This window comes from Lynx rufus, unplaced genomic scaffold, assembly GCF_022079265.1.
Source record: "Lynx rufus isolate CCGP_SWC_20201006 ecotype Redwood Valley unplaced genomic scaffold, mLynRuf1.p SCAF_43, whole genome shotgun sequence".
NCBI classification, from domain to species: domain Eukaryota; kingdom Metazoa; phylum Chordata; class Mammalia; order Carnivora; family Felidae; genus Lynx; species Lynx rufus.
In genome coordinates this window covers 1178-136972 of record NW_025814860.1, presented here as the reverse complement: position 1 = coordinate 136972, position 135795 = coordinate 1178, and the positions used below count along the sequence as shown (strand labels likewise).

Below are 135795 nucleotides of genomic sequence, written 5' to 3'. Positions count from 1 at the left end.
TGAGGTTCATTTTCTTTTTTCAGTTCATTTATTTATTTGGGGGAGGGGGCGAGGGGCAGAGAGAGAAGGAGAGATAGAATCCCAAGCAGGCTGCATGCTGTCAGCACAGAGCCCGACTCGGGGCTCGAACTCAGGAACTGTGAGATCATGACCCGAGCTGAAGTTTGACGCTTAACCAACTGAGCCACCCAGGCGCCCCAAGGTTTATTTTCTTGCACGTGGGTACCCAGTCGTGACGGAACCACTTGGCGAAGAGACTTCCTTCCAGGCTGAATTGTTTGGATGCCTTCACCAAAAATCAATTGACTGCATATGTCCATTTCTATGCCCCCCTCTTCTGCCCCACGCCAGACCCACGCGGTCGAGATTACCGCACCTTTACAAAGGACATCTTGAAGTCAGGTAGTAGATAGTTTCTCCGGTTCTGTTTTTTGAAGATGGTTTTGGCCATTATAGGTCGTTTGGGCTAACATGTAAATTTAAAACTAAACTTGTCAGTTTCTATTAAAAAAAAAAAAAAGAACTTGTTGGAAAGCTGGCTCATCGGTTACAGCAGAAACACCACGCTAATGCAAGGTGTGAACAGTACGGAAAAGTCGGCAGCAGGGGAGAGAAGAAGTATATGGGAACTCTGTGCTTTCTGCTCAGTTTTTCTGCAAACCTAAAACCATCTAAAATATAGAGTCTTTTTTTTTTAAACTGCTGGGAATATGACCGGTACTAGGTTGAATGTATATATCAATTTGGGGACAATGGACATCTGAAACATGCACCGTGCCAATCCACAGGTACTCTACACAGCCTCCTTTATCTGGGAGGTCGTCTATAATTTTTATCAGCCATCTCTTGCATTTTCCAGAAGCTCTGCCTAACTTTTATTAAACTTATTCCTAAGTATTTCAATTTTTTTCAAAGGGATGGATATGGATCTCTCAATTTCATTTCCAATCACTTGCTGCAGATCTAGAAATCATTTTTTAAGTTATTGATATCTAGAAATATTGCTTAACTCAGTAGTTCAAACAATTTTGGGTTGACTTCCTTAGTATTTTGGATATAACCACCATGTCATTTAAAGACAGTTTTACTTCATATTTTCCAGGCTTCATGCCTTTTGCTTGCTTATCTCACTGCGAGGGGCCTCAGCATAACACCGAGTCCAAGCAGAGAGGGGGGACGTCCTCAGCTGGTTAGGCAGAAGCGCTTCCTTGTAAGATAGTTTTTATATAGTTTATTTTCAGCCATACATATATTCAACTAGGGATCTGAGATATAAATTTCCCTTTGAGCTTCACGTGCCTGCGTCGCACAGTTGTTTGATATGTAATCTTTTCTTCCCCATCCAGTTAGAAATATGTTTAATTTTCTATTGTGGTTTCCACTCTGACCTGTGGTTTATTTAGAACTGTGTTTCTTAATTTCCAAACTCATGGAGAGTTTTGTTTTTTTTACTGTTCCTATTCAGGGGCACCCGGGGGCTAAGTCGGTTAAGCATCTGACTCTTGATTTCAACTCAGGTCATGATCTCACAGTTCATGGGTTCGAGCCCCGCATCAGGCCCTGTGCTGACAGCTCAGAGCGTGGAGCCTGCTTGGGATTCTCTCCCCCCACCCGCAGCTCTCTGTCCTCCATTCCGCTCATGCGTGTGCGCTCTCTCCCTCTCTCAAAAATAAATAAACTTAGAAAATGTTTTCTTGCTTTATTTTGCCTTGTCTTGTTAACATATGTGATTTCTAACCCAATTTCACTGTGGCCCGAGTACATACTCTGTACAGCCTCCTTCTTTCAAAATGCTTGAGTCTGTGGCTCACCTTACCTTCCATTTTTGTAAAATTTCCTATGTTCTTGAAAGAACGCGCATTCGGCAGTGGCTGGGTGCAGTCTTTTGTGTATGGCGACTAGGTCTGACTGTTAATCGTGGTGTACAAATCTCCTGTGTCTTTTTAAAAAAATGATTATCTGCCTGTTCTCTGGGTTCCTAGAGGTAACACGCTGATTTTAACTTTGTCCAGTTTTGCTTTGTTTTTAAGCGACTGCATCAGGTGCCTACGCATTTAGAATTGTTAACATATTTTGCTGGTAAGCCCAACAACTGAACATCCATCTAGTTGTATATACTAGCTTTGTTTTGGTTCAAAGTCGTGAGTAGGTTCTCATCCACCCATTTGCATTCGGTCTTCCCGTGGCCGTATTTTAAGTGCACTTCTTGTCAACAGCGAATCACTGAAATTTCAGAAAATAACTCCTTCATCCATCTTTCTCTTTTAACTGGAACCTCGGGGCCTTGACAACTGATGAAAATCCCAGTTCACTGGGTTGCAAATCTGCCATATTACTTGCTGTTTTCTGTTTGCCTACCAGGTCCACATTCACTTTCTATTTCCTTTCCAACTTTGGGGTGCACTTAATATTTTTTAAATGTTTATTTTATTTTGAGAGAGACAGAGCAGCATGCATGTGAGCAGGTCAGGGGCAGAGAGAGGGTGAGACACGGGGCTGGATCCCACGAACCGTGAGATCATGACCCTAACCGAAATCAAGTCAAGACGCGTAACTGAGTGAGCCAAGCAGGAGCCCCTAATCCATATATATATATATATATATATATATATATATATATATCTTTTAGTTTGTATTTTCTCCTCCATTAATTTCAAATTTGTAAATTATGTTCTCCTTCTCTTAGTGGTTATCCTAAGATTACCACATACACTCATAACCTATTACAGTTTACCATAAACGCGTAGGCTCAGCGCATTCCAGACAACATAGGCCCACTGCTCCTTCAACTACCCCGACTCTACCTCCAGAGTTATGTACCATTTGGTTTGTGTATTTCAATCCTGTACATATTTTAAAACCCATCATATGTCATGATGTTTTGGGCCATCGGTATTCACTTGAATTTACCATATATTTACCCTCTGTGTCACTCTCTATTCCTTCATTCACCTTTAAGCTCCCACCTAGGATGGTCTCTCTGCCTGAACAATACCTTCTCCCTCCAGTGGCGGTTTTCTGGTGACAAAAATCTCAGGGTTGTTGCTTGCTCAAAAATAGACAGGTGGCCTGCATTTTTGAAGAGCATTTGACCCATAGATAGAATTTTAGGTTGGCAGGGCTCTTTCCAACGCTTCTACGATCCAATGTCTTCCTTTTCAACAGATTTCAACAGATTCAACAGATACGATTTACAGACTGTCACGTTACTCAATGATTCATATAGTAAATTCGATGACTTCCAATAAATTTACATAAGTGTGACCATATCGCTCCATAAAGATCTTTTGTGTTCCCTTGCAAACATGCCCGTTCCCATTTCTAGCCCACGGCCACTGCCTATGTGTCCCATTCCATTGTCTTCTGACTTCCATTATGTCTATTGAGATGTCAGCTGCCAGTATTATTGTTATTCTTTGAGCACAATCTGTCCTTTACCCCTGGCTGCTTAAAAAGAAATTTTTAAATGTTTATTTTTGAGAGAGAGAGAGAGACAGACAGAGACAGAGCATGAGCAGGGGAGGGGCAGAGAGAGGGAGACACAGAATCCAAAGCAGGCTCCAGGCTCTGAGCTGTTAGCACAGAGTCCAAAGTGGGGCTCGAACCCATGAACTGTGAGATCATGACCTGAGCTGAAGTCAGAAGCTCAACCGACTGAGCCACCCAGGCGCCCTGATGATTTTATTTAAAAAACTTTTTTTTAAATGTTTATTCATTTTTGAGAGACAGAGAGAGACAGAGCATGAGCGGGGGAGTAGCAGAGAGACAGGGAGACACAGAATCCGAAGCAGGCTCCAGGCTCTGAGCTGTCAGCACGGAGCCTGACGCAGGGCTCGAACTCACAGACCACGAGATCATGACCTGAGCCGAAGCTGGACGCTTCACTGACTGAACCACCCAGGCGCCCTACTCCTGGCTGCTTTTAGTAGTGATTTTTGTCTTAGGTTTCCAGCATTTTTACAATGACGTGGCTTTACGTGTCTGTCCTTGTGCTCGCCGGCTTAGGATCTTTACCACTTTTTACCCTGGGGTCTGCTGGTATTGCCAGTTTTGGAAAATTCTCCACCAACATCTCTCCAACACGTTCCTTCTCATCTACCCTCTCGTTCCTCTCCTCCTGGGACTACTAATTACACATGATTTTTACCTCTCCCCTGTCTCACGTCTGTTATACCCCCCACTGTTGGGGGCCTGTGTTTATTTATTATCTATTGCTAAATAACAAATTTCCCTAAAGTGTAGCAGCCTTGAAATAGCCAACATTCATTACCTTACGGTTTTCTGTGGTTCAGGAGTCCAGGAGCAGGTGGACAGTCAGTTCTGGCTCAGGGCCTGTTGGGTGGGAGTCGAGCTGTGAGCCAGGCCCGTGGTCTCTGGAGGCTGAGCAGGTGGAGAGTCCACTTCCAAGATCACTGCTAGGGTTGTTGGCCAGCCTCGGTTCCCCAGCATCTATCGGTCTCAGTGTGTCACCGTGTGGACCTCTTCCCGAGTTGCCGAGTGACCTCGTGATATGGCAACCGGATTCCCCCATGGTGAGTGATCAGAGAAAGAGAAAGGGAAGCCGTGACCAGGAAGGAAGACTTAATCCCCTCCTGCCCTGGTCTTGGAAGTGATGTTTTATCACACTGCTGTACTCCACTCGTTGGAAGTGAGTCTCTAGGTCCAGCTCACAATGAAGGGGAGGGGATTAGCACAGGCAACAAAAGCAAAATTAAACAAGTGGGACTACATCAAACTAAAAAGTTTCTACACAGTGTACACACACACACACACACACACACACACACACACACACACACACGAGAATATTATTCACCCATTAAGAAAAAGGAAAATCCTGCCATCTGAAGCAACATAAATGGGCCTTGAGGGCATTATGCACAGTGAAATAAGCCAGACAGAGAAAGACAAATCCTGCATGATCTCACTCATGTGTGGAATCCTGAAAGAAACCAAACTCACAGAGACAGAAGAGATCCGTGGTGGCTGGGGCAGCGGGTGGGGGTGGGTGAGGGAACTGGGCAAGGGGAGGCAAAGGCACAAACTTCCAGTTACAAGAGAAGTAAGGAGAGTATGGTGACTGTGGTTAACAACACTGTATTTATTGTATATCCGACAGTTAGCAAGAGAGTAGATCTTAAAAGTTCTCACCACAAGCAAAAATACCCTAAGTCTATAAGGTGGACGCTAACTGAGCTTAATTGTGTGACGGTTTCACGTATATACATATATCGGGCCATTACGTTGTGCACCTTAAACTTAAACAAGGTTAAATGTCAATTATATTTCAATAAAACCGGGAGGAGACTGAGGGAGGTCATGACAGAGCATGAGCATTTGGGGTTTGGAGGGCCAGTCAGAGGCCGCCCAGCACAGTGCGGAAGCTCTCGGACCAGCTCTTAGTCTGTACTTAATCTGTTTGGAGACACCGTGGTGTGGTGGCCGCCAACGTCCCACTGTAGAAAACTCCCCTCCCTTCCTTCCTGGAATTCAGTCTCAATAAATGACAGTCTTATTTCTTAAACATCCCCTCCAGCAAAAAATCCGACCAGCAGAAACTGAATGAGGAAAAATTCAGAATACAACCTTGACACAACGTTTCACGGGGCCAAAGAAAATATCATGGCAAAGTGCTGTGTGGCTCCTGTCTTTCCCCACACACCTTCCTCGGGTACCAGCTGAAGCCCTGAAGAGAGGCCACGCAAATCCTGATAATGCTCACTAACATCCCCCAATCTGTAGGAAAGCTAACGAAAGGACAAGTAGAAAGCCTAGAAAAGTCCAGGAGAAATGGTCTGGTTGAGAGCAGAGGCGGGGTCTTGGCACAGGCGGGGCCTGCCAGGCTAGCCATCTCTGTAAATAGGGCTGACCCATAAAGGCAGCAAGGTTTTGCGGAACTGACGAGTGAGTAATGAGGCTAGCTCACGAGAGACACTGTACCTCTATCTCTCCGTCTTGGACCGCTCAGGCTGGGAGAAGCCAGCCACCGTCTTGGGAGGACACTCACACGGCCTCAGGGAGAAGTCCACGTGGCCCGGAACCGAGGCTTTTGCCAACAGCCAACAAGGAATCAAGGCCCCTGCCAGAGGTGTGCTGGAGCTGGCTCAGCTCAGCTCAGCTCACGAGAGCCGAATATTAAATTATCAAGAATTTTGTGAACCAGCTAAACACGGCTCTTATTAAAAATTCAATTGCATAAGCTGGTAAATAAATCACAATAAAAAACTGTAGTACAATTTTGATATCAATTCCAAAGTGTGGGGCAGGGTTTAACATTTATTTATTTTTGAGACAGAGAGAGAGAGAACGAGCAAGGGAGGGGCAGAGAGAAAGAGAGAGAGAGAGAGAAGGAGACACAGAATCTGAAGCAGGCTCCAGGCTCTGAGCTGTCGCTATAGAGCCCGATGCGGGGCTCGAACCCACAACGCGGAGATCATGACCTGAGCTGAAGTCGGAAACTTAACCGACTGAGCCCCCCAGGCACCCCAGTTTTGTTTTATTTTTTTGCACACCACCAAGCAGTTAACTTCACCCTGACGCTCTCTCTCTGGAGAACAGCATCAGAACCCACAGCTTAAGGGCTCAGTCCTGCGAGAACGTCCCCACTCCCTGACTCTAGACCCCAGGCACAACTTCATGTGGTCACCTGTGCTTCTGACCCACCGGCCATAAACTGGACGTTCCCACAACCGCTTCTTCAATTGACTCACTAGAATGGCTCACAGAGCTCACAAAAACACCGACATCCACCAGTTCATTATACAGAACATGATACAGGAGCCAGATGAACACACACACAGGGCAACGGTGCGGAGCGTCCGTGCTCTCTGACGGCACTGCTCTCCCGGCACCTCCCGGGACACCAACCCGGAAGCGTTTTGGGGTCTCTGCCCATTTGGGTTTTTGTGGAGGCTTCATTACACAGGTATAACTGATTGATTAAATCATTGGCCGCTGGCACTTGAACTCAATTTCCAGCCCCTGTCCCTTCCCAGGAGGCTGGGAGGGGGGCCTGAAAGTTCCAACCCTCGAATCCCATGGATGGTTCTCTCGGCAACCAGTCCCCATCCTCAGGTCCTTTCCAAAGTCACCTCGGTCACACAACACAACACAACTCAACACGCCTTACCTGAGGTCACCACTTAGGAACGTATAAATGTTTTGGGAGCTCGGTGCTAGGAACAGAAGACTGAACATAAATTTCCTGTTATAAGATTATAAAACTACAAGTTATAAATCAAAACACTGTAAATGGCAAAACACAAGACGTCACGGTTTGGCTACATTGTACTATTCTCAGTGCTCTTAAGGTTTTTTACGTCTACTTAAATCCGCATGATGGACGTGCTGTGTCGATAATTTGAAATCAACCATCATGCGTGAACTTACGTCATGGAACCGGGTAAACAGGAAACACTAGGGTTTAATTTAACATTTTGTTGATTGTCTAGATTAAGAAAGGGGTGGCGAAAATGTTAATAATGCAAACTAAGTTGAAAAGTGTCTCCTATCCCGAGCCATGTCATTAAGAACACAAAAACTTAGGGAAATATTCTTCCAGCATTAGAACAGTAGTATTCAAGTCAGCAACAGTGTGGCTTGCCTGGGGGATGCACGAATGAAGTTCTGACACACACCACTGCTATTCACTTTTATCCTCATCATTAATGCGAATTAAAACCAACATTCTTGCCAGAACTCCACTGGTAGAGGGGCACCTGGGTGGCTCAGTCGGTTAGGTGACTGACTTTGGCTCAGGTCATGATCTCACAGTTTGTGAGTTCAAGCCCCGCGTCGGAGCCTGGAGCCCTTCGGATTCTGTGTCTCCCTCTCTCTCTCTGCCCCTCCTCTGCTCATGCTCTGTGTCTCTCTGTCTCTCAAGAATAAACGTTAAAAAAAAAAAAATAAAAAAAAACAACTCCACTGGGAGAGCCAGCTGTTAAGCCAGCCACGTGAGGGCACCGTCTTGGGAGTGGGGCCTCCCGCCCCAGTCCAGCCTTCAGACCACTGCAGCCCAGGCCCAGAGCTCGACTACAGCCTCCTGAGAGCCCCGGAGACAGCACCACCCTGCCGAGCCACTTCCGAACGCCTGGCCCACAGAACTGTGTGACACAGCAAACGTTTACGGTTGTTTTAAGCTGCTAAGTTTGGGGAGAATCTGGGCCACACCGCCATTTACAGAACTCTATTGCAGGGAAAATGAGCTACAATTTACTGCACTGTTTCGTTGTGACGCACTCCCAGGAGTAGAATAACCGACCTGAAGATTATGAGTAAAAATATATTTCTCGGCTTCCGAACGGTTTGCTGCCCGCAAGGAATACCTCTTTTGGCCTAGGGCGGGGTTCGGCAAACTTCTTCCTGAAAATCCAGAGTACATGTTTTAGGCTACTGTGGGTTTAGTGGCATAATCAAGGATATTATGTAAGTAATTAGATAACCATCTAGCATGTAACCATTTAAAAACGTAAAATCCTTTCTGAGCTCAGAGCCAAACAAAAATAAGACCTCAGGCTACAGTGCTACGTGTCATACTGGGGTTTATGAGTCTTGCTCATAAAGTAGATATTAAGGGACATTTCATTTTTGTTTTAATTTGCATATGGCATCTTTATAGGAAAATAATGAAATCTATTCATGCTAACGTTGCCTCAGTTCTTTGGAAAAGCCATTGGTCAGTTAATTCAATATTTACTCGGGACATATTTAAGAACTTTCTGTGGGCTCCTGGGGGGCTCAGTTGGTTAAGCACCCGACTACGGCTCTGGTCATGATCTCACCGTTCGTGAGTTCAAGCCCCACGTTGGGTTCTGGGCTGACAGCTCAGAGCCTGGAGCCTGCTTCAGATTCTATGTCTCCCTCTCTCTCTCTGCCCCTCCCCGGCTTGCACTCTGTCTCTCTGTCTCTCTCTCTCTCTCAAAAATAAATAAATGTTTTTTAAAAATTAAAAAAAAAGAACTTTCTAGTCAAAATATGCTTGCTAGCAGTATATCATCTGGGTGCAGCTCCTTTTTCCTCAATATTCTTTAATTAATTAATTAAGTAATTAATTTTTTAGAGAGTGAGTGCGCACTAGCAGGGGAGGGACAGAGGAAGGAGGGAGGAAGGGGGGGAGAGAGAGAGAGAGAGAGAGAGAGAGAGAGAGAGAGAGAATCCCAAGCAGGCTACACACCGTCAGCTCAGAGCCTCGATGCGGGGGCTCGAACCCACGAAACTGCGAAATCATGACCTGAGCCAAAATGAAGAGTAAGACGTTCAACCAACTGAGCCACCCAGGTGCCCCAAGAGAAAGAGTATCTCAAGCAGGCCCCACACACGCTCAGCATGGAGCCTGATGCAGGGCTCGATCCCACAACCCTGGGATCATGAGCTGAGCTGAAATCAAGAGCTGGAGGCTCAAGCAATTGAGCACCCAGGCGCCCCTGCCCTCGTTATTCTTGTCCTAACTTCTTTCTTTTCTTTCAAATTTTACATGACGTTGTCTCTTTAAATCCAAACAAAATGAAGCGAGATGTGATTTTGCAAATTTGCGTTTCTGTTTCCGTTTGGCTTAGGGTGAACAAGCTGACAGATTCCAGCACAGAAATCCAAACCCTCAAGATTCCCTCCATTCAGTCTCACCACCTGATCGGCGGGGTTCCTGTCAACAGAATCAAACGTATTCACTCAAGGATCTTCTCCATACCGTCCGGCCTGCCAATCCATCACAACACTGGGGTGAGCAAATATCTCACATGCATGCCAGGGGGCAGATTTGGGGTTAACTCTTAGAATCATCCTGTTCTTTGGTCAAGAAGTCCAGGTCACCCACCCTTTGCCAGGGGCTTGAGGAGAAATGTGTAGATCTTAGGCACGAAAGAGGCCCGGCCAGGTTCCCGCAAGGCCATGCTCTCAGCTCTAGTTCAGAGACAATGCACTATTGTTTCCTGGCCACGATTAACTCAGTGGTAGAAAGTACCAGAAAAGGACACAGTAAAAGGTCTTGGCCCTTCCTCTTACCAAAAAGAAGAAAGAATAAAAGCACTGAATCTACCAGCCAAAAAAAGCATATTTAATCTTCCCGTTTTCACATTTCACTGTGAAACAGATCACATATCACACCTGGAGTTTAAGACATATCTATTTTAGTGTTTTATTTTATTATTTTTGAGGGAGGGAGAGGTGGAGGGAAGGGCAGAGGCGGGGTGTGAGGGCAGAGGATCCGAAGCAGGCTCTGTGCTGAGATCAGAGAGCCCGACACGGGGCTCAAACTCACCAACTATGAGATCATGACCTGAGCTAAAGTCAGATACTTAACCAACCGAGTCACCCAGGCGCCCCACGATTTTTTTAAAACATCCTTATGAAGTATATGGATAACCTGTAATGTTCTTTTGTTATCGAAAAAAAAAAGGATATTGATACGCACCTTACAAAATGGTCTCGATTTCGCCACCTACAAGGTATGACTGTAAAATAGTGAGACTGGTTTTCATGGGTTAGGGAAGAGATTGACTGCACTGTTCCATAATCTTGAATCATGTATAAAAGGGGCCTCTGAGTTGGAAAGGGTCTCAGGGCCATGTAGGCCAGCCGCCTGTCCTGTCCAGGAGGCTCCTCTCCAGCCCCCAGCAAGAGGTTAATCTGGGCTCCACTGGGCCAAGCTTTGCTTCTGGAAACCTCCCAGGAGGTAATTCTCAGGGCATAACCTCGAACAAGTTGAGAGTAGCATCTTTTGACGAATGCTTTGGGTGAACGTGGCCTTTGTGTCCAAGGCAGGAGATTTCAGAGATGCTTGGTAGAGTCTCAAGGATTTGTCGGTATTTGGGGCCAGAAACTTAAGAATGCCTGACTGAAACCTGACCACCAAGCCTCTCCCCACAAAGGCTCTGGGTGGATGAGTCACGTACAACGAACACCGGCCCTGAGGCTCGAGGGCCCCGTCTGCCCCAGCTCCCGCAGCACCAGCGAGAAGCCGAGCGGGAGCTCATGGCGCTGACCTCCGGGGCCTCCCACCCCAGGCCCAACTTTATGTCTTCGACCTCAGTGCACATGACCGCACCCTTTACACTGACTGCCCGTGCCACAAGGGCCACGCTGTGCACGGGTCCTGCATATTTACCTGCGGGATATGTTACTAAAAGTGGAATTTCTAGCCTAAAGACTACATGCATATTAGATTGTATTCATCCAGGTCATCTGTTTTCTACAAAAGTTGTGCCAAATGAAGACCTCAGCGCTGGCATTCCACATCCTCCCCAACTTAAAGTTTCTGATAATGTGGCGGGTTGAAAAAAAAAATTGTATCATGCTTACATCTGCTATCTGTTCAGGCTACTACTCTTCCAGAGCTTTCCAATCTGTGACTTCCTTTTCTGCCATTAAATGTGAATCAAGTGATCAGGTCAAAGCAAATTTTGAACATCATCAAAGCATTAGACCCAATACGAGACTGCGGCCGGGGGGAGGCTAGCTCCTCTGTGTGGCCGTGTTAATGGTGTGTCCCCCCCCCCTTTTTTTTTATCGCAGTTCAGCCTCATCTGCCAACAGTTCTATGCCATGCTCCTGAAAAGGGTCCTGTACTCTTGGCGCAACTGGTTGTTGATGCTCACGGTACAGGTCCTGGTGCCCCTGCTGATCACCACCTTCAGCCTCACCATCTTCAACCTGGAAACGAACACGGGCAGCGTGCCGCTGGAACTGACCCTGAGAACGTATGGCCGAACCGTCGTCCCGTTCTATATTTCTCCCAATTCCAGGCTGGGTCCTCGGCTTTCACAGTATTTTACAGACATGCTTCTGGCGGAGGAACAGATCCCTCTGGAGACCCGGAGTAAGTCTGAGGCCCAGGAGAGCAGCGCGTGCTCTGGGGGCCGTGGTAGGGGGTGCGCCCTGAAGTCAGGCGAACAGCCAGACGTCTCAGAAGATCTCTTGGCCGCCAGATGACAGGAAAGGGAGAGGGTGCCTGGAAATGCAGCCAGGCTGTGTCTTTCTGGGGATGGCGGCATGTCCAAAACGGAAACGGACAATTATCTGCTGTCTGATGTGTCCCGAGAGGGGATTTACACTTCGATGGAGGGAGTCTGGTGACAGATATAGAGATCACTGAGCAAATGTGAAAAGGGAGGACATGAACTCAGGAGGGAAGGGGGAGATCGTATGAAAAAGGAGACCTACCATAACAGAGCACTTGATTGTGCCTTGACTTAACCAACTTTCTGACGTATTCCAGGGGAGGGGAGAGGAGGGCAGCCCTTAGGGGGTGGGGTGGGGTAAGGAACAAAGTCCCCGCTTCCAGGACGGGACGTCCAGAGGTAAATGTGCTTCAGCGATCCAGAGAAACGCCAGCTGAGCGGCTGGAGAGTCTGATCGCCTCAGGCGAGTGGGCACTGGGGACAACGAAGGGCTGGCCAGGGCCCTGCTGTTTCTCATCCCGAGTCTTGCAGGATTATCTGGTTTGAAAAGTTAGATGCACGCGTTCTCTTGGAAAGAAATAAAATGTTGAGGTGTTCACATTTTTAAATGAAGAGATCAAATGCAGAACACGGTGGAGCAAAATGGCGGGATCACAGCGCCCTACGTCTCCAAGCCTCGGTTTCTTGGTGGGGAAGACGGGGAGAAGGTAAAGCTCGCCTCCTCCCTCCTGCCCAGGGGCGCACGCGGGGCCCGCGGAGTGAGCGTGCTGCCTGCGCGCGTTACTCCTGCTGCTGCTGCTGCTGTGAAGGAGGGTCCTTTTCAGCACCCACGACCCCAGAGGTCTAGGTGTGCGTATATTTCCGTGGTGCTGTGTGCCGAGAGTACCAGGAAGAACGGCGGTACCACTGGCCCATAGTGAGCCCCTTGCCCAGAGGTCCTGGAGAGGGTGACCACAGCTGCAATGTGTAGGGACCATCCCGCTGTGGGATCACGGGGACACAGGTCGACCTCGGATGGGGAGAGACAGGCTGCGGAGTAAGAGCCTGAGATGTGAGCAGGGGTGGGCCCCGCAGCAAGCAGGGCGTAAGCGGAGAACGTTCCAAACCCGGGGCGGCGGGGGGTGGGGGGAGCACCTGTCAGCACGGGGCACAGCGGGTCCTCGGGTGTGGCCAGACCTTGAAGGCGCCAGTGGAGTTTGGATGGAGACTGGGCGCTGCGGGCCAGGTGGGCCGTGAGGGTCACTTTGTGGTTCGGGGAGGGGAGGTGCAGTGCGACCACGTGTGTCCTTCCACGTAGATGGGAGCGACTGGAAGAAGCACGGGGCTTCTTGGGGCCACACCGTCCAGGCAAAGAGTCACCTGAAAAAAAACTAGACGTTTTTCCTCCCCCTGCCCCCCACGGCTTCAGTCAGTGAAAGGGACGTTTTGTGGAGGCCCGGGCGCGCGACGGAGGGGCCAGCTGCGTCCAGAGGAGCCCGCTTTCCTGGGGGTCGGGGCGGGTGGTGAGGCGCTCAGGGGGCGCGGGGCCGGGGTCCAGGGCGTGAGGCTCCGGGGCGCCCGGCTCTGTTGCAGGCTCGGTGGAGGACCTCCTCCTGGACAAGGCAGAGGAGGAGCCCGAGGGCTTTGATTTCAAATACGTCGTGGCTGCTTCCTTTGAAGACCAGGGGAACCACACGACGGTGACGGCGCTGTTCAACAACCAGGCGTACCACTCCCCTGCCGTGGCGCTGGCGCTCGTGGACAACTTCCTCTTCAAGCTGCTCTCCGGGGCCACGGCTTCCATCACGGCGTCCAACCACCCTCAACCTAAGTCGGCCCTGGAGGCCTCGGAGGACATCTTGTACAAGTGAGTGTGACCGTCCCGCCCCAGGAAAGCCTTCCCGCGCATGCCGCGTCCCCTTGGCCACCTATTCTTTCTCATCCTCTTCTCGCCGGGATTACAACCGTCACTGTGAAAGACGGCTGGTGTGAGCAGTTGTGCTCACACGGCTTCCTCTCCCCTCGTGTCCTCTCGCAGCAGCCCTAAAGGACACTACCTTGTTATCAACTTGCTTTTCGGAATAGCTTTCCTGTCCAGCTCCTTTGCCATCTTGACGGTCAAAGAGAGATCCACAAAGGCCAAGCACATCCAGTTCGTCAGTGGTGTTTATGTGGCCACCTTCTGGCTCTCCGCTCTGCTGTGGGACCTCATCACTTCCCTGGTCCCCAGTCTGCTGCTGCTGGTGAGGGCCGCGTGGTTCAGGGACCCTCCCCCGCACGTCCCGGCGGGAGCGGGGGCAGGGGGCTTGCCTTCGGGACCCTGCAAAGAAGTGTAGTCTGGCAGCCCACCCAGGGTGTGACTCATCATTCACTCTCGATAAAAGGTCCCAGCAGAGGGGCCTCCTCTAGGGTCTCCAATCTGCCGCATCCCCATAACTGTTGCCACGAGCTCCTAAGAGGTCGTGCGTCAGGGACGTGTGTTCACAGCCCAGAAACAGTTCACCAGGCACTGACAGGTGCAACCGGTGGATCGTGACTGCACTGTGCAGCTTGCGATCCCCTGGCACTCTGGGTGGGGTGGGTCACGTCCCCCTTTAATTGGCCTGTGCTTCATAACTGTCACGGAGCCCCTGACCTCGTGGTGCCGACTTCCAGGGGCAGGGCCAGTGTCTGCACTGTCTGATGAGTAAATACAGGGAGCACCTGAGCAGTACTGCTAACATCTTACATTTTGGTTTTTTTCTTTTTCTTTATTTTTTAAATTTACATCCAAGTTACTTAGCATATAGTGCAACAATGATTTCACGAGTAGATTCCTTAGTGCCCCTTCCCCATTTAGCCCATCCCCCCCCACACCCCCTCCAGCAACCCTCCGTTTGTTCTCCATATTTATGAGTCTCTTCTGTTTTGTCCCCCTCCCTGTTTTTATATTCTTTTTGTTTCCCTTCCCCTATGTTCATCTGTTTTGTCTCTTAAAGTCCTCATATGAGTGAAGTCCTATGATATTTGTCTTTCTCTGTCTAATTTCGCTTAGCGTAATACCCTCCAGTTCCATCCACGTAGTTGCAAATGGCAAGATTTCATTCTTTTTGATTGCCGAGTAATACTCCATTGTATGTATACACCACATCTTCTTTATCCATTCATCCATCGATGGACATTTGGGCTCTTTCCATACTTCGGCTATTGTCGATAGTGCTATCAACATTGGGGTGCACGTGTCCCTTCGAAACAGCACACCTGTATCCCTTGCATAAATACCTAGTAGTGCCATTGCTAGGTCGAAGGGTAGTTCTATTTTTAATTTTTGAGGAACCTCCAAACTGTTTTCCAGCGTGGCTGCACCAGCTTGCATTCCCTCCAACAATGCAAAAGAGATCCTCTGTCTCCGCACCCTCGCCACCATCTGTTGTCGCCTGAGTTGTTAACGTTAGCCATTCTGACAGGTGTGAGGTGGTATCTCATTGTGGTTTTGATTTGTATTTCCTTGATGATGAGTGATGTAGAACATTTTTTCATGCGCCGCTTGGCCATCTGGATGTCTTCTTTAGAAAAGTGTCTATTCATGTCTTACGCCCATTTCTTCACGGGATTATTTGTTTTTTGGGTGTTGAGTTTGATAAGGTCTCTATAGGTTTTAGACACTAACCCTTTATCTGATACGTCGTTTGCAAATATCTTTTCCCATTTTGTTGTTTGGCTTTTAGTTTTGCTGATTGTTTCCTTCCCACATCTTATTTTTTTAATATTTTATACATACACACATATATTTTTTTCTTGAAAGAAAGAGAGTGAGCAAGGGAGGGGCAGAGAGAGGGAGAGACAATCCCAAGCAGGCTCCACGCTGTCAGCACAAAGCCCGATATGGGGCTCAAACTCACAAACCGTGAGATCATGACCTAAGCCGAAATCAAGTGTCAGACCCTTAACCAACTGAGCCACCCAGGCACCCCACTAACACCTTATTTTTTAAGCGGGGATCACCGTACCCTTTCTCTAATCCTTAGAATCGAACCCTCCCCCTCTTTCCCAAGGTGGTGTTTCAGTGGCTTTCCCGAACTCTCCCCCTCTTTCCCAAGGTGGTGTTTCTGTACCACGAGGAAGAAGCCTTCACACACCAGGAAAACGTCCAGGCCATCATTCTGGTGCTAATGCTCTACAGCTGGGCGAGCATCCCCTTGGTGTATCTGAGCAGCTTCTGTTTTCGCAACGAAGGGAGTGCTTTTGTCAAGCTCCTGGTCATGCTCACCTTCCTGAGCATCGGCCCCTTCATTCTCATCTCAGTCATGGAGGACAAAGGTGAGGGCCGTTGTCCCTGCGTATCTCACAGGGTCTGCTTCCTCCTGTCACAGCCACAGAAGCTGTGTCCCCAGACGGGAGGCTGCTCTGAGCAGCTGTCTTGTGAAGAGTCCCAAACTGTGTCCCAATGTCCCCAGCACGTATCTCCGGGAGCGCAGATAAACACGGTGGCTATGTTCGTCCAGGGGGCTGTGCTCAGCAAGAGAAAGGGAGAGAAGAGCCTTGCCCACACCTGCAGCAGGGCGGACCGGTGGGTCTCGGACCCCACTGACAGGACAGATCCCCGTGACAGAGTCAGGAGAACGGCGGCCTCTGAGTCAGGCGGAGGGTGGATTGACTAAACGGAGATGGCGGGGAACCTTCTGGAAATGCTCTGCATCTTGAGTGAGGTGTTGGTTGCGTGGGCATAAGTATTTGTTGAAATTCATCAAACTGTCCACTTAGAATCATGCATTTCATCGAAACAAATTATTCCTCAGGTTTAAAAAAAAAATTTAACGTTCAGATATTTTTGAGAGGGAGAGACAGAGTGTGAGCAGGGGGAGGGGCGGAGACAGAGGGAAACACAGAATCTGAAGCAGCTCCAGGCTCCGAGCTGTCAACACAGACACGGGGCTTGAACCCATGAACCGCGAGATCATGACCTGAGCCGAAGTTGGACGCTTAACCGTCTGGCGCCCCAATTATTCCTCAGTTTTAAAACAGGTGGTAAGTAAATCAATAAGCCGAGGTTGGGAGAAGCCTGCTTGGTGAGTGTGTACCTGCACTCACAGCGCACACCTTGACGTTGACATCTTTGCGTTTGGGCTGAATCTCTACCTTGGGGTTTCTACCCCGATTCTCTGTGTCATTTACTGTGATGGCAACTACTTCCTTTAAGGTGACTTTCTGTGGCTGTGTCTGCTTAAAAATGTGTGAACAGCTCCCTCTGTCTTCATCTTAGGGGCCGCCCTGTCTCTTAGAGGACTGGCCATGCACGTATTTCCAGCTACCTAGAGCTTGTTTTACTGGTGTAACTGGCCGTGTTTTGCAGCACCCATTCTATTTGCAAACCACCTGTGGAGTTTCGGAAATTATTTTCATCCGAGATCAGAAAAGGGACAGCATTTTGACTTTATGATTGAAATAGAACAAAAGCGTGCTGCAGACAGAGGAAAGGGGTTGGCAAAGCATATCGTGAGGGAACCCTAAGCTCGGAGTTCTCCGCGGTAGTGTGCGCCTAGATTCACAGATCAGTCCGGGCAGTCACCCTGAGCAATGCTGCCCTAAGCCTCCAGAAAGGACCTAGGGATCTGTCCCTTTCTCCTCTCCTCAGCCGCGCAGCCCCACCCCAGAGAGACAAGCAGCTCTAAGTCACTGAGGGGCCCTGATGGGGACAGAGCTTTCACCGAGAGTGACCAGGACGGGGTGCAGGGATCTCTGGACATTCTCTCTGGATCCCTCGACCTTTCTGGGATCCATTTCTTCTCGGATTGCTTCCTGCCATGTCTTCTCTCCCCTCCTACACAGCAACAAGGACCGAGACCATTCTGCCGCTTCGCGGGAGGCACCCTCCAACATAAAAGTCATCGGGGAAGGAGGCTGGGACAGGACAAGAACTCCACTTCTGGTCTGGGGGAAAGAACGCCCATCCCTACCCCTGAGAAGGGACACCATTAGAGAGACCAGACCCTGGCCACCATACGCCCGCCCTGGGGGCTCCTGCTGTCACCACGGCAGTCCACACAGACAAGAGTATAAAGCTAAATCTGAGCTCCCTGTCCTGAGACTCTACTCGAATGACAGCAAAGGAAATGAAAGTGTATGAATTTGTGCTGAAGCAGCATCCAAAGGACATTTGGAGGGAAAATGGCTGAAAGGACCTAACTGAGCACCGCAGAAGCCCGGAGAAGCCTGGGAGTAAAGGTAGCGCAGAGAATGGTCTGTGGCACCTCCACGGTCCCTGCTCCCATATCCCCAGCGGGAAGCACAGGACACACAGTCACCCCGGAAGGCGGAGACCCGCGTCTTGACAAACTGAACCTGCTTGCCAAAGAGACCTACACATTCGGACTGGTCCCTGCCTGGTTGCCCAGAATGTCGCCCAGCCCCCAGGCACAAAGCTAGCAACTCGCCTCCCGGCACCTCTGGTTTCTGTGGACAGATAGGCAGAGGCCGCCGAACACTTGAGGATGGCAGCCACAGAAAAGACGGAGACCAAAAATGAAATACAGGGGCAGGGAAATGCAGGAAACAAATCAACCATTTCGGAAAAGACTGCATCTATTAAACAGCAGACTTCCAGGGCACCTGGGTGGCTCAGTGGGTTAAGCGTCTGACTCAGCTCAGGTCATGATTTTGCCGCTTGTGAATTCAAGCCCCGTGTCGGGCTCAGTGCTGACAGCTCGGAGCCTGGAGCCTGCTTCGGATCCTGTGTCTCCCTCTCTCTCTGCCCCTCCCCCACTCGCTCGTGCGCGTGGGCGCACACTCTCTCACTCTCTCTCGCTCTCTCAGAAATAATTAAACATTTTTAAAAAACCAGCAGATTTCCATGAGGAAGAAAAACTCTGAGGGCAAGAAAGAACTGATTGCCAACGTAAACATATAGCAGAAGGGTTGGAAGACGGTCTGTCGACCTCCCAGAAAGTAGAGCAAAAAGACAGGAGGAAAACCAGGAAGGTGTGAGCGAAGGCAGGTGCCGTGAGAGAGTCCAGGAGATGCCACGCTGCGAATGGAGAAGCGTTCCACAACGAGAGGGTGGGCTTAAGGAACTCACTAAAGAAATAAGCAAGAAGATTTCCCAGAGTTGGAAACAAACCAAGCTCGACTGAAGGGATCCATCAAACATCCAAAACTGAAGGAAAGAGCACCCACGCCTTAAATCCAGATGCCTCCTAGCGGACAAGTTCTAAGCTCCATTCACCGGTCTCAACCAAGCAGAAGGACAGAATCAAGGCACGTTCAGACACAGCCGGGAGAAACGTGACCCATTGCGTCTCGTTCTTGGAAAGCTAGCGGAAAGATACAGGCCAGCAAGGTGAAAGGGCAAAGCAGGACAGAAGGTACAGGACACGGAAAGGAGTGGGTCCAGCCCCAGAGTGCAGCGGAGAAGAGTCGCCTTCGGGTGGGGGGCAAGATACGGAGGATGGTTCGCGACCACGTGCTTGGGCTTTAAGCAGCTTTGGGGTAGGATCCAGAAAGAAGAAAGGGAAGTAAGCAGGAGCCATGAATATCTGCTTCTTCAGTTAGATGCATTGCTTGTGGATGTTTTCTCCGATTGTGGTTAGGGTGAGCTGGGGGGAAGGGGGTGTCCCCGCTCAGCTTCCAACCATGCCCCGCTCAGGGCCCGGAGACACCGCCAGGCTGTTGGTTCCTAGGCCGCTCGCAAACCTTGTGTGTGTAGTGGCTAAGCCTTCCCATCGACCCCACCCACGCGGGGGCTGCAAGGCCGGGGTTCAGGCAGCTATCCCCTCCCCCTCCCCCTCAGCCTCCAGGCTAGATTTCCAAATTTAAAGTTCTAAAGAGAGAAAGTTAGGAGGCCATGGTCCTCTGCGTTTCCCTCCCAGTCACTCTGCCACCTTCCTAGCTGTCCTGCCAGGTTACCATCTCAGGTGCAGCTCAAGCCTGGTCACTGGAGCCATAACCCTTGGGCCTCGGGTACCCACACCTTGGCGAGCATATAAGGGTGGCCCTAAACTCTGCTTCCTGCCCCTTGTGTGGGCCGTGTCTCAGCGGCCAGCACACATTGGTTGAGACGCCTCGTATCCAAGTTCAACTCATCATGCACCCCAGTGGCCGCCCCCCACGCCCGGCAAGAATTTCACAGATCGATACCCAAAAGCGGTAAGGCTCTAAACACAAGTCCTGAGAGTATAGTTTCTTTCCTCTCGTATAATTGGCTCAGCCTCTCCCCAGGCCATCTGCAAGTCACGTGTCCCTGGGCTCCCCCGAATTCCCCGTGGGTCTGGAGCCACAAAGTGTGACATGAGAGCCCCAACCCCCGCCCCTCGGTTCCTCCTTTCTGTCGGTGACACTGTGCTGGGGCTGCACGTTGCGGGGCGAGGTGGGGCGGGGACTGGGGGGATGGTGGCGGGACTCAGCGGCGTGCGTGAACTATCAACACGGTCCAGTACCGGACCATGCCTCGTGCATGCACCACACATCCGTCCTCTTGTAATAAGCTTAGGTGTAGAATGTTGCTTTTACAGAACACGTTTGTTTATTTGTTGTAAATAAACATTTAACATTTTTTAAATGTAGCTCAATTTCTTTACAACCTCGTTCGGTATTCTGTTTTTTTAACGTAACACAAATCTAGAAATCGGTTTCTCTTAACCTCTAAGGGGCCCCAGTTTCTGCATATTTACTTCACAACCAGCCAATTGGCTCACCTTGCCTTCATTTCTTTGGTTGATTCTTGTGGCCTTTCCAGGCACGTGGTGACGTACAGCATCGCAAATGATGGTTTTGTCTCCACAAACTATACAGGCGGGTCCCGAGTCTCGTTATCCGTTGGTACCATGACGTTCAGACAACCTCACAGCGGGCCCACCAGACCCTCGGTCAGGCCCCAGCTCCCCTGTAAACCGTGTCTCCCTCCGGCCTCTAAACTCACCCCTTCCGCAGATGCGTTTCACGAGGCAGCTGAGCTCTTGCTGGGTTTCCCAAAAATCACACCAAGCATTTTGGCACACGTCTGCAGGAACAGATGGAGTGGGGGTGAAACGCAGGCTCAAGCAGCATTGCAGAAGACAACTGTTCACGGCGTGGGGGCTGAGTGACCGCAGAGGGGGAACCAGGTCTCTGGTCTGGGGCCGGGCGTGACAGTGCGGTGAGAGATAACAGATACAGATACAGACAACAGATACAGACATCAGATCCTTGGCGTAGATAGACAGGCAGCTAGCCCGGAGAGACGTGTGCTAGGGGACATGCCCTCTTCCTTGCTGCGAGGAGAGTTACTATTTTCTGTCACCCTCACAGACCAAGGCCGCACCAGGGTCTCGGAGTCCTTGGATCATGCCTTCCTAATGCTCCCTGGCCACTGCCTGGGAATGGCTCTCTTCAACTTATACTACAACTACGGACTCCAGAAGTTATGCAAAACCAGGAACCTGAGCCAGTCTGAGTGTAATAAATTTTGTGAGTATCGCAAATGGAGATCCGCTCTCCTACAGGATACAAGTCAGCGGGTCTGGGCATATTCACGAGGCTGTACGAGGAACACCACGATCCCAGTTCGAGAACATTTCCATCTCACCAAAAAGAAACACCCTCCATTCACACTCCTTCCCCATTCCCTTCTCCCCATAGCCCCTGGCAGCCACAGAATCTACTTTCTGTCTCTGTGGATCTGCCTCTTGTGGACATCTCATATAAATGGAATCACACAGTACATGGTCCTTTATGCGTGCCTCCTTCCACTCGGAGTAATGTTTGCAAGGTTCACGTCCGTTGTAGCAGGTATTAGTACTTTGTTCCCTTTTTGCGGCTGAATACTATTCCATTGTGTGAAGGGACCACAATTTGTTCGTGTATTCATCCGGTGATGGACACGTGGGCTGTTTCCACTTTTTGGCAGTTATGAATAGTGCTGCCGCGAACATCCACGTTCCAGCTTTTGCGTGGACGTGTTTTCAGTTCCCTGGAGTCCATACCTACGAGCGAATATGTGGCTTAGCTCTTTGAGGAGCCACCAAACTGCTTTCCGTGGTGGCTGTGCCCATTTTACATTTTTGCCAGCGATATAAGACGGGTCCGATTTGTCCACATGCTCTCCAACACCTTGCAAAATTATCTATTTTTTTCAATTGTGGCAAAATGTATATAAAGTTCACCATTTTGTCCGTTTGTGAGCATAAGTTCAGCGGCATGAAGCACAGTCACACTGTTGTGCAGCAATTGCTACCGTCCGTCTCCAGAACTTTTTTTTTAAGTTTCATTTATTTATTTTGAGAAAGAGAGAGAGAGAGAGAGAGAGTCCCAAGCAGACCCTGCACTGTCACTGCAGAGCCCAACACGGGGCTCGAACTCACAAACGAAGAGATCATGAACTGAGCTGAAATCCAGAGTCGGACGCTCAGCCCGCTGAGCCGCCCAGGCTCCCCTGTCTCTTTTTTCACCCTGCACAACCGAAACTCTGTCCCCATGAAACTCTGATGCCCCCTCCTGCGGCCACCATTTCACTTTCTAACTCTGTGAATTCAACTACCCTAGGTACCTCCTATGAAACGGCTTAATTTCTTACTTCCTTTCATGTGTATTCTAGAGCTATCTTCTTTGTGGTCACCACCCACCCTTCGGTTCTGACGTTGCATTTTGAGTTTGCGCGAGCTTAACTTCCATAACACAAAAACTGCTCCTATACCACCCGTACCCACTCCCTTTCAGTGACTGTGTGTTGTGTATCCAGAATCATGGAGTGGTCATTGTTTTTATGCAGTTTCTTCGGTGGTGTAGAAAACCACAAGCGGAGTTACAAAGCCGACTTGCAATAATGCTGGTTCTTATCACTGTCCCTGTGTTTACCATCGCCAGACATCTTTATTATTTTGATCTCTGCATCCTGATACGGCCGATGTCCATTACGCATTATTAAATGAAACTAGTGAGTTGGAGAAAATAATGCACGGCATCACTCCATTTATATTGTAAAAGATCGTATCTCGAAAGGGTAGAAAGATTAAACAAAACTATCACAACAGTTTGGGTGAGTGGAGAAGTAACTTTATTCTCTCCCTCGTCCGTGTTCCTTTTCCCCAGGGTGTATTTACAGCATAATTTTAAAATACACATATTTAGGGGCTCCTGGGTGGCTCAGTCGGTTAAGTGTCCGACTTCGGCTCAGGTCATGATCTCACAGTCCATAAGTTCGAGCCCCACATAGGGCTCTGTGCTGACAACTCAGAGCCTGGAGCCCGCTTTGGATTCTGTGTCTCCCTCTCTCTGACCCTCCCCCGTTCATGCTGTCTCTCTGTCTCAAGAATAAACATTAAAAAAAATTTTTTTAATAAAATACACATATTTAAAAGAAAAATCTTAAAGCAGATCAGATTAAAAAGAGGGGAATAGAGGGGGCACCTGGGTGGCTCAGTTGGTTAACCATCACACTTCAGCTCAGGTCATGATCTTGTGGTTCGTGAGTTCGAGCCCCATGTCGGGTTCTGTGCTGACAGCTCAGAGCCTGGAGCCTGCTTCGGGTTCTGTGTCTCCCTCTCTCTCTGCCCCTCTCCTGCTCACGATCTGTCTCTCTCTCTCTCAAAAATAAATAAACATTTAAAAAATTAAAAAGAAAATATTTTCTAAGAATTAAAAAAAAAAAGAGGGGAATAGAGGCTCTCAAATGTTTTTACGTGACTGGTTGTTTGAAGCTGTAGGGGACTGAAGACAGATCAAAGAACCAAACGCATAAATATCTTGCATTTCAAACAGCTGTCACGTGGACAGGGCGAGGTCCTTGATTTTACTGCATTATTTGCACAGATGATGGGTTGTCCCAAGAAAAGCAAAGTGTAGTTCATGTTTACCATCTGCCGGGATGTGGTGACAGCACTGGTGACGCACATGTGGCATTCCAATGGTACTTGCTCTGGTAGAAATTTGCCCACTCTAGGTAGAAGGTGAGGAAGAGCCGGGAAACCACCCAAAGTTTGGTAACACCTGCTTTTTCCCCGTTAGTAGAGGGATACACGGTCCAGGAGAGCGTCTACGCCTGGGAGTCCCTCGGGATGGGGAAGTACTTGGCAGCCCTTGCCATCTTGGGGTCTGTGTACCTCATCCTGCTTTTCCTCATTGAAACCAATGTCTTGCGGGAATTGAAAGCCAGGTTTTCTGACCTCAACGGGAAGCAAGAATCGGTAAGTGGGTCAGAGAGTGACTCTCGAAGCACGGGTGAACGGGCTGGCTCACGGCCTCCTGTTTGTGGTCGGGAGTGGCCTTGACTCTCAGCATCTGAGGGAGTCTGGAGACCGTAATCCACCCCCAGGGCAGAGGGGGTGACAGCCAGTGCCGGGGACCCCCGTGGCTCTGGAGGGACAGGGAAGGGGGAGGGATGGCTTGGCTCCTGTGACGCTGGTCAGCCGAGCAGAAGCAAAACCAGTCCCCTTTCCGGAACGCCTCTTCCCCACGTTCCTCCAGGATCCTGATAGGAGAAAGGTCTGTTCTGTCAGCTCTTGGTCTGAGAATCTTCCAGAGGCAAAAGTCCCACAAGGACTTTAGAAACTCTAGAAAATGGACTTGTGCCTTCACATCCCCAGGCTTCAAGTCTTTGAATTTTTCCCAAAAGGAAAAGCCACGTGGAATTTCCACATCCACCATACCCTGGCCACACGGCTGTGAGCTTGGTCCGGAATACCCACATTGGCCCCGGGGGAAGGGGCGGTGGGGTGTGCGTGAGGCCTCCACCTCCCGCCCTCGCAAAAGCGCTCACCCTTCCCACCCTTGTCTGGGGAAAGCAGGTAATGTTGCAGAAGGTAACGTCCGTGCCCAGAGACCAAGATGTGCAAGAGGAGGCAAAAATGGTCCAGACTTCTTTGAAAAAGCTGCGTGAGGAAAACCCACTTGTTCTTAAAGACGTGTCAAAGGTAACATCAGACGTGCCCCAAAGGCAAAGAATCCCAAAGGCGAAGACCATTCTTCGGGTGGCCCTTTGATAAGGAAGCTGCTGCCTGGGCGGGGGAGGGGCCCTGTCTGCTAGCTCTAGCCGCCAAGGACTGAGACAGACTGGCAGGGGCGCGTCCTCTGTGAATGAACCGCATCCGAGTTTGTTTGCACCCAGAGTGCCCAAAGACAGGCGTTAGCACCTCAGCCCTCCGTCGCATCTTTGGGGGTCCCCTGCAGGACAGGAGGGCCTAGCGTGGGAGGGCACCGGAGCCCCAAACCCCAGGAAGCTTCAAGGTTGGACAGGACTGGCTGACCCTCTCCAGGATCTAGAAGGCAGTTTGCAGGGGAGCCCGTGTTGGGGAAGTGTCAGACAGCTCAGAGCAAACCTGGTTAGTCTGCCCCAGAGCTCCGGCCAGAATTTTACCAAGAGACCCTTCAAACATCCAGGAACTTTGTAGCTTTGTAGTCACTGGTGGCCAAAACAAACCAACAAACCAACAACACAGGCAACATCGAAGGGGTTATGCTTTAAGGACAGAAGGGAAGAGGCTTATCCTGGAGAACTAGGCTCTCCGGGTTCGCAGGGGAAAAAGGAGAGCAGACTTCCCTCACCCTGCCGGGAGGGAAGGCAAGGCCAAGCCTGGCACACACCGGCCCATGGGCCCCGAGGGCAGCCGGGACCTGCCCCAGAATGGAGGTGACAAGCACAGGGGAGGCTCCGGGCTGCTGATCCCCGGCCTCCTCACCGAGCGCCTTCTGTCTTGGGCACATCAGGTCTACGGCAGGAAGGTGCCCCTGCTAGCCGTGAACAAGGTGTCCTTCGCCGTCCAGGCAGAGGAGTGCTTTGGCCTTCTTGGTGTCAACGGAGCTGGGAAAACGTCCATCTTCAAAATGCTGACCGGGGAAGAGCCCATCACCTCTGGGGACGCCTTTATCAGGGGCCTCAGCATCAGCTCTCACCTCAGGAAGGTAGGGTGTGACCGGGACGGGGTAGCTGTGTCGGAGGAGGGGCCGCGAAAGTGCACCTGGGGGTGTGACGCAGGGGTGCACCTGGTCTCAGAAGACCCCCGTGGATCAGGTTTATACGTGCCTCCCAGCCCCACGGCCCCCCTTAGACCTCTTCTCTGAGCTCCCTATCTCTGGTGTCGACTGCTCACAGCCCTCCACATCCCTCCCAAACGGTCCCGCGTCCACCCAGCTTCCCGGCCGCTCCCCTGCACACACCGAGGCCACTCCAGACTTGCGGCCGCTCCCCTGCACGTGTGAGGCCACTCCAGACTTGCGGCCGCTCCCCTGCGCGTGTGAGGCCACTCCAGCCTCCAGGCTGGCCTTTCCTGCCTTTTGCGGGGCATCTCATAATGCGGACTGTCCCCCCTGAGAGCTGCAGCCTTCCCCTCTCCTCTGGCTCTTCCCACCATGACCCTTCTTTCCCAGACTCCTCAGGGCTGCAACACCAGCCCTCTGTATTTCTTGCTCCATACTCGCCGCCCCTGCCTGACTTGGTCGTTACCCCACCCCCACCCCCCTGTCTTCGGCCTCCCCCGTAGCCACCACAGCCCTGTGCATCAGACCTGCACACGCACGCCTCCTAGTCGGCCTTACTCAGACGTCTCCCAGTTTAAACCCAAACTTACATGATGAGCCCCTCGAACCCGATCCTCTTCTCAGAGTCCCCACCTCAACTACCAGCACCAACTCAACAATGGCCTGGACGAGCTAACAACTGTGCTGGGCCCAGGACTCTCAGTGGCCAGGAGCTCTGGTCACGAGAGTGAGTCCCCACCATGCAGGGAGCGGAGAGGGACACGGCAGTAGCTGGCGGCGGAAGGCGGAGGAAGAGACCAACCCGCGGCAGCATAGTTGAACTTGCACTCCACAGCACCAGCCACCGTGTCACTGGGAAGTTCTTCCAATCAGCTGCAGAGTCCGTGACCAAAACCGTGTTCAGAGAGAGAGCAGAAGTGCCCACACAGGCGCGTTCAAGAGCGTGTATTGCCCGGTACAGAGCCTGGCCAGACAACCACAGCCAACATAAGCCTCTCACGGCTGTGAAACATTTACTGCTATTTTATCTTTTTTTACCATTGTAAAAATTACAGGTCAGGCTTCTGGCAACAGCAAAGTACGTATCTCTGACCGCCTTCCTGGTGATAACTAGAAAAACAGGACCAAATTCTGAAAACACCTCCAGGGGGCTGAAAAGATGGCAAAGACTGAGCTAGGAGGGAAGAGGGGAGAGGCCCAGGGAGGCAACCAGGTCCGGCCCGGACGGCTGGGAGCTGAGTGCCGCTCTTGGCGCCGAAGTGACAGGCACTGAGTTCCGGGCGAGCGCATCCTTTCTTAGAGGGTGGACCCCCAAGGCTGCACCCTGCTGTAGACACGAGCTACATGTAGACAAGCTCATCCAAGGATCGCACAAAGGCCTGGCCTGGTCTCAGTCCCCGAAACGGGGCTGACGGAACCCTGAGCCGCCAGTGCTCCCAGACGCCTGTTGGAGGCAAACGTCCATCTTCTCTGGGAGGAAATGCTATCACTGTGGCTTCAAATGATTTCCACAAACAGTTATCCAAAGCATTGCTTGGTGAGCAATAAAAAATAAGCAGGTCCACGTACAAGACAAAATCCCGCCTCCGAAGGATATTACAGAGTGAAGCCTGGAGAGTCAAAGGGCAGACGCTACCCAGGAGAAGGCAAGGAACATGACACACAGTGGAGACAGCCCAAGGGACCCTCCTCCTGGGATTCACACCCTTGAGCAGCCCCTCCCATGCTGGGCCAAGGGTGGGTCTATGCAACCAGCAACACGGTGGAGAAGAGATGGGGTGTCAGCCCCAAGACTGGCTGAGAGGAGAGCCCACAGCTTCCGTCTGGAATGCGCCCCTTCCCTCACATCCCTCAGGCTGCTGGAAGCTGACTGCCACATCAAGAGGACGCTCACAGGGCCCTGTGGAGGGAACGGCCCCACGGTCCGGAGGCCTGCCCATCGCGACCAGAGGGAGCTCAGAGGCAGATCCCCCAGGCTTCAGGTGACATAGGCCCGGCAGAGAGCCTAAAGGCCGCCTCATGAGAGACCCTGCCCAGAACCACCCAGCCAAGCTGCCCCCAGATTCACGATCTGACCTGCAGAAACCACCGAATAACTAACAAACTACAGCTATGTTTTGGAGTCATGTGTTTTACAGCCATACGTAATAATCTGATACAGAGGATGCGGTGAAAAGGTTTAATGTATGTGTAACTGAAGTCTCAGATGGAAAGGACACAAATATGAGGCAAAGTGGGACTTGAAAACTTAATGTCTATAACGTTCCCAAGTTTATGAAAGACATCAAATTATAAATAAGTAAATCCCTATGAATCCTAAGCAGGAGAAATTAAAAGAAATAAATCCCTAGGAACATGATCATAAAACTACTGAACCACAAACACAGGAGGACCCACTTTGGAAGGAGCAACACTTAGGCCAGCAGATGACTTCTCAACAGAAAGGAAAGAGGCCAGGGGCGCCTGGGTGGCTCAGTCGGTTAAGCGTCCGACTTCAGCTCAGGTCATGATCTCGTGGTCCATGAGTTCGAGCCCCGCGTCGGGCTCTGGGCTGATGGCTCAGAGCCTGGAGCCTGCTTCCGATTCTGTGTCTCCCTCTCTCTCTGCCCCTTCCCCGTTCATGCTCTGTCTCTCTCTCTCTGTCTCAAAAATAAACGTTAAGGGGCGCCTGGGTGGCGCAGTCGGTTAAGCGTCCGACTTCAGCCAGGTCACGATCTCACGGTCCGTGAGTTCGAGCCCCGCGTAGGGCTCTGGGCTGATGGCTCAGAGCCTGGAGCCTGTTTCCGATTCTGTGTCTCCCTCTCTCTCTGCCCCTCCCCCGTTCATGCTCTGTCTCTCTCTGTCCCAAAAATAAATAAACGTGGAAAAAAAAAATTTAAAAAAACAAATAAATAAATAAACGTTAAAAAAAAGTTAAAAAAAAAAGAAAGGAAAGAGGCCAAAAGACGACAGAATGTCACCCTACAAATGACACAAGTGCTAACGACGAGCCCAGAATGATACATGCAGTCAAGCCATGCTGTAAAAAGAAGGTCAGAAGACGTTTCCAGATAAGCAAAAACTGACAGAACTGATCACCAGTGTATGTGCACCAAATAATGATAATAAATGAGAGCCACCTTTACCCAGAGGGAAAATCATCCCTGAAGGAAGCTCAAAGTCATGCAGAAAGGATTGAAGAGTGATTTAAAGAAAGGTGGGGGGGGGGGAACATATGAGTTTTGATTAAACAAAGCTATAACAATAGTTTCTCGTGAGGTTTAAAATACATACAAATATTAATGGGGTGCCTGGGTGGCTCGGTCGGTTAAGTGTCCGACTTCGGCTCAGGTCATGATCTCATGGTTCGTGAGTTCGAGACCCACATTGGGCTCTGTGCTGACAGTTCAGAGCCCGGAGCCTGTTTCAGATTCTGTCTCTGTCTCTGTCTCTGTCTCTGTCTCTCTCTCTCTCTCTCTGCTCCTCCCCGAGCACAAGAATGGGGGCCAGGAATAAGCCACAGAGGGGGACTGTAGGGAAATGAAAACAATAATGTGACCGACGATGAGAAGTGATGGAGAAAGAAGAACACAGAATACGAGAATACATGGAACACTCAGCCCTGAAAAAGTGGGCAGACCGACATCCAAATACATCAGTCAGTATGTTAAATACAAAGTGACTGAAGGCCCCAAGGAAAACATGATCCAGGAAGATACTCAAACGATGAAACACAAAGTCGACACACGAGCCAGAAACTCCACCCGGAGGCGTGAACCCTGGAGAAATGGAAACCTACATCCATATAAAAACCTGCATGTGGATGTTCACAGTAGCATTTTTCACAGGAGCCAAAAGGTCCATCAGTGGATCCACAGATACACAACACGTGATCCACGCGTACGATGCAACAACGTTCAGCCACGTAAAGGGATGAAATGCTGATGCGCGTGCCACAGCCTGAAAGACACGATGCTCACCGGAAGAAGCCAATTAGAAAAGGCCACATATCAGGGGCACCTGGCTGGCTCAGTCGGTGGAGCCTGTGCCTCTTAATCTCAGCGTCATGAGTTTGAGCCCCATGTTGGGTGCAGAGACTACTCAAGATAAAAAAAAATGTTAAGGGGGCACCTGGGTGACTCAGTCTGACTTCGGCTCAGATCATGATCTCACGGTTTATGAGTTTGGGCCCCACATCGGGCTCTGTGCTGACAGCTCGGAGCCTGCAGCCTGTTTCGGATTCTGTGTCTCCCTCTCTCTCTGCCCCTCCCCAACTCACGCTCTTTCTCTCAAAAATAAACATAAAAACATAGAATACATATACATATTATAAAATTAAATTAAATTAAATTAAATTAAATTAAATTAAATTAAAATACAACACAACACATCTGCCCGGAAATCGGATTCCAGTCCTCCCAGAGCCCATCTGCACATCACCTCCTGGCTGTCTACGTGACCTCACCAGTAGAAACGTGGAATTTAAATCTAGTTAAGCCTGCACCTCCGTTCCTGCGCTTCCCACCGGGAACTCCACACGGATCCCTCTCGGCAGCAAACTCCTTGCTCTTCCCCCTTTGTGAGCCTTCTGCTTGCCACCCTTGATCTGGACAAGTACTTTCAAGCATTCTTTTCATTTGCTAAAATATATTCTTGGCAGGATGTGCTGGTGTTCCAAGCGTCAGCTGTGACTCCCGAGAGTCCATCTGCATTTCTGTGAGACCTGCTCACTGCCCCAGAATTATCTGGCTCCAACGAGGGGTCGTCCTCGGTCCACAGCACCACCGAGTGCCGAGTGGGGCTCCGTGAGCACCCAGCCGACCCGTGGAGACAGCAGGTTACTGCCAAGTCAGGTGTGTAAGAAACACCACACTCCTTCCTCTTCTCTAGATCACATCACATTCTCAAGCCTTCTACCCCCAAACTCTTTCAAGAGATAGAAAACCTGTACAGACCAAAACCTGTAGAGACCTGAAACGAAGGTCAAAGATCTACCCCTTCTTGGACAGGACCAGCCACCACTGAGCAGATCATGTCCCTGTAGCAGAAGCCCTGCTGCAGAAGCTTGGGAGAGAAGCCGGGGCACTGCCCAGCTCGGGAGCTGGTAAAACCAGGCAAGGACAGTATCTAAAACAAGCCAGGGACCAGTTTCACGAAAAACATAAACACCCTAAATTACTGATGTAAATCCAGCAGGAGTTGAGAAAATAAAAATTATGATCAAGTCAGGTTTGCTCTAGAAACATGAGTAAGGCTCCAGAGCAAAAAACCCACCAACAGAAATCACTACCTTAGTAGATCAAAGCGGGGGAAAGAACCATTTATCAACAGATGCTGAAAAAGCACTTGATAGGAACCCCATCCCACACACGATCATAGACAATTTTCAGCAAACTAGAAATAGAAGAAACGGCAGGTGAAGATCACCCAATGAAGGCAACCTACCAGAAATCTTCATGTCTCATAGTGAGATGCTCGAAGCCTCTTCTGTCAAGTCCGTGTTTCCTCCCGGCACTTTGCTCCTGCCCGGTGGCGTCTGTCTTCAGGGGGAGCCCTGCCCTCGGTTGTGGGATGTCCTGGCACGTTGTCCCCTAGTTCACTCCATCCAGGCGGTTTTCAGGTCTGCACCCGGTCAGAGCTGCTCACCCCGCCCCAGACGGTGGTGTCCAGAGCAGTCTGGCATCTTTAGCGGGAAGACAGGAAGGACAGCATTGGTTGTTTTTCAAAAATGGCTCCCTACTGTCTTCGTCTTGTACTCCAGGGGAGCACCTGACCATGGGCGCAAACCAGGGTAGTTCACCCCAAGTTTATAAAGGCAGAACCTTGGAAATAACTGACATGTGCCTGACTTTTTTTTTATAAACAGCTACATAAAATCTAGAAACCTCCCCCTAATGGCTAAGTAGCAGTTAAACTGAGTTGGGGTAGGATGGCATTTCTTGACTGAGAAAGATCTTTCACGTATAATGTTGAGGAGCACGTGGGTGGCTCAGTCAGTTGAGCGTCTGACCTCAACCCATGTCATGATCTCACAGTTCGTGGGTTCAAACCCTGCGTCAGCACAGAGCCTGCTTGGATCCTCTATCACCCTCTCTCTCCCTGTCCCTCCCCTGCTTGCACTCTCTCTTGCTCTCCCTCAAAAACAAACATGAAAGAAAAAAGACATAATGTTGAGTTAGAAAAGTAACTTGCAAAATGGTAGACATGGGATGATACATTTGGCAAAAACAATACGCGATTGGTCCTCTGCGGAGAGCACACGTCTGTGAAATGTCTGGTGGTGCACACCACCCTGACCACGCCAGGTCCTGGTAGTCTTCACGTGAATATAAAGAAAACCTATTTGTAGCTTATATGTCTAATAAGGGGGAAAAATTAACCATCTTCTACTGACATGATACCTGGAAGGGCACGAGACAGGCAGGCGCTGAGCACTGAGGTTTCATGCTGGCCAGGCAGAAGGGCCCCTCGTGTGTCCCGTCCACAGACCCCGTCAGCGAGTGCTGCAGCCGGGCACAAGTCTGTCTACATGGCAAACGTGGGGATGCACGGGGCAGAGCAGGAGCCGGGGGTGGGGTGCAAGGCCAGGGCAGGCATCCGGGCCCCCCGTGCAGCGGGCGGCTTTCCTTCTGACGTGCCTCCCCCCCACCAGGTGCGGCAGTGGGTGGGCTACTGTCCCCAGTTTGACACCCTGCTCAACCACATGACGGGCTGGGAGACGCTGGTCATGTACGCCCGGATCCGGGGCATCCCCGAGCGCCACATCGGCACCTGCGTGGAACAAATTCTTGAGGAGTTACTCATGTACGCCTACACTGACAAACTGGTGAAGACCTACAGGTGAGACCTGGGGCTCCCTCGGTCCCGCCACCTCCACCGGCGAGACGTGCCCAGCTCTCCTCCGTGCAGGGCCAGGGCCATCAGCGCAGGGCAGTCCCTGCCACTGTGTGGATTTGTGGGGGGCGTAAGAATGGACCATGGCCCGGGCTGCCCTGAGGCACCGTTTCCTCTTGGCCCCCTAGCAGGTGGGTGGCTGAGCACAAGCAGATGGCACCTGCCACTTTGCAGAGGGCTTCTGATTTTTGGCAGCCTCCCGTTTCACACACGACCTTATCTTGCTGCGTCTGAGGCATCTGAACTGCGCACGTTTTGCTGAGAAGCCTCAGTCTTCCGCTGCCACCCATACTCAGCAACTCGTTTGGCTTAGCTGGCCAAGCAGGGCCACGACCCCTCCCCTCCGTCCCAGGACCCGCTGGGGTTGTGTGCAGCGCCCCCTGGCGGTTCGCGGCAGTATTCCCCCCCTCCCCGCCAGGGGCTGGGAAATCAGACTTGCCCAGGGGTCAGGTGACTGTCATCTTTGGCTCATCCCCCTCTGATGTTGATTTCAAGCAGCTTTTTGTACTTCCTTGTATTTTTGGTAGATTAAATGAGTCAACATTTGCAAAGTTTAAAACATCCCTTTGCGCACTGTAAATGCTATGTGTTCACTTAAAAAAAATTACTAAAATGGCCCTCTGCCCTTACTCCCCGAACACTGCAGAGACCCTCAAAGAAGACTCATCAAGCATGTGCTCACCATGTGTCCACGTGTCCCTGTGCCCAGGGCAATGGCTTATACACTGAATGGACAGCCAAGTCACAATGCAACCTCACGGGAAGGTGGGGGACTAGGGCACCACACTACTAACGCTCCATTAGAGGCTGGGGAGTACTTTCTGAACTGAAAGGAAAATGCACGCATGTGCGTGTGCCCGCATGCGCGCGTGTGTGTGTGTGTGTGTGTGTGTGTGTGTGCACCCACGCATGGGGAGTGTTGGGCTACCCCTGATTGATGTTTGCCTTTCACCCCAACCTTTCCCCACTTTGTCCCCAGTGGTGGCAACAAACGAAAGTTGAGCACTGGCGTCGCCCTAATTGGAGAGCCTTCAGTTGTCTTGCTGGACGAGCCATCCACTGGCATGGACCCCGTGGCCCGGCGCCTGCTCTGGGGCACAGTGGCACGAGCCCGCAAGTCTGGCAAGGCCATTGTTCTCACCACCCACAGGTAGAGCCGGGGTCTCTAGAGGTCGATGGAAGAGCTAGGACAAGAGCTGGCTGGGAGGGGCTAGGTGGACAGAAGACCTACCAGAAGCTGATTCAGAGTCGATGAGGAAAGTCCCCGGGCTTAACCATGTGGGCCACTCTCCGAACACGGGAATCGGGAACAGCTCGATCTGGCCGACAACACCGGCCCGCCCGCATGAGCTTTTGACGTGGGAGGCAGGCATCGGCGCCCCCGGCCCCGTGTCAGACCTCTGCCCCTCTCCTCAGCATGGAAGAATGTGAGGCCTTGTGCACCCGGCTGGCCATCATGGTGCAGGGCCAGTTCAAGTGCCTGGGCAGCCCACAGCACCTCAAGAGCAAGTTAGGCAGCGGCTACTCCCTGCGGGCCAAGGTCCGGAGCGAAGGGCGGCAGGAGGCCCTGGAGGAGTTCAAGGCGTTTGTGAACCTGACCTTCCCAGGTATGTCTCCGTGCCTCCTCCCTGCCGAGTCCCGGGCCCGCGACCCCCAGGAGGAGGGCCGTGATTCCAGAGTCCCGGGCAGCTCTCCCCTGGCCCCCACAGCCCGGCCCTCACGGGACACGGCGTCTCCTTCGTGCAGGCAGCGTCCTGGAGGACGAGCACCAAGGGATGGTCCATTACCACCTGCCCGGGGAGGACCTCAGCTGGGCCAAGGTGAGCACATACCTGGGCATCAGAGGGAGCAAACCTCGGACGTCACGGGCTTTCTGGGGTGACCTGTTCTCCCTCTTGCATGTAAGTTGCATTCAAAGCTGCCGCAGGTTCTCTCCGTCTCCAGGGCAACATTCACGTGGGTTTCATAGAACATAGGATGTGGGAGCTAGAAGAGACCTCAGAGATCAGCTCCTCCTGCCCCTCCCCTCACAGAGAGGGGAGCAGGGCCCGAGAGGGGATGCCACGTGCCCCGGGCCACAGCAAGCCAGAGATCCAATCAGGGCCTCTGCCTTCTGGCACTGTCCCCAGCCAGGGACCCTTCCCTGAGATCTCAGGCAGCTGGACTCCCTAGGACTCACTTCTGGGGCGGTGCTCTGGGGGTAGCTGAAAAAGCGGTGGGCCTTTTGGGGGCCTTATCCCACCCCTAGAGATACTCCCTCTTTCCACCCTCTGTTGCCTCCTCCCCTCCCTTGTGCCCATCATCCACAGCGGCCTCCCTCCTTCCCACAGGTGTTTGACATTCTGGAGCAAGCCAAGAGGAAATTCATGCTGGACGACTATTCTGTCAACCAAGTCTCCCTGGAGGATATTTTCCTGAGCTTCACCTGCCCTATGCCCCCTACCCAAGAGGGAAAGAAACCAGAGCAAGCAAAGCCAGCTCCACCCCCCTCCCAGCCTCCCTCCCAGCCTCCCTCCCCACTTCCCTCAAAACCTGTCTTGCTGTAATAAAGAGTGTGCAGCCTGCCATGGGCTGCAAGGGGTACAAAGATAGCTTGTACACCCAGTGAGCTCAGTTCGGGGCCGAGGGTTGGGGGGGGGCTCTAGATCAGATTGGGACCTCTCACCTCGGAGGCCTGGTGGACGGCCCAGGTGCATTGCCGTGGGAAAAGATCCCCTTGAGTCCCACCTGAGTGGCCCGAGGCCTCACTGAGACCTGGCTTGTGGAAGCAGCCTCAGGTGACCCCCTGCCATGTCTCCTCAAGGCTCAGTGGCCTGGGGGTGACCACAGTTGTCATGACACTGCACCTTCTGCAGGTAAGAGAAGAGAACAGGTTGAGGAGTTTGCCAACCTAACAATTTTCCTTTATTTCGATACTTGGATTTGTGCAGCTTCATCTGTACTCTGTCCCGGTCCCTACAAATATTAGGGGTAAGCCCGCATGTGATCCTGCCATCAGCCCATGAAGTGTTACTCAGATGAGTAACCTGGAACTTAGGGTCAACTTTCCAGAGTCAACATGTAGTAGGCCAAGATTCAGTTCAGGGAGAGGTTCTCAAAGGGGAGGGCTCCTAAGCAGCAGCTTCTAAATCGTTCAGAAACTTGTTAGAAATTCAGATCCTTGAGCCCCACCCCGGACCTGGCAAACCGGAAATCTCTGGGGTGAGCCCCAGCAAGCCGTGTTGTAAGCACCCTGTGTTCACAAGTGCTGATGCATCTCGCGTGTGAGAACCACAAAGCTAAGGCCTGTGTGCTCCAGGCCACTACGCCCTCAAGCCAAGAGCACGGACACATGTGGCTCCGCCCTTTGTCACCAGGACTCTGCTCTGAGACACGCCCATCTTGTAGCCTTTCTCTCTCCGGCATGGTCACACCTGTCCCTTCTGGAAAGCCCCCTCAGCTCCTCCTTTGCAAGTAGTTCCCTCCCTGCTTTCTCAGCCAGGCTGAGGGGAAAAGTGGGGAAAGTGGTGCGGTCCCCGACCACACTTGCCACACTTCCCACCTCCCATCACCACTCACCCCAAATTACAGCACCGGCACATCCCTGGCTGCCACACCCACTGATTTCTCCATCCTTTCTCCGTGTCACTGCTATGTGACGTTTCATGGTATTCCCTGTCCCCCCTGATGAAAGCCCCCCCCCCAGCTCTCCCTCCCCCACGGCCGCTGTGTTTGGTTCTCCTCTGGAGGTTCCTCTTCGTTTCTCACTGAATGGTGGGACCCCTCAGGCTCTCGGCCTACTTCACTGTGGCTCACTCCCGCCTCTGCAGCCGGCCACCCTTGAATTTTTTTTCTCGTTCACCCCCACGTCTTCAACTGCCATCTTATTCCAGCCAGGAACTTCCCTGAGCCCCTGACTTTTCCAGTGAGTTGTCTCACCCTCCCAAGTGGATGTCCAGTGGGAAATGGGCCCTTCTCATCCTCTGCAAGTGGCTCGTTGCTCTGCCGGGCCTCCAGGGCTCTTCCTGCCAAGGCGTAGAATGGGGGCGAGGGCCCACAGTTTGCTGAAAATGAAGAGAACTTTTGGGGCGCTTGGGTGGCTCAGTTGTTAAGCGGCCGGCTTCAGTTCAGGTCATGATCTTGCGGTCCGTGAGTTCGAGCCCCTCATTGGGCTCTGTGTTGACAGAGCCTGGAGCCTGTTTCCCATTCTCTGTCTCCTTCTCTCTGACCCTTCCCCATTCATGCTCTCTCTCTGTCTCAAAAAAGTAAAATAAACGTTAATAAAAAAAATTTTTTTTTTAAATGAGAGAACTTTACCTCCTGGTGAATAAAATGATAAAGACATAAAGAACAAGGAGAGGAGACAGCTGAGGGACACGGTTTGGAGCTCCCCAGGGGACTGGGCGGAGTGAGAATGGCTCATCATCCCCTCAAGGTGTCTAGGCTGGAAGGGCACACCTCTGGCCCTGGAGGGGGACCAGCAACAAAGTCACAGTGCAGGGGAACAGGACAACACAATAACAAGGCAGAAAACAGTAACCAAAGAGGTAAGGATGAGAAATCTGAAGGGGCCACCACCGACTCCTCATGCTTTTGTGCGGAACTTGGGACATTTGGGGAGCAGCGCCAAGCTTAATAGACTCTCATACCCCGTGTGACCGTCTCCTTCTCTGTCTCCTGCTGCAGACTGGCACCATGGCCCCTGTGTGTGTGTGCCCGGCTGGGTGGTTCAGGGCGGAAAGGGTCGAGGACAGAGGGGAGGTGGCGGCTGACTTGAGGAGAGCTGCTATTCCACCCAGCGCCTCTCCCCGGAGGCTTTATTTGTCGTCGGATGTGGGGGGCTCCTGCCCGGCGCCCCGAAAGAACACAACGCGCCGCAGCCAGTCAAGCCAGCGGGTGGGCGCTGCTACTTCGGAAAGGGCTCCCGGGGGGCAGTGAGGACCGGCCGGGGCCAGACAGGGACGATGTCCGGTGCGAGGGACGGGTGAGCCACGATTCGCTGGAAGAAGGGCTCGAACGCGCCAGCCGAGTCCCTGAAAGTGCTGCTTCCCGGTCGCGTCCGCGGCGGCGAGGCGCAGAGCCAGCCGTCTCCTAGCCTGACGCGCGGGAGGGCGGGCGGCGGGGAGCGCGGCCGTGGGGCGAGGCCGGAGGCGCGGCGGGTCCCCACGAGCCTTCCCTGACAGCCCACCGCGCGCCGCGGACGACGCTCGCCGGCGCCCGCGCGGCCCGAGCAGCCCGGGACCACGCTCGACGCAGCGACGCCCCCGCCCGCCAAGCGGGCGCCGCTCTCCCTTGGGACTCGCGCTCCGGCCGGGGAGGCGGGGCGGCCGCGCGGGCTCCACCAATCCACGGACGGCGTTCGAATTCGCGTCCCGGCATGGCCAATTGCGATCGCTCCAAGCGGGCGGGGGGCAGGGCAGGAGGCAGGGCCTGGCGGTCCAGCGGCGCGCGCCCCCCCCCCGCCGGCCAATGGGAGGGCCGGGCGCATTTGAAAACTCAGGCGGGCGGCGGGGCGGGTTTGCGCCTGCGCGGGGCGCGTGGGGCTGACGGCGGCCGGGGGCGCGAGCGGCGGCGGCGGCTACGGCGGCGGTGATGGGGAGCGGCGGCGGTGAGTGTGGGGCGCGGGCGGCGGGGGCGGGGGCGGGGGGCTCGGCGGGCTGACACCGAGCGGGGCGGCTCCAGCCCTTCGGCCCGGCGCGCGAGGCTTCCCGATGGCGCCCGCCCGGCGCGCGGTTTAAATGCCCGGCGCCGCCGCGGGGGCGGGTGGGCTTGGAGTGAACGCCCCGCGCGGGGCTCCGCACCTGTCGGTGGACGGTGAGCGCGGCCGCCCTTTCGCTAGCTGTTACCGTGGCCGCTAAGCGAGTCCGCGTGCGACCTAGAGTCCCGGGGTCAGGAGGGTGTGGTGGTCACATCCAGGTGCTCGGTGGGCGCCGGTCACCCCGCGGGTGCGTGGGGCCGTCGCAGCCCGTTAATTGCTGGTAGGTGACCCAGGGGCAGGGCCGGGCAGGGTAGGAAGGCCTGCGGAGGGGGTCTTGCAGGGGGGCAGCGGGTAGGAGGCCAGGTGCCTGCCGGTGAGGGACTTCTTCCGTGTAGCCCTGTGTGCAAATAGAAGCAGACGTGGGCACGGGTCCGAGCGGCTTCCCTGAGCGTGAGATGCGGGAGACCTCCTCAGCCTTGCTGCCCCTTTTCCCGCTGGCCAAGTTCCATGATTATCTGCTATTCACCATACGTGTTTATTGAATTTTGGAATGAATGGTGACGTCTGACGGAACTCAGCTACCATTATTCCCTTAATGTTGGGGAGTAGGCATGTGGCTGGTTCTTTTTGGGGGGGGGGGGGACAGTGACTGTCAGCCCGCTCCTTTCCAGCCCATCACCCGGACCATTGTGCCGTTTTTCTTCAGTCATCCACTGCAGGTGTGCCAAGTGTTTCTGTTACCCTACAAAGCGGAGAATAAGGAGGAGACCCCGAAACCTAACCATCCTGAGCCTCCCTGAAGATGTGCTCTTTCATATCCTGAAATGGCTCTCTGTGGGGGACATCCTCGCTGTCCGAGCTGTAAGTTGCAGGATGAAAATAGCGCCAGTCGCAGCTTACTGGTGTCACTAACCTGCTGGTTATGCCATCAAGGCTCCCTGTTCTTAAATGTTGGAACAAAATTTTGGCTACAAAGGAGGGCAGAGGCCACAAGGGTGATGTTGTTAACAGACGCTGTGGTCCCCACTGCAGGCAAGCAGCAAAGTGGAAACATAGCACACCAAGTTTTGGTTGTGTTTGCTGCAATGTTTATTTTAACAGTGAGATTTGTGGCAGTGAAATTCTCACCCCTCAAGAAATAAGATAGTATTAAAAAGAGCACAAATATATTCTCGAGGACAAATCTCCCGTCACGTGGAGCCCTGAAAGGGTCCCTGCGAGTTAGTTGATGGATGTTGGTGCAGCCTCATCCTGAGCAACTGAATCAAGGCCATACAGCAAATCTGTGGGAAAACTCCCAACAGGTACCTGTTTCTCGCGCTCCCAAAGCCACCTCCGTTGTGGTCGTAATATCCACGGGTGCTGAGTTTTCAATGGCAGTGGGAACTTTAATGCTTGAAATGCTCACCTGTGTTCAGAGCTCCCAGCCGGCCCGCTTCCTGCCTCTGTCCAGGGTGGTATTACGTTTTAATTTTTTTTTTTAATACCTGTTTATTCTGAAAGAGGGGAGAGAGAGTGTGTGTATGTACCTGGGGGAGGGGCAGAGAGAGAGAGGGAGAAAGAGAATCCCAAGCAGGCTCCACGCTCAGCGCAGAGCGTATGCAGGACTCAAACTCACAACCCTGGGATCACTACCTGAGCCGATAAAAAGATTTGGACACTCAGCCACTCAGGTGACTTATCGGTCTTTTCCTAGAGCCTCTGGTGACTTCTAGGCTCCGGCCATGTTCCCATGAGCCAGGCCCGAGGCAGAGGAGAGGGCAGAGAAGCACAGAGCAAATGTCCATTTCCCTTTCTCCTGTTAGCATCAGTTTCCCTGACCCTTGCAGACACCCTTACGGGGGGATCACCCCCTCTTTCTCAGTGTTTGTACTCATTCCCCCTTCTAGTCCCACTGTGTCCCCCATTACTCCTTTACAGCCACAGAGAAACTTGTTTCTTCTACTCGAAGGGGGGACCTTTACTGCCGGGGTGGGGAGGAACACCCCATCTGTCTGTGTCCTGTCCTCAAGAGCTCCAGGAGCCGGGCCTCCGGGAGGACCCCTGATCAGCCCCCCACCCCGCTCGCTCCCCCTCTTTGCAGGTGCATTCTCACCTGAAGAACCTGGTGGACAGCCACGCCAGTGTGTGGGCGTGTGCCAGCTTCCAGGAGCTGTGGCCTTCTCCAAAGAACCTGAAGCTCTTTGAAAGGTATCTTTGCACCTTGAGAACAGCTCAGTTTTCCCCTGTCTTTGGGCCGCCCTGGCATGCCAGCCTGTGTCCCAGGGCCTGACGTGGGAAGGGTTTCCTTCTTGTTGTCGCCTTCGCCAGCGCCTCACCGCCCCCCTCCCACCCAGGGAGTGACTGAGGACTGTCAGCGTCACCCACCTAGTCACGCACAGCACAGTCATTGGCCATCTGTGCCACCAGCACAGCCTGACTCATTAGTTCCTGTCGTGCTTCTGAAGGGTCTCACTTGGGCTGGGACCAGTCTGCATGACTCAGCTACAGGTCACCTGCATGTGGCAATTTCACCTAATGCTCTTTTCTTTTTTCTTCAAATCAAAACTGTGTGATTTAACTCCTACTGCATTTTGCTCCCTGGCTGATGCCATCGTCCTGCTGGAGTTGGGCCCCAGAGGGAGGGCAGAGCAGGCGTGAGCCCCTTGGCCTGTGGGCCCCGGCGTGCCAGTGACCACACCTGCCACTCAGGCGTGCCAGTGGTTCCAGTCAGGCCGCCGGAGACATAAGCCACATACTGTATGGTTCATCCATTTAAGTGTGCTACACGGTGGCTTTTCATACATTCAGAGTTGTGCAGCCGTCACCACTAACTTCAGAACATTCTCGTTACCCCCAAACAAAGTCAAAATGAATAGAGGTGGACGTTAGCGGTGACTCCGTTCTCCCTGCATTCTCCTGCCCCTGGCGACCCCTAATATGCCTTCTTGTGTATGGATTTGTCTGTTGCAGACAGTTCGCATAAGCAGAGTTGTGCAACATGTGGCCTTCTGTGGCTGACGACTTCTGCTTAGCATGTTTTTAAGGTCCATCCGTGTCACAGCCTGACGTGGATAATTGACATTCAACTGTATTACCTAAAAAGTTCTCAGTTAAAAATCAGGTGTCCTACCTTCAAGTGATGTGATGGCACATAAGCCGTAAGGAATGAAATCAGGTGACATTTTATGTTTTCAATGGTCTAGGGCTGCCGAAAAGGGAAATTTTGAAGCCGCTGTGAAGCTGGGGATAGCCTACCTCTACAACGAAGGCCGTAAGTCCTCGCGGGGCCGGGGCTGACCTTGCCCCACTTGGCATTGGTATTTCACTCATTTTTTAAGTTTATTTGTTGATTTTGAGAGAGGGAGCATGGGGGAGGAGCAGAGAGAGAGAGAATCGCAAGCTGACTCCGCACTGTCAGCACAGAGCCCGACGCGGGGCTCAAAGTCACAAACTTCGAGATCATGACCTGAACCCAAGTCAGTCACGTAGCCAGCTGAGCCACCCAGGCGCCCCAGCATGGATGTTTTAGGAGAAGCATGAGCCCTTCCCAGGGTCAGCATTCCGTCATCACTCTTGCCACGTCTGGCAGTCTGCCTCGCCGTCTCCCCTTGGGAGCTTGTGCCCAGGGGTGCCCTGCTGTGGGGCCCGCTGATCAACTTTGATTCCGTACGCTTTAATTATTTTAACAAACCTTGTTTTAACAAATGTTTTAGTCCCAGTCAGCAGAGACTCAGGATGGGGGCTACTCCAGCAAGCCAGCCTCCCCCCAGCGGCCCCCCCGCTCCGTCCCATTAACCCACTGCCCACGGGTAGATGCTGGCTCCTCTGCTCGGCCGCAGGTCCCCCGTGACACTCTGGGGCAGCAAGCAAAGCGTGCCTTACGCTACAGGGCATCAGTGACACAGTAGCCCAGGCTCCAGTGGAAGGCAGGTACAAGCAGGTCAGAGCCAGCCTGGTGCCCATCTCCTTCACCCCCATGGAGCAGGTGCTCCGTGGGAGAAAGAACCTGTGTGGCCCTCTCCTCTCCCAGTGCCTACCTCTTTGCTTAGCACACAGAACCAGCCTGCGGTCTGTCCAGTCCCCGCTCCCAAAGTGCATAAACATTTGGCGGTAGCCGCTATTTTTCTGTCTGTAAAACGTCTGGCATCTTGCTGAGAGGTAGCCCCTATTGGGCTGGTTGACGGGGTCGTGACTGATAGAGACAATGGGCAGTCCTCCTCCAGGTCCCAGAGGTGCCCCTGCCCCACCCCCCTATCCCACAGTGACTCCCAGGCCTAACTCACATACCATACACTTCCCCCATCTCAAGTCCAGTCTGGTGGGTTTTGCTGTATTTGCAGAGTTGTGCAGCCATCACCAACATCCAAATTTGGAACATTACCCCTAAAAGAAACACCATACCCTTTAGCTGAAGTCCAGGCTACTGCTCCCTGCAGGAGGGAGGGTGGGTGGGCATGTGACGCCTCTGTGGGGGCATCTTCCCAGACCTTCAGAACCCAGGCTTCCGGGAGGACCCCAGCCGGGGCAGGTGACCCACAGCGTAGAGAAGAAAAGGCGCGGGGTCCCCGTCTTGTGAGGCTCCGCTCTCCTTATGCACCAGCAGCTGGCGTGAGCTTTTATTTTATTTTTTAATGTTTATTTACTTTTGAGGGCGGGGGGGAGGGAGTGAGGGAGGGGCAGAGAGAGAGGGAGACACAGAATCTGAAGCAGGCTCCAGGCTCCGAGCTGTCAGCACAGAGCCTGATGTGGGGCTCGAACTGGGCTGAAATCAGACGCTTAACTGGCTGAGCCACCCAGGCGCCCCTGGCGTGAGCGTTTAGACTTCCAGAAAAGACCACGGAGCACGCTGTGCACCTGTGCTCCAGAGACAACCCTGGGTTAACACCTTGTCCATCTCCGCAGTTTCTGTGTCTGACGAAGCCCGTGCGGAAGTGAACGGCCTGAAGGCCTCTCGCTTCTTCAGTCTCGCCGAGCAACTGAATGCGGGCAGCACGCCCTTCATCTGGCTCTTCATCCGCCCTCCGTGGTCGGTGTCTGGAAGCTGCTGCAAGGCTGTGGTTCACGAGAGCCTCAGGGCAGAGTGCCAGCTGCAGGGAGTGAGTCCCGGCGAGGAACACGCGTGGGGCCCGCATGCCGGGCGGTCCGAGCCGCACAGGGTGAGTGGAGACGCTGGACGGTGTGAAGCCAGACGCCCCGGACAGTGGAGGTGCAGAAAATCGAGAGTGTGGGCGTGGGGGCAGGTTGCAGATGAGCCAGCGGGACGGGAAACCTCAGAGCTGGTACTCCCAGGGAGTCACGTGGGGGGTTGGGCTAGAAATACAGGACCGAGGCTCCCGGAGGCCCGGAATCAGGGAGCGGTCCCCGGTGCGGCAGGGGTCCAGGCAGGGGCCACGAGAACGCGTAGACGGGGAAGGGTGGCCAGCTGGAATTTCCTTTTCCGCTGGTGATCACGCTTCTCCCTCCTGTTGTCTCAGACTCACAGAGCATCCATACTGCACTGCCTGGGGAGAGTGCTGAGTCTCTTTGAGGTGAGTCCATTGGTCCGTCCACTTGGACCCTGTGCTGGGTGATGTGTCCCTGGCCCCAGTGAGCACACGGAGCCGTGGAGCACGGGCCCGCGCTTCCGTGCTGCTCACCCTTCTGGTGGTCGCACACAGCAAGGACCAGGAGGCGAGTGGGAAGCAGGAGAGGCTGTGCGGGGTGTGAACCCTGAGCCGGCAGCGCAGTGGAGTGGGCAGAGCACCTGAGTGCGCCGCGGGCAGCCCCTCCCGCTCTTCCCACGGGCCTCGTTGCACTTGAGGCTTTCTGTTAAAGCGGGGAGGGGCGCTGAGAGTGATCAAGGACAGGGAGGAGCCCTGAGAAAGCCCCCAGCGTCCGTATCTGGGAGGCCTGGTGTGCAGGGCTGACTGGCCGGTGGCCCAGAGCAGAGCTAGGGCTCCGGGGCCCAGCCAGATGCAAATGTCATCTGGGAGGACACAGGGCCTGGGAGGCGGAGCTCAGAAGCTCGCTCTCCTGGTCATTGTCCAAGCGCACGTCTGTAGAGAGGTCGCTCCTACTCCCATTTAGTTAACTCGCTTTATTAAGTAAGAGCCACGGAGGTGGTTCCTGAGAGGTGGCGAGTAGGGTGACTCCGCAGAAGGGGTGAGAGGAGAGTGCACCGTGCTTGGGTTTGCTCCAGGATGCAGAGCGGAAGCAGCAGGCCCGGGACCTGTTTGAAGAGTCTGCTCGCCAGGGCTGTCTGGCCAGCTCGTACCTCCTGTGGGAACGTGACAGGAGGACGGACGTGAGTGGCCCCCGGGGTAGGGAGGGTGGTGTACCGATGGTGCAGGTTCTGCCGGAACAGGGGTCCTTGGGCAACTCCCGGGGCACCAGAAGCCGCGGTCGGCAGGCCGCTCCCATAGCTGCTCCCAACGACCACGGTCACTTGGGGGACGAGGGGCTGGGAAGAACACCGAGCTGTGGACCCCTGGGGGTGTCGGGAGGAACATGTAAGAGCCCCGTGGGTTGGTTCTGAGTTCTCCAGAGACAGCTGTATAAAAACATGGTGACTTCCTCCCGTTGACAGATGTCCGATCCTGGACGATGCCTCCACAGCTTCCGGAAACTCAGGGACTACGCTGCCAAAGGCTGCTGGGAAGCACAGGTGAGGCGGGAGCCCGCCTATCTAACTTCTTCTGCCTCCTCCCGTGGGGACCGCCGGGCCGATACCACCCGGGCTCCCATTTGTAGGCAGGAAGACTGACCCAGGGCCAGCCGCAGGCCTTACGGGAGTTTAGCTCTGGGGTGTGCAGGGAGGAGAGCCTGGAAGGGTTTCCTTCATCTCTGCCCAGCACCCCGTCGCCTCCAAGCCCACTGCCCCTAAGCCGGCCGTCCGGCCTCTTCATTCTTAAGTGCGGGTGCACTCCGTCTGCTGGTAACATTCCTGTCCCTCCCCAAAGTTGTCCTGGAGGGGGTGCTGTGGCCACAGATGGGGAGTCTTCTGGGAGCAGGTGGGTGTGTGGAACGTTCTCCTGTTCTTGTCGCTTGACCTGCTCACCGAGACATCAGTGTTAGAACCAGCACGTGGGGGATTTGCAGTTGGTGTCCCCCAGATGCCCTCCTGTTGCAGCCGTAAAGAATTGTTGTTGAAGACAAATCAGAGGAAGTCCCCCTTGGCCAAGCAGGTAGAAACTCAGATTGTTGTCACCCCACCAACTGACTGGTGGAGAGCCATCTGCCCTTAAAAGGGAAGATATGATAAAGTGGTAGACGGCCCAGCCTGACGTGTGACAGAGCAGTGTAATGGCTACACCTGAGGCAGTCAGCGAATTCATAGTAAACGTGACAATGAGCCATGTGGTTTTCTTAGAAGCTCAAACTAATCAGTAAGAATAGTAGTATTCCAGTAAACGTTCAGAGGGTCTCCATACATTCCCAGAGAAGAGGAAATAGAAATAGCTGGTCAGGGGCACCTGGGGGGCTCAGTCGGTTAAGCATCTGACTTTAGCTCAGGTCATGATCTCATGGTTCGTGAATTTGAGCCCCGCATCGGGCTCTGTGCTAACGATGTGGAGGTGGAGACTGCGTGGAATCCTCTCTCTCTGTCGCTCTCAAAAAAAAAAAACAGAAAAGAAACGGTCAGAACCCAGGAGTGTTTGACCCCACATTCAAACGAGATTGTGGCTGCTCACGTTAACGAATGATAGGTGTATAGGTATCTTTTTTTCTGTACACGTTGAGTGTATAGCTGTTAACTTCTGAAAATATGCATTTTTAACGGTAGCAGTTTTTGCCGGCAGAGGTGCACTAGAACAACATTCTCTTAGCTGGTGTGAAAATCGGTGCAGCCCTTTCAGAGAATACTTGGGCGGGAGAAGCGAGAGACTTTGGCACAGCCGCCCTGTGCAGGCAGGGCAAGCACGACAATGGCTGCACAGAGATGTTCCACGAAGTAGTGAACACGCGCCAGGAAGACACTCGAAACGTGCTTCCAGGCGTTTATGTCGCAAGGAGCCGTATTATTGTTAGGTGAGCAAAGAGATAAAACGTACGTGTGCTGTGATCTGGAATGCGTGGACACAGTTACAAATGTGTAGGGACATCTGGAAGGAAAGTGTCTAGAAACGGTTGCTAGTTAGTCTCAGGGGCCTAGAGGGTGCCAGCGGGGCCTGTGCACAGCGGTGTCACCATAGCTTCACGAGAACGGAAACTGAGGCACAGAGCGTTTTTCCCCAGTGTGCCTGCGATGGCACACAGATCCAGGTTTTATTTTTTTTATTTTTTTTTTCAACGTTTATTTATTTTTGGGACAGAGAGAGACAGAGCATGAATGGGCGAGGGGCAGAGAGAGAGGGAGACACAGAATCGGAAACAGGCTCCAGGCTCCGAGCCATCAGCCCAGAGCCCGACGCGGGGCTCAAACTCACGGACCGCGAGATCGTGACCTGGCTGAAGTCGGACGCTTAACCGACTGCGCCACCCAGGCGCCCCCAGATCCAGGTTTTAAAGCCAGGTCATCTGAAGGGCACCTGGCTGGCTCAGTTGGTTAAGCATCCAACTCTTGATTTTGGCTCAGGTCACGATCTCACAGTTGATGAGATGGGGCCCTGCACTGAGCTCTGTGCTAATGGTGTGGAGCCTGCTTGGGATCCTCTCTGCCCTTCCCCTGAGTGCGCCTGCACGTGCTCGCTCGCTCTCAAAATAAACTTTAAAAAAAACACACACGAAAGCCGGATCACCTGAGCCTCCAACCAGCTTTGGCTGCTTTGCTGTGCTGACCCCGTGGTGCACATTTCGTCCCCTTTAAGACATGTTATCACGAGATACGCCATTTATTTCGAAAAGAACAGTCAAAACCTGAGGCGCGCTGTTTCCAGGGGGCTGAGGCGTCAGCACCGCTGTGCACCCACAATTCTCCCCCGGCAGGCTGAGGCTTCCTGCTCACACGCCTGTGTGTCCCACAGCTGTCGTTAGCCAAAGCCTGTGCGAACGGGGGCCAGCTCGGACTGGAGGGGAAGGTCGCCGACGGGGTCGCGCGCCGGCTGTTCCAGGCCTCCCGTGCCGTCAGCAAGCAGCAGGTCTTCTCCGTGCAGAAGGGACTCAGCGACACGATGAGGTGAGGCCCTTGAGGGAGGGCGTCTGCTTGGGGTGGGGGCAGAGTGACCGCCGGGCACCCAGATGACGGGGCCGTCGTGTGGTGTGCGTGTGTGTGTGTGTGTGTGTGTGTGTGTGTGGTTTTCTAAAGCCAGCGATGCCTTAGTTATCCGGGGCTTTGAAGAGCAAACATCCCCCATGTCCGTGCTCCAGAGTTGCTTTTTAAGCCTCAGGATGTGTGAAAGCATGTTAAGTGTCTTTCTAAAGTGAGGGGATCCATATGCCCAGTTTTGGCCGCCAAACAACCACCTCAAGTGAGGATTGGTGTGGTGCAGGAGGGTCCGTGGCTGTCAAGCGTGACTTCTCGGGCAGTGTCCAGCCCTCGCACCCTGCCTCTTCCTGCAGCCCGCTCACCCCCAAGGTTTTTCACTCAGACGCAGAATATGCTAGCAAGTAAAGTGGAAAATGCAGACCATTTTTTAAGCCCGAACAAGATTTCAAATACACTTTGGATTTATAACGATGAGGCTCTGGCTACACTCCGGCAGACGACGCCCAGCTCATAATAATTGCTCAGTGGACATTTACATTTAAACCAACCAGGCCTCAGGGCACCTGGGGGGCTCCGACTCTTGGTTTCGGCTCAGGTCGTGATCTCACAGTGAGTCGGTTTCAGGCCCACACTGGGCTCTGTGCGGTCAGTGTGGAGCCTGCTTGGGATTCTCTCCCTCCCCCACTCACGCTGGCTCTGTCGCTCTCAGAATAAACAAACTTTAAGAAAATAATTAAAATAAAAGGATCAGGCCTTGCTGGAGAGGCTTGATCTGCACACAGTGCAGGGGTGGGTCGTCCTTTGCTGCTGCATCAAATGTCATCAAGCTGTCATGCTTTTGAACCCTGTGCCAGTGCTGGTGGCAGCGCCCTCCTCGCCCAGCTGTCCTTCCTTCTGTTAGGTGTGCATGGAGAACACCGTGTGCCCCTCCCTATCGGCCCTTTCTTGGGGCTGCTGCTCTTCTGTTTTTGGCGGGGGAGGGCGCACTTTATTCCTTATGAGGACTGATATATATATATAGTTTTTAAATGAAATAGTAGTATCATTTCAGTCTTTGAGTTGAACTTTTTATTTTCCTCTGTACCGGGCAACAGCCACCTCTGTTTTTACACTGAGGAGTCATTGACGTGTCACATGGTGTTTCAAATTTAGCCATTTTTGTTTTTTTATTTGTGTTTTTAAGTTTGTTTATTTGGGGAGAGATTGCATATGTGGGCAGAGAAAGAGGGGGAGAGAGAGAGAGAGAGAGAGAGAGAATGAATATATCCCAAGCAGGCTCCGTGCCGTCAGCACAGATGCCCACACTGGTCTCCATCCCAGCGAACCGTGAGATCATGACTTGAGTTGGAATTAAGAGTCAGATGCTCAACGGACTGAGCCGCCCAGGTGCCCCAGATCTAAGCCATTTTGAAGTACACAATTTGCTCGGTTTGTTTTCGTAACTCAAATCGTTAATGTTGCTGAGTCGGGTAAGGCAGCTTCCTCTCTGTTCCCGTAGTGGCTGGTCTAAGCTCCAAACACCTGGCGCTCGAGTGGTCTTCCTCGTCCTGGAGGAAACACAGGTTCCTCTTCTTCCCCATTCTCTTCCACCACCTCGGCCCCACCCTTCCCTCCTCCCCTCTGCCTATGACAGGTGCTTCTGCCTGGCACCTGGAACATTTGCCCAGAACCCACAGCTTCATCTTCCTTTGCTCTCTCACTTCTGGTCCCTCTTTCCCCTCTGCTTAGAGACCCGTGTCTCCTCTCTTTTGTTCAGAAAGGCACTTACTCTACCGGGGTGTCCTTGCCGTGGCCCCCAGCCCTCCTGCGTGATGTCTCTGGCCCTGGGTTTAGCCCCTCGAGGAGGACCCTGCATCTGTCAGCTCCGTCAGAGTTGCTGGATCAGAGTTGCCCGAGAACCTCTGCCAGGCTCCATGCATCCTCCCCCTTTAGCTTCTTGCCAGCTCTTTCCTCGCAGCAGAGGGTCGTGAGAAATGACCCCATGGGTGAGCTGCTCCTCGGGGAGAATGTGGGTTTGCAGGAGGGCCACAGGTCTTGCTCCCTTCAAGCGACTTTTCCCCATTCCTGGGATCTTTGTCCGTCCCCACTCTACCAGGTGGACCCACCTTACCCCTGACCTGTGTCTGGGCTCATTCGGTACCTGGCAGTGGCTGTGGGAGAAGGCAGGGTACACAGATGTGTGAGCCCAGCTTCCTCCCAAGGACAAAGGTGGGAGAGCTGGGGCCTGCCCCGCACCTGAGGCTGGGACAAGTTCCTGGGTCAACGGGCAATGCTGCGGAAGACCTGCTCGCTCCCTCAGGACGGACGGGCCAGGCGAGAATGGGACGCTCACAAATGTGCGCCCGAGTTTCCAGAGCCGGTGCTCTCCCTGCAGGTACATCCTGATTGACTGGCTGGTGGAGGTGGCCACCATGAAGGACTTCACGAGCCTGTGCCTGCACCTGACTGTGGAGTGCGTGGACCGGTACCTGCGGAGGAGGCTCGTGCCTCGGTACAGGCTCCAGCTGCTGGGCATCGCCTGCATGGTCATCTGCACCCGGTACGGGGCCCCCGGGGCAGGGCCTGTGGGATGACACGCGACAGGCTGGCCTTTCAGTGTCCCACCTCATTAGATGGGGGTCTTAATTTTAGGGAGTGCCCACACAGCATAGTTCTCCCACGTGGGGATGGCAGACTTGAACTTTGGCGAGCAGGACCCCAGAACTGGGCCTCGCTCGGGCAGGTTCAGGCCGGGCCCCTCCTCCCCTGGCTCCTGAGGAGTACATGGCACCGAGGGACGGGCCCAGTGGGTTGCCCCGGGGTCCCGAGGTCAGGGAGAGACCACTTCGCGGCAGTCCAGTTCTCAAGCCTGTGTCGTCAGACACCTGCAACTGGTGGTCTCACGCCCCCAGCTGACCCCCACCACATAGACAGCGCACCTCCTTACACAGCTGCCTGCACTCCGGCGGCTCGGACTCTTCCAACGGAACCATCTTCCCTTTTACCTAAACCTGCGGCCCTTCAGCCAGTACCTGTTAGCCCGCCTTTACCTTCAGAAGCGGTGTGGACAGTGATTGCACCACACATCGTGCGTGTCCTTGTTTCCCTACACCAGACACCCCCACATGGCCTGCCGGTCCCCCTGGGCAGGGCTCTGCAGGCTGACCGTCCTGCTCTGTAGACCTTGGGGGGTGAGGCACAGGTGGCCACACGTGGCGGCGTGAACGAGACGCCAACTTCTCTTGCTTAGTGACCCAGAGACAAGGGCTCCAGGCCGATGCCGTTGGGGTAGTTTTCCCATGTCACAAGGTCACGGAGAGCCCCAGCTCCCGTCTTACTCTCTGCCATCCCCCGTGGCCCCTGAGGCCAGCGTGACCACTTGCAGCAATCTTGGTCACATGGCCGTGACGAGAGCTGGAGTTGTGGTCTGTAGACCAGCATGGCCTCGGGGCCGCCAGCAGGCAGCCACACGCCAACCTTCCCCCCGCGCCCGGCGTGCTCGGTGGACCCAGCGTCACCAGAGGTGGCTGAACAGACAGGCCCCGCCTTCTCATGTTTGAGCAGGGTAATTACATCCTAGCCATCAGTCACCAAAATCCCGGACCACCGATGGGCCAGTGGCGAGATGTTTTTTAAGAAGATCCTAGAGGAGATGCCCCACCCCTGCTCAGGGCAGCGCCTGCCTCAGCCTCTCCCTGAGTGCTCCATGTGCCCAGCCCCCATCGGCCCCGCTCCGGCCCCGTGCCTCGTGCACCTGCAGTCCCCACACCTCCCATCTCGCTCTGTCAAGCTGACGGCAAGCGGGCCGGCTGCAGGGCCCCCAGGACGGAGCGGCCACGGGCCGGGCCCTGCTCCCTTCCCGGCAGGTCACCGGACCGGCACGCTCCCTGCTCCCTGGTGCTGCTGCAGAGGAGAGAACAGGGTGGCTGGCTGACGAGGGACACCCAGGATTCCTGCGGCCAGACCCCATGCTGAGCACAGACCTTCAGACACCCCGCAGCTCCGGCTCTGCCGGCTCACCTGCCTTCTGGGTCTAAACTGTTGTTTCTGCTCCGTAGAAGCTGCTGTCATCCTCAGGTCATTAAGAGGATCAACCGGGCAGGTCGTTCGTGGGTGCCTTTCACAGAAACGCCTGCGTGCCTGGCAGCCCGGCCACTCCCACTGCCAGCCTTGGTCCCTCCTCCTCCGCAGACCCTTAGGCCAGGCCACACGACCTCTTCGGGTCCTCTCGCTCTTTGACCCCTCTGGCATTGGGGCCTCATGTGACCGTGGCCTGCAAGGATAGCAGACTCCGTGCTCAGACCCCTTCTTGACATTCTAGGTTCATCAGCAGAGAGATCCTGACAATCCGAGAGGCAGTTTGGCTCACGGACAACACCTACAAGTATGAAGACCTGGTGAGGATGATGGGAGAGATCATCTCTGCCCTGGAAGGGAGGATTCGAGTAAGTGGCCGTTTGCCGTTTCCTTTTTTAGTTTTATGTATTTATTTTCTTTTATTATTTATTTGTTTTTTAATTTACATCCAAGTTAGCATGTAGTGCAACAATAATTTCAGGAGTAGATTCCTTGATGCCCCTTCCCCATTTAGCCCGTCCCCCCCACACCCCCTCCAGTAACCCTCTGTTTGTTCTCCATATTTAAGAGTCTCTTCTCTTTTGTCCCCTCCCTGTTTTGATATTATTTTTGTTTCCTTTCCCTTAGGTTCATCTTTTTTGTCTCTTAAAGTCCTCATATGAGTGAAGTCCTATGATTTTTGTCTTTCTCTGACTAATTTCATTTAGCGTAATATTCTCCTGTTCCATCCACGTAGCTGCAAATGGCAACATTTCATTCTTTTTGATCGCCGAGTAATACTCCATTGTGTGTATATACCACATCATCTTTATCCATTCATCCATCGATGGACATTTGGGCTCTTTCCATACTTTGGCTATTGTCGATAGTGCTGCTATAAACATGGGGGGTGCTTGTGTCCCTTTGAAACAGCACACCTGTATCCCTTGGATAAATACCTAGTAGTGCAGTTGCTGGGTTGTAGGGTGGTTCTATTTTTAGTTTTTTGAGAAAGCTCCATGCTGTTTTCCAGAGTGGTTACACCAGCTTGCATTCCCACCAACAATGCAAAAGAGATTCTCTTTCTCCGCCTCCTCGCCAAACATCTGTTGTTGCTTGAGTTGTTAACGTGAGCCATTCTGACAGGTGTGAGGTGGTATCTCATTGTGGTTTTGGTTTGTTTTTCCCTGATGATAAGCGATGTTGAGCATTTTTTCATATGTCGGTTGGCCATCGGGATGTCTTCTTTGGAGAAGTGTCTGTTCATGTCCTTTGGCCATTTCTTCGCTGGATTATTTGTTTTTTGGGTGTTGAGTTTGGTAAGTTCTGTATGGGTTTTGGATATAAGCCCTTTATCTGATATGTCGTTTGCAAATACCTTCTCCCATTCTGTCGGTTGCCTTTGAGTTTTGCTGATTGTTTCCTTCGCTGTGCAGCAGCTTTTGATTTTGATGAGGTCCCAGTAGTTCATTTTTGCTTTTGTTTCCCTTGCCTCCGGAGACGTGTTGAGTAAGAAGTTACTGTAGCCAAGGTCAAAGAGGTTTTTGCCTGCTTTCTCCTCGAGTATTCTAATGGCTTTCTGTCTTACATTTAGGTCTTTCATCCATTTTGAGTTTATTTTTGTGTCTGGTGTAAAAGTGGTCCAGGTTCCTTCTTCTGCCTGTCCAGTTTTCCCAGCACCACTTGCTAAAAAGACTGTCTTCATTCCATTGGATATTCTTTCCTGCTTTGTCAAAGATGAGTCAGCCCTATGCTTTTTCCTTTTAAATCAGAGTTGAAGTCAGGGGAGGGGACAGGAGGAACCAAGGGCCCCTCCATGGCATTGAGCTTCCTGCTCTGGAAAGTCCTCCTGGATCCAGAGGGCAAGAGGCCAGGGCTAGAGCTCATCACCGCCACACCCTGGTGTCCAGTGTGAACACTGGTGGGGCCAGCCACCGTGATCACGTGCCAAAACCCCACAAGACCCCACCTCCCGGTCCCGTCCAGGTCCCCACTGTGGTTGATTACAAGGACGTCCTGCTGACGCTGGTCCCTGAGGCCCCAAGAACCCAGCATCTGTGTGGCTTCCTGTGTGAGCTGTCCCTGCTGCACACCAGCCTGGCCACCTATGCTCCGGCCTGTCTGGCCGCGGCCGCCCTGCTGCTCGCGCGGCTGACCCACGGACAGAGTAAGGAGCCTGCCCTCCTGTCTGCTCTTCAGCAGGAGCCAAGCCAGGGACTGGGGATTCCAGAAGGCGGGACACGATTCTCACAATGGAGAGGGAGAACAGGCATTGCCCGTCTTTCCTGGAGGAGACACCAGAAGGGACTAAAAGCCATTCTGTGGGGGTGCAATTAAGAGATGTTCTAGCTTAAGTATCTCCCACACTGTTGACAGTGAGCACGCAGGCTCTGTTTGTGGGGCGTTTTTAACACTGAGCTCCAGAAAACGCCACACACAACCACTGGGGCAGTGGGACGTGAGGGGCCGTCAGAACACCCCCCCATTCCTGCTTTCCTCTCCAGCACAGCCCTGGACCACAAGGTTGTGGGACATCACCGGGTTCTCTTGTGAAGACCTCATACCCTGTGTCTTGAGCCTTCATCAGAAGTGGTGAGTCTGGGCGCCCGGCTGGCTCCATCAGTAGAGCATGTGACTCGGGCCTGTGAGTTCAAGCCCCATGTTGTATGTGGAGCCTACTTCATTTAAAAAAGAATTTTTTTTTAAGTGAAAGGAAATGAGCCCCCCACGCAGCTGCCATAGAGGGTGTGTCCTCAGGGATCGGGGGGAATTCACTCGTGTGCGGGCCCACACACAGACCTTCTGCAGCGTGCTGCCTGTCTCAGAGTTGACATTTAAGAGCGCCAGGCCAGCCGTGTTGCCCGTTTCCACAGTGATAACACTTGATGCGCGTGCAACAACTCCCAGCCTGAGCCTCACTCCACAGGTGGCAGACGGGCAGGGGAACATCGGGGCCCGCCGCCTGACCCCTGATAGTGTTAGCGTGGGACACGGTGTCATCTCGCTCAGGAGCCGGCCGGCCGCGATCGCCCCGTGCCGTGGCCCTGCTCCCCCTCTGCTCTGGTCCCCGCTCCTGACACGTGCTTATCTGCCCAAACCCGCGGCAACCTCCTCCCTCTGCCAGGCCGCACTCAGTGCCCTCTTCCCTGCATGCGGGCCTGGGGCGCTCCCGCTTTCTGCCTGTCCTCGGACACCTCTGGGATCCAGAACATCTAGACCCCAACCTCTGACCTGAGCCCCGGATCCCCCGCCGGCTTGTCCGGGCCAGACACCCCCTGCCCCGGGGCTGCTGCTCCTCATAGACGGTGCTTGCTGCTGGTCCCCGCTCCAGCTGTGAGTCCAGCCGTGAGGAGCCTGGCAGCATCTCCTGGGGCTGGCGTGTCCTTCATGAGTTTTCTCTTGTGCCCGCTCATAGCTGATGGGCGGGGAGCACGGGTGAAGGTCGAGGGGTCAGCGTGTGTGTCTGACCCCACAGCCGCTCACACTAGGGGTGCAAACCATGCTGACCTGATACTGCCTCCCAAAAGTTGTTAGGCTATTCCCCTCCCGAGTTTTGGTTTGTTTTTGTTTTTTTTTTAATAATTTTTTTTTAACGTTTATTTATTTTTGAGACAGAGAGACAGAGCATGAACGGGGGAGGGTCAGAGAGAGAGGGAGACACAGAATCTGAAACAGGCTCCAGGCTCTGAGCTGTCAGCACAGAGTCCGATGCGGGGCTTGAACTCACGAGCCGTGAGATCATGACCTGAGCCAAAGTCGGACGCTCAACCGACTGAGCCACCCAGGCACCCCCCTCCCGAGTTTTTTATTTCCCCACCAGATAACTTGGGAACATTTATTTACAAACTAAACTTTTTTTTTTTAATTTTTTTAAAATGTTTTTATTTATTTTTGAGACCGAGAGAGCATGAGCAGGGAAGGGGCAGAGAGAGAGGGAGACACAGAATCTGAAACAGGCTCCAGGCTCTGAGCTGTCAGCACAGAGCCTGACACGGGGCTCGAACTCACAGACTGTGAGATCATGACCTGAGCTGAAGTCGGACGCTTAACCAACTGAGCCACCCAGGCGCGCCACAAACTATTTTAAGTGTGCGATTTGTGTTCAGAGTTGTGTGACTATCACTACATCAATTTTAGAACATCGCCTCCTCCTTCGGAGAAACCCTGCACTCCTCAGCAGTCATGCCCGTGCTGCCCATCCGTCCCATCCCTCCACAACCCCGCAGCCACTCCCCTGCTTTCTGTCTCTGTGGGTTCGCCTGTTCTGGACATTTCAGACATTTCCCAGAAATGAAATTGTACGTCACATGGCCCCTTGTGGCCAGCTTGTCACCTATGTAATGTTCCTCTAGAATCACATTCTGCTGCATGGACGGACCACATCGGGGTTTCCACCCCTTTGGCTGCTGCGAATAACACTGCTGGGAGCAGAATTGCTGGGTCATGCATGAGTCACTGCACGCTTACCTGTTTGTGCAGCCGCAGGGTGCCCCATCTGCCCTCCAGGCATGCCCCAGAGCCCTGCATGTGGCCCCGCTGTCCCTCACGTGTCCCTCTGTTTGCAGCTTCCACGACGACGCCCCCAAGGACTACAGGCAAGTCTCTCTGACCGCCGTGAAGCAGCGATTCGAGGACAAGCGCTACGAAGAGATCAGCCGGGAAGAGGTGCTCCCGCCCCCACCTCCCACCCCCAGACGCTTGCCCCCGGGGCCTCATCCGTCTAACCCTGGCCTCGTTTCAGGTGCTGAGCTACGGGCAGCTGTGCGCAGCTCTGGGCGTGAAGCAAGGCAGCCCGGAGCCCACGTCCTTCCTCAGCGCGGGGGACATTCACGCCTTCCTCAGCTCTCCGTCGGGAAGAAGAACCAAGCGGTGAGTGAACCCCGTTCTGCAATAGCGCAACACAGCGTCGGCTCCTGCGCACTGGGCCTGGCTTCCCTTGTGACCACCGCAGCTGCCTGAGGGGCTCCATTCCCCCCTTTTAGGCAGGGGGCTCCTGAGGCGTAGCAAGGAGAAGCAGCAGGTCCCACAAAAAATGCAGCCGGGCCCGATCCTGCCCGCCTGCCACTCCACCTTCTCCCTCCGGAGCAGCTCTCTCTCTTGCGTCTTGCTTTAACCTGGCTCCCGCTCAGGGAGGAAGGTCTTGAGCCAGGGTGGACCCAGCTCAGCCTGTGGCCCCGCCACCTGTCAGATGTGTGCCGGCCACCCTGTCCCACAGCACTGCTGTCACTCTTGACCCCGCAGCTGCTGCCTGGTTACTGTCCTGGGCGCTTCCCTGGCTCCCTCCACCTCCACCCTCGTGTCACGAGCATGTGCACACGTGTCCCCCGCGTCCATGTCCTGGCTGTACCACCTGGGATAAGTTGCCCTCCCCACTTACCCACCCGAGGAACTCCCGGTGATCCTGCAAAGTCCTGTTGTGCTGACCGTCACGTGAGCTTCCTGAGGGCAGGCAGCCGGGAAGCTGTGTCGTCCTGTCGTCCCTGTGCACCGCCCCTGGGCCAGGGCAGGCTCCCACGCTGTGGCCCACCGTGACCCGGCCCCTGGCTCTCCCACCTTGCAGGAAGCGGGAGAACAGCCTCCAGGAGGACAGGGGCAGCTTCGTCACCACGCCCACCGCGGAGCTGTCCAGCCAGGAGGAGGTGCTGCTGGGCAGCTTCCTGGACTGGAGCCTGGACTACTGCTCGGGCTACGAGGGTGACCAGGAGAGCGAGGGCGAGAAGGACGGTGACGGTGAGTGCCTCAGGCTCCAGGGGTGGGGGTCTCACGCCAGACCCCTGCCTCGTCTGCAGGACAGCGCGTCTGCACACAGGCAGGCGTGAGGCAGCAGAGCCCCTAGAACAGCACAGCAGGGCCAGGGTGGGGCGGGCGTCCTCTCAGCCCTTGGGGAGGAGACATGACCTTTGTCCAGCCCCAGCCAGGCCCGTGTTGATGGAAGGACCTCACCAGGGCAGGGGAAGAGGAAGAGACCTTGCCTGGAACCCACATGACATGGTGTGACGTGTGCCGGCCACCGCCCTTTTGGCCTCTGTGCCTTGTGCACGTCTGCAGGGCCACCTGTGGGAGGCTCCATCCCTGTGTTTTGGGGCAGCTAAACACACAGGAACCCTAGGTCTGGCCGTTTCTGCTGACTCTCCGGTTGCTTGCTCTTGTGTCCACTGGGGATTAAGTAGATTCTTGATGATCAGTTTATTGTCACTTCCTACTGTCCCCCACGTCACCGTGAGAGGCCCCCTCCACCTCCTGCCCAAAGGAGAGCGGTACGGGGGGCTGTGCAGCGAGCTCCAGACACGGGCCCCTGGGGGTCCTGACTGGACAGGGGGCACTCAGTGCTCAGCGCCTCACCTCTCTCCCCACGTCTCCCACAGTGACGGCACCCAGCGGCATCCTCGACGTCACCGTGGTCTATCTAAACCCAGAACAGCACTGCTGCCAGGAATCAAGCGACGAGGAGGCCTGCCCGGAGGCCGGTGGTCGCCAGGATGTGCGCGCCTACGTACCGGGCACCCAGACACCTCCGAGCCCGGGACCCCAGCCTCTGCTCCACGGCAGGAGGGAGCCAGGCAAGGACAGTGTGACCTCGGGGTACTCCTCCATCTGCAGCGCGAGTCCCACAGACTCGGTGGACGGGGTCTCGGGGGCCTCCCCCCGGTCTACCTCAGTGCCTTCCCCGGGCAGTGACTCAGGCACACAGCCTTGCCGCCAGCACGCCAAGAAGCCATGTTTACAGTGTCACTCTCCAAGCCCCCTGGAGAGCAGCACCCCCCAGCGACAGGTAAAGAGGAAAAACCTATCTGCCCACAGCGAGGAGGAGGAAGAGGAGGATGAGGACGAGGAGAGGGGCCTGAGCCCTGCTTGCTGAGGCTGTGAGTGCCCGCACTTGCTGCGGGCAACGTTTGCTTGGGGGTGGGGGGGGGGCTGCCACTGCACTAGGGAGCCTGGGGGCTCCGGAGGCGGACACCGTGTGCACCCTGGTGGCTCTCACACAGGGAACTGAGAGAATGCGGGATGCGAAGTTTCCTTCTCCGGGGCAGCCCAACGTGAACCGTCAGAACGTCTTAAGTCAGAACAGAAACTCCGATGCTTCCCTTTGGAAAGTTTAGCCTCAAAGCAATCATGCCACGCCCTGTGAAGCCCATTTCTCTGTCCCCTCTTGTGTCTGTCCTCTCTCTGGGGAACTTGACCCATGTCTGATGTCCCCAGCCCCACTGAGCCCCATCCCGGGAACTGACAGCTTTCACCACTGAGAACATGTGTGAGCAGGTGGCCTGGCACAGCTCACCCCCCGCATCTATGGGGTTCGGGTGACCGGAGGAGCCGACCTCTCTGAGCGCACGCACCACTGTCCTCGTACCACCTTGGTTCCCTTCCTCCCTGGGTGGCAGGTCCCCTGCTGAGGGAGCCTGGCCCCTGCACTGTCGAGGCCTGCGTGTGACCACCAGGTGGGCAGGCCCAGAGTCTTGTCAGGCTGGGCCTTGAGGGCTTGCCCAAAGCTCCCTGCCTGCCATACTTTCAGCTCCTTTTAGAGATCCTTCTATTCCCCCAGAGTGATTGATCTGTGTCCCCAGCAGGTGGTGTCCATATGAACACCTCTCTTTGCACTGAATTTCTAGGCTATTTCTTCTCCATCTTTATTTCCATCCTTCATTTTTCTAAGATGGAAATAAAAAAAAAGATAGAAGATATTAAGTTAGAGAGAGAGAGATTCCTAACTTTATTTAGGTTCAGCTAAAAAAAGAAACATCTGATTCAGATCTCTCATGCTATCCTGACACTCTTGAGGCGAAAAGAATTTTCCCAGCGAAGTTGGACAGAAAAAATCTAAATGTCATTCGTAACATCTGAGGTGACCAGGATGCAGATGAGCGAGATTTAGAGGACCTGTCCCCCACCTGTTGGGGAGGGTGGATCTGCTGTGGGTACCTGAGGCTCCCCCAAGCCTCCACCTCCTGCGTGCAGCAGCCACACCACCAGAGGGATCTGCTTGAGCCTGACCCTGACCTCCCCTCAGCTGGGTGGACCACTGAGGCACGTGCCCTGCAGCAATAGCTTTTGTTTTTTCTCAAAATGTCAGAACGAACCACTGGGTCAGGAGTGTCCCCCAAATGCTCTTGAACTAGAACTATGGCGCACAGAGGTGCCGACTCAGTGGTGGCTTTTCTGGGTGCTGTGTGTGTGTGTGTGTGTGTGTGTGTGTGTGTGTGTGTCCCCATGTCCGTGGGAGCTGTCTTCTTGCTACTGTAAGAGAATTCTGACCGCCCTGGGCGGGGCATGGTTGGAATGCAGAGACCCCGCCATTGGGATCGCAGACCTTTCCTGTCAACTGTGTGCCCCTGGGCATGTGTGAGCCTCGGCTTCCTCATGTGTAAGCTGGGGCAGCAATACCTACCTCACAGGGGTGTTGTGAGGATTAAATGTGATAAGGACAGTGGCAGCCTAGCGATGTGTATATCTGACTGTGTGCCACCTTGTCTGTGGCCCACTGTCAAGACACAACTTGGATGGACCTGCTTCCCTGTCGTCTCCCAGCCTGTACCCGTAGAAGGCCACCACTCCAGTGCGGACCTAATGCCGCCTGCCCATGCTGACGTGAGCCTTTTCCTGTCCCCTCTGACCTCGGGGAGAATCTCCTTTGAGACCGGAGTGCGGTCCGCCTCCTCTGCCTGGGCACGAAAACGGGCTGCTGCCAGTTGGGGGGCTGCCCTGAGCTCCCACCCTTTCCAGCCCCTGGCTGCATGGGTCCCCCAGCTCCCTTCCTGCAGCATCTCCCTCTTCCAACTGTGCAAGGGATACCTCCCCATCTTTAAGCAACCCCCTTGATCCCAGTTTGTCATCCCTCCAGCTCCCTGAGATTTCCCAGTCCCTGCAGGGCTCGCTTTCCTACTTCTTACCCCCAATTATATTGGTCCTGCTGTCTTCATCACTCCTTCCAGCTAGCATCTATCCCCACTCTCCCACCTAGCATGTATCCCCCCTCCTCCCAGCTAGCATCTATCTCCCCATTCACACACACCCCAACTAGCATCTACCCCCCTCCTCCCACCTAGCATCTATCCCCCCTCCCAACTAGCATCTATCCCTCCTCCTCCCACCTAGCATCTATCCCCCCCAGCTAGCATCTATCTCCTGACACACACACCCCAGCTAGCATCTATCCCCCCTCCTCCCAGCTAGCATCTTGCCCCCCATTCCACCTAGCATCTATCCCCCCTCCTCCCACCTAGCATCTACTCCCCCTCCTCCCACCTAACATCTACTCCCCCTCCTCCCACCTAGCATCTATCCCCCCCAGCTAGCATCTATCTCCTGACACACACACACCCCAGCTAGCATCTACCTCCCCTCCTCTCACCTAGCATCTCTTGCCCCCTCCTCCCAGCTAGCATCTCTCGCCCCCTCCTCCCAGCTAGCATCTACCCCCCTTCCTCCCAGCTAGCATCTATCCCCCCCTCCTCCAGCTAGCATCTATCCCCCCACACACACCCCAGCTAGCATGTATCCCCACCTCCTCCCAGCTAGCATCTGTCCACATACACACACACACACACCCAGCTAGCATCTATTCCCCCCCCCACACACACACACCCCAGCTAGCATGTATCCCCACCTCCTCCCAGCTAGCATCTGTCCACATACACACACACACACACACACACCCAGCTAGCATCTATCCCCCCCCCCACACACACACACCCCAGCTATCCTGAGTCACTGAGGGTCCTCCATCCTGGAACTGCTTCCCGTTGCTTCTATGACATCTGAAGCTCCACTCCTCCATCCCTCTGGATTCTAGCTCCCCTTGCACCACCCATCCTTCACCTGTCCCTGTCTAAACACACCTGCCCCACACTGGACCTTCTTGCCCAGACCTGCTGTTCACGGGCCACAATCCCAGCTCTCCTGGACTTTCAGGAGCCTATGCTCAGGTACCTACCTGATGCCACCTCCGAATGTCATCATATCACCAGCATGTCCAAAAGTGCACACTCCCTCCTCCCTAGCTCTGCCCCTAACACGCGTTATTCTCACCTCTAGCGACTGTTACCCCAGTAAACTGGGTCACTCGACGTCCCCTGCCCTGTGCTAGGTGGCCTGGGGTCCGCAAGGCAGCTCGGCCCCGCTTTAGAGCACCTTCAATAAGGACAGGCAAAGTCTACCGTAAGTGACCACAGGTGCCACAGTCTGTCTACCCATTCAAACCACAAGTCTGCGTATCACGTGAGGACCCTCTGCTGCCCCGGGGCCCTGCTCCGAATGGGAATGGCTGCGCGCCCGGCGGGGGCGGGGCTTGCGCTCTGGGCTTGGGATTGGGTAGTCCGGCCGGAAGGGGGCGGTCTTCTAGCCCGGAAAGGCCCGGACTTCCTGGAGGCGGCAAATCCGGAGGAGCCGTTGTCGCCTTCATGCTGCCCGCGGACTGCTCGCGCCGGTGAGACCCGCGCGCAGGGAGGGAGCGGGGCGGGAGGGGGCGCGGCGCGAGGCCGGCCGGGGTGCTAAGCCGCCGGTGCGCCCCTCCCAGGCTGGTGGCCGAGCTGCGGGACGCCCTGGACGCCTGCGCTGAGCGACAGAGGCAGCTGGAGCGGAGCCTGCGCGTCTCCCGCCGGCTGCTGCGGACCTGGTACGCGGACCCCGAGACCGCCCGGCCAGGCCTCCCTCGGGTCCTGGGAACCCCCCTCGGAGCCCCCGGACTGGGGGACCGCCGCAAAGCCAGGCGGCCCCTTTGGGGTCCCTTGCGCCTGAACCCTGCCTCTTGGCCGTGCCACGACTGTACTGTGAAACTTCGCAGGGAACCAGCCGAGACCCCGGCTCCGCAGCCAACCCCAGCGCCAGAAACCAGTGGAGAGGCCCCGTCTCCGGGTAAACTTCCAGCACCCACCTTCTCCTGGTGCCACTCCTGCTCTGTTTTCCGGACAAGCAGTGGTGAGTGACCACTGCACGCATGGGTCTTTGGTTTTTGCAGAATCCACACCCAGCCCTCAAGACCTCAAGGAGCTGGAGCTTCTGACCCAGGCACTGGAGAAGGCTGTACGGGTGAGAAAAGGCATCTCTAAGACTGGAGAAAGACACAAGGCCCTCAGCCTGAAGTCTGGGTCCGCTGCCACTTCTGCCACCACAGCCTCTGCCCCGTCCCGGGCCTCCGGCCAGGCTAGCTGTCGAGTCTCAGAGACAAAACCCCCCAGGGGCATCCAGCAGACTGCGGTGCCTGCTAGGGGCCTCCCTGAGTGCAGGCTCCTGTCAGTGGGGGATCGCACCCGTATGGGGAGAGGATCCCGAGCCGCCAAGCCTGGACCAGGCCCCAGGGACCAACAGATACCCCCATCGGCTGCTCTTCAAGCCCCAGAAGCTTTCACACTGAAGGAGAAGGGGTAGGTTTCCCAGACTCTTCCTGGAGGAACTGTTGTCTCTTCTAGATCAGACCCTGGCCAGCAGCAGGAGTCTGGGATGTGGGGTGACAGGGAGGACAGGGCATTGAGCCCGATGCGGGCCAGGGGAGCCTCCAGGGTGCCATCCCATGAGACCCATGCCCCAAAGCTGGCAGAGTGCAACATCACTAGGGCCTGTCCAGTAACCTGTTCTCTCATCCATATAGCCCAGGGGCTCCAAATGGGCTCTGCTCCTGGTTCCCTCTCTTCTCTCTGCCAGGGCAGACGTGGACTGCTGGCTCCCAAGCCACTCTGGAAGCCCTGTTCGGGGCTTGAGGGGGGCAGCCCCCAGAGTGCGGCTTCTCTGAGCACTGGCTTCCCTGACAGGATCCTGCTGCGGCTACCCATGGCCTACAGGAAAGCGGCTTCCCGGAACTCCCGGTAAGGCTGAGTGTCAGCTGGGTGGGGCTGGTAGGGGACACCAGGGAAGTGTGCACAGCGGGGAGGCCGAGGCTTCCCAGCAGCGCAGGGCCTCCTCGGTAAGACTTTTCCAGCAGGCCTCTCTGCTTTGTTGGCTGGTGGGACACTTTCCGAGATCAGCTAGGACCGCCCTCATGACCTTAGACTCTGCCGGCTTTGAAGCTAAGAGACCCCGGGTCCCCGTTTGTCTTCTCTGCAGAGCAGAGAATGATGGTATCAGCTTCAGAGAGGTGTTGTGGGGGTTCAACACGGCACACGGCAGTGCCTTTCAAGTGTGTGCTGTGCCTGCACCCCAAGTTCTTTACCACTGTCCCAGGGAGGCTCCGGTACCAGTCGCTGCCAGCCCCTCTCCCCTTTTTCCTTGAACTTTCTCTGGGTATTTCCCAGAGTACGTAGGCTCTGTCGTCTCTTCGTGGACAGTGTCCTCTCAGTTTTCCAAGGCCTCCGGAGGTCCTTCCTGGCTTTGAGCAGAGCCAGACACCCCTACCTGGGGCCCCTCCCTGGCCCTTCCCTGCCTCCTGAGGCCCAGCTGGATGGCATAACTGCGTCCCTCTCTGGTTCCCGGGTGCCTGTGTGTCCATCCCAGCCTGTGGGCCCAGCTCAGCTCTACACAGACCAGTGACTCCGTGGATGCCGCTGCCACCGCCAAAACCCAGTTCCTCCAGAAAATGCAGATGACTGTATTCTTGCTGGGCTTGTGGGACCCTCCACGGTGGGGGTGGGGGGTGGGGGGTGGTCCTGGCTCTGAGCCTGGTGAGTTTCAGGAGCCACTCCAGGAAGGGCCAGAGCCATTCTGGGGCCCTGTCCTTGGTAGGAGGGGAAGGGGGGAACCTGGCCACAGAGCAGTTTCCCTGACCCGTGTCCAGTCCGGCGGGCCCGGCTCTGGGCTCAGTGCTACAGCAATGGAGGCCGAGGTGGGGCTCCTGCGGACGGCCTGTTCGCTGCTGAGACGGCGAATGGAGGAAGTGCTCTCGGCAGGTCAGTGGGCCCTGCTGCGTGTCTTGGGCCGGGGAGGGCTTGGGACTGGCGTGGACCTGACCTATGCTCTCCCTTGACTTTTGCATAGACCCTGCTGACTGCATGCAGGAGTACCGCTGCCTGCTTACCCTGGAGGGGCTGCAGGCCATCACGGAGCAGTGTCTCCACAGGCTGCAGGAGCTGCGTGCAGGTGAGACCCCCTCCCCACCGACACACACACCCCTCAGTATGTGCTGAAGTCTTGTCAGTGGTCGAAGTCCTGGAGCCAAAAGGCAGCATTAACAGCTGCTCAGGAGCAAGGACACTCAGGGCAGGTCCTTTCTGGAGCCCCCCCCCCACCCCCCCACTGAACTGTCCCACGGGACCAGCCAGAACTGCCCCCCCCCCCCCCGCCCTTCCCCTGACGGGCCCTGGCTCTGCGAACAGTCGGCTTATTTTCCTAGTCACTGAGGGTGGCGTGCGAGAAGCAGAGACATACCGGCCCCTGGCTTGCTTCGTGTCACTAGAGATGATTTTTCACGGATAACGAGGCTTCGTCTAGGAGGCAAACCTTTGACTTTGCACTGCCCCCACCAAAGGCAGATGGGGAGGAGGTCCCTGGCTGCCACCCCATGAGTCCACCTCCCCCTGACTTCACAGCAGTGGTGGGACAGCAGCTGGGGCCGTGGCCTGTGGGGAGACGCCCCGGAGCCTCACTGCCCTGCGGAGGAGGAACAGACCCTATCTGGAGCCCCCAGCTTCTTCTCTACTCCAGCACCCAGGAGTTGCAGACTCTAGAGGCCCTGAGGCTGCGGGTGGCCATGCTAGACCAGCAGATCCACCTGGAAAAGGTACTTCCGGAGTAGGGGCGTGGAGACTGGGCGACGGGGGAGCCGTGGGCTTTGGTCCATCTGAAGATGGGGCTTCTGGGCTTGTGTGCATGCTGACACAGCATTGGCCCAGGGGCAGAGCTTTAGAAGGTGGGAGGGGCTGGAACACATGCCTGAAGCCCGCCCTGGAATTGCCTCAATTCAGGGCCTTCTGTGAGCCCTCCCGGGACAGGGCCCGGGCCCTCCTGAGATCTTAACTCTTCGTTACCCCTCAGGTCCTGATGGCGGAACTCCTCCCCCTGGTGGGCACACAGGGGCCACACTGGCTAGCGCTTTGCCGAGCTGTGCACAGCCTGCTTTGCGAGGGAGGGGAGCGCTTCCTCACCGTCCTTCGAGATGAACCTGCCGACTGAACCTTTCCCGTGGCCGGCTGCCACCCCCGAGCCCCGTTCCCAGGCCTCGGGACCCTGGCATGAGGGTGACCTTGTTCGGACACTGAGACTCTTGGGAGACCACTCCCTGCCCCCCACTAGTTAACAGGGACTGAGAGGATTTCCAATGCAGAGAATGGTGTACCCACCCTGGTAAACCAGCTTTCCCAGGTGGGTTGAGGACAGTCCCCTGGCTCTTCCTGAGGAACCCAGGGCCCTTCTCACAGCAGCTAAAGCGAGTAGTCAGACCTCCGCTTGGCTTCGCCTTCCCCAGGCTGAGACCGGAGGCCTTTCTGGGGCTTTTTGTAGTACTTCGGTTTCTTCTCGCTTTAGATCTATAAGCCACTTGTGTGACATTAACACTACTTTAGCAAGTACGTATACTGAAATCACACTAAGATGGGACTTGATGCGTGTTTTTGCTCACCGAGACGCATCAGGTGTATTCACTGAGAACACGTACTGAAGGGAGGGAAAGGCCATTGAAGGCGAGCAGGACTGGGGACTTCTGCCAGCATTGGCCCCAGCACACCTGAAACCCCTCCCTCCAATCCCCTAGACTGTACTGGGCTCATGGGAAAACACAAAAGCCACAAGCCTATATCAGAGTGGGTGGGCACCGCGTGGTATCTGTGCTCACCAACCCCACAGCTGTTGCTGTGGCCAGCGTGGGCACCCTCCCCCCTGCCTCCCCTGCTGAAGGAATCCTTGCTTTGTGGAACAAAAAACAACTTACAGGTCAAGGTCACGACCTCTGGGTTTAAACCAGTCACAGGGTTGGGCTTACTCTTAATTGCTGCTGTGGGACTTTTAGCAAGATTCTCAAGGGCCCAGTGTTGTCCTCACTGTCATTCTGGGGTTAGTTGTTGGGAGAGGTAATTGAAGAGACGTGACCACCCGTTGACCCGTGAGCTGGATCTGGGCAGCGGGAGGCTCCTCGCCCCCTCCCCTGTCCTCGGAATGTGGGTTCCACTTGCCTCGTCACTCCCAGGGGCTGCTCCGAGGACACAGCCTTGAGGTAGTGATGTGATACTTTAAACACCTGCACGGGGTACACGGCTGAGCCCGCTGAGGGCCTCCCGCGACCTCAGCCTCTAAGCTCTGGCGGGCGGGTGCCGCAGCCCAGGACACGTCTTGTAGGTAAGGCCCGTTTGCTTGTTGACCCCGCCACCCGCCCGGCTGGAGTGGCCTGCCTCCTTCTTCAGTCTCTCCCTGCCCTCTGCACGTGGGGGCCAGTTTCAGATGACCCCCGGGTGCTCCCAAGGAGCCCGCGCACCCACAGCAGTGGTTATTACCGCTAGGTCGGGGGTGAGGACAGATTACACAGTGCTGGGCCCTGGTGAGGCCTGGGAGTCTGGTGTTCTTTAAGCTTTTACTGAGGGTGCCTGGGTGGGTCAGTCGGTTGAGCATCTGACTTTGGTTCAGGTCACGATCTCATCATTTGTGAGTTCAAGGCCAGTATCTGGCTCTCTGCTGTCAGCATGGAGCCAGCTTCAGAGCCTCTGTCCGCCTCTCTGCACCTCCCCCGCTCATCTTCTCTGTCTCTCAAAAATAAGCATTATATTAAACAAAAACCATTACTGATCACCTGTGCAGAGCACGATCCTCAGAGCTGGGGCATTGGCCCTTTGTGTGGACAGCGATGAGCAATTAGGGAATAAAACCAGCCTCTGTCCCAGGGGATCCAGACCCAGGAAACCCCTGGAGAAGCCCTGGTTTCCTGAGAGCCGATGAGGGGTAGTAGGTATGGGGGAAGGACTGAGTGATGTTGAAGCAGCCTGGAGATAGCTCTGGGCCGCAGCAGGAAGTCCTTCTTATAAAAGCCCCCACAGTCCCACAGGCCAGAAACCTTGAACATGGAATCCCAGGTTTTGTGGCCTGCTGGGAACCAGATGATAGACCAATGTAGGAAACCTAAACCACTCCTCATTGTACTGAGGGGCCTCTAGGGACTGGAATAGCAATGTCCACTGCCCAGGGCAGGAACAGAGAAGGGAAGCCAAGAGATAGGGAGCCTGGGGACAGCCACCCCCCTCTCCTGACCACTGTCATCACTGTCTCCAGAGCTCATGCCCAGTTACTCTGATCTTGAGGAACCTTTCATATCCAGGGTGAGTCCCACCACCACCCTGTCACTGGCCACCCGAAAATTAGTTTCCATAACCAGTGGCCTCCACCAAAATTATTTAATCCACCAGTTCACTTGGTTTATTATGCACCTTCCCTACTGGACCTTTGCCCCATGAGGTCAGGGGTGCAGTCCACCTCGATCCCTGGCCAGGCCCAGATGGGTGCCCAAAGGTTGTGGACTCGATGACCCACCTATCAGGACCAGTCCTGGTGATGTCTTTGTGGAGGGCTGTCCTGCCCGCACTTGGGCAGGGAGGTGACCCCCGTAGCGTCTGGAAGGACGAGAGCAAAGGTCTGGGTAGGCGCCCCCTCTAGATTGCACCCGCCCACCCAGATTCAAAGCCAAGCCAGGAGGCGGCAGCGAACTCCTCTCCTCGGCGTCCCGGTGGCGTCACCGCATCCCGGGCCAATCCGCACTGACGTGGCGGTCGAGGACGGGAGTGGGGTCTGCGCGGGCTCCCACACCCACCCTGAACGCGGCCCCCGCATCGGCGGCATGAGCGCACCCGAGCCCCCACCCGCGGCCCCTGCCGAGCCCCTCGCGTCCCCCGAACCCCCCGGGGCCCTGCGAGCGCTGCTTTTGGCCACCGGCGGTGTGGGGGGCTCCTGGCCGCGCTGCGTCCTGCCGTTCGGCGTTGTGGCCCTGGTGACCGGCGCCGCTGCCACAGCCATCACCTTCTCGCTGCGCGGACCTCGCCTGGACCCGGAGCAGGGCGTGGCGCTGGCCGCGCTGGGCGCGGGCCTCGGGCTCCTGGCCGCCGCCTTCCTGTGCTGGCACGCTCGGCGGCGGCGGCGGGCCGGGCGCGCGGGGCAGCGGGAGCCGGGGACGTCCTGAGCCCGCGCGGGCGGCCCCCTCCCCAGCGAAGTCACCGCGAGCCGGGCGCCTCCTCCCTCCGGACCTCGCCACGGCTGGGTGCGCGCAGCGCAGCGCGCGGGTGGCGGGTCGCGGAGGCCCCCTCCTTCGACCGTTTCTTCCCGAGCCCTTAGGAGGCCAAGGGCGTGCGGGCTACCAGACATTTCCCTGTGCTCTCCCCTCTCGCCTCTCCCCCCTCCTCCCAATGTTGCTTTTCAGTGTTCTGCTTGGCGTGCAGAGCGGGTGGCGACCACAGAGAGAGCCTGCGTGGCACGGGGGCCCTGCCGGGGATGCAGGGTGCAAGAAGGCCACGGACTTGGCGGGGGCCGCCCTCCCGGGTCGAGGCGCAGCGTGCCGTACGCCCCTCCCCCTGCTGTCTGTCCTCACTGCTGGGTTGGAAGCCCCTCTCGGCATAATAGACGCTCAATAAATGTTTGTGCCATGTGTGAACGAGTTGTGGCTTGCAAAGGTCTGGAGGGGACAGTAGGTCCTGGGCTAGGCCGGGAGTGTTAGATCAGTTGGCCTTTTAAGGGAAAGACCCCAGCCCCCTGAGGCCTGGGACGTCTGGCCCCCTGGGCCCCTTCTCTCCCAGATGGGTTCCCCGCCTGCCCCAAAGCCAGCAGCTGTCACTCCGACGGGGGGGGGCGGGGGGACCGTGCGGTGGGGATGGGAGGACTGTAGTGGCCTGAGAAGATGCAGGGGGGGGCAGGGAGGCGGAGCTTCTTCTAAGGTGCCAGAATGGGGCAGGACCGGCTGAGAAGGTGTGACAGGCTGGGGACAGGTCGGCCAGCCCTCCGGAGCCATGAGCCTGCACTGGGGGCTGGGCTTAACTCTCATCAGGCCATCTGCCAGGGCCATCCTAGGGGCCAGAAGAGAATTTGTGCGGGGGGGGGGGGGGTGGTCATTGCAGGGAAGAGGTGGGGCTGCCTGCAGCCTCCTCCCCAGGGAGCTGGTGGTACCGCCGCCCTCTGGGCCCGCAACTCCCGGCTTGCTAACAGGGATGAACACTGGCAGCAGGCTGAGCCCTGGGGGCCTCTTTCCACCCACACCAGAAACCACCAGATGTTCTGCAGCCCCTCGCCCGACTCAGGAGGAAGCTGGGCTGCAGACAAAGCCTGCACAGGCTGGCCCGGAGCTGGAGGGGAGCCTGCTCCCTGATTTCCTTTCTTCCCTCCTGCCAGGAGTCTTGAAGCGCACTCAGCCAGGGGCTCCCTGGAAGCTTGTCTCAGGCTCTGTGGAACCTGCATGTTGGGCCTGGGCACGTCTCCCCACCGTGGCCAGCTAGTCACCAGAAGGTTCTATTGCAGCCTCTACTCTCTTGCCAGGGCTCTGCTCATCCCAGGCTGAGTCGGACGCTGATGACCTGAAGGGATGTTGAAGGGGGTGGTTGGGAAGGTGCCAGTTCCAAATGTCACTCATTCTGGAGCAGGATGTGCTGTCAGCTCCCTTATTCGCGCACCTATCTGTTGTTGAGGGGCGCGTTTTTTTATCGGGAAGTTGAGGTGAGGTACCGTGGCACCTGTTCTGTGGGGCAGAGGGGAACCGCAGACTCCCTGCGGCTGCCAAAGGTGAAGGGAGAGAGGCCAGCAGCCCCTCTGGCTCAATCCTTCCCAAGTCTCCTGTGATCTCATCAGCCCCTCCACCAACCGCCCCCCCCCCCCCCGCATTTGTGCTGGAGGGTGCCTGTCACTTCAGGTGCCCCATCACCCTGTCTTCATGCTGCTCCCTCCTCTTCTCCTTTGGTTTCCCAGGGGAGGTCCCAGCGTCCTCCTGTCCCTCCCCTCCCGAAGAACACGAAGGTTCTGCCTCCCCCTACCCTCTCCTTGTGGGTGCTCGCAGTCTCTCTAGCCTGGCTGCAAGTGAGGCTCTGCACACACAGACGCATCTGCACGGCGTCCTCGTCCTCCGCCAGCTGCAGGGCCTGGCCAGAGGTGAGCCTCCCATCTGAACCTTCAGGACTCAGACTTTCTCTCAGGTCACACATGTCCCTGTGTTCCCTGGCCCCCGTGCACGCAGCTGCCCCTTCCTGGGATGCTTGGCCCTGTCCATCAAAGACCTAACAGGGGAAGTGGTCTCTATCCAGAGCAATCCCTGGTCTCTCTTGGTTGGGTCACTGTCAGCTGCAGCTGCCCTTTCCCCACCTGGTGACCAGGCTGCCCAGCTGGGCTCCCGCTTCAGGTTCTCTACCCAGACCTGCTGGGAAGTGGGCCAGGCTCAGGGGTTCTGATGCCGAGCTGTCTGTGACCAAGCCCTCCCCATGGACCAGACTCCACTCCCTACCCTGCACAGGGGTCCTCAACTGCTGACCAAGCCCCTGAACCCCAAGGAACCCTATTACCTAGTGGGCTCCCCGGCCCCCACACACGGCTTCCCTTTCTCCCTGCCAGCTCTGGGGGCTGGACCCATCATGGCGAGGCAATCAGACAGAGACCCAGAGATGCTTTGGGACAAGAGTTTGGCCTGATCTGGGGGCTGGGGGTAGAGGGGGTATGCCAATTTCATCATTTAGGTAAGCTCAGGTCAGACGGGGAGGATGCATCCTTCCTGAACATAAAGCAGGAGAGACTCCAGTCTGTAGAGGCCCTGGCTGCCAATACCTAGGTAGCTCATCAAACCTCCCCAATGGCTCAGCAAAGTTGAGTAACAGGCATCTGTCCAGTGAAAACACTCCGTCTCAGGTTAAGGAACCTGAACCACAGGACTAGAAGTCGGAGCAGCTTGGATTCAAAATCAGACCTGGTCCCAAAGGTGCGGTTTTTTTCTGCTCGTGCACACCACTGCCTTGGGCACATCCCATAACCACCAGTTCTGCTTGGCTCCTCCAGCCCTGAGTGTTCCCTGTAGGGACCCAGGGGAGCATCGGGGCACCAGCCTTCAGATCCGGAGCCCAGTCTGCCAGATGGGCCTGAGGGAGGAGGCGGCCAGACCCCCGCCCAGCACGTGGCACAGCCCCAGGAGCAGTCAGGGCCTGGATGCAGGCCGGGGACCCTGCTGGGTGGTCCCCCACGGGCTGCGTGGCTGAGCCGCCCCCTCCAGACCCCTCCCGCCAGCCGCATTCCTGGCTCCCCGGCCCCTCCCCCGGCTCGCGGGCCTCCCAGCCCCCTCCCCCGCTGGCCCCGCCAGTGTCTGAATCTGCTTCTGATTCCGGCTCTGCCGACGAGGCCCCCTCCCCTCTCCTCCCTCCTTCCCGGCCCGAGCAGCCCCGCCCCCGGCCGGGCCCAGGCTCGCGCCTACTGCGCCCCCCACCCCCTCCTGGCACAGCTCGCCGGTCGTCGCTACAGCCGGGAGGAGGCGGCGGCCGGGGCGCCCCAGGCCCCGCCCGCCCTCGGCCCTTCCTGGGAGGCCGGGAGACCTGCTCGACCCGGCCCTCTGTGGGTGAGTGCAACGGCGGGCGACGGGTGGGGCCTCCGCGGGCGGAGGCGCCGGGAGCGGGGGCGACTCCTGTCATCGCTCCAGGCCCAGCGGGAGGACGCGCCAGCATCCCCGCTGTTGCGCTTGGCCCGGGGCGTGCCCGCGGCTGCTCCCACCTCTGGGCCTCGGCTGGGGCCGCCCGGGATTGCTTGGCATTGCGGGCCAGCGGGCAGAGCCTCGGACCCGGGCTCGCTCTCCGCCCCCCACCCCCACCCCGAGGGCAGCAGCGTGGGGCCCGGCGGGCCGGCGGATCTACCGCGACTCCGGCCATGCCCGGCTGGCCCTGGGGGCTGCTGCTGACCGCGGGCACGCTTTCGACCGCGCTGAGCCTGGGGCCGCCGGCGCCCGCCGACCCCTGCCATGACGAGGGGGGCGCGCCCCGCGGCTGCGTGCCGGGCCTGGTGAACGCCGCCTTGGGCCGCGAGGTACTGGCGTCCAGCACGTGTGGGCGGCCGGCCACGCGGGCCTGTGATGCCTCCGACCCGAGGCGGGCACACCCGGCCGCCCTCCTGACCTCCGCAGGGAGCACCACAAGCCCTGTGTGCTGGCGTTCGGACTCACTGACGCAGGCGCCCTTCAACGTGACCCTCACAGTGCCCCTGGGCAAGGCTTTTGAGCTGGTGTTCGTGAGCTTGCGCTTCTGCTCTGCGCCCCCCGCCTCGGTGGCCCTGCTCAAGTCACAGGACCATGGCCGCAGCTGGGCCCCACTGGGTTTCTTCTCCTCCCGCTGTGGCCTGGACTATGGCCGCCTGCCTGTCCCTGCGGATGGCCCACCAGGCCCAGGGCCCGAAGCTCTGTGCTTCCCGGAGCCCCAGGCCCAGCCCGATGGTGGTGGCCTTCTGGCCTTCAGCGTGCAGGACGGAAGCCCACCAGGCCTGGATCTGGACAGCAGCCCAGTGCTCCAAGACTGGGTGACTGCCACAGACATTCGAATAGTGCTCACAAGGCCTGCCGTGCTGGGGGACACCAGGGACTCCGTGGCCATGGTCCCTTACTCTTACTCGGCGACTGAGCTCCAGGTGGGCGGGCGCTGCAAGTGCAATGGGCATGCCTCAAGGTGCCTGCTGGACACCCAGGGCCACCTAATCTGCGACTGCCAGCATGGCACCGAGGGCCCCGACTGCGGCCGCTGCAAGCCCTTCTACTGCGACAGGCCGTGGCAGCGGGCCACGGCCCGGGAAGCCCACGCCTGCCTTGGTGAGGCCTTGGAGGGCGGCCTGGGGACCCTGGACTGGGCCAGCCTGCCCCTGACCCATCCCTTCCTGCAGCTTGCTCCTGCAATGGCCACGCGCGCCGCTGCCGCTTCAACATGGAGCTGTACCGACTATCCGGCCGCCGCAGTGGCGGGGTCTGCCTCAACTGCCGGCACAACACGGCCGGCCGCCACTGCCACTACTGCCGGGAGGGCTTCTATCGAGACCCTGGCCGTGCCCTGAGTGACCGCCGCGCTTGCAGGGGTGAGCCTGCCGCCGGCTGCCTGCACGTCCTCACCCTCTGGGTTCCCACCTCCCCAGATGGGCTTCTGACCGTCCCATCTCTGTCCTCAGCATGTGACTGTCACCCTGTTGGTGCTGCTGGCAAAACCTGCAACCAGACCACAGGCCAGTGTCCCTGCAAGGATGGTGTCACGGGCCTCACCTGCAATCGCTGCGCCCCCGGCTTCCAGCAGAGCCGCTCTCCCGTGGCACCCTGCGTTAGTGAGTGACCCTGCCCTGCTTCCGCCACCTCAGCCGAAACCACACCAGTTCTCCACACCCCCCCTCCCCGCAGCTACCTGCTTGCCCCCAGAGCCCTACGAATCCTCCCCCTCAAATGCAGGCGGTTCTCTCACCCTGTCCGCAGAGACGCCTGTCCCTGGACCCACTGAGGAGAGCAGCTCTGTGGAACCCCAGGGTGAGTGGACAAAGAACAGGGGCCCAGATTGGCATGACTGTGGGGGAAGGGGGCTTGGGGTTCAACGAGGGGGAGGAGGAAAGGGCGGGGTAAGAAGGGAGGGATCTGTGCCAGCCTCCACACCCCCTCCAGACTGCGACGTGCACTGCAAACCAGCCCGCGGCAGCTACCGCATCAGCTTGAAGAAGTTCTGCAGGAAAGACTACGGTAGGCCTCCTGCCGTCACCTTCTCACCGTCCCTTGACCCTCCCTGGGCCTCCCACTGTCGCCGGCCCCGCCCCGTCACCCCCCCCCCCCGCCCCGGTCCCCTCTCTCTGCCCCCCTCCCCACACCGCGGGCGCCCAGGGCTCCTCCGCGCGGCCCGCCCCCTCCCGGCTCCGCCCCGCCTGACCCCGCCCCATCTCGCCCTCCCCCCGCCCCCCTCAGCGGTGCAGGTGGCGGTGGGCGCGCGCGGCGAGGCGCGCGGCTCGTGGACGCGCTTCCCGGTGGCCGTGCTTGCAGTGTTCCGGAGCGGCGAGGAGCGCGCGAGGCGAGGGAGCAGCGCGCTGTGGGTGCCGGCGCGGGACGCGGCCTGCGGCTGCCCGCGCCTGCTGCCCGGCCGCCGCTACCTGCTGCTGGGGGGCGGGCCGGGGACCGCGGTCGGGGGCCGGGGGCCCGGGCTCAGCGCTGCCCGCGGGAGCCTCGTGCTGCCCTGGCGCGATGCGTGGACGAGGCGCCTGCGGAGACTGCAGCGGCGCGAGCGGCGGGGGCGCTGCGGGACGGCCTGAGCCCGCAGCGCGGGCGGGGCGCTGCTTCCACGTTGAGGCGCACGTTCAGCCGGTGCATCTGCCTGCAGAGGAGTCTTTGCTGGCGTCGCGCGCGTCGCCATCTGGGCCCTCGCCCCGACCCTGCCCAGCGACTCCCTAGATGCCACGCGCCCATGCCTAAGAGGGGTGTGACCGATGTAGGGACACCCCGCGCCGACACACAGGGATGTGATAGCCCCAAAGAGCTGCTTCAGGGATCCACTGGGCAGTTGTCATCCCGACGGACTCCTTGCCTGCCATCCTCGCATTATCTTCCCCCTCCTACGGGCACTGTGATGGTCCAAGAGGCTGTGAACCCCCTGTGGGGCCGAACAACATTTCGAGGCTCTGAGAACACTCTAAGGGACGCTGTGACCCCCAGCCCCCCCCCCCCACACACACCCGTGATGTCGTGACCCCTCAGAGAGCATTTTCACCTTCCTAAAAAGCACTGTGACCCTCTCCCAACAGATATGAGCCCCTTTGTGATGCCAGGACCCATCTAAGGTCTGAGAACACCCCCAGGGCCGCGGTGGCTCCAACCCCCACGGACTCTGATCTTCAGGGAGTGGTCTGACTCCCCAGGAGGCACTGTGGCCATCACAGACGCCTGTGGACCCCCATGGGGCTCGGTGACACTGGCTCCCCCTCCCCCAGCCAGGACCCGCAGAGGGCGCTGTGACTCCTCCCCCAGCGAGGAAGGCAGCCTCTGGTCCGGGTCTGTCACGCCTGTCACCTCTGCCTGCCCTGTCTCTGCCACTTGGACGTCCGTGTCCCTGTCCCCGCTGCGTCTCTGCCTGTATTCGGCCCCTTTCTCGGCCTGCTGTGTCCCTGTCTTGTCTCCGGCTGTCACTCTCGGTCTCCGGGCTCCTCCGCTCAGGTCGCTCCCGGAGGACCCCCTGCTCCCCTCCTCCGCCCGCTCGGGACTAGACGTCGTGTCCACGCGGACGCGCGTTCCCAGGTCTACGCGTGACCCGGCCGGACGGCGGCTCTGGCTGGCAGCCCTCTCGGCTCCCGACGCCCCCAACCTTGCGTTTGGCTGAACCCCACATCCCCCGCTCACTCGGCTCACGAGCCCACGCTCCCCTGTGCCGGGACCCGACCCTGGCGGCCGCAAGCTCCCGCTGCCCCGCGGCGGGGCGCCAGCGCGCATGCCCAGAGTCCGCTGCGGCCGAGACCCGCAGGCGCCCGGGGTGGGCAGCCGGCGGCGCGTGCTCGGCGGGGGCGGGGCCGCATGCGCGCGTGCGCAGAACGGCCCGCGCTCAGTCGCACAGAGAGCTGAGGAGAAGCGGCGCGGCGGGCGGAGGTGGGTTCGCGGCCGGCGCGGCGGGCGGGGGGCGTGACGGCCCGGCACGGGGCCGGTTCTCCGGCTGTCACGGTGGAAGGGGAGTGCTGAGGGAGGGGAGGTGGTGCCGGGCTTCTGGGCCTCCGTCCCAGGCGGGGCGCGTGGGCCGGCCGCGGCTCAGGTCGGGGGTCCGGAACCCGCGCTTCTCGGGCCCGCGGCCGTCCGCCTGGCGGTGCCCGCCATCCCCTGCCGGACCCCGCGGACCGAGCGCCGGGCAGGGCGCGATGCGGGACCGGGGCCGACCTCGGCCCCCCCGGACTCCCACCTCGGGGGGCAGGGCCGGCGCCCCCCCCCCCCCCAATCAGCCGCGTGGTGGGTGGCCGGCCCGGGGCAAAGCGTCGGAAAGAGCTGTTCCGTGTCAGGCTTTTTCTCCGGGCACTTTCCGGCTCTGCGGGGGTAGGAAGTCCTCTTCTGGACTCGAAATTGCAACAGATTCTCTGATAACGTTCTGCCCTTGAAGACCTGCAAGTGCTTTCCTCTGGGCCCTCGGTTTGCCCCAGGATGACACGCCCGCCCACCTGCCACTGGTGTGTCTACCCTGCCTCGGAGCCCTCGGCTGGCTGGGCTGCTGTGCCAGGCGGCAGCTGTCCTGCAGGCCTTGCCGGCAGAAGGAAGCATTTCCACAGGGCCCCGGGCGCTGTGCTTTCCTGAGCCTTGAGTAAGCACAGCTGGAGGGCGGGGATAGGCTGCACCTGGTCATGGTTTTTTGGGGCAGGGGTGCTGGTGGCTTGGCAAGAGGTTTTCATTGATGATCTCACTCAGTGCAGAAAGGGTCGCTTTGGGTCTCCTGGATTGCCACTCGTTGGCCTGACATTAAAGGCCAAAGGTTGTCTAAGAGCCACCTGAGCTGCGGGGAGGCACAGGTAGACTGTTAGGTTAGCCGCGTGCTCAGGTGGCGTGGGCCTCGTGGCTGTGATGCTGCCATTTCCGTGTTTCCCCAGCTTCCGATTCCTAGCCAGGAGTCTGTCTGCCTTTCTAGGGCCAATAGAGGCAGTCCAAGGTGGTTTTTGTTATTTTGATGTATGTTTGCTCTGGAGTCGGCAGGGACTTCCAGGCAAATGCAGAAAAAATAAAACACCCCTTTATTTGGCAGATGTAGCTTGTTTCCTCCACTGGAGAGCGAGGTTTCCATCTTCCCTCTCTGTCCCTGGCACGTAGCAGCTGCTTGTAAACATTTGCTTCACTGTCTTGGAGACCAACTTGCAAGGTCTGTTCATTTTAGGGGATCCAGTCTGGGAGAAACCACCCCAGATAAGAAGAGATGAAGAAATCTCACAAAGGTTTAACACTTCTCTCTGGCCAGTGGTATGACCCTCATGTGCACTTCCTTTCATGCTGGAGGTCGGCCTTCATCTAATCTTCTCAGCCCTCAGATAAAGCCTTTACCCGAAGTGCTTATCGGATGGCAAATGCTCCGTTTAAAGCCTGCCTCTCCCCGTGGACAGGGCGAGGGCCATGTCACATTCATCTTTGGTCCCCTATTGTCTGGCATGGAATGGACCGGCGGGGGTGGGGGGGGTGGTGGTGGGGGGGGAGTGTCTCTCTGAAAGGCTGTGAAATGAACCGAGATGCTAAAACTAGTTTTCGTGTGGGTTAAGGGTGACCTTCGGGGAAACGCAGACGCCATCTAGGCAGGCTTCTCATAACAGTCATAAAATTCACCCCCCTGAATCCGCAAGTTCCTGTGCAGGTGGGCCTCGTGGGCTTACACTGACCACTGCTGCCAGGACTGTCTGGCAGGTCGAGTGACCTTGGGCACACCGTGTTGCTCCTAATTCTCGTTACCATTTGAGCTAGCCTCAGAAGACGGATTTAAGTGTTTGCTTTGAGATGGTTTCTGCTTTAAAGTACATAAGAACAATGAAGCAGGTTATAAAAAAGCACTTAACATTCACCCTGTTCAATGTTTTACCTGCTGAGGCATACCTTTCCTGTTATGACAACTCCGCTTGTGGAAGAAAGAAGCCCTTTCCGATTCAAAGCAGCAGCTTCAGTGGCTGTTTCAAGTGTCACTTTGCAAATGGAGATAATATCAAAGGAAACAAACAGACCAAAAAAAAAAAAAAACAAACCCAGGGCATTTTATGAAGAATCCACTTGAATTTCTTTATTTGGTAACTTTCATTAAGCTTTCAGCACAGGTTTACCGAAGTCGTACTTCACCTGAGGAGGCCGTGTGCCCATATTCTGAGAGGGGTAGCCTTCTGCTGGCCTTTGGTAGGGACTCTGGAGAAGGACGTGAGCTACGTTTTGGAGAACGAGATGATGGAGATGATGGATGTGGCAAGGCCACATGAGGGAAAGGGCCTTCTGGGCGAGGGGGCAGCGTATGCCTGCCTGAAGTCACAAGGGCACAGCTACTTCGCAACCTGCTGTTGCAAGAAGGGTGGTGGGGACTCCAGTAGGTGGAGCGAAGAGAGGAAGGTGAGGCCAGAGAAAGCGAGGCTGGTGGCAGGTCGGAAGAGGCCTTGAGTTCCAGGCCCAAGTGTGAATTTTACCCTGAGAGCAGTGGGAAGCCACCAGGATATCTTGGGGTTGTGTGTGACTGATCAGATTGTGTCCTCCAGGGGTGACCGGGCGTCGATGGCCATGGTGGGTTGGCGACGGGTGGCACGGAGTTGGAAGCTGCCCACCTATTGAAACGTAGGCCCAGCACAGAGGAAGAGTGGTGGGCGACAGAAAGGAGAGCGGGCCCCTGGGACAAGTGGCTTCAAGGCTGGGGAGGGTCAGGGAGAAAGGAGGTGTAGGGAACACTCCCAAGATTGGGTGACAGCATTTGCCATTGCCATGACACAGGCAGAGGGTGCCGGAAGGAGGCTGGCTTGGGGGCAGGCAATGACATTGAGTTTGCAGATGCTGAACTTCCCAGTAAGTAAGGCTTCCCGGTGGCAGGTGGGAATATGTGGATCTAGAGCCAGGGAGAACGTCCTGGGCTCGACCGCGTTTTGGGGACTCCTTCCGATGGTGCTGAAGCCACGTGGACTGGGGTGGGCCTCACCAGGAGAGTGTGTGGAGTAAGCAAGAGAAGAAGGAAGTCTGGAGACAGCTGGTGTTTTCTCGTACAGCAGCGGGGAGGTGACAGTGGAAGTCTAATCAATAACCGCTTGCCTTTTGGGGCCTGGGGGCAGGATAGTGGGCTTTTTATTTGTCACAGAGCCCCAGTTTGTTAGTTAGAACGAACGAATGATCTCAGCAAAATGTGAGAGTCTAGAGGTGCAAAGTCAGATGATTGATTCCAAGGGCCTTCCTGGTGTTTAGTTGCCTTTTGGGAAACTTCCAGATTGTCACTCATCTCAAAAGACTCGTTTCTCTCTAGACCAAGGGTTGGTCCTCTTGGAGCATTCTTTACAGTTAGATCTCTGAAAAACACTTTTTCTAACCATGAAGAATGCTGAAGAAAGTGTTTTTCAGATCCAGAGACGCATTCAAAGTTACAGAAGTCTCAGGGTCCCCCTGCTGTCCTTCTGGGACCCCGGTTTCTGTGTGTTACATCAGCATTGGCAGCAAGCGGGACTTGGGAAAGACTCTGTTGAGGATGCAGAGGGCATGTGTATGGTGCTGCCTCCCACACCTGGGGGCCGAGGGGAAGAGGGTGGGGAAAGGCCAGTGTTGCAAAAGGAGCCCCTACCTGCCCTCAGGAGTCATGTGGCCCCACCGGGCTGGAGGCGTAGGCCCCCCCAGGGCTGGGCTGGCCTTTGGATAAATGCACAGGGGGCTGTTAGCCATTATCTTTGCCTCTGACGGAACATGCTCTTCACTTAGGGCACCGGAGACAAGATCTCGTTGTGTCCTGTGCAGCTCTGTCCCCCGCTGCCTGGCTGTGGGACCTTATCAGTCTCCCCTGAGTATTGCACAAGGATCCGCTGGCAGAGGTCACTTGCGAGCACTCATGGGCTCTCCCTCCATCCCACCCAAGCGTGCCCTCTCCTTTTACAGATGATTGGGAACACACTATGCACGGCTTGGCTTGTTTCCCATCATCTGAAACTGTGTCTGCCTAATCGTTACACGCTTTTAATTGGGTACCCCTCGCAGTGAGGGTTGTCGTTTACCTGTGGGTGTTCTGTCACCAATCAGTGCCTTACTGTTAGTGTTCTAGATGGAGCTCCTTGGCTGCTCCCGCCAAAAGCTCACCTCACCTCTCTGCCCCTTTTAGCCTTTGCTGGTATCATTTTGCCAGCATTCCCTAGTCATTTTCAGTGATTGCTTTTCCAACAAGGATCCTTCTAGCCTTCGTATCTTGGTAGAGCTGCCGGCCTTAGAAGGACCCAGGTTTATGACTTAATTTCTCCCGCCTTTCCGGGCTGGCCCACCCCTCGCTGTCCAGCACAGGGGAGCAGGTGCCTCCCAGTGAACCCCAGGCCTCGTTCTTGGGCCCTTTGGCTTCTTGGAGCCTGTATGGCTGGTCTGTAGAGCTGTCTTGTCATCCACGCTGTGAGTGACGATCCCTGCCCTGCCCTCTTCAACAGCTGAGGGGTTCACTGGCCCCGCAGCGGCTGTGTTCCAAGGCCCTGTCCTGTGCCTGTGCTGTTGCTGCTGCTTCCTGGGCCAGGGCTGCCTCATCCTTCAGGACCCAGCTGAGGTCCCAGACTCTCTGTGCTTTCCTCTCCTCACGCCTGTGCCTGGGTTGGTGTGGTCAGTCCGTTCTCGTGGTCCCACAGGCAGAAGCTCGCTGAGAATTTGCATCTTTGTATTCTAGCATCGGGTAGTCTGGCGCCCAGGAAGTGTTTTGAATACCTATTTAAATCATTGTAGCTGCAGGACTCCCTCTTGCCCCAGCTTTGTTGTCAGGTCTAAAAATACTTGCTGAGTACCTGCTCTGTGGCCAGCCGTCTAAGGCACACCTGTCCCAGGCACCGTGTTTGGAATTCAGACCAGTCAGAGTTCTGATGCTGCTGACGGGGGCGGGGCTCTCTTCTGCTTCTCACTCTGTGCTGCTAGCTTATTTACCATGTGCCCCGGGGGTGTTTTCCCAGACCTGTTGGGAGAACCCTGTTTTGCTCAGAAGGTAAAGATCCTGAATTAACAGAGCCCCATTCGAACCTCAGCCCCTGCCTGTGGGCAGACCAGACCAGGCTGGGGGAAAGGTGTTTTGCCCCCCAGGGACACAGGGAACTGTTTTGAGTGGCCAACAGGGACCTGTTCCTTGTCCCATGCCGCAGGCCCAGATGCCATTGGTAAGACCTGCATTTGAACTTCTGCCTGGAGACAGGCAGACAGGCCAGCCAGCTGTGCTAAGATCAACGCCTCGTGAATGGTCACACCCCTTGTACCTGGCACGTGCCCTCTGTTGTGTGCCAGCAGCAAAGCGCCCACTATCAAGTTCCCCAGTCACTGGCCGCCCGGCGGTCATTGTGCAATATGCCAGTTGCCATTAATATTTGAAAAATCCCTGTGTTGTGTCTCCGGGCTGCGACAGAGCACAGCCCGCTCTCCTGTTGTGCGAACATGCCTGCTGGGAAGGTCACACGCGTACAAGTTGGCAAATGCTCCCTCTTGTTATTTAGAATTAAATTTTCTTCTTGGGCTAAAGCAGTTTGGGGTTTTTCTGAGTCTCCATGATGCTTTCTTTTGTTTCCTCCTTCCTGAGGACGCTGGGTGTGGTGTGAGGTACCCAGGTTCAAAAATCACCGTGTATTAGAAGAGCTGGACTCATAAGCAGGTAGGTCATCACAACAGCGTGCCAATGCCAGGAGGGGGTTGAGTTCGGTGAGGGCGCCCTTGGCCCTGCCTGGGAGGTCAGAGAAAGCCCGTGAAGGAGGGGGCATTTGGGCAGAGGCGGGAAGCAGGTCGGTGTGTCCTGCCTGGTCCCCTTCTCAACGGGGCGCGTGCGCCGGGCTGGGTCCCGCGGGAGGGTGCGGCCGGGGAGGCTTTCCGCTGCCGTCCAGAGGTGAGTTGCGAGTTGCTCAACAGCGGTAGAGACGCTTAGGAAAGCAGTTGGAGTCACAGGACTTGAGCTCACAAGACGATTTCAGGCTGAGAGGAGTGTGGACCCCTGCGAAAGCCACATTTAAGAGACGGGGAGGAACGAAAGCGGGAGCTGAGAGGGGAGTGGACGGACACAGGAGGGAGAGGAGAGATGAGAGCAGTGGGGTCCCCCGCGCCTGCTTCAGGGAGATAAGAGCCCAAGGGTGTCCTTGCAAGAAGGGAGGGGTGGGAGATGGGTGCACCCTGCTCTCTCCAGAAGCCTGACTGGGAGGGAAAGAAGAGGAGACGGAGCTGGAGCTGCACAGAGGCTCTTAAAGCAGAGAGGGGGCGCTAAGGAGGCAGGTGACTTGGGGTGCCCAGGAGGTGAGATCCAGGGCCAAGGTGCGGGATGCAGAGTCAGGTGGAGAGGAGGGACAGCGGGAGGGCGAGGGCCACAGGCGGTGTGCAGCTGTCGGCTAGTGTGGAGGGTAAGAGGGTGCCGGCCGGTGGCTCTGAGGGCCGTGACCAGGGCAGCATCATCTTTTCCCTCTACGGATGGTGTGCAGAGCCGACCCCTCCTGTAGGTGTGCCTGGCGCCCGAGAGAGCGCACCAGGGGCTCGGCAGGCAGGTCTAGGCTGAGTGGGCGAGGAAGTAGATCGAAGAGGGGCTGCTGGGTGAGGGGAGATGGAGTCACGACGTGTGGGGGCGGGGGGGACGGTAAAGAGCGCTTGGGTGGGGTTCCGAGAGTAGGGTGCTGGTGACACACCATCTCTGGGTGGAGCCGTTTCAGGGCTGACCAAGATGTGGATGAAGCGTTAGAGATGTAAAGGCTTCTAAGGTTGGGGATCATCGAGCCAAGAGTGCCTACTCTGCTCTCTAATGCCCTGCAGCGAAGGCTTTGAGCTGGGATGAGTGCGGGTGGGCAGGGTCCTGGGAGAGCCCAGATAGAGGAGGACTGCGTCCTGGGAGAGCCCAGATAGAGGAGGAATGGGTCTAGGGAGAGCCCAGATAGAAGGGGGGCAGGGTCCAGAGAGCCTAGATAGAGGGGACAGAGTCCAGGGAGAGCCCTGATAGAGGGGGGTGGGGTCCGGGGAGAGCCCAAACAGAAGGGGGTGGGGTTTGGGGAGAGCCCAGATAGAGGGTCCTGGGAGAGCCCAGATTGAGGGGGGGGTCATGTCTAACCCAGATGGAGGGGGGCAGGGTCCGGGGAGAGCCCAGACATAGGGGTTAAGGTCAGGGGGGAGTCCCCTCTGGCCAGAAGGACAAAGGGTACATTCGGGGAGAGGGTGACGAGTTGGGTGTTGTGTGTCACAGACAAGTTCCAGAGCAAGAAGAGGGGGGAGTCGGGTGGGTGAATGCGGGGCAGCACAGTAAGGGAATGTGGGGGGTCGGTGACCGTGGTTTCCCCAGTGGGCCACGCCGTCACCACCAGCCATCTGCACGATCGGGAGTCCTCCTACAGCTGAGGGCGAAGATGGGAAGATGAGTGTGCCCCACCCAGGTCCCAGACAGTGTCCTGCAGCTTTGTCCCCGTGGCCTCCGGCAGATTCCTGGGGGGGAACGGGGCATTTCCTGGCCTCCCGACAGACGGGTGGGAGGACTGGACCTTGTGAAGAAGTCAGATTTGACTCACACTTGAGAAGAATGTTCCAGAGTAGTGGGAGACGGTGGTCATCGCCCACCTTGGAATATGCCCCACTCCAGGCCTGCTCCAGTGCCCAGGCCTATCCCTGCCCCTTTGGGTTGTGTGAGCCAGACAGCCTCGGGGACATGTCGTGACCCCCCACCTCCTTCCCTCTTCCTTCCCCGGAGGCTCCGCTTCCCCTCCCACGCGGCTTGTCTTCCCTGCCTGGCCCGGTGGCCTCTGCGCTCGGAGCATCTCAGTCTCAGGCAGCAAACACGTCCCGTGATGGTTCTGTCTTTCTGGTCCAGACACCCTGGGGGGGCTGGAGAGGGACGGTGTCACCTCTGCGTGCCGGGCTCTGGTGCCAAGAACGTGTCGAGGGGCTCCTGGTTCTGCTGCACCCTGGCCTTTCTGCAGGCGCCACCTTGAGAGGGAATGATGATCTCTAAGGCTGAGGGGCCACCTAGAGATGGGGAAAGCTCTGAATTCCACTCGGGGGCACTGCCTGGGAAGGGGAGCAGTTCCCTGTCACGTGGAGCTCCGCAGGCCCAGAACCAAGCACGTCACTGCCTCTCCCTCCCCGTCCTGCCGTCCCTTCTCTCCTGGGACTCAGGGCATCCGTGCACGCGCGTGCACACGCAGCTGGGGCCACAGCCTCCTCCTTCTCCGTCCTTTGTTTCCTGGTCCCGCTCCCTGAACAGATGTGGGATTGCTCAGGCTGTGGAGGAAGAGCTGAGACACAGCTGTGACACCAGCCGCCCTGTCCTGTGCACGGTGACTAAGGCCCAGCAGGCCCAGCCCTGGCAGCCTGAGCTGTTCTGCGGTGGGGGTGGGTCAGGATCCTGGTGAGTGCCTACTTCCCTCCGCTCTGCCAACTCACCCCTGCCTTGGGCCAGGTTCTCTGTCCTTGGCTTGGGTCTCTGCCTTGGGTCACCTCTTCTGGTGGAGTCCACCCCCGGGCAGTGTGTTGGGTCCACTCAGGGGTGGCCTTATCCCACTCCTTCTCATGCCTCTTCTCTGGACTCTGCCCTCCTTTCTCAGCCACCAGGGTTGTTTTTTTTCCAGCCTGTGGATCCGATCGGGCACCTAGGTGGCTCAGTTGGTTAAATGTCTGACTCTTGGTTTCAGCTCAGGTCATGATCTCACGTTCATGGAATCGAGCCCTCTGTCGGGCCCTGTGCTGACAGGGTGGAGCCTGCTCGGGATTCTCTCTCTCACTCTCTGCCCCTCCCCTGCCCTTGAGTGTGCGCATGCTCGCTCGCTCTCTCAGAATGAATAAACTTTAAAAAAAAAAAAAAAGTGGCTCTGGGGCGCCTGGGTGGCTCAGTCGGTTGAGGTCCAACTTTAGCTCCGGTCACCATCTCACGGTCCGTGAGTTCGAGCCCCGCGTCGGGTTCTGTGCTGACAGCTCAGAGCCTGGAGCTGCTTCGGATTCTGTGTCTCCCTCTCTCTGCCCCTCTCTGCTCATGCTCTGTCTCTCTCACTCTCAAAAATGAATAAATGTTTAAAAAAAGAAAAGTGGCTCTGATCATGCCACCTGCTACTGAGACTCTCCTAGAGGTCCCCCTTGCATGGGGTGATGTCCAGTCTCCTAGTGCAGGTGGCACGCAGGGCCATCGGCCAGCCCCCTCTTTTCTCAGCCCTGGCCACTCACCACCACCTGCCTCAGTCTGCCCCATGTGCCCATCCCCATTCCTGCACCTGGCTGACTCCCCATCTTTGTACACTCGGGGTACCATCGCCCCTGCTGCTGTGCTCGTGTGAAGTCTACACCTTGCCTCGGTCATCTCCCATTGCCCTGCCTGGCCTCTCATGGCACAGAAGAGTCATGTCAACACAAGTTTGTCAAATGAATAAAAATTTGGGGTGAGGGGAGCCATGGTGTGCTGGACCCCTGGGAGGCACGGCCTGGGAGGAAGGCACAGCACCCAGTGTCAGTGAGTGGTTATGATGGAATCACCTGGGCTTCGTGTGCACATCTGTGTTTGTGATATCCAAGTGTTGTGGAAAATCACGTTCCCACCCGAGAGGTGGGAAATGCAGAGGTCTCATGACTCTTCAGATCCTGGATGGTGTTTGGGGACAGCAGTGAGACCCTGAGAAGCTGGCCCTGCATGTGCTGAGGAGGGAGCCTGGGTGGGGCTGACCCTCCAGGTGACTGTCCACTCCTGAAGTGGGAGATGGGTGGTGGGCACAGCAGGGTCACTGGGAGCTCCCCGGAGGCTGACAGACCTGGGATGGACCACCTTGTGTGGAGGACTCAGGGGCCCCTCTCTGTGCCTGGTGTCCTCATCCATAACGTGGAGCCAGTCCCCACACTGCTGACTTGTCAGGGTTAAGGGAGATGGGAAAGCAAAGCAGAAGCCATTGGCAGCCAGCCGCTGTGGCCCCTGAGGACCCGGGTGGGATGGGTCCTACCTGAACAGGTGGTGCCAGGGGCTTGCTGCTGGGCATCTCCTACCCCGCCGTCCCTCCCGCCGTGTCTGCTCTCCCCTCTCATCCAGCTCCTGTCCACCGGGCCACCGTGTACACGACAGACCAGAGCCCACAGGTTTGGGGCGCCTGGGCTCCTCCACCGCAGGCCGGCACCTTCTCTTCCTGTTGCCCTGGAGGGCGGAGTTGATTTGACTCCATGAGGTGTACCCAGTGAGGGTGTTTGCTTCACAGGAGCTCCTTCCCCAGGAACAGCCCCCCTGGCCCCCGGGGCTTGTGGGAAGGGGCCCCCCCTCCCCCCCCCCCCCATGCAGCAGATCCACCGGAGCCTGATGTGAACTTGACTTGGCACTCAGGATGGTGTACGTGGCCCGAGGGTATAGTGGTCACCACGACAGGAAGGGGAGCTGGACCAAAGTGTCACCAACATAGCAATATAATATCTGGGGGAAAGAGAGGTCACACGTTTCCACTGAGAGTTGTGTTTTATTTCCGTTTAAGAAATTCTTGCTTCCTATTTACAGCTACCCTGAACTCTGAAAACAGGCCCGGTGTGTGTGAGGGAAAGGGAAGTGAGAGCACTGGAAGAAGGGGCTTCTAGGGGTGGGGGAAGCAGGCCATTTGGAGGGACTGTCCCTGAAGAGAGAGCAGAGGACTTGCGTGGGGATGTGGGAGAACATACCCCACAAGGAGGAGCCATGCTTGGGCCCCCCTGCAGGACCGATCGCGTGTTGACCCACCAGGTCCCGGTCACTCCCCAAATGGCTCTGAGCCCGTGCCAAGCCAGGAGACCCTGTGGGGCGGTAATGAGAAGCCCTAGGGACATCTGAGCTGCCCTGCGTGCCAGGCTGGGCGGAGTGCTTTCTCGGAGCCGACTTAGTTAATCCTCACAACAATTGGCACATGGGTTGGATCGCCTCCCTTCCCCGATTCTGGCTGCCCTTACAAGAAAATCCAGACTCCTCCCCGTGCATGATCCGGCCCCTGGATGTCTCTGTGCTCTTCCCCTTGCTTGCTGTGCCCTGGCCATACTGGACGCCCTTCTCTTCCTGGAGCACACCAGCCTGGTCCTGCCTCAGGGCCTTTGCTCTCCACATTGTGCACGGTGACCTTTCCTCTGCCCTCCCGGCTGCTTCCTTCTCATCACCTCAGCTCAAATTGGGAGAGGTCCACCCCGGGCACCCTAATAAAGTAGCTGTCACCCTCCAGACGTGCTGTGTCCCCAGTGTCTGAGATGATCACTGTCTGCATTTCTTGTGAGTCCCAAAGGATGATGAGTGGAATTTTTTCTATTTTCCCGGAATTGCAGACTAGGCCCGGAACCGAGGACAGGACACACAAAATACTTGCCTCCATTCCAAGTTCAGGGAGCTGCAGGCAGCTGGGGTCAGCCTCCTCCCACAGGGCTGATGGAGAGGTGTCCCCTCAGAAAGCCAGCCCCGCCCCCACCTCATTCCCCTGCCGAGAATGGTGGGGGGGTGGCCTTTAGGCGAGTGCAGTGTTACTGGTGAAAAAGCATACCTCCCTCCCCATCCGGAGGCCCAAGGGAGGCGGGGTTCCAGGGCACCTGCTGGCCATCCCCTCCCCCTCCCCGGGCTGCCAGAGCACAGACGGATGAGGGGAAGTGAGTGGGGGTGTGCCTGTCTGCACGGTGCCCTCACACCCCAGCCAGTGAGCCCTGAGGGTGAGCGGCAGGGGCTGCACGAGGTGGGTCGCATCCGTCGGCTCCGTGTCTCGCACTGGCACCCGCCGTTTGGGGAAGAGGCATGGCTTGTGTGAGGTTCCTGCAAACGAGCGCCAAAGCTGGACTTGGAAGGCAGGCCTGACTGGCCGAAAACCGGATGGTCTCTGCGTTAGCTCCTGCCTCCCTTCTCTGCCCCTGACCGCCGGGTACAGATGGGGGACGTGGAAGGGATGTGGAAGCGTGGGGAGCAGGTGTGGCCTGGTTCCTGTGGGGAGGGGGGAGGGGGGTTAGCCACAGGTGCAGGGGGGCATGGGGAGGGGTCCCTGCGGAGGGGGCGCACCAGCTCCAAAGCTGACCTCCAGAGCGTGATGTTCGACTCGATGATTTTAAATTTTTGGTCTGTCTCCTGCCCTCTGGCTTCTCCCTCCCAGCAGCAAGCTCAAACGGCGGAGCCTGGCTGTGAATAAGTGTATCTGTCAATCTAAGGAAAGGGCTTTGCGCGATTTGCACTAAAATGTGAGTAGTGATTCTCTTCCGGTACAAGAGCAGGGACAGTTGGGGGGATAGCTGAAACAGGACTTGACATTTTTGTTCTGTAATTTCGTACTATTTGCCTTTTTTGTTTAAAAACAACAACTAAGGAAACGACCCTGGAGCTGGTCTTACAGATGCCTGAAGATGTCACCGCAAACCTTGTTTGCCCGGCCCCAGAAATGCCAAGGTCTCTTTTTGGGTGGGGACTTTAGGAGGAGGCCTGTGGGGGTCCAGGGAGCACTTTCGGGGTCTCCTGAACATGTCCTTGCCTCGGAGACCCTGAATCCAGAGTGTCCCTGGGTTACTTGCTGTAACGCTTTGTCTGCTTCTCGCTGAAGGTCCTTCTGAAGGAACTTTGTAGGTGCGATAATGGTTTTTGGAGTTTCCAGTTTAATATTCAACCCGGATGTGAGGCCAGTTGAATGAGGATTGGTGCCGTCCTGCCTGGATCTTGTTCTGTTCATAAACATGTTTATTGCCCCCAGAGGAAGCTGCTGCTTTTCACGCAGACAGGGAGGGCCTGGGGTCCCCTTTAGAGGGTAATGGGCTCAGAGCCTAGAATGAGGGATGGAAACCCTACAGGTGGGGCGCCCGGCTGGCTCCGTCGCAAGAGTCTTGATCTCGGGGTTGTGAGTTCGAGCCCCACACTGGGTGTAGAGATTACTTTGAATGAATGAGTACATACATACATACGAAAAGTATAGGTAGTTTGCACATGGGGACTGTGGGGTGCAGCCTGGGTGTGGCTCTGGGGGTTCACATAGGCCCAACCTTCAGGGCCTGGGGATGAGGGGGTGCCCCTGGCTACTTTCCCATCTAGGACCCACCCAGGCTCCCATTAAAGCTTCCTTTCTTCTGAGCAGGGAAACTCCAGCCCAGCCCCACACAGGGTCCTGCTGTGGATGAGGTCCTGCTGTGGGATGTGTTAAATGGGTGTTGTCACAAAACCTTAGTTTCCTGCTGTGGACTAGGCGCTTCCGCTGGGACCTGGTAAATGGGTGTTGTCACAAAACCTTAGTTAATCTTCCCTATGGGGAAGCTCCTATAAGAGCAGTGATGGGGCTGGGAATGCAAGCTGGTGCAGCCACTCTGGAAAACAGTATGGAGGTTCCTCAAAAAACTAAAAATAGTACTACCCTACGACCCAGCAATGGCACTACTAGGCATTTATCCAAGGGATACAGGTGTGCTGTTTCGAAGGGACACATGCACCCCAATGTTTATAGCAGCGCTATCGACAATAGCCAAAGTATGGAAAGAGCCCAAATGTCCATGGATGGATGAGTGGATAAAGAAGATGTGGTATAATGTACAACAGAGTATTGGTCGGCAATCGAAAAGAATGAAATCTGGCCATTTGCAGCTACGTGGATGTAACTGGAGGGTATTATGCTAAGCGAAATTAGTCAGAGAAAGACAAATATCCTATGACTTCACTCCTATGAGGACTTTAAGAGACGAAGCAGATGAACACAAGGGAAGGGAAACAAAAATAATATCAAAACAGGGAGGAGGACAAAACAGAAGAGACTCTTAAATATGGAGAACAGAGGGTTACTGGAGGGGTTGTGGGGGGGGGGTGGGCTAAATGGGTAAGGGGCACTAAGGAATCTACTCCTGAAATCATTGTTGTACTATATGCTAGCTAATTTGGATGTAAATTTTAAAAAATAAAAAATAAGACAAGTTAAAAAGAAAAAAAGAGCATTGTCAGGGCACGTGGGTGGCTCAGTGGGTTAAACGTCTGACTTCGGCTCAGGTCATGATCTCACAGTTTGTGGGTTCAAGCCCCACCTCGGACTCTGTGCTGACAGTTTAGAGCCCGGAGCCTGCTTCAGATTCTGTGTCTGCCTCTCTGCCCCTCCCCCACTCACACTCGCTCTGTCTTTCTGTCAAAAATAAGTAAACAGTAAAAAAAATACATAAAGAGCAGTGTCAACTGATACGTATCCAAAAGAGCCAGAGGCCGGGACTCCACCAGACCCGGGCACTCGGTGTTCACAGTGTTACTTACAACAAATAGCCAGGAGGTGGCCGCAGCCCGTGTCCACTCAGAGATGAGTGGGTAAGCACAATGTGTTCTGGTCACACAATGGAGTATTATTTGGCCATAAAAAGGAATGAAATTCTGGTAAATGGGGGGGCAGGACACGTAGGTGGAGTGCAGAGGTATCTTGGGCAGTGAAACTACTCTGTATGATTTTGTAATGAGGATATGTGTCGTTACACATTTGTCCAAACTCCTGGAATGCACACCGGGAGCAGACCCTCATGAATCTGCCGATTTTAGGTGATGATGACGTCTTAATGCAGGTTTCTCAGCTGGACCAGATGCCCCGCTCCCCTGAGGGGTGTTGACGAGGGAGCGGGTATGTGTGAAATCTCAGTACCTTCCTCTCAACTTTTCTGTGATCCTGCAACTGCTCTAAAAAATAATCTTAAAAAAAAAAATCCTGATACGTGCATGCTATAAACGTAAATGAATCGGGGTGCCTGCGTGGCTCAGTTGGAGTGTCTGACTTCAGCTCAGGTCATGATCTCATGGTTCGTGGGTTCGAGCCCCTCATGGGGCTCTGTGCTGACAGCTCAGAGCCTGGAGCCTGCTTAGGATTCTGTGTCTCCCTCTCCCTCTCTGCCCCTCCCTCACTTGTTTTCTCTCCCTCTCAAAAATAGATAATAAACATTTTAAAAAATTGAAAAAAAATAACCTAGATGAACCTTGAAGGCATTATGCTCAGTGAAATAAGCTAGTCACAAAATGACAAATGTGTGTGATTTCACTTCTGTGAGATTCTTAGAGTTGTTGCCTTGGTAGAGACAGAAAGGAGAAGGGTGGGCTCCAGGGGCTGGGGGAGGGGGAGTCCATGCGTCCTGGGGGCAGAGTTTCAGCTGGGAAGACGAAAGAGTTTTGGGGACGGTGGTGGTGAGGGCACAGTGTGACTGCACTTCCTGCCACGGTTCCGTAGACTCAGAGACGTTTACCCTGGTAATTCTACATGTGTTTTCCCACAGTGAGAAAAGCCACACTGCACCGAGGGGCTTCTCACATATACAGCTTTTAGACTATAATTCTTTAATTTCCACTCCACGTTTTTAAGGTATTATTTCCTTTTTGTATTTTCAGATGAATGTTATAGATGCAGGAGAAACTGGAATGATCTGGCCATCTACTAAAACTTGCTGAAGCAAACCGTTATGACGTCTCTGGACCCTGTACTGTCCCAGGCGGAAAGGCTAGTCTGAGGTGCGTGGGCACACGCTGCTCTTGGGTGTGTCAGCGCACCTTCCCTGTGTGCAACGTCCGCCTGGATCTCACAAGTTTCCCGTAATGGAGAGACAGCACCAGACCCCCCAGTGTGATACTTCTGTCTCCTGTGGACCCAGAAATGTCTTAATTTTGAAGCAGTGACACCTTCTGTTTCTTTCTCAGCCCTCCCGTTTACTCCCCCACAGCAAGTCTTCTCTGGAAGGCCTACCTGAAACTCAGCTGGCGTTTCTGGAAAGCTCAGGGCTGGCCTGCGGCTTCTGACCCAGGGCCGGTGGGGCAGAGCAGTTGTGTGGTGCTGTGCTCGGTGCAGCTGCATAGGCCCGGAGCCTTAGGGAGTAGACACTGGGCAGCTCGTAACTGGCTGGGGTGCTCTTGTCCAGCGAGCCCCCCCGCCCCGGTGTTGGGGGGGGAAGGAGGGCTGGGGGGCCCGCCCACACCCGGCAGAGAGTTGTCTTCAGCAGGATCTGGCTGGCCTAGCCCTTCTGGGATCTGAGCCTTAGGCTCTCATTACTCAGAATCTGTGTGATCTACTCCAGTAACTGCACGAAAAGAAGTTCTACTCCAGAGTTCATAGTGACTTCTCAAAATATCCAGTCATCTTGTTTTTCTTTAAATGTTTGTGTATTTTGAGAGAGAGAGAGAGAGAGGGCGGGAGGGAGAGCTAACAGGGGAAGGAACAGAGAGTGGAGGAGACAGAATCCGAAGCAGGCTCCAGGCTCCGAGCTGTCAGCACAGAGCCTGACGGAGGGCTCGAACCCACAAACCGCGAGATCATGACCTGAGTTGAAACCAACAGGTGTTTAACCGACTGAGACGCCCAGGTGCCCCTCCACTTGTTTTAAGTAGAAGCCCTCCTAATACTTCATAGAAAAATGAAAATAAAAACATGCTCTTTAAAATGTGAACTTTCGGGGCGCCTGGGTGGTTCAATCGGTTGGGCGTCCGACTTCGGCTCAGGTCACGATCTCACAGTCTGTGAGTTCGAGCCCCGCGTCAAGCTCTGTGCTGACGGCTCAGAGCCTGGAGCCTGCTTCGGATTCTGTGTCTCCCTCTCTGTCTGCCCCTCCCCTGCTCATGCTTTGTCTCTCTCTGTCTCAAAAATAAATAAAAACATTAAAAAAATTAAAAAAAATGTGAACTGTCTTATATGGTTAATATATAACCTATGCGTACATTAAGCCTGACTTTCAATCCGACAGGGTACAGGATGGCAAAGAGGTCAGCAGCAAAGCCTAGGAGACGGGGCTGGGGGATTTAGCCGCTCCGTGCCTCTCCCGGCAGCCTGGGATCCCCGTGCTGGGCGCCCCGCACCATGGATCCCCCGGGCTACAACTGCTTTGTGGACAGAGACAGGATGGACGCGGCCGTGCAGGACCTGGGCCCCAAGGAGCTGAGCTGCACCGAGCCGCAGGAGCTGAAGCAGCTGGCTCGCCAGGGCTACTGGGCCCGCAGCTACGCCCTGCGGGGGAAGGTGTACCAGCGCCTGATCCGGGACATCCCCTGCCGCACGGTCACGCCGGACGCCAGCGTGTACAGCGACATCGTGGGCAAGATCGTGGGCAAGCACAGCAGCAGCAGCCTGCCCTTGCCCGAGTTTGTGGACAACACGCAGGTGCCCAGCTACTGCCTGAACGCGCGGGGCGAGGATGCCGTGCGCAAGATCCTGCTGTGCATCGCCAACCAGTTCCCCGACGTGTCCTTCTGCCCCGCCCTGCCCGCGGTCGTGGCCCTGCTGCTGCACTACAGCACGGACGAGGCCCAGTGCTTTGAGAATGCCTGCCGCATCCTGGCCTGCAATGACCCCAGCCGGAAGCTGGTGGATCAGAGCTTCCTGGCCTTCGAGTCCTCCTGCATGACGTTTGGGGACCTGGTGAACAAGTACTGCCAGGCGGCCCACAAGCTGATGGTGGCCGTGTCGGAGGACGTCCTGCAGGTCTACGCGGACTGGCAGCGCTGGCTGTTCGGGGAGCTGCCCCTCGGCCACTTCGCCCGCGTCTTCGACGTGTTCCTGGTGGAAGGCTACAAGGTGCTGTACCGCGTGGCGCTGGCGATCCTCAAGTTCTTCCACAAGGTGAGGGCTGGGCAGCCGCTCGAGTCAGACAGCGTGAAGCAGGACATTCGCACCTTCGTCAGGGATATCGCCAAGACCGTGTCTCCTGAGAAGCTGCTGGAGAAAGCATTTGCCATCCGCCTCTTCTCCCGGAAGGAGATTCAGCTCCTGCAGATGGCCAACGAGAAAGCCCTGAAGCAGAAAGGCATCACCGTCAAGCAGAAGAGGTAGGCAGGCCCCTGGGGGCCTTGGGTGTGGCCCGCCCCTGGGTAGGTGAGGGGCCCACTAGGGTAGGGCGGAGGTGGGACGCGTCCTGGGGGCTGGGGCCTGAGCTAGTCCTGCCAGGCTCCTGGTCTGCCTCCCGGCAGCCAGCCCTGCGTGGATAGGAAGCCATGGGAGTGAGGAGGGGGCCTTCTGGCTACAGCCACAGGCTGCTCAGGCAGCTGCGGGTACAGAAGGTGCGGGGAGGGTCCTGCCTTCAGGGTCAAGGCCGGTGGCGGAGATGGACGCTGGATGCTGACCACGGAGTCGGGAGGTCTGGCGGTGGGCCCGGCTGACTGCCGCAGATCATTTTAAAGCAGCCCCTGCTCTGTCCCCCACCTGGGGTCTGTGCTCCCTTGCCGGCTGCTGGGTACGTCCCCCTGCCCCGAGTACCGCCCCTGGGAAGCCAGGCTGGGAGGGGCCCACGGTGTCCCAACACCATCTCGGCGTGACCGAGCCCTTGGTGTGGAGGCCTTTCTCCTGGGCCAAAGGCAGGTTCGTCCTGGCCGTCAGTATTTGCCACTAACCTGTCCTTGTCTGTTTTATTTTTCTTCCTCTTCTCTGTGTCCGTTGCTTCCCCCTGTTTTTCAGTGTTTCACTTTCTAAAAGGTAGGTCTCCATCTCCCGTCCTGGCTATCCCAGGGCCCAGCTGCTTTCTCTGGCCCTTGGGGCTGGGTTTGGCAATGCTGCCTTAAACCCTGGCTGCTCTTCAAGCTGTCTGTCTGTCTGTCTGTCTGTCTGCCTGCCTGCTCAGCTGCCTCAGACGTGCTGTCTGTCCGTGCTTGGCCGGCTCTGAAGCATTGTCTTGTCAGAGCTGGCTCACTCTGTGTCCCCATTCATTAGAGAAGACGTGCTTCTGCCCCCACCCAGGCTGAGTGCTCTCCCCTCTGTAGCTGATGGGAGCGGGGCTCCAGGGCTCAGCGCCATTCCCCCAGTCCCGTTTCCTCGTTTCCTCGGGAAGAGCAGAGAAGCCCCCTTCAGGCAGAGCTCTTGCGAGAGGCTCCGCAACTTGCTCCCGGGCGGGGGGCGGGGCCAGGGCGTGGTCAGGGCGTGGTCAGGGCTGCACTCTGAGCCCTCCCCACTCTCCCCAGGCAGTTTGTGCACTTGGCGGTGCACGCGGAGAACTTCCACTCAGAGATCGTCAGTGTGAAGGAGATGAGAGACATCTGGTCGTGGGTCCCTGAGCGCTTTGCCCTCTGCCAGCCCCTCCTGCTCTTCTCCTCGCTGCAGCACGGGTACAGCCTGACCAGGTAACACCCGGGAGCCTGGCAGCGGCCCGAGGCACGGGCTCCAAGGGCCTGACACACGGGAGGACGGAGCAAGCCGTGGAGACACCCCGGAAGTGTGGGTAGTGTCTGGGGATGGGCCCCGGGATCTACCTGCCTTTTCCTCAGGGGCCTTAGAATTGAGAGCCCCTTTTTCTGGGCTTCTCCTACTCCCCGGCCACCCAGACTTCAGGGGTCGCTGCCCTGAATACACAGCACTGATCCAGGCTCCTGTGTAGGTGTGACGACCCTGGGAGGTGGAACCCCCACACAGGAACTTCATCCTAGCACAGGAAGACCTGTGGCGGTAGGCCCTGGGCCCCTGCTGCCCAAGCCCCACCTGGCTGGTCCACAGCTGAGTCCGGGGTGTCCCTGCCTCCCGAGGCAGCTCTGCCGGGTTCGGCCCCAGTCAGCCTTAGATGGCAGGTCGCCTCAGGAGCTTCTGGCTCAGGTCACAGGTGACCCCGCAGAGGTGACATAGGCAGAGCTGTCCCAGCCCACATGACTGTTACAGCACAGCTGAAGACACGTTCACCTGGTCCCTGCCTCTGTGCTGTGTGGGAGGCCTGCTGTGGGACAGCCAGGCCGGGCCACCAGGGATGCCATGAAGGCTCCGGGCACTTGGTGCCACCAGGATGCTGTGTCCAGCCTCCTCGTGCACTCCGTGTCCCACAGGCTCAGGCCCCCCCCCCGGGCACCTGTGAGCTTTCCGAGAGCAGGTTCCTCGGGTTTTGCTTCCCTGAAGCTCCTGACACGTGGCTGTGCCCGCTGAGGGCCGTCCGTCATGCAGCTTTTCCCCACATCGCAGCAGCGCTGACGGTCCTGGCCAGCTGACTGCTCGGCCCTGAGGCTGCCAGGCCCGGGCTCCGTCTTGGCTAAGAAATGTCTGGGCCAGGGTGCTGCCGGGTCCTTGGCCACCACACCTGGTCCCCAGGAGATGAGGAAGCACAGTTCCCAGACCCGTCTCCCCAGACAGCCTGGGCTTCTCAGATGCTATGGGCGCCAGATTGCTGTGGCCAGAGGTGGCACAGAGGTGGGATGGAAGCCTGGCATGTGTGGTCTTTGCCCCCAGGTTTTATTTCCAGTGTGAAGGACATGAGCCCACCCTCCTGCTCATCAAGACCACGCAAAAGGAGGTGAGGAGAGGCCCTTGCCACTAATGAGCCTTGGGGCGGGGGTGGGGGTGCCCCCCTGAAGCTTCCACCCAGGCTTCCTTCTCTTAGGGGCGCAGAGTGGAGCCCACCCTCCACAGAGAGGTGAATCCAGCCTCTCCATCTGACCCCCAACCACCCAGGGCCTCTCGCTTCCCTGGGGGCTCCAGGCCCCTGCTGAGCAGCCTGGTGGCACAGAGCCTGGCTTCAAGGAGCGAGCCCTGCACAAATACCCCACGAGCAGGGCCTTGCCTCCACCCATGACAGGCGACTCTCAGGGCCCTGTCCTCTGCTAAGTGCTCTGAGGCACCCAGGGAAGTCGGAACTCACGTGCCCCCATCCTAGGGGCGTGTGCACGCGGTAGAGGCTCCTGGTTCTGTGGCTCCCACGCCTGCACCCACGGGAGTGGTAGGTTCCTCACCCGGTTCCGGGTTCCGTGTCTGGGATTCCAGGAGGAGCCTGGGCGTCTGCACTGTAGCAGGTGACTCACTGTCAGACGCTTCGGGCAAAGCCTGCAGCCACGCCGCCTGCAGCCCCTCCAAGGACTGAGTCGGCACTTTGCTGGCGGGCTGGAGGTTAGGGAACATTCTCGAGCCCGGTCACGTCTCAGAAGCTTCTGTGTAAGGGGCATCCCTGGGGTTGATGCCCAAAGTCAGAGTGTGGAAGTGGGCTCATTCCCATGCTTGAGGGCCAAGGAGGGAAACAGAAATATCCCAAACACGCTGATGATGGCGGAGGCAGCCACCCACCCACCCTCACCGCCCGCCCCATGCCCTGCAAACTCTGACCTCCCCACCCCACTGTCCACCTCCACCCTTTGCCCTCGGGCACACCAACAGCGCCCCCCTATCGGTGACCACCACGGCGGGGGGGGGGTGCTGGGAGCCCTAGCAGGCTCTGAACGAGGGTGCTCCTGCAGGTGGGGCACAGCCTCACACCACCGGCCTTTCTCCCCAGGTGTGTGGGGCTTACCTGTCAACAGACTGGAGTGAGAGGAACAAGTTTGGAGGCAAAGTGGGCTTCTTTGGGACGGGAGAGTGCTTCGTGTTCAGGGTGAGTGAGTCCGGCTGGGGGCCCTGCTCACGAGACCCTGCCTCCCACTCCTCCTAGTGCTCCCCCCACAGAGTGCCTCCCCACGTCCTTCTTGTTTGTGATCCATCGACCGCACAGGCGAGCCTCGTCTGCCCGGTGCAGTCGGCTCCCCGGCCCGGGCCCCGATAAAGACTGGTGGGGGGCGTGTGCCTGTGACTCACGCTGCCCTTCCGCCCTCAGCTGCAGCCTGAGGTCCAGCGCTACGAGTGGGTGGTCATCAAACACCCGGAGTTGACCAAGCCAGTGTCCTTGGAGGCCGCTGCCGCTCCATCCCCTCTCGGCCGCCCCACATCCTCAGACCCTGCCGACCGCCTCTCGCCCTTCCTGTCCGCGCGGCACTTCAACCTGCCCTCCAAGACCGAGTCCATGTTCATGGCTGGGGGCAACGACTGCCTCATCGTAGGTGGGCGCCTCCCCGCACTCCAGGCTGGGCTCCTCCCTGCCCTCGGTCACGTAGCCCAGGAGATGGGTGCGAAGTCGTGGGGGGAGCCGAAGCCCCTGCCGTGGCGGGTGCCTCATGTGAGGGGCAGGCAGAGGAAGAGAGCCGGGACTGTTGGGGCTGGAGCGGGTGCGGGGGTGGGAGTGGGGATCGGAGGGTGCACGGCGGGGGGCCCCAGCCAGGGGGACTGAAGGCCAGCCCTGTGGTTTTAGAGAAGTCTCTGGCAGGGCTGGGGCGGGGTCCCCATCCAAGCGGGGCTGCTGAGGAGCAGGAGGAGAGCCTCTAGGGGGCAGTGCTGGACAGAGGGACAGACGCTGACCCCAGCATCCCACAGGTGGAGGGGGCGGCCAAGCGCTCTACATCGATGGGGACCTGAACCGGGGCCGCACTGGCCACTGCGATACTTTCAACAACCAGCCCCTCTGCTCTGAGAACTTCCTCATCGCTGCCGTGGAGGCCTGGGGCTTCCAAGACCCCGACACCCAGTGACAGGCCTGCGCACGTGGGGACGGAGCTGTCACCGTGGGGTGGGGGTGGGGCAGTGGCCCCCTCTTCATGGGGCAGGCAGTAAAGGAAGAACCCCCCTCCGTGTGGTGGGCAGCATGTGGGTGCAGCTGGGGCTCTGGTGCTGGGCCGGGAAGGGGTGCCCGGGCCTCAGCTGGCTGAGCCTTGCCCTACTCAGACCTACGCAGACTTGCTTGGACTCAGGCCCTGCTTCTCTGTGGAGCGTCCTGTGCCCAACGCCTGGAAGGGGCTGCATCTTGCAGCCCCTGAGTCTTAGTCCCTTGGTGCGGAGGTGGGGACTCCGAAAGGCAGAAGGAACCTTCCGGCAAGTGTGGGTCCATGGCGCCCCCTGCTGGGGCCTGTTAGCATGGCTCTGAACGGAGCCCTGAGGCTGCCACCTGGTGGGCTGCTGAAGGCCCCCCAGGAGAGACAGACGCCCTGGCGGCTGCCCCCTGTCCATATCCCCTCCCCCTGTCCAGGGCTTCTCACCCAGTGTCCTCTTCTGGTGCTGGCCTCCTGTGGCCGCCTCTTGGACAGGAGCTGCAAGGTGAAAGAGGGGAGGGCAGGATCTGGGCCCCTCCCGAGGGAGGGAGAGCCGGAATGATGCGGGACTGGAGAGGACGTTATGTGTCCTCGTGTTTCAGAGCCTGACGCTCCTGCGGGGCCTCTCTGTGGGTTCACAACTGGAGAGGCTGCCCAGGACGGCCCAGGGACGGGCCCTCTGCCACCGACCCCAAACCCGCCAGCTGCATTTCCACAGGCTTGTCCAGAGAAACCCAGACCCCTGGGGGTTTCTTCAGCCTTCCTCCTCTCTGCGGGGGAGGGGGGGCCTCCTCTGCTCCCCTCGGTCCCTGCAGTGGCCCCAGGATCCTGTCCAGACTCCTCAGCGTGGCATGCTCGTCTTTGTCCATCCCCACGGGCCCCAGGTTGCCGGGCCCCCCCTCCCCAGATCCTTCCCACACGGCGCCTTCACCCCATGCCCCTCTGTGTGCCTCTCACAGCCCTGTGTTTGGCTACACAGTGTGGTGTCCTCGTGCTGCGGCCTGTCCCCCACTTCCCTGCCCCACCTGGCTCTGCACACGCCCTGCAGACTGTAGGGACCACGTGCAGACTTGCCAGGGGGTGCTGTGGGGAGTGACCTCCCACCCCATGCCCTCCCTCAGCTGGTCCTGAGGGCCTGGGCACCCGGGGAGGGGGCGGGAGGGGGGAGCAGACAGACAGACACCCAAGCAGCCGTGCTGGGGGCTTTGGCAGCCTGGGCCACAGGTGCTGGGGTCCTGGCCCCCACGTGGCTGCAGCCAGCCTCTCGGTGTCCCCACGCGTGATGCCTCTGCTGTCTCCATCTTGCTTGGTCCTCCTGTGGGGCACTGGCCCTCCTAGTTCAGTCTCCTCTGAGCCGGGCCGCCGTGGCGCAGGAGGAAGGACCAGGAGCCCTGTGTGGCTTCAGGCAAGCCCGTGGACCTGCCTGGAACCCATTTTCCCCAACCGTAAAAAGGGGCCAGTCATCCTGCACCGCTGTCCCCGTGGGACTGTTCAGAGGTTCTGAGGGGGACCGCGTGAGTCTCCAGTGAGTGGAGAGGTGCCGGGAGGCAGTATCACAGTTCATCCCCCCCCCCCCCCCGCAACACACCACGGCAGCCCTTGCCCCCCCAGCCCCAGCCCTCCTGTGGCGCAACTTTGGTGTTCATTAAACACGGTCTTGTTACATGAACTCTGAGGGTCCAAGTCTGGTCTCTTCAACCAGAGGGGCCTCCAGGGGCTCCCCTGGGCGGGCCACCAAATGGGGCACAGGAGGCTGCACCTTCACGATGCCTGTCTGCGTCACCAGTGGAGTGTTGAGGGCCTTTGAATACCGCCTTCTGTAAGCCACTGGAGGTATGTCCAAGCACTGTTTGCGTGGCTCCCTCTGCAAACTTCTGGAGCCTGGGGAATTCTTTGCTGGTGAGTGAGTCTGGAGGAGTCCCTGTGGCTGCCCTGAGGCCCCTACCTGGCCCTCGAAGAAATCCAGCCCAGGAGGGAGATGATGGCTTAGTCACGGGGTCTCTGTCTATAGCGTGCGGTCTCTGTGTGCACGTGCAGCGCCCAGGTTCTTCCACTTTGACGTTGTCTCCCGAGCTGTCCTGCTGAACTAGAAGGTATGTGACTATTACCTTCATTTTTAATTCTTATTTATTCTTGTTGTGCGATGTCAGGTGTTCCCAAATAGAACACGTTTTGTTAATATTCTCTGTTGTTTCTTCTTGATTACCTAGAATTAGCTTTTGATGTTAAAAATAGCCAAATTTTTATGGAATTGCATGATGAATTATCACCCGTTTTTCTAGAAACATTTAAAAGTTTATTTTGAGGGGTGCCTGCCTGGCTCAGTTGGAAGAGTGTGCTGTGCGACTCTTGATCTCGGGGTCGTGAGTTCAAGCCCCACACTGGGTGTAGAGATTACTTAAATAAAACTTAAAAAGAAAACAGAACATAGTTTGAATCAGTTCATTAAATTAATTTGTTGAAGTGGACTATATGCGTTTAGGGCTTCAGAACGTCAGTTTTTTAAAAGTAATTTATAATACAAGAGTAAGGCATTTGTATTATGAATTTTTCAGAGTTTTAATTGCTGAATTGAAATTAGTATTTCAACCTTTCCTACTTTTATAAGCGGGGTGCTTAATTTTTTGAGTTTCTCCTGGCAGCTTGTTGCAGAAAATTCTGAAGATTCTAGGCTTTCAAATTTCTTACCCATTTTCTGAAGCCATAAGGCCTGTATAGTGTCTTTTAGTATTTATTATTTACCAGATTTGGGTTTTGTAACTTTTCATTCTAAATAATTTTAGATTTATGGATGAGATGCAGAGGTGGCCCAGCGGGTTTCCATGGGCCCTACCAAGCTTTCAGAGGCCTCGTACAGCACATGTATCCAAGCAGAGATGAATATTGGGATATAATGCTATTAACCACAGATTTAATCAGATTCCTTGAGTTTTCCCACAGCCCTTTCTCTGTACCAGGAATAGTTTTAATTTGTATAGATATTTACATTTTTATTAAATCCAGAGTGACTTCAGAATTCATAGGACTAGGGCTGCCTAGGTGTCCCAGTAGGTTGAGCGTCCGACTTTGGCTCAGGTCATGATCTCACAGCCTGTGACTTCGATCCCCACATCCGGCTCTGCGCTGACAGCACGGAGGCTGCTTTGGGTTCTCTGTCTCCCTCTCTCTCTCTGTCCCTCTCCACCCCCTCTCAAAAATAAACATTAAGAAAAAATTCACAAGACTAAACACTGGTCAAAAAAATAAATTAGCCAGCACACCCCCGGTCTCAAACATGGATTCACATCTTGACTGTTGTCCTCGCCCAAATGCCCCGTTTGCGTGGGGAAGTTACCCGGTGAAGCCAGGAGCACCAAGGACACCTCACGAGCGCTTGACCCTGCAGCGTCTAAGTTAGGCAGGAAAGCGTGTGGATCTTCAAAAATAACCTGGCATAAAACAGAATCACGCTCTTCATCAGGTTAGTGTCAGACTGTGCCCTGAAGTTAGGCACGGTGTCACATGATTCGCTGCTAAAGATGAAATGCCTCACACACTTGCAGACGTGCTCACGTGACCCAGCCGCACGGAATTTAACACTGTGTTTGCGACCGAAGAAGCAAAATCAGTGGACACGCGGTCACGCAGACACGCTGACCCGTGACGTGCCTCGGAGACGCACCAGCTGTTAAAAACCTGCTTCGGATTGCTGAATCCACAGCGTGTTCCCTAGTTGTCCAGTTAGTTTGGGCACCCAGAAGCCATTTCATCGGTGAGAAGCACCGCCGACCGTGGGGGCCTGCAAGTCGGGTCTGGCCCGGGGACGCCGTGGCCGCGTGAAGGCCGGGAGTGGGCCCTGCTCGACTTCACACTGAGGTGCGCTGACTCGCAGAGGACTCCCCTCAGCAAAAGCAAGCGAGCTCACGACTGAAGAGGAGGAAGTCGTGTGGATGATCTTACCTTCCATTCTTGCGCAGGCCGGTTATTGGCTGGAAAATGGAGCATCTGAACGAGTGTCGCAAAGAATCGTGAGACCAAGTGAAAATACGCTGGCGTGTGGCGACCGAACGTCGGCTTTGCGGCAGAGTCTAAGTTGGGAAGAGTGAAAATAAAGGATTTTGTAACGTGGTTGGTCAGTGTTCATTTGAGTCCTAAATAAAAATCAATGAGAGCTAATGGACAACACTGAAATATTTGGTGTGAAAACGTGTCAGTGGTCTGGGGGATCGTGGGTGCGTCATCTCTGGGGGTGACTACCTTGACGTCGCGGAGGACAAGGGCGAGCTGGCACGAGGGGGGATTACTCCCTTGAAGGCGACTTTCAAAGCCTGCGCTAGCTGATCTGAGAGAGAAGTTCCTCTCCCTCAGGAGACACCCCTCCCGCACTTGGTGCAGTGGCCGGAGCGAACCGAGTCCTTCCTGATCTGGTTTATGCTTGTTCTCAGCACCCATCACGAGGACGCACACCGCCGGTGTGAGCAGTGAGGGGAGCGGCCGTCAGGAATCCCGGTCCAAAGTCTCAGTCCAGAATGGCACGGGTCCCTGTCACACGTGAAGCCCAGTATCAAAAAGTCCTACTCGTTCAAAAACGAGACTGTTCTATCTGGGAGTCTGTATAAGTCAACATTAATGCCTTTTCTAACCCCTGGCGTTTCCGTTCGGTGCAGCTGTATCCCCTAAAGAAAAAACGCAACCGGGCAGGTGTGGGTCCTGGCGCCCCCCCCTTCCCGCCCCCCCGCACCCCTCCCACTTTCCTGCTGCCGCCCGGGGTTTGCACTGGCCTCCAACACCGCCGGCTGTCTGGCGTGGGCTGTTTCCAGTTCCTCTGCTGCCTCGGACCCTTACACAGCCTGCGGTTTCGCAGCCCTCGTAGGCTGGGGTGCCCCTGCCCCAGGATGGAGACAGCCCCCCCCATCCCCTCCCCTCGAGACCGTCAGCCCCTGAGCAGGAGTCCCCGTGCGGCCGGTGTCCAGTCCAGGGTGGTTCTGGACGGGAGACGGGGTGAGCCAGGCTTCTGGGGCCCACGGTTGGGGGACGTCCCCAAACTCCCTGCGGCAACAACTTCTTCCGTAAGGGTGCTTAGCACCGTTTTGTGATTGACACTGAGACCCTGGCCTCTGACGTTTCAGACGCCTGCCCTCCCTCGGCCGGGTCAGCTTCGGTGACCGGTGTCTTCCCCGGGGGGCCCTCGTCTCCTACTCCCCCCACCACCTGCCCTCACGTGGGCCCCTTCGTGGGCCTGGTCCACGGTAGCCGTGTCCCAGCTTGTGTCCCCACCTCTAGGCAGCCATGGAGGGGCTTTGTTTTAGTGGCCTTTTTCACACGGAGCCTAACCATTTTGAAGTGACCAACTCGGTGGCACGTGGTACATTCGCAGGGCTGTGCAACCACCAGGCCACCTAGTTGTGCCCCCGAAAGGAAACCCGTGCCCCCTGGGTACTTGCTTCCCATTCCTTCCCGTCTCACAGTTTCTCAAAGGGTAAAGTGTGCACCAGGCAGAAAGGCAATACGGTCCCGGAACGTCCACGAGGGACATCTTCGCCGTCGCCCCCCACCCCGGGGGTCACCACTGTTGGTGGCGTCTGCGTGCCTGTTCAGGGAACACGCCTGTGTACCCTTCCTCAGCCGCCTGCTTGTCACTTGACCACTTCAGGGACCGTCCACGCAGACGTGCACACCCGCTCCCAGTGCGGCAGCTGCCCTGTGCCCCGTGGTGGTCGTACTCTGTGAGGCCAGTACAAACCGGGTGGTGCCTCTCCCCGGCTCCCAGCCCTCTTCATCTCTTAAGACCTTGTTCAGAGATCACCCCTCGGGGGCCGTCCGAGCCACCTGGCCCCTCCCCCCTTTCCCGTCATCTGTGTGTCCAGTAACCACAGTTCTGGTTTAGCGTCGGGACCTCATTGTCTGCACAGCCAGTGCCCACTGGATTGCGAGACCCTGGGGGTAAGAGCCCTCGTCCTTGATTCCGTATTCGCCAGGGCCTAGCTTGCTGCCTACACACCGTAGAGGCTCGATAAATATTAGATGAGTGGCTGAGGGTCGGAGGGCGTCGTAACCCCCGACTGGTGGAGGCAAACGCTGAGTGAGCCCAGACCGGGCGGAGGGTCCAGGGCGGGCGATCCCCTTTGTGGGCACCCTTTCTGAGAACCCTGTGCCAGGCCGGGTGCCAGGCCCTGGCCGCACACCATCCCCCAGCGGTCAGGTCCGGCCTGCGGGCTCCCTGTACCAGTGATGGCGGTGGGAGTCGGGTCCTCGTTGTACCCTGCTCGATTTTCCCATAGGACACCTGAAATTTATTTTCTGGACACTTTTTATTAAAAAAAAAAATCTTGTCATTTTATAAGCCCTATTTTTTAAAAAGTAAGCTCTACACCCAGCGTGGGGCTCGAACTCATGATGCAGAGATCAAGAGTTGTGTGCCCCACTGCCCCAAATAGAAGCCCTAATTTTTTTCAGTTATAGAAGAAAAATGGCCTTTGCTCATTCCCCTCCCGTGGAACTACTGCGGTCCCGTTTCACCTCACCCCTGTCTCGCCTGGGCCACATGGAGCTCTTATCCAGCCGAGCCAAGAGAGGAGGCTGCCACATCTCTTAGCGCTGTGCCTTTGGCATGTGGTCACTGTGACTCGGAAGAATGGAACTGTCCCCAGGGAGAAGGCACGCTGTGTGACAGGCTTCGTTGTCTGCAGTTTCCTCACGTTCTTGATAAGGCTGCTGCCACCGTCTCCAGACTCACTTCTTTCTTTGTTGAAATTGCTTCCTTGGGATAAGTTCATCTTTCCCATCATTTGGAAATTTATTCCTGGTCTTTATCTCCCCATCTGTCCCCCTCCCCTCCCTCAGGGTTCTGTCGAGTTCCATTGGACGTCCCTCTCCCACCATCTTTTGGTGGGGACCGTGGGTCCTTTTATCCTCATTAGAATCCTCGGGGGCTCAGGACACTCCCGACCCCCACCCCATCTATCTAAATCTCTCCCTATTGGGATTTCTGGCTTGAGTTTCCCAAAGCCCTTTCTTTATTTCTGAAAATCCCCACTGTGCAATGACAGGCCAGGGGCTGACAATGCTGTGATTTCAAGCTGGGGACCTAGCTGTGAGGGGGAAGGCAGAGACGTGTGTCCCTGGTCACACACCACACAGCCCCGAGCACCTGCCCGGTGCTCAGAGGCCAAAGGGAAAGTGCCCTGGGTCCCTTCTGGCTTTGAGCCTCTGTGAGGAGACAAGAGGAGGAGGAAAGCCACACCAGCTCGGCCCAGCCAGGAGTTGGAGTTTCAATTCCACTCCTCTCTAGCAGGCTGACCAGGGCAAGAAGTTTGACCTTCCTAGGCCCGTTTCCTTGTCCACAAAATGAGAGTCATGGTGGCATCTTCCTCAAAAGGTCTTTATGAGGATTATATAATACCCTAAAAAGGCTTAGGACAGCCGTGGCACACACTTGGTGACCACTAAACATTAGCTTTATGTGCCAGAGACCCTACCAGGGATCAGAGATACAGAAAAAGAGGCACAGTGACCCTCAGTAGAGGAGGTAGTGAGTGAAAAAAAAAAATAACGATGGAGTGTGAGGGATGAAGAAAGGGTCTGAGAAGGGAGGAAGAGAGATCAGGAGGGCTTCCTGGAGGAGGTGGTGTTTTAAAGATCCAAGTAGCACTCCTTATGCAAGAAGGGGAGGAGAGTAGTTGGTGCAGAGAGGGATACAGGCTCAGGGCACAGGGGAGGAAGGAGCAGCATGTTGGGATGAGATTGGGGGGGGGGCGGTTGGAGCTGGTGATAAGAGGGAGGGGACCGCCAAAGGGTCCAGTCTGCGACAGGAAGGATTCCAGGAATGGAGAGACTGGTCAGGTGTGCCAGTTAGAAAGATCCTGCGGCTTCAGGATGAAGAATGCACTGCGGGGAGGGAGGTTAAGACTGAGCAGGTGGACCCGGTTAGAGGCTGTGAGGAGACCCAGGCCAGGAGGGAAGGCCCGATCCGAGGGCAGTGCGGTGGCGGGGGGGTGGGGGGGTGGCGGGGCAGAGCTAGCGGCCAGGAAGCAGCAGAAGCTTGGGGCTCGGTGAGTAACGAAGAGTGAGCAGTGGAGTGACTCAAGGCTGCGGGTTTGAGCGTCTTTTGCCCGAAATGGAAATAACAGAGTGGAAGCAGGTGGGGGTGGGGAGAGCTCACTTTGAGACATGCTGGCTGGAGGTGTCAGCAGTCCCCCCCAGAGACCTGGTGTGACCCCTCACCCTGTGCAGAAAATGAGATGACAGTGAGCGTCGATGACATATTCCCTGAGCCCAAGGAGGGAACTGTCACCCTGGGTCTTAGGATTTCAGCCACATGGGGGGCGGGGGGGGGCGTGCTTTGCCCACCTCTGGGTGTTTGTGTGGTTTCCTGGCGGAGGAATTCTGGTCTGAAGTCTCCCCCAACCAGCACTGGCTCCCTGGCCTGCACCCTAAATGCCTGCAGCTGTGAGGGGCAGGCCTGTGGCAGGCACTTGGGCGCCATCAGGGCTGGGACAGAACGGTGCGAGATGCTGGACGTGACCGCCCAGGGGTAGGGCGGGCGGCAGGAACCCTGGGCTCACCAGACACCTGCAGGGACGCCAGGCTGCTGCGGGGCCTGGGCCTGTCCTCGGTCCTCCTTGTGACCCCAGGAAGAAGGAATGAGGGCGTCGGGCTGTAGGAGGTGAGCTGGAGAGAGAGGAGAGGGTGTGGTGGAGTGGGCAGCGGGCCATGCAGCAAAGAGGACCCCCATACAGCCTGACAAACGCCTCTCAGCTTAGAGAAACGGCAAGTCCCAGGTGACCTTGGCAAAGGCAAGGGGTTGGGAGGGAGGGCGGGTGAAGTGGAGACATCGAGTGAAGATTTCTCTTTGCAGAAGTCAGAGTCTGGGAAGAGGGTGGCGGAGGAAGGTGGAGAGGCCTCCGGGGGTACGGCAGCCTCCTCCCTTTTGAAACAGGACAGACCAGACACATCTGCAGGCTGCCAGTTGGCATGGTGGAGGACCCAGTCTTGCCGATGGGAAGGGGCCACGAGGGAAGCTGCTGTGGAAGGTGGACTGAGTCCGGTGGGGTGGTGGGCAGAGGTGCTGACCCCACACTGCCCACATGGAGAAGGCTGCCACCCAGGACTTCCAGGGACAACCCTTTAGTGCTGGGACCAGGGCCAGGAGCTCAAGGAAGACCAAGGACCAGGTAGTTCTGAAAGGCAAGGAACAAGAGGGCAAAGGGAACCACAGCTGGTGGGGAGAGATAAGGCGGCCAGTCGGGGTGCCGATAACCCCTCATGGGATCAGCAGGACAGTTCCAACCCCAGGCCAAGCTGCCGGGTGGAATGGGAAGGAACCACCGGCTGTTGTTCCAGAAATAAATGCAGCCCTGCAGGTGTCAGCTTTGCGTGAGGACAGGCTGCAGGAAATGGATCCCAGAATATGCAGAAATCTGGGGAATCATCCACAGGTCGCAGCACTGACAGGGGTTCAAACCAGCCAGGCTTACATCTTGAGGGGGTAGAGACAGCCCCCCAACTGAAGGCTGGGTCCCTGATGCAAAGGAGGGGACAGATGCCGGGAAGGGGGCTCCTTTTCCTCAGAAGCCAGGAGAGAAGTCACCAATAGCTGGGACGGGGGCCGGTAGGTCTGTGTCTGGAGGAGACTGGGGACATGGTCGGGGTGGGGCGACCTGGGGGCACTGGAGGGCTGCGAGGAGAGGCCAGGAGTTCACAGGTGGGGTAGGGGCTTTCCTGGGGACCGGAGCAGAAGAAAAGGCCGACGCCCAGGCCTTGGGATTTCGGCTCCGTCTGTTCATACTCCGTCTGAAGTATGAAGACTTCCCGGGGAGACCTCGGTCCCGGGTGCCCGCAGAAAGGCCGCGAGAACCTCGCCGCCGAATCCACTCGGCGAACGTAAAGGAAAGCCGCACCAGCTGGCGCCTCGCAGCCGCAGAGGAGGCGGGGCACCCCACGCCCCGCCCCATATGCTAATACGAGGGCCACCGCCCCGCCCCCGCCCGGGAGCCGGACGGGCCCAACGCCAAGGGGTGCGAGAAGCTGCCAGCGCCCGGCTCCGCGTCCGCGGGGGCCGAGGTGGGGCGGAACGCCTGAGTCCGGGTCGCTTGGGCGGCGGCACGGTGCAGGAGCAGTCAGAGGGCCGCTAGGGCGTACCAAGCCGTGGCGCCCCCCGCCTGCACGAAGTGGTATAGCCCGAAGGGGCGGAGCCCGGGTCATGTGACACGGCTGCGGCCGCCATTTTGTTCTGCGGTGCTGGTATTTAGAGCGCAGCCGCTGACGGGCCGGGTCGCCTTCGCAGCCGCCTGACTGCTCTCCTTGCGCTCGCTTGCCGTGCCCGGCCCGTCCTCGCCCCCGTCTTGGCCCGCTGAGCTCGCCCTCTCCCCACCCGCAGACATGTCCGAGGCCAAGAGCGGCCCCGAGTACGCCTCCTTTTTCGCGGTCATGGGCGCCTCGGCCGCCATGGTCTTCAGCGGTGAGCGCCGAGGCAGGAGGGACTTGGGAGGCTGGGGGCGCCGGGACTCGCGGAGCTTATGCCCGCGTCGCCCTCGGGTTCTTGGTGTGACGTCACGCTGACGTAATTCCGAGCTGTTGGGGGGGGGTCCCGAGCCTCACGTGACCGCGGGCGGGGGTCGGGGCCCCGAGGGCTGCGAGTCGCAGGGCCTGCGGGCTGGGCGGGGGTGCGGGTCTCCCGGGGATCCTGGGCCGGCAGCCCTGCCGCCGTCAGTGTAGGTGCGGGGGTGGGGCGGCGGCGCCGCTGCCATCTTAGCCCTAGGAGAGGCGGGAGGGAGGCTGGGGTGGGGGCGCGCGGTCCTGCGCCTGCTCCGCACCCCCCACCGCCATCCTGCGGGCAGGTGTGACATCACACCTCGGGAAGCTCCCCCTGTTCGGCGGGGGTGTCGGGGGATGAGGCCCTGGCGCTCCCCTCCTTGGTACACACCTCTCGCCCTTGTGGCGGCCCGCCCCCGACGGGGGTCAGGTGGGTCTGTACCCAGAGGCAGGTGCTTCCGGTCACGGCCTGTCACTGTTTCCCCGTAGCCCTGTGGGATGTGTGGGTTGTTTGGGAAAATGGGGCAGAGGGGTTGGTCCTGACAGCTGGCAGGAGCCCAGGGCTAGGATTGTGTGGATTGGGGCAGGGGTCTGGACAGGCTAAGGGCGAAGGACGGGTGTTTGGGAAGCAGGCCAGCATCAGTGCTATGTGTGTGCACGCTTGTCGGGGGTCTACTTCTGGGTGAATGAGAGAGTGGCATAGAGTGTCCTATTGGGTCTTTGTCCTTAGGAGGGAGTCGTCTGGTTCAGGCCTGAATGAATGAATGAATGAATGACTTCCCTTTTCCCAGGTCCGAAATTGGGAGGGCTCCCCTAGGCAAAGAGAAGGGGCTTTCCAGGTTCTTGATGGCACCCTGCTTTTGAAGTTAGGTCTTGACGGTAATGGGTGTTGAATTCGGTGAAAACTGGTCTACCTGAGAGAAAGGCACGTGGGCCAGGCCCAAGAATGTGGGACCCAGGAAGGTGAGTCCTAGTCTGCTGCAAGCCTGTAGACTGGTCTGGCCTGGTCTCCTCTGGGCCTCCTTAGGTAGGTCTGGTTTTTGGTTTGGATGACCCCGCCCTGCCCCACCCTACCTGGTGGGCTGGGGAGGCTCCCTGTGCAAGTATGTGGCGGGTTTGAACTCCAAACAGCCTGTGCTGTCTGTAAACACTTGTGAGGTGGGGGCTTGGGGACTCTGCTGTCTTGAGGGCCGCCCTCTGCCTGGGCCTGTCTGCCAGTCATGAGTTGCTGAGTGAGCCCTACCCTGCCCTTCCCATCACGTGCACATAAGGGGTCATTTGTGGTGGGAGAAGTGGTCTGGACTTCCCCTTCTCTCCCAGCTAACCCTGCTCTTTCCACATCTTAAGGGGCTGTCTGCTTTCCAGCACTTCCGGACGGACAGGCTGCTGGAACCCCCCACCCCTTTTCTGCTCTTTGCCTCCACAGTTCTTGAGATTCTACTGTGCCTGGCCATGTGTGCGTTGTTACTTATGGCTGTCATTCGTTCTTTCAGCAAATGTCGAGTGAGCTCCTACTGTGTGCCAGGCACAGGGGAACATCAGTGAACAAAACAAGACATTCCCGCCCCAGAATTCCTTGAATTCTGGCTGTCATTGCTTGTTCCCGAAGCCCTGAGTTTGCCCCTTGGGCCCTTTTTCTGTACCCAGCTCCTGGCCTGCTCTAGTCATCAGGTACATCTCTTCCTTTTCTGGAACTTAACTTGATACTTTCAGATGGAGCCTGATCAGAAAGCAGGTCTCTGGAAGTTACTGAGAACAGGGTATCACTGGTCTAGGGCTTTTTTTGTTGCCCCAGGCCCCTGATGATTGGTGCTGCCTGCTCCTGTGGGGCCCGATCTCCTTCCTGCTTCCCCTTTTTTCTTGTGACAGAAGTCCTGTCAACTCTTTCTTCATCAAGTCTGCCACAAGTTTGTCAGTTGCTCCTTTACCGTAATCTCTGACTTCCTCCCTGCTGGCAGGCACCCTGCGTTTGGTGCTTTGTTCTTGGAACTGCCTCCTGATTGCACTCTTTCTGTTCCCTGCTCAATCTGGGACCTGGTGAGGCTTGGCCTCCAGAGCTGGCATCCAGGGTTTTCCGGGACACCTGCTGCTGCCCAGGCCAGGCTGCTTTTCCATCCTGATGGTCAGCTCTGTTTCTTCCCTTTGTTCCTGTCGTGGCGGCCCCACCCTCAGCCACACGATCTCCCTGCTGCCTTCTGGAGAAGGGCCCCGCTCACTTTCCACCTCTGGCCGTGTCCTGCTACCTGGGATGCTAACTTGCCAGTAATCGGTGCCTTACTCAGTGACACTCATCGCCTGTGCTCTCCCGCTTGAGTGACAAACCATGGCACTGGCTCCTTGCGTGCACTTGACATAGCCCGATGTGGTGCGGGGCCTGCAGTAGCAGCCCCCAGAATGCACTGCAACCAGGAGAGTTCCCGGAAGAGCTTCGTGAAGACCAGCCCTGAGCCCCAGGTTAAAGGTGCCGAGTGTCTAGGCGTGGTGGTGTTGGAGTGGAAATCCCTCTGCTCCCACCCCTACTTCTTTTCTCTTTCCTGCTAGCTCCCAGTGTGATGCCTCGTTGGGGGGCGTCTCCATTCGTGTGTGCTGTCTGCAATCATTTTTGCTCACTCAAGCCTCTTCCTCAAACGTCACTTTCTCTATGGAGCCCTTCCCCCACTCCCACGGGCCTCCCCACTCTTCTAGAACGTGTTGCTGTGCTTGGAGCGGCCATGTGTGTTTCCTCACCGGGCTTGGAGCCCCGGGAAGCCAGAGCTCCTCTGACTTCCTCCCTGCTCAGTGATGAGCACAGAGAGGAAGCATTTTTTGTGGCCCAAATAGGTGAATAAAACGTGCAGAGGAATGGTCAGGAGTGTCCACATCTTTTCTGAAACCCATGAGCCATGTTACCCTTTGCTCAAGCAGTGCAGCAAGACCTTGGAGGGCGGGAGTCAGAAGAGCCACCTGGGCCCGCTGTGGCTCTATCCTGTGCAAAAGTTACTCCATGCGTGGAGGCCAGGAGAAGGGAGATTGGAGGAAGGCAGCACACCCTGGCAAGAGCGAGGCGGAGTACCATCAGAGGAGACTGGACGTCCTCCCGTTCCCCCACGCCTCGTTGCTGGCGTCTTGGGGGGGTGGAAATCTAGGCTTCTGTGAGCCCAAGGCCTCTGTGCAGGCAGGCGTGCTTCTGGGAGGTCCGTCAAGGCCTCATGGTCCACCTGGGTGATGGCAGGGAGGATTCTTTCCAGACTTGAGAGCCTAGTCCTGCTCTGTGCCTGAGGATGCCCTCAGCTTTCTCTCCATGTGACTGGGCTGCTCTGCCGGGCCTGTCAGAGCTCCACCTTTTAGGCCGTGGGCAGCGGTACTGGGGTCTCTGGGAGGTTGGGGCCAAGGTTAGACAGCGGAGCAGGAGCCCAGATAGGCGGGACAGCCGTTAAGGGCCTCTGTTGGAGGAAGGAGACAGCTGCCTGAGCTCCCTGCGTGCCCAGCTGTAGCTCTTGCCCCCGAGGGCCACCTCCTGCCCTGAGCTGGGTGCCAGCTTTATCTCACCTTGTCGATGATAACTTACGGCGTCTCTCAGCCGTGCCACAGCTGCTACCCCCAGGGTCCTGGCCCCAGGTGCTCTGAGCTCACCTTGCCTTTCCTGCCCCCTCCCCACAGCCCTGGGTGCCGCCTACGGTACAGCCAAGAGTGGCACTGGCATCGCGGCCATGTCTGTCATGCGGCCAGAACTGATCATGAAGTCCATCATCCCAGTGGTCATGGCTGGTATCATCGCCATCTACGGGCTGGTGGTGGCCGTCCTCATCGCTAATTCCCTGAATGATGGCATCACTCTCTACAGGTGAGTGCCGGGCCCCTCCCCATAGGTCATGTCCTGCCTCGGGCGAGGCCACTGCACGGGGCTGGGAGGGCTGGGGAGGGGGCGTCGGGCTGGTGACTTGCTTCCCCTGGCAGGTGGCTGACGTCTACCCGGTGTCTTCTCTCCCCCAGGAGTTTCCTCCAACTGGGTGCTGGCCTGAGCGTGGGCCTCAGCGGGCTGGCAGCTGGCTTTGCCATTGGCATCGTGGGGGACGCTGGTGTGCGTGGCACTGCCCAGCAGCCCCGGCTATTCGTGGGCATGATCCTGATCCTCATCTTCGCCGAGGTGCTCGGCCTCTACGGTCTCATCGTTGCCCTTATCCTCTCCACAAAGTAGCCCCTCTCCGAGCGCACCAGCCACAGAACACGATGTAAAGACCACCCCTCATTCCGAAATGAACAGCCTGACACACACGCACGGGGCCGCCGCCCCCCCAGTAGTCGGTCTTGTAAATGCGCAGTGTCCTAGTGCCCGTTGTCTGCTACCCCGGCCTCGCCCCCGCCCCGCCCCGTGCCGTGGACATCCGGGCCCACTCCTTACCCATCCGGGCCTCCGGCCGCCCCCACTCATCTGCCCTAGAGCGCTCTGTAGAAGGGTGAATTAGAGTTGTCATTTTCTCTTCACTGGATGTTTCTTATTTATAAAGATTTGATCTGTTCATACGTCTGTGGAGCAGCCCTCCGTCCCCAACTATATAGTAATCTTAGGTCGAGTGTTGCGTTGCGGGGTTGCCGTTTGCTCCGAGACTCTTTGGATCGAACCACCCTCCTCCAGCCCTGGCTGTCGGGGGCCGCGGGCCAGTGTGCTGGGCCTGCGAGGTCCTGGAGCCGAGCCGTGTCCAATAAAGTTCTCGGTTGTGACTGGACGCCTGTGTGGACCGCTTGTGTGGGCCCGGGCCCGGCGGGGGCGGGGCGGGGGCGGCCGCGGCGGCCCTGCCGGCCCAGGGGCGTGCCGGTCACGTGGGCGCCCGGATCACGTGGACCGGCCGGTCACGTGGCACGCCTCAGTCAGCTGAGGGTCACGTGGGTGCGGCCGGAGCCCGGCGGCCCGCAGTCGGCCGAGTGCGCGGAGAGCGGGAGAGCGGGCTTCGGCTGCGGGGCTCCGGGCGGCGCCCGCTCGGTGGGGCTCCGGTGGCTCACGATGCGCGACGCACAGGGCGAGGGGCGGGCCCCGGTGCTCCAGTTCACCAACTGCCGCATCCTGCGAGGGCGGGCGCTGCTCAGGTGGGGTGCGGGGTCAGGCGCTGCGGGGGTGGGCCCGGGAGCCGGGCGGGGCGCGGGGTGCGGAGCCGGCAGCTGCTGGATCGGGGCCCGGGGCCGGGTGGGGTGCGGGGACGGGAGCTGCTAGATGGGGTGCGGAGCCGGCGGGGTGCGGGCCGGGCACTGCTGGAGTGGGGCGCAGGGCGCGAAGCCGGGCACTGCTGGAGTGGAGCGTGGGGCCGGTGGGGCGCGGGATCGGGAGCTGCTGGGATGGGGCGCAGGGCGCGGGGCCGGGCACTGCTGGAGTGGGGCCCAGGGCTGGTGGGGCGCGGGATGCGGAGTCGGGAGCTGCTGGATTGGGGCCCGGGGGCCGGGTGGGGCGCGGGGTGCGGGAGCTGCTGGACGGGGTGCGGGGCCGGGCAGTTGTGGAGTGGGATGCGGGGTCGGGAGGTGCTGGAGTGGGGAGCGGGATGCGGGGCCGGGCACTGCCGGAGTGGGGCGCGGGGCCGGTGGGGCGCGGGATGCGGGAGCGGGAGCTGCTGGGATGGGTCGCAGGGCGCGGGGCCGGGCACTGCTGGAGTGGGGCCCGGGGCCGGCGGGGCGCGGGGTTCGAGGTGCTGGAGTGGGCGTCGGGGCCGGGTGGGGCGCGGGGCCGGGGGATCGGGAGCTGCTGAAGTGGGGGCGCGGGGTGCGGGGTCGCGCGGTGCTGGAGTGGGGCCCGGAGCCGAGCCGGGTGCGGGGTCGGGATGCGGGCTCAGGCACTGCTCTGGTGGGCCCAGGGACCGGCCATCCTAGCTTCCGTCCGGCTCTGGCCGCAGGGAGGATCTGTGGGTGCGCGGAGGCCGCATTCTGGACCCGGAGAAGCTGTTCTTCGAGGAGCGGCGAATGGCTGATGAGCAGCGGGACTGCGGGGGCTGCATCCTGGCGCCTGGCTTCATCGATGTGCAGATCAACGGTGCGGTCTAGGGCTTAGGGGACAGGGACCCGGAGAAGGTGGTCCGGGCACCGTGCAACCTTCCTCTTTGTGGCCGTAGGTGGATTTGGCGTTGACTTCTCTCAGGCCACGGAGGACGTGGGTTCGGGGGTCGCCCTGGTGGCCCAGAGGATATTGTCTCATGGAGTCACCTCCTTCTGCCCCACTTTGGTCACCTCGCCACCGGAGGTTTATCACAAGGTGAGGTCAGGCTTCCGGTCTCAAGGGAAGGGGGCTTCAACAGCAGCACCCCTTTAATTTGCAAACTTTTCCTGCCACAAACCCCTTGGCCCTTGGGTCTGGCCTCACCTTTTAGCCTCCCCCACCCCCTGGGGCCTGGGGTCCGGGGTCCTGCCCCTAGGCTCTCCTTTGGTGTTCCCCCACCGGCAGGGGGTCACTGCCTCTGCGGCCCTTCCCACAGGCCTTCATGTTTATTGTTGAGGTGTCTTCGGGGCTAGACGTCCTCTCCATCTCGCACCCTGGCCACCTCCTGGCTCCAGAAACCGATTGCTGGGACTTTCTGGATTGCCACATTTGTACCATCTCCTCAGGTTCATCCCCCCTAACTTGTCTGTGCTGTGTGACTCCACTGAATGTGCTTTCTAGAAAGAAGCTCGTTGTCTGCCCCTGCCGCCCCCTTCCGTCCCCGCTGCTTCTCTTGTGGCCCCCACACCACCCTTCCACTTCCTCTCTTCTCTGCATGGCCCTATAGACATTTTCACCCAGGCGGGCTCTCCGGTTTTATTCTTCACCCCACCATCTTGTTGGGTTTCTTTGGGGCGGTGACTTTACATGGTAACCGCCAGAAAGCAGGTGGTATTCATCGTGCCTCTTTACCGCTTGATGCTTAGTGGGTTTTGAAAAGCGTGGACGTCCCCTTACCCGAGTCGAGTTGGGGAAGGGCAGTAGTTACCCTTTAACCTCCCCCCCCCCACAGCGTTGTTGTTTTCTCCAGTACAGGGCTTTTTTTGCAATTATGGGTCATGTTGCCGGTCATGGGTGGGGAGGTCCCTCCTGGGTGTGTGGACGCACAGTTGGAGTTGGGTGTTGCGGGAGTTTGAGTGTGGGCTTGGGATTGGGTCCTGGCCCCCTAAGTTCATCCGTCATCTGGGGGACACGAGACCATCCTTACTTTTTTCTGAGCCTCCATTTTCTCAAATCCAAGTTGGGAATGAGCACCACGTCCGTCTCCTGGGGTTGTGGGGCAGGCAGCGCTGTGTGCGGTACCTCTTAAACACTCGGTACGCTGTCATGTGTGGACATCTTTCTGGAAATTTCTCCCAGGCCTCCCATCACAAAGTCAGAGGTTAAAAACTAAGCTCATCTTCCTACTTCAAGCCACCTGGTTCTGTGTTTTTTCTCTTGGTCATCAATCCCTGATTTCTCTTGCCTGGAATCTGGGAACGCGCCCGCCTTACTGTCCTCCCCCTTCCCGGGACCTACCAGTGAGGCTTCCTGACTGTTGCCTAGTCTCCCAACTGCCGGCCCTGCTCCGAGTCCTGCCGCAGCGGCCTTCCCAGGGGACAGGGCATAGCACATCGCTCAGCCCCGCACTTTTTATCCTTCTTTTTTTTTTTTAAATGTTTATTTATTTTTGAGAGAGAGAGAGGCAGAGCGTGAGCAGGAAGGGGGCGGAGAGAGAGGGAGACACAGAATCCGAAGCACTTGTCAGCACAGAGCCCGACGCGGGGCTCTAACCACTCAAACCCATGAACCGTGAGATCGTGACCTGAGCCAAAGTCGGACGCTTAACTGACTGAGACACCCAGGCGTCCCCACCCCCTTTTTACCCTTCTGAGCAGTCCCTCCCTAGCCGCCCCAGCCTCGGCCCTCTTCCCACGTATGGCCCAGCCATTCTGGGCCATTCTCTCTCCTGTTCCCAGGCCTTCTGCCCTGTTTTATCTTGTTGTCTCTGTTGCCTGCTCTTTGGAGCTGTGACTCTGCTGTGCCCGTGGCTTCGACAGCACATTTGACCATCGTGATACAGGTTGTGAGACCTCTTTTTTTAGGACAGGGAGTTTCTGGTCACTAGGATTTCTGGCTTACGTTTTCTTTTCTTCCTTTAATGTTTATTTACTTATTTAGGGAGAACGTGGGTGCACAAGCTGGGGAGGGGTAGGGAGAGAGAGAGGATCCCAAGCAGGCTCCGTGCTATCAGCACAGAGCCCGACGTGGGGCTCAACCTCACAAGCCGTGAGATCATGACCTGAGCCGAAAGCAAGAGCCGGATGCCTAACCCACCGAGCCCCCCAGGCACCCCTCTGGTTTATGGCTTCCTGCTGCTACTTGTCAGTCTCCACAAACACTCGCGGGATGAAGGCGCTGGACAGCAGAAAGTAAAATCTCGGAGGCCGTGAATGTGGAAATTTAATCCAGTGTCATCTCAGACGCCACGGGGCCGTTCGCTTAGGTATGTCCCCGATTCCCGTCCACCCACCTTCTTCCAGGGCTGGCTCACACTGGGCAGAACGGGATTGCTGCTCTGTCAGAAGTTACCCGGATCCCTTAGCATCGTGTTCTGGCCCATTGAGACCACCTGCTCTTTTTGGGGGCCTCTTTCAGTCTTATCCTTTCATACCCTCCCAGGAGGAAGCTCTGGCTGGAGTGTTCTCGGCTTCTGGTCCATCGTGTGCTTAGCCAAGACCTGCTACCTCCTCAGGCGGCAGCCAGGCTGTCACCATGCCCTCTGCACTTTGACCTTTCCCATTCTCTTGCCGTCCGTGCTGTCGTTCATTGCCTTCTCCCTACTTAGCGCTCTTGGTCTCTCCCTCGTCAAACTCAGTTTTGTTTCGAAGTACGAAGTGAACCCCGTGCGTCGGGTTCAGACCTCACCTCGGGCTCAGAACATGAGACCTGGACTTGGGCCGCGTACCTTCCTGGAGGCATCCGCGTGAGAGTGGCACCTGTGAGACTGGGTGGGGACAACAGCCAGTGGCGAGCACGGCATCGAGAGGGGCCCCTCTCCCTGTGTGGGAGTCCCCGTGCGGACCGCGTGCAGAACCCCGTAGAACGTGTCACAAGGCAGGCTCCCCGGAAAGACGGGATCTGGAGATTCACCCTCAAGTTCATCTGCCCCGTGGGCTGGGGTATCCCCTCCCCGGCCGTCTGACCGTAGCCCCGTGTCTGGCACCGAGCTCTCTTGGAAGACTTGGAGAGAGCTTCAGGACGGGACCTGACACTGGGCACGACGGGGTCGCCTGGTGGAACGTGGGCCTGTCCTCCACAGATGGGCTGAGGGCGAGGCTCGAGAGGGTGTGTTCGCGAGCAAAAAATCTATTCCCGAAAAACTCAGCCGTTACCTTTTTTTTTTTTAAGTTTATTTATTTATTTTGAAAGAGAGAGCAGGGGAGGATGGGGGGGGGGCGGAGAGAGAGAGTTCCAAGCAGGGTCCTCATCAGCACAGTGGCCGATGTGGGGCTCGAACTCACAAGCTGTAAGACCATGACTTGAGCTGAAGCTGGACGCTTAACCGACTGCGCCATCCAGGTGCCCCTTTTGGTTTGTTTTGCTTTTAATTTTTAGCGAACTTACATGAATCTCCTGGCTTGTTAGGAGAAACAGCAGTCCTTTGCCCCCACCAGCTCCTACCTGGAGACGGTCACCTTCAGCTCAGCTGGTCCTTGGAATTTGCTCTCGCCTGTCTAAGCTCCAGGCCGGTTTAGGGCAGTGAACAGGGGTGTCTCCTTCCACCAGCGGAGCTGAGGCTAGACTCCTCTTCATGGGTTTCCGGCCCCCCGCCCTCCCCGGGTAGCAGCCTGCCGACTTGGGGAGACCCGCCGGCAGGACTGGGTGAAGGACTGGGTGCTGACCCGTTTTCTTACCCGTCTGCCCCGTGTCTTTGGGACTCCTCGTTTGTTCTCTCAGCTGGCGACTCCACTCCCCGCCTGTGCCCGTTTCTCACTCTTCTTGCGGGACGTGTGGGTGCGCCCAGCGCTCTATCAACGTCGTTCTCCCTCGGCAGCTTTAGGGACCTGTTCCTCGGCCCTGGCTGCCGGCCTCCCTGGACCGAGCTGTCCTGGGAGCTCCTTCCCGTCACCTGGGGGGATCCCCTGGCGTCTTTCTGCTGGGCCTCTATCCCCTCTCCCGTGCCTTTGTCTTTGCTGGTTTTGGCCTTTGTTTTGGAGCATATCCACCAGCTTCTGCTAGAGACGGGGGCGCAGAGAGCAAAGTTTTCACGATCTCGAAGGTCTAACGAGGTTTTTATTCTCTTGATTGGGCGTAGGTTAGAAGTGACTTTCCCCTAGAATTCTTAAAGGCGTTGCTGTATTGTTTTTTCATTTCCAGGGTTGCTGGTGAGAAGTCGGAAGCCACCTGACCTCTGATACTTTGTGCATGACTTATTTCTTCCCTCTGGAAGCTCATGGAATCTTCCCTTTGGCCTCGGGTTCTGAAGTCTGAGGGTGACACGTGTGGGGCCTGTGGGGAATTTATCTATTGTGCCGGCCATTGGCACACCCTGTCGGTCTGAAGTTTGGTTTTTGGTTTTGTTTGCGTTCCTTGATCACAGCGCGTGTGTGATTTTTCTCCCTCGTTTCTCTGTCGTCTTTCCTGGGAGTCATTATTCCATGGTTGGGCCTCCTGGATGGCGTCTCTGGTTCTTTTTGCGACTCCGCTTCCTGAATGTTTCCTGTGTTTCTTGTTCTGGTTCTTGACTTGGGTTTTTTGGTTTTTGTTTTGTTTTGTTTTGTTTTTTTATTTATTTATTGCTCAAGTTGTATTGTATTTTTTTATTTTATTTCTTATTTAAGTATTTGTTTACTTATTTTGAGAGAGAGAGAGAGCGCGCGCGCAAGTGTGAGCAAGGGAGAGGCAGAGAGAGAATCCTGCACTGTGAGTGCAGAGCCCCGTGTGGGGCTTGATCTCATGACCTGCGAGATCACGACCTGAGCCGAAATCAAGAATTGGATGCTTAACCGACCGAGCCACCCGGGCGTCCCTCACATACTTTTAATGGGAAGAGCTCGCTTTCTCTCTCAGTGTTTTTTTCTGACCCTGTCTTCTTGTTTCACGGGTGCAGGACCTCTCCTCACGTGTCTTCCCGTCCCTGCCGGCCCTGCCCTGTTCGTCCTCTGTGTCCCCAAGGTTTCCCCGAGCTGCCACTGAGCCTTGGCCGTCGGCTGTGTTTGAGATCAGGCGCCAGCAGGCTGCTGGGAGCCCCGAGACTGGGGCGGGCTCCTGGGGGCGCCCTTAGTTGAGGTCCCTGGGCCGAGGGGACAGCCTCACTGGCTTCGTGCAGACAGTGTTAACCTAATCGCAGGGGGTGTACCTCCACCCACCCCTCGCCTGGAGCCCTTCCGGTTTGCTGGCAGGGCACATTCACGGGCCCAGCTGGTCTTTAATGGTGTCTGTGGTTCCCCCCGCCCCCGCTTCTCAAGGCTCCACCTGTTTCCTCGGTGTCTCCACCACGTGCCCCTGCCCACACCTGCCCAGTGTCGGCCCATCAGGCTCCCAGGGTTTCAGCCTCTTTACGCATCGCTGTATCTGGTTTGGGGTGGGGGTGCCCCAGGGCCCTTCGGCGGGCGGCAGGTTTCTCTGGCAGCTCGCCCCGCCTCCAAGACGGGTCATGTGAGTACCTGTGTTCGGCTCAGGCACCGCGTGGCTGTGCCCTCGACGCCTGAGCCCCCGGCCCCGTGTGCACCGACCTCTCTGGCCCCCGAACCCCCGCTTCTGTGCTCGCGCTGCCTGGACTGCACGCCTCCTCTTGACCCTGGCCGTGTGTGCGGTCCTGCAGCTCAGGAGGCCGGGCCCGCTCCCCTGTCTGGCTGGGTCCAGACCCTTTGGCCACGTTGCGGGGCCAGGTCAGGTCCCTTTTGTCCATTCCTGTTCCTTGCTGGGCAGCTGGCCTTCCGCCCCTGCGTGTTCCTCCGCGTCCTGATGGTTCTTAGCGCTGTGCCTTCCCTGACTCTGGTTGGGGGCCTTCGACTACCTTCTGCTATCTGACGGAAGGCCATCAGGGGGCTGGGCTCTGACCTCTGACCTCTGACCTCGGCTGGGCTGTGATCTCTGGGCATTGGGCCGTAGGGGGCAGGGCTTTAACAGCTGGTTCCCCCCAGGTCCTTCCTCAGATCCCTGTGAAGAGTGGTGGTCCCCATGGGGCAGGGGTCCTCGGTGAGTGGCTGACCCCTCTCCCTGCCCCCACCCCGGGAGGCTCCTTGGGGACCTGTTGGCAGCCCTTCCCCCTCCAGAGGCCCAACTGGGGAGGGAGGTCGGGCAGGTGACGGGCCAGGGCGGGGGCTGCAGGGCCAGAGGCCCGCTGGAGCTGTCCACTCCTCTCCTCCCAGGGGTGCACCTGGAGGGCCCGTTCATCAGCCGGGAGAAGCGAGGTGCACACCCCGAAGCCCACCTGCGCTCCTTTGAGGCCAACGCCTTCCACGATGTGCTGGCCACCTACGGGCCCCTGGACAACGTCCGCATTGTGACGCTGGCCCCCGAGCTGGGCCGAAGCCATGAGGTGATCCAGGCGCTGACAGCCCGTGGCATCTGTGTGTCCCTAGGTGAGGACTGCCACCTCCAGGGTTGGGCCCGCGTGGGGTCCTGGGCTGGGTGCACACTTTGAGTCCAGGTCCCCTATGCAGGACACTCGGTGGCCGACCTGCAGGCCGCGGAGGAAGCCGTGCAGAGTGGGGCCACCTTCATCACCCACCTCTTCAACGCCATGCTGCCTGTGAGTGCCCCGTGCCCTCCCCCCCCCCCCCCCCCGCAACTCCCTGGGCGGATAGGCACAAGGGCTCCTGCCGTCACTCAGCTGCCCTCCTATCTCTGTCCAGTTCCACCACCGTGACCCCGGTATCGTGGGGCTCCTGACCAGTGACCGGCTGCCTCCCGGCCGCCACATCTTCTACGGGATGATCGCGGATGGCACGCACACCAACCCGGCCGCCCTGCGCATCGCCCACCGGGCCCATCCCCAGGGTGAGCGGCAGGGCGGGGCGGGGCCCGGTGGGAGGACTCGGCCGGGCAGCTCCTGAGTCCCCTTCCTTCCGCAGGGCTGGTGTTGGTCACTGACGCCGTTCCCGCCCTGGGTTTGGGCAATGGGCGTCACACGCTGGGGCAGCAGGAGGTGGAGGTGGACGGGCTGACAGCCTATGTGGCCGGTGAGTGACCCTCTCGTCCCGCTGACTCCTCGACAACGGCCCTTTGGCCTCTCTTGTGGGACGCAGACATCTGAGCGTTCCCCGCCGGCCTGTGGGCCCCCCACCCCCCATGTGCCCAGTAGCCCCTGGTCCCCCCAGAACCTGCTCTCTCACTCTCAAGGCACCAAGACACTGAGCGGCAGCATAGCCCCGATGGATGTCTGCGTCCGGCATTTCCTGCAGGCCACAGGTTGGTGAGGCTGGAGGGGGCAGGTGTGTGCGCACGTGCGCGTGCGCATGTGCACATATGTGTCGGGGGCGGGGAGGTTGGAGGGAAGCACGGAGACCCCTGGGCTCTTGCAGCGACACCCCTTGTGGGATGGGATTCCTAGGAGTGGAGCACCAGGAACACGGCTGAGGCCCCCTGCGGCAGCTCAGGGGCAGGTTCGGAGAGCGAGGAGCAAGCATGTGGCTGGCACCCAGGGTGATAGGCAGTGAGGCCACGGCACCGAGAAAAGGGTGCTCACCGTACCCACGGGAAGGCCCTCGGCCTGGGGCCTGTGGATTCGCAGGACTCCGTGGGTACGGAGCTTTAGGGAGGGGAGGGGGGCGGTCAGAGCAGCGCTTCAGGCTTGTTGAGGGGGTAGGCGTGTCCGGGGGGGGGCAGGGAGGGGTATTTGGCAGAGGCTGTGGTTGGCCGGGCCCTGCGGGATTCTTGGCAGTGCCCGGGGCTGGGGTGTCACCTGGGGGTGCCCGGGTTCAACATGCTGTTTAGAGGAGCAGGGAGACAGGCCAGGAGGCAGGAAATGGCTGTAGGCTGGCTGTTGGGGGGAGGGGTGGTGAGGTAGGGAACAGAAGAAAAAGGATTTGGTCGTGTGGCTTCTTGAGAGGGAGCAGGGACGGAAAGCCAAGACCAGGTGGCCTCGTTGATGCCCGGGCTACTGCTTCTTTTTGGGGGGCTCTTCCCGGGACCCGGAAGGAGGAGGGGCCTGCGGCCATCTGGGTCCAGGGCATTTGTCAGTGAGGCGGGGAGCCCTGCAGAGCTGGGATGGGTGAGTGACCAGGAAAAGGGTACCTGGCAGTGTCCTCAGATGAGGGGGAAGGCGGGGCTTTGTCAGCCTGCTGCAGAGACCTGGGATTTCTCTGGGACTTGGAGCTTTGGGGCTGGGGGAGAGGCTGCCCACGGAACCAGCTGGGGATGGGGGGTGACTGCCCGGTTGTGTCCCCTGAGCAGGCTGCAGTGTGGAGCTGGCCCTGGAGGCTGCGTCCCTGCACCCCGCGCAGCTGCTGGGGCTGGAGAAACACAAGGGGACGCTGGACTTCGGGGCTGATGCAGGTCAGGGCCCGACGTGGGCACCCGGGCCGGTGAAGACTCGGGAGGGCTCGGGGACTCGGGACAGTGCCAGGGCAGGTGGGATCTTCCCTGTGCCCAGGTGGCCTTACCTGGCCACCAACCTCAGCCCGGGTTCCTCTTCCCGTCGGGTCAGGTGAGGGGCAGCTGGGGTCTTTGTCCCGTGTGCCCTGCTTCCAGGAACATGGGTTCCAGGGCCTTGGTCAGCCTCCGATGGGGTGGGGTGGCCGTGCCCAGATCGTGTCCCAGGCTTCAGTTTCCCCACCAGCTTCTGGATGGGTGTGGGGTGGTGGTGGACCCACCCCTGCCTCTGTCTCACCGGCCGCCTCTGACCCAGACTTCGTGGTGCTCGATGACTCCCTCCACGTGCGGGCCACCTACATCTCGGGCGAGTTGGTGTGGCAGGCGGAGGAAGCCAGGCAGTGACTGAGGACCACGGCTGGAAGGGACGACCAGCCTGAGCTGGACACTGTCAGGGCTGAGCCGTCGAGGAGCTGGTCTCCGGGGAGCAAGTAGGAGCCCTGCCCCAGGTGGAGGCCTGCCAGGTGGAGGCAGCTGGATAAACGTTCGCCCCGCAGGGACTTGTCTCGTGTCTGAGTTTTGCTTCAAGGCCGAGCGCCGTCCCCTCGGTGGCTCTCTGGGTGGGGTGGGGAGGAGAGCGGCTGGATTCTAGCTGATCCCAGCCTTGGGGGGCCCCAGTGAAGGTGACAGGGCCCCTCTCTGTTGGACAGTCGAGTCTGAGGCCTGCAGCCCCACACGCAGTTGTGCTGGTTGGAAATGAAGGGCGGGAGGGGAAAGTCCTGGGTCGTAGGTTGGAAAGCGGACAGGAACGGGCTTGGGGACGGTGAGTGTGGAGGGCTCCAGAAGTTTACGTGTCGGGGGACAGAGGAGAAGGGTATTCTTGGGATTTTTAAATTTTATTTTGAAGGAGGGGAGGGGCAGAGAGAGAGAATCCTAAGCAGGTTCTGCACTGTCAGTGAAAGGCCCGACTTGGTGGTCGATCCCAGCAAATTGTGAAACTGTGAGCTGAGCCGAAATCGAGTCGGACCCTTAACCGACTGAGCCACCCAGGCGCCCCAGTGCTTTCTGGGATTTTAAGTGGGAGAATTGATTGTGGGGACAGTTAGGAGCTGGGGCTGGGAGGACTTGGATGTGGGAGGGGCCTCGGGTGGGCCGTGCAGGGCATTTGGAGGCCAGGCCGGCTGTGTGAGGATGGCCCATGGGCTCCCCTCTGTCCCTTTAGAGTTGGGCCAGTGAAGCAGAGGCCAAGGCCATGGTGCTGGGCCTGAACACACTGCGAGCTGTTTCTCCTCGGCCTTCAAGAGGACTCCAGGTTGCCTGGCTCTGAGTGTAGGAAGCAGTGGCCGAGGGGCCCAGAGGTGACCCTGGCCACCGCTCCTTGCCCAGCCCGCAGCCCTATTTCTTTGAGCCCTCGGGGTAATCGAGGCTCGGCTTCCTTTGGGGCCTTTTCTGAACATCCCCTTCTCCTCATCCGACTCCCAGGTGGGCCCGGGGATCCCACGTGCCCCCTGGGTTGCACCGCTGTGGGTGACCCTGCCTGGTGCTGGTGGGCAGCTCGGGGATCACCAGTGTCTGGAGCCCTGCAACTATTTGCCCGTCAGTGTCATCCCGCGGCCGTCCATGTCCCCCAGGCCTGGCAGCAGTGCCCCCACGCTGGGAGCAGGGGCTGATAGGGCCGCTTTGAGGCAAGTGGGCTTTGGGGAGCCCTGCAGGTCACGAGGGCAGCCGCGATGTGGCAGTCAGACATCCAGGGTTGGCGTAGCCCCAGCCCTGGGATTGATTTTGTCCCCGTTTGCGTGCTGGGGTGGGCCGCGCCTTCCCCCTTTTGAATGGGTGAAGTTCTTGGAATAGGAGGTCAAAGGCAAGTGTCCCAGGTCACCATCTCGTGTGGCTTGGCAACCATCCCTTTTGCCTCTGCCACAGAGCCCACTGCAGAAAGCGTGTCCAGGCCCAAAGTGACAAAAACAGCCTCTGGCCCCAGCTGTGTTCCAGGCTGAGTGAACAGTCTGGGAAGAGCCAACACCGTAAGGCAGGGCTCAGGAAAGGCCTGGGACAGCAGCCACCTCTCGGTGTCCCAAGGGGCTGGGTCTCTGGCCACATGCCTGTGGGCAGCAGGGACATCACAGACCTAACAGGTGACTGACCAGCTCCTGCATCATGCCAGCGCCCGCCGGCTGCACCAGTGATCCAGGGGCAGGGCGGGTCTCCCCGAGCTCACCCTGGTGGCAGGGAGCAGGCGGTGCTCCCAGATGTTAGAGGCTGAGCAGTGGGCACTTGCCTTATTTGGTGCTGGGTTCTATTCCACGCGCATAGCCAGTGTTAACCCGTTCTCTGCCAGACATCCAGAGGAGTCCTCCCCATTCTCGGACGGGGAAAGTGGGGCTCCCAGTTCGCGAGCTGGTGAGTGCCCCAGCGAGGACTTGGCCTGGCCTGCTCAGCTCGGGGGGCCTCACTTAAACCTGTCAGCACGCTGACTCTTGGCTGGAGCGTCCGGGAAGGACTAACTGCGCTACTGCTCCGCAAGGGTGACACCAGGGATGGCAGGGGCCGGTGCTGGTTGGCACGTGCACCCAGGCCAGGGGAACCGCCCCACAGAGATCCAGTGGCAGAGGCTTAGTGCGTTGGGTGGGACAGTCGGCCACCCTCGCCAGAAAGGGGTGTGGTCATCACCACCGTGGCCTCCAAAACGTCTCCATCGCCCGTCAGAGCAGCTCTGTTCCCACTAGATTACTAACCCTTGTTACCCCTCCTCCAGCCCTGGCGCCCACCATGCCACTTTGGAGTCTGAGGCTGCTGGGTTTTGAACAGAAGATATGCTGCCATTTTAAGTAAGACCCCCAGCAAGAAGACCCTGAGGGACTGGCTCTAGGGTGGCAAAGGGGCTGGAGACAAGTGAAGTGGAAACGTGCTTGTTCTAGTGTGGGTGTAGACCCGGACGCTGGGGGGGGGGGGGCGTGCTGAGTCACTGATGGGTGGGGGTGACTTTCATTGAGGTGGGGTCCTTGGAGAGGTGACCTGGCGCGCCATCCGTACCTCCTTCGTGGCTTGCTTTGTGTTGTACGTGAGTGGGAGGAACAGAGGGCCCTGTGGTGGCGAGACCCGATGCAGGGGCGGGTGCGTCGTGAGTCCGCGGAGTGGGGCGAGGGCCGCCTGGCGGCCGCACCTGAACACTACGGAGGCATCCGCTTGAGGGTCCTGGACTGCTCAGAGTGCATACAGGTTCGAGTCCAGGCGCCGAGGCGTCCCTTCCGAAGCTTCGGTCTCCGTAGGCTCCGAGCGCAGGGTCCCAGCGCTGATTCGTGCAGAGGATCTGGGTGGTCCAGACCGGAGAAGCGGCTTAAGGGTAGGGGGAAACCGCGCCCGAACAGGGGCTGGCCGCGAACGGCAGAGCGTGCGCAGTGAGTCCGGTCCGACCCGTTCCGCCGCGGGGCGGCCTGCGGCGTAGGAGCCGGGTACACGCGGACCTACTGCTCCTGGAAGAGGTGCGGCGCACAGGGCGGGAGGGCGGGGGGACGGGGGGAATCTCACTTGCTGTGGGAGGGGCTCCTCCCTGGGGGGCGGGCTCTGAAGTGTCAGAAGGGGCGGGCCTCTGCCGGGGCCAATCAGGATTGCTCTGCGGAGGGAAGAGTCGCGGCAAAGCAGCCGGGACGCGCGTCGCTCGCTGACCCAGTACCGGTTAAAGGGCCGACCTGGAGCCGAGAGCCCCGGACTGCGCGGCACGGGGGGGTGGGGGGGTGGGGTGCCGGGGGCCAGGGCCCCCGGCGCCCCCGCGAGCCGCGGACCCCACTGCGCCCCAAGCTGCCCGGCTACCTCTTCGCACACCTTCCGGCCTCGCCGCTCCCCTTCTTTCTCCTTCCAGTCGCGCCCATGTGCATCCCTCTTGCCCCACGGCTCCTCTCCGCCCCCCTCTGCGCCCCTTCTCTCCCCGCCCTCGTTGGCGTTGGGGAGTTGGGGGCAGGCTCCACTGCCTGTCCCAGCTTCGCCCCAGCTCGGAGCCTGCTCCGGGTCTCGGGGGGCGGGGCGGGTGGTACGGGAGGAGGTGTGGCACCAGGAGGGTGAATGGGGGTCGTCTCTGCTTAGACCCTGGGACCTCCTCCATGTGCCCCTGTCGTCCGCAGGCAGCTCCGGGGTGGGGGGGGCAGCCCCGTGCCCTGAGCGGTGGCCCTCTCTGAGCCTTGCCTGCCTCTCAGTCTCCCACCATGAAGAGCTTGGTGTGATCCTTCCAACGTGATCCTGTTCCTGTCCCTACGTTTGTGTCTTGATTTGTCTTATGAACTGGAATTGTACTTTTGATACTGTTCTGCTCTTCAGTATTTTCTAGTGAAGCAGCATGAAATGGTAAGCTCCCTGGGTGGGGACACATCGAAATGTGTCACTATTTTAGCAAGGTGCTCCGTGTTCTCCAAGATGGATGCTTCGTAACGTGAAGCAGATCCCACCACGGACCAGTGGGCCTCCTCCCCCAGCACCCCAACCGCCCTGAGGAGGAGGGACCGTGGAGTGACGCGCAAGGAATTCTGGGGGCCCAGATGCACAAGTGCATCTAGAAGGCAGAAGCGCACCCTGTGTAGGCACTCCTTTTGTCCCCGTGGGCTCCCGGTTTCTGTGTGGCCACAGGAGGGCCTCCCGTGTTAGTTTTCTTTCCCTGTAACAAATTACCACAAATTAGAGGTTTAAAAGAACACACCTTTATTTTGCAGCTCTGCAGGTTGGGGTCAGGAATAGGTCTTGCGGGCCAAAATCAAAGTGGTGGCAGGGTCTGCTTGTCCCTGGAGGTTCTGGGGGAATCTTCTATGTCCAGCTCCCGGATGCCGTCTACACTGGTTGTCTCGTGGCATCCCGCCTTTGCAAAGCCGGTGCGGGCCAGTTGTGTTTTCCGTGTTGTCTCCCCTGAACTTGGACTCCTTTTCTTCCATCTTTTAAGGACCCTTGTGATTATATTGGGTCGAGCTGGGTAATCCGGGATAATCTTCCTCTTTTAAGGTTAGCTTACTGGCAGGCATAATTCTCCCTGTGTAATACGACATATTCACAGGTTGGGTGAACAAGACGTGGACGTTTTCGGAGGGGCCGTTATTCTGTCCAACGTTCCTTCCAGAGAGAAGAGCCTCGGCCAGGCCTCCCTACTGCCTGGGTCTGAAGGAGATACTACATTCCTATTATCAGTGCATGAAAGTGCTCATTTCCCGATGTGCTTAACACCAGACGGGTTCAGTCTTTGGGATCTGGCCAGTTTTGGGAGTCCGCCCATTTTACAGCTGGGGAAGTTGAGACTTAGGGAAAGAAGGTTACTTGCCTGAGATTTGACGCAACTTTTTGTTTCCCGTCTCTAGGGCTAGTTAAAATATGTTACCCGCGGAGCACAATTTATACAGGAAGACATTTTTCCCAGGTGGCTGGGAAATTGTTGGCGTTGGCACCTTTGGTCCGTCCACGTGCAGCTGGACGCCTCTTGGGAGCTTAAGTACGGTGACCAGGCACTCAGCGAGCAGAGGCAGGAAACCACATTCTCATCTTTGAAGAGTCTCCTTGTTTTCCTAACTGGATATGTGTTCATTGGTTTCCCTGCCTGCCTCGAAACCTCCAGGGGTGCAGGCCTGGCGTGCCTTTCGTCTCTTGGCTCTTCCCATGTGTCCGTACATCCCGGAAGAATTGGAATCCTGGCTCTGCCCTCAGCTAGCTATGGTGCCCGGCCTTGAAAATGGTCCCCGGCGATCTACTTCCGGGGATCCACACCCTAGCAGAGTTCCCCCCATGTGGTGCTGGGCGCCTTTGTGTGACCAGTAGAGTGCAGGAGAAGTGAGGTAGATCCCTTTGGCAATTGGGGTGTAAAAGTCATTGTGGATTCTATGCTGGTGTGCTCTCTTTCTCTGGAATCATTCACTCTGGGGAAAGCCGGCTGTCATAGCATAGGGATACTCGGGAAAGCTCTGTGGAGGGGCCACCATGGTGAGGAACTGAGGCCTCCACCAATATCTGAGTGAATGGGCCACCTTGGAAGTGGTCCCGCCTGTCCTCGTCAAGCCTTCAGATGACTCAGCCTTTGCTGATGTCTCGACTGCACATTCCTGAGAGACCCTGAGCCGGAACCACCCGGCCAAGCTGCTCCTGGCTTCCCGACCCACAGAAACCATGAGATCATAAAGGTTTGTCGTTTTATGTCTCTGAGCTTCGGGATAATTTGTTACATAGGGCTCGGTAACTAATACACGAGCTGTGTGGCAAGTGCCACAGCCTCTGGACCAGGGTTTTCTCCCTTGTGCCATGACGGTTTGAGGAATGAGCGAGAGATGGGTGAAATACCATGGACCATGGGGGGCACAGGGCCCGGTTTGCAGTGGGGGCTCCCCCGGCCCCAGGCCATGTACATAAGGCAGCCTTCCCGCCCCTCCCAGGATGGTATGGGCATCCCCCGTTCCTCCTTGTGTGGAACATGACCTCACAATGTCAAGCCAGGCCTTGCATTCTTGGCCTCGGGTCACCCTTCCACCAGGGACAGAGGCATTGGGCAGGGTAGGGAGAGAGGAGAGCCATGGGCTGTCCCTCTCCTTCCTCCAGCCGGGGCGCCAGTGAACTGTGTAGTGCCAGGTGAGTCCATCCCCCCTGCTGCCCACTGTCCCGGGACGGGCAGCCACACCTGACCCACGGAGGGGGTGCCCTGCCTCTCCCTGGGTAGAGAGGGGTGGCCTGGCCTGGCCTTGCCTTGCACACTGGCTGCCACTGAGGCCCCACGAGAACTAAGCACTGTCCTTGGTTCCTCTTTCGACTGCTCCTCCCTGCCCTGCCCCTGCAGCCCGCTCCCCTGCTTTCCCCTCTCCTCTCACCCCTTCCCCTGAGGCCGGCAGGGGTGCCTACTGCACCTGCTGCTCTGGTGGGCTCTGGCCTTCTCCGTGTACTTTTCCCTCAAGGTTTTCCCCCTCCCCGTTTCTCTTTGAATTGCTTTGGTGTGAGCGACTCTAAAAAAAAAAGGTTGAAGACGTCGGTCCCTATTCTGTGACTTGCTTCTCTGCCTTTGGGCTCTCACTTAGACCTTCCCTCTCTTCCTTCCCGTAGCTGCATCGAATTCTCCAGGATGAATATCCCATAATGTGTTTTACCATTCTCTTGTTGATGAATGTTCTGGTTATTTTTTCTTTTCTTTCCTTTTTTTTTTTCTTTTTGTTAAAGCTATGCTGTTATAAACATCCTTGCACAGTTTTACAGTCATGAGTGAGAGCTGCTTACAATTTCCAGGGAGAAGATACATCCATTTTATTAATTTTTATTTGCATCAGTGTTGAAGAGACCAGATAGTTCCTTTTGGTTTTTTTTTAATGTTTATTTATTTTTGAGAGAGAGAGAGAGAGAGAGCGCGCGCATGTGCACATGGCGGGGAGAGGGGCAAGGAGGGGGGACGGGGAGAGACGGGGGGGACGGAGAGAGAGATTGGGAGAGAATCCCAAGCATCAGGCTCCATGTCTGGCACAGGGCCTGACTCGGGGCTCGATCCCACAACCCTGAGATCATGACCTGAGCCTACATCAAGAGTCAGACGCTCAACTGACCAAGCCACCCAGGTTCCCCAAGAGGCCAGAGAATTCTAAACAGGCTTGTAATAATAGCAGCCCCTGCCTCACCTCACCTCTCCTTACTCACATCCTGCTTACTACCCTTTAAATGTTCTTCCTGATGTTTATGTCCATTGTTTTGTACTTTGTCTTTTTTTTTCTTAAGTTTATTTATTTTGAGAGAGATAGAGAGAGTGAGCGCGCGGGCCCACCAGTGGGGAAGGGGTAGAGAGAGGGAGATAGAATCCCAAGCAGGCTCTGTGCTGTCAGAGCAGAGCCCGATGCGGGGCTTGAACTCATGAACCGTGAGATCATGATCTGAGCTGAAATCAAAAGTTGGACGCTCAACTGACTGAGCCATCCGGGCACCCCTGTACTTTATGTCTTGACTCCTCATGTACAGTCACTGTCTATTGCCTTTCTGTTACAAGGGATGAGGATTCAGCTCTCTCAGGCCCCCGTTCCTCTCCGGGTCCCTCCGAGGTAGAGGATGGTAACTGCCGGTTGACGCAGTGCGTCTGTACTGTGACTGTAAATGTGCTTCCTCCCTGCTCTTATCCTGGGGTTTCTCATTAGTCTTTTAAAATTGCACCCCATCCCCAGGCACTCCTGAGTCCCCACTGGTTTTCTTTCTCCCCTATGGCACTTGCTATCTTCTAATATGTCATAAGACTTGCTTCTTTGATGGTCTCTCCCACCCTGCCCTTCCTCCCCGCCCCCCCAGCCCCCAGTGGCATCCGACTCTCACAAGAGCAGAGATTTTTGTGTTTTAATCACTGGTGAATTGTCAGTGTCTAGCCCAGTGCTTGGGATGGAGGGGAGACTCAGTGCTTACTTGCTGGATGGACAGATCCTGGGACTTCCATTCACCACCCTCCTGTGTGTTTTGTTTTTTTTCCTGTTTCCTGATCTCGCGTCTTCTTGGTTTACCGCGTCATTTGGTGGAGCACATCAGTCGGTAACTTTCTGGGAAAGCTCGCTCTTGATGTGTATTCTTTAGACTCTAAAGCTCTGTATTTATTTACAGTTGCATTTGGTGTACAGTCTGGCAAATTTCACATGTGAGGTGGTCATAAATACTGAGTATCTCATAGGATTGTGATGAGAATTTAGTAACATACGTCTAATGGTCAGCGTTCTCTGAGGATAAGTTATTATTACTTTGTGAGGACTCAAATAAATACAAAAGAAGGGTTTGTTGGGAGGCAGCTGAGTGCAGTGGCCAAGAGCAAGGCGGTGGTGCTGGTCAGCACTGGTTTGGAGTTCTGTGCTCTGTGACCTAGTAGCTCTATGGCTGAGAGTAGGCAAGGCACCGAAGCCTCAGTTTCCCCAAGTACAAGATAGAAATGGTCATAGTACCTACTGCTCATGGAGCTGTTGTGGGTAAAATCAGATATACCGATTTTTATAGGTAGTAAGCGTTATGATGCAGAATGTTTCCAGTGTTCTCAAGTATCGAATGTGGCTTGCTTTGGTGGCAAGAGCTGGTACCTACTTTGACCTTGTGTTTGTGTTCACTGAGGGTTAGTGTCTGGAGCGGGGTAAGCAATTGGCAGTTTGCGGCATGTATCAAAAGTCCTGAGAGGAATCCCTGTACTTTGACCCAGCAATTCCTTCTGCTAAGAATTTATCCTAAGGAAATAAAGGTGTGCTTGAATTTAAGCGCAGAGCTTTGTCTATGAGGAAGACGTCTGGGAACCACTTCGGTGTCAGGAGGGAACTTGATCAATACGTGGGTCTATAAACTCTAGGCTTCCTCCAGTGGAGTCCTCTGCAGTCCTTAGAAGTGGGCAAGATGGCAGTCAGGTGCGGGAGAGCTGTACAGGATACGAGATGAAGACAGTGTTAAGTGAAAAAAGTATCAAACCTGCATAAGCCCTTTTGGGGAGTAGGAGTTACATTTACCTTTTTACTGTTCTTTAAGGTGCAGAACACTCAAAGTTTGGACAAGTAGAGGCTGGACGGTCTAACGCATAGTCTCTGGCATATGGATATCAAGATCCAGGCTGTGGCTCTACAAGACCTAGGGCCAGTTACAGAGCTCAGAATGCCTCAGCTTCCTCATCTGAAAAGTGGGGCAGTACTAGCAAGGATACTTGTTCAGAGATTAGGCGTGAAAATTCTTTACTAAGAGTAAGTGCTGGCTCAACGTTAGCAGCTATCACTGCTATTCAAGAATTAATTCTCGTTAGTGGGATTATGGATTAATTTATCTAATTAGTCTCTGTACTGTCTAAATTGTTATTAAAAAATAAACGTATTTCTTTTGGGAGTAGAAGGTTATTTTTATTTATTTATTGTAATTAAACATTTTTTTTTAATGTTTATATTTGAGAGCGAGTGAGAGCGAGCAAGCAGGGGGGGGCAGAGAGAGGAAGAGAGCGTGAATCTCAAGCAGGCTTGGAGCTGTCAGGGATGCTGGGCTCAGGTCCACGAACTGTGAGATGACCTGAGCTGAAGTCAGAGCCCAACCGACTGAGCCCAGGCGCCCCAGAAAAGGTTACTTAAAAGTATGCAACCTTGAGGTGACGAAGATGATTCTGATTTTTTTTTTTAATTTTTTTTTCAACATTTATTTATTTTTGGGACAGAGAGAGACAGAGCATGAACGGGGGAGGGGCAGAGAGAGAGGGAGACACAGAATCGGAAACAGGCTCCAGGCTCTGAGCCATCAGCCCAGAGCCCGACGCGGGGCTCGAACTCACGGACCACGAGATCGTGACCTGGCTGAAGTCGGACGCTTAACCGACTGCGCCACCCAGGCGCCCCATGATTTTTTTTTAAGGCAGCCTGGTCACAACACAACAATGTGGATGTACTTTATACCACTGAACTGTGCACACGGCATGTGTTCAAATGGTTAAGGTGTTAAATTTTATGTACATTTTACCACAACTGAAAAAAAAAACCAACAATAACACCATCATCATTAACAACTACAAAAAAATTCAACACCATCATTATCATCCACAACTACAACCCCCCTCCCCCAAACCATAAGCAAAGAAGAAAGTTCTGAAGGTGTCCCTGGGACTGTCAGCAGTGATGCGATGGGACTATTTTCTTCCAAATTTATATTTGATTTTGCAGCCCAAATTTCCGTCTGTGAACACTTCTCAGTTTTGTAGCCATCAAAGTTGCGTCTCTCGGTGTTTACGCAGAGCCCGGCTCCCGGTCCGAGCCACGCGTCCGAGCCCGGCCCCGCCGCTGCCTTGGGCGTGACCTTGGCCAGCTGGGTGTTGGGGGGCCCTGCGAGCCTCAGTTTCCCACTGTGGGAGCCAGGGATGACAGCGCCCCTCTCTTCCCGCGCGGCCCCGCCCCACGGCCCCCGGATTGGCTCGCGCGGGTCTCCCCCGCGTCCGAAACGGGGCCGGGCCTCTCCCGCTCGCCGGGCCCCAACCCGGAAATGCGGCTCGGAGGCGCCGGCCCGGCTGACCGAGCCGCGGCGGAGCGACGGCGGGCTCGGCCAATGGGCGCGGGCGGCGGCAGTGGCGGGGCGGCGGAAGTCCCGCCGGCGTCGCGGCGGGGCGGGGCGGGCGCGGGGGCGGCGGGCGGCGGGGCGGGCGCAGGATGAGGGCGGCCATTGCTGGGGCTCCGCCGCGGGGAGGAGGACGCTGAGGAGGCGCGGAGTCGCGCAGCGCTGCGGGGGAGGCGCCCGCGCCGACGCGGGGCCCATGGCCAGGACCACCAGCCAGCTGGTGAGTGCGCGCCGGCCGCTCGGGCGCGCCGGCCCGTCGCCCGGCCAAGCGCGGCGGCCGCCGGGCCCCGGTGAGGCGGGGCGGCCCCGGGTCCCGAGGGCCGGGCGGCGCCTCACCTGCGGCCGGGCGGCCGGGCAGAGGACCGCGGGCTTCGTGAGGGCGCTGCTCGGCCGTCGCGGGGAGCCCGGGCCCCGGCGCGGCGGGAGCCTGCCCGGCGGGGGCGCTGACAGACGCGCGGAGGGCGGGGGAGGCCGGGGAGGTGTCACTGGCCTGTCGCGGTGGAAGTGCTTGGAAAGTTTGTTTTCGGCGCGCCGCGGCCTGGAGCCGAGCCTTTGGGCTTACCTTTCGTTCCGTCTGCGAGGAACCGCCCTGGGCCTTCACCTGGAAGGGGGGGGGTCCCAATGCCTCTGCCGCAGCGGAGCAGGAGGTACGAGTTCTTGCCCGGAGCACCTGATGCCCCGGACCCCCCGAATTCACTCCTAGGATGGAATGTGATAGACTGCTGTCCGCCCCGGCCGAGCGGCCACGGGTGCTGTTCCTGCCTCGGGGCTCTTCTCCAGCCCCGGCATCGAGAGTGGGAAGCCCCAAGGGGGCCGGACTTGAACCTGCTTACCGGGGGGAGGGGATTTGGTGGGGGGGGGGGGAGAGTGACCTGACGGGGAGGAGGGGTTTCAGGGGAAAATAAAAGGGAAAAGCACTTGTTGGGTTGAATGTTTTTGCTTAAAAGTGTTTCCACGCCCCCCCCCCCCCCCCCGTTGCTAAAAGTATCTTGAGCGTTTTGATGTTTTCCCGGTGTTTGAGTTGGGGAGTTGCGAAGGTGTTTTCACGATTTATACCTTGGGCGCAACTGAGAAGTGGGTGCAAAATTAGGTTCCAAAGGCAAGGGAAAATCACTTAAATGAAAGAAGACCCAGGAAATGGACCCGACTCCTGTTTTGCAGCGTACACGTTTGTGGTGGCGGTTCTTAATCTTTTTTTTTTTTTTTTGCCCGGGGTGGGGGGGTGTCTTGTACCCCTTTGAAAATCTGACGGAAGGAATAAATCCTCTCCTGAGATTAAAACACAGAGCCGCCCCGCATTTTGTAGTTAACTTCAGCTGGTTCTTGAACCTTCTGCAGCTCCTCAGTGGACTTCAGGCGGAGAACACCGTAGGGATGGGTGACGCTCCAGAGCTGCAGAGGAGGACCTGTTCAGTTGAGAAAACGGTGAAAGGGAAAGGGGCCGTCTTTGGCCGTTGCGACATGTGGCCGTACCCTGGGGTGTCTGGGCTGACAGGCAAAAACACGAAAGAGGCTTTTGGCGAGCCTCAGTGGAGGCCGGGGGTGAGCACGATCCCAGAAAGCGTGTAACACGAACCGTCCCTACG

At 57.0% G+C, this 135795-nt stretch overlaps 7 protein-coding genes and 2 long non-coding RNA genes across 16 annotated transcripts in view; all 9 read left to right on the top strand.

Moving 5' to 3' along the window:
- Positions 1–35215, top strand: part of LOC124525467 (ATP-binding cassette sub-family A member 17-like) — a 76781-nt gene extending 41566 nt beyond the window's left edge. Inside the window, exons 18-31 of the mRNA XM_047097846.1 lie at positions 9555–9717; positions 11509–11812; positions 13467–13740; positions 13912–14116; positions 15953–16172; positions 21135–21293; positions 23829–24007; positions 24608–24733; positions 25527–25721; positions 32428–32615; positions 33649–33819; positions 34086–34276; positions 34416–34489; positions 35000–35215. Of these exons, the coding sequence (XP_046953802.1) occupies positions 9555–9717; positions 11509–11812; positions 13467–13740; positions 13912–14116; positions 15953–16172; positions 21135–21293; positions 23829–24007; positions 24608–24733; positions 25527–25721; positions 32428–32615; positions 33649–33819; positions 34086–34276; positions 34416–34489; positions 35000–35215 (2665 nt within the window). The remainder of the gene's footprint in view (positions 1–9554; positions 9718–11508; positions 11813–13466; positions 13741–13911; positions 14117–15952; positions 16173–21134; positions 21294–23828; positions 24008–24607; positions 24734–25526; positions 25722–32427; positions 32616–33648; positions 33820–34085; positions 34277–34415; positions 34490–34999) is intronic.
- A 3007-nt stretch (positions 35216–38222) lies between these two features.
- On the top strand, positions 38223–59021 carry CCNF (cyclin F). The gene is made up of 17 exons (XM_047097945.1): positions 38223–38256; positions 39053–39207; positions 40430–40536; positions 41532–41599; positions 43231–43484; positions 43803–43856; positions 44507–44611; positions 44894–44971; positions 47271–47422; positions 49827–49991; positions 51753–51876; positions 53474–53654; positions 53992–54079; positions 56053–56152; positions 56229–56356; positions 57048–57217; positions 57853–59021. Exons 1-17 carry the CDS (start codon positions 38241–38243, stop codon positions 58344–58346), a joined length of 2439 nt encoding a protein of 812 aa, XP_046953901.1. The 5' UTR covers positions 38223–38240; the 3' UTR covers positions 58347–59021.
- Positions 59022–61884: 2863 nt separating this feature from the next.
- On the top strand, positions 61885–66989 carry TEDC2 (tubulin epsilon and delta complex 2). The gene is made up of 10 exons (XM_047097845.1): positions 61885–61910; positions 62001–62099; positions 62268–62338; positions 62442–62847; positions 63232–63285; positions 63911–64004; positions 64191–64302; positions 64391–64492; positions 64942–65132; positions 65387–66989. The coding sequence occupies exons 1-10, from the start codon at positions 61885–61887 to the stop codon at positions 65522–65524; spliced, it is 1293 nt and encodes a 430-aa protein (XP_046953801.1). The 3' UTR covers positions 65525–66989.
- A 5216-nt stretch (positions 66990–72205) lies between these two features.
- On the top strand, positions 72206–74596 carry NTN3 (netrin 3). The gene is made up of 6 exons (XM_047097868.1): positions 72206–73133; positions 73205–73393; positions 73484–73633; positions 73779–73829; positions 73962–74036; positions 74256–74596. Exons 1-6 carry the CDS (start codon positions 72206–72208, stop codon positions 74594–74596), a joined length of 1734 nt encoding a protein of 577 aa, XP_046953824.1.
- A 1262-nt stretch (positions 74597–75858) lies between these two features.
- TBC1D24 (TBC1 domain family member 24) lies at positions 75859–99883 on the top strand. 8 transcript variants are annotated; one of them, XM_047097856.1, is made up of 10 exons: positions 77491–81621; positions 88043–88124; positions 91267–91386; positions 92610–93687; positions 94313–94330; positions 94813–94971; positions 96059–96122; positions 97095–97190; positions 97410–97632; positions 98003–99883. In XM_047097856.1, the coding sequence occupies exons 4-10, from the start codon at positions 92723–92725 to the stop codon at positions 98155–98157; spliced, it is 1680 nt and encodes a 559-aa protein (XP_046953812.1). In that variant the 5' UTR covers positions 77491–81621; positions 88043–88124; positions 91267–91386; positions 92610–92722; the 3' UTR covers positions 98158–99883. The 8 variants fall into 8 exon arrangements, with proteins under 8 accessions (XP_046953815.1, XP_046953812.1, XP_046953814.1 ...); XM_047097858.1 differs by having other exon boundaries at positions 88040–88124; XM_047097853.1 differs by lacking the exon at positions 77491–81621 and adding an exon at positions 86228–87814.
- A 1506-nt stretch (positions 99884–101389) lies between these two features.
- On the top strand, positions 101390–102384 carry LOC124525507 (uncharacterized). Its single transcript, XR_006965516.1, has 2 exons — positions 101390–101674; positions 101757–102384. It is a non-coding gene; the product is annotated as an uncharacterized LOC124525507 (long non-coding RNA).
- A 6045-nt stretch (positions 102385–108429) lies between these two features.
- ATP6V0C (ATPase H+ transporting V0 subunit c) lies at positions 108430–113432 on the top strand. Its single transcript, XM_047097944.1, has 3 exons — positions 108430–108652; positions 112366–112549; positions 112699–113432. Exons 1-3 carry the CDS (start codon positions 108574–108576, stop codon positions 112901–112903), a joined length of 468 nt encoding a protein of 155 aa, XP_046953900.1. The 5' UTR covers positions 108430–108573; the 3' UTR covers positions 112904–113432.
- A 172-nt stretch (positions 113433–113604) lies between these two features.
- AMDHD2 (amidohydrolase domain containing 2) lies at positions 113605–123744 on the top strand. The gene is made up of 11 exons (XM_047097997.1): positions 113605–113790; positions 114585–114721; positions 114801–114940; positions 120793–120847; positions 121021–121233; positions 121315–121403; positions 121507–121651; positions 121726–121833; positions 121994–122062; positions 123047–123148; positions 123501–123744. Exons 1-11 carry the CDS (start codon positions 113708–113710, stop codon positions 123587–123589), a joined length of 1230 nt encoding a protein of 409 aa, XP_046953953.1. The 5' UTR covers positions 113605–113707; the 3' UTR covers positions 123590–123744.
- A 3166-nt stretch (positions 123745–126910) lies between these two features.
- LOC124525598 (uncharacterized) lies at positions 126911–133037 on the top strand. The gene is made up of 3 exons (XR_006965529.1): positions 126911–127522; positions 128518–129330; positions 132656–133037. It is a non-coding gene; the product is annotated as an uncharacterized LOC124525598 (long non-coding RNA).
- Positions 133038–135795: the final 2758 nt, after the last annotated feature.

What these genes read in the sequence shown, in the direction of transcription:
- CCNF (XM_047097945.1), top strand. An exon ending in ACATCCTCGCTGTCCGAGCT is followed by an intron (nt 39,208 to 40,429) that starts GTAAGTTGCAGG and finishes CCCTCTTTGCAG; the next exon opens with GTGCATTCTCACCTGAAGAA. An exon ending in TCGGGAAGAAGAACCAAGCG is followed by an intron (nt 56,357 to 57,047) that starts GTGAGTGAACCC and finishes CCCACCTTGCAG; the next exon opens with GAAGCGGGAGAACAGCCTCC.
- TEDC2 (XM_047097845.1), top strand. Translation starts at nt 61,885, where the DNA reads ATGCTGCCCGCGGACTGCTCGCGCCG. An exon ending in TTCACACTGAAGGAGAAGGG is followed by an intron (nt 62,848 to 63,231) that starts GTAGGTTTCCCA and finishes CTTCCCTGACAG; the next exon opens with GATCCTGCTGCGGCTACCCA. An exon ending in GGAGGAAGTGCTCTCGGCAG is followed by an intron (nt 64,303 to 64,390) that starts GTCAGTGGGCCC and finishes ACTTTTGCATAG; the next exon opens with ACCCTGCTGACTGCATGCAG.
- NTN3 (XM_047097868.1), top strand. Translation starts at nt 72,206, where the DNA reads ATGCCCGGCTGGCCCTGGGGGCTGCTGCTGACCGCGGGCACGCTTTCG. An exon ending in TCCCGTGGCACCCTGCGTTA is followed by an intron (nt 73,634 to 73,778) that starts GTGAGTGACCCT and finishes CCCTGTCCGCAG; the next exon opens with AGACGCCTGTCCCTGGACCC. An exon ending in GTTCTGCAGGAAAGACTACG is followed by an intron (nt 74,037 to 74,255) that starts GTAGGCCTCCTG and finishes CGCCCCCCTCAG; the next exon opens with CGGTGCAGGTGGCGGTGGGC.
- TBC1D24 (XM_047097859.1), top strand. Translation starts at nt 92,723, where the DNA reads ATGGATCCCCCGGGCTACAACTGCTTTGTGGACAGAGACAGGATGGAC. An exon ending in TCAAGACCACGCAAAAGGAG is followed by an intron (nt 96,123 to 97,094) that starts GTGAGGAGAGGC and finishes CTTTCTCCCCAG; the next exon opens with GTGTGTGGGGCTTACCTGTC. An exon ending in CAACGACTGCCTCATCGTAG is followed by an intron (nt 97,633 to 98,002) that starts GTGGGCGCCTCC and finishes AGCATCCCACAG; the next exon opens with GTGGAGGGGGCGGCCAAGCG.
- ATP6V0C (XM_047097944.1), top strand. Translation starts at nt 108,574, where the DNA reads ATGTCCGAGGCCAAGAGCGGCCCCGAGTACGCCTCCTTTTTCGCGGTC. An exon ending in GGCCGCCATGGTCTTCAGCG is followed by an intron (nt 108,653 to 112,365) that starts GTGAGCGCCGAG and finishes CCCTCCCCACAG; the next exon opens with CCCTGGGTGCCGCCTACGGT. An exon ending in GATGGCATCACTCTCTACAG is followed by an intron (nt 112,550 to 112,698) that starts GTGAGTGCCGGG and finishes TCTCTCCCCCAG; the next exon opens with GAGTTTCCTCCAACTGGGTG.
- AMDHD2 (XM_047097997.1), top strand. Translation starts at nt 113,708, where the DNA reads ATGCGCGACGCACAGGGCGAGGGGCGGGCCCCGGTGCTCCAGTTCACC. An exon ending in CATCGATGTGCAGATCAACG is followed by an intron (nt 114,722 to 114,800) that starts GTGCGGTCTAGG and finishes TTGTGGCCGTAG; the next exon opens with GTGGATTTGGCGTTGACTTC. An exon ending in CCATGGGGCAGGGGTCCTCG is followed by an intron (nt 120,848 to 121,020) that starts GTGAGTGGCTGA and finishes CTCTCCTCCCAG; the next exon opens with GGGTGCACCTGGAGGGCCCG.